General features: G+C 47.7%; 2 protein-coding genes and 1 non-coding gene across 3 annotated transcripts; 1 reads left to right on the forward strand and 2 right to left on the reverse strand.

Moving 5' to 3' along the window:
- Positions 1–2,290: 2,290 nt before the first annotated feature.
- TRNAG-ACC (transfer RNA glycine (anticodon ACC)) lies at positions 2,291–2,363 on the reverse strand. The gene has a single exon. It is a non-coding gene; the product is annotated as a tRNA-Gly (tRNA).
- A 13,724-nt stretch (positions 2,364–16,087) lies between these two features.
- SCTR (secretin receptor) lies at positions 16,088–80,854 on the forward strand. The gene is made up of 13 exons (XM_089916985.1): positions 16,088–16,326; positions 27,989–28,094; positions 45,575–45,682; positions 50,114–50,217; positions 56,312–56,409; positions 57,634–57,766; positions 59,778–59,931; positions 67,675–67,735; positions 69,237–69,306; positions 72,798–72,889; positions 74,645–74,771; positions 79,296–79,337; positions 80,100–80,854. Exons 1-13 carry the CDS (start codon positions 16,276–16,278, stop codon positions 80,244–80,246), a joined length of 1,293 nt encoding a protein of 430 aa, XP_089773111.1. The 5' UTR covers positions 16,088–16,275; the 3' UTR covers positions 80,247–80,854.
- A 1,588-nt stretch (positions 80,855–82,442) lies between these two features.
- TMEM37 (transmembrane protein 37) lies at positions 82,443–84,374 on the reverse strand. The gene has a single exon (XM_089916986.1). The coding sequence runs from the start codon at positions 83,403–83,405 to the stop codon at positions 82,791–82,793; it is 615 nt and encodes a 204-aa protein (XP_089773112.1). The 5' UTR covers positions 83,406–84,374; the 3' UTR covers positions 82,443–82,790.
- Positions 84,375–143,742: the final 59,368 nt, after the last annotated feature.

Consider the following 143,742-nt stretch of genomic DNA (forward strand, 5'->3'; position numbering starts at 1 on the left):
TGGCTGAAGATTCACCTCGCCCAGCTCCTTCCCCTCCACCCCTTCAACACCCGCCCCGGTTCACTCTCCAGCCTCCTCCCCTCACTTTCCCCGCCTGTACTTCAGGGAGACACAATAGCTAAACCGTTGTCATCCAAGCTCCCATCCCAGGTCACTCACCCCCAAGGTGAACTGTCCCCCTTCCCCCCACCTCCCCACCCCCCCGCCAGGCATCCTCGGTTTCGCGGCCCCATGCTCTACGGGGCAGGCCCTCTCACCCTTGGCAAACGCCTGCTCCCCTCAGCACCCCTTTACCCCAGAGCAGGGTCGAACCCAGACCCACGTGCCACCCGCATCCTCATTTAACCCTTTGGGCCCGAGCTCTCCTCCGCCCCCCAACCAGGCTGACTTGCGGCTGGACACCCGTCCGGGGTTCAGGCTGCCTTCACGGCCTCAGGTCCCAGGCCGCTCACCCAGGAGCGGGTTCCCGGGTGGGATTCCGCGGGCGCCGCCACCTTCCCTGAGCGTCGCCATGACGACGCGGACGCGCTCCCTGGGTCACGACCGGACGCGACCAAACTCGCCTGGGACGTGGGGGGACCCGGGCGGCCGCTGCTGGAGGTCTGGAGGCCGTGGGTCAGTTCTGGGGACTCGGAGCAGTCTCTGCGGCCTGGGAAAGAACAAAGAGAGCGACTTATAGGGTGTGAGGACAAAGAATTCCCGAGCGGACATGAGGAAGTCGGAACACACCATGAACTGCATACCCTGAGAGCGCGGCGGGGAGCTGGGCTGAAACGGGCGGGGCTTAAGGGGGTGGTGCTGAAGCTGACGGGGCGGGGCTGAAGCTGACGGGGTGGGGCGGGGCCGAAGGGGGCGGGGCCTACCAAGCTCAGTGGGTGGAGCTTCCCCGAGGGACATTCAGTCTTAGACATCCTACTGTAATATAGGTTCATTTTACACTTTCTATTATGACAAATTTCAAACATACACAGGCAGAATAGTATGATTAACCTTCAACACCAACCTGCAACAATTATCAAATCATGGCCAATCTTGTTTCATCTATACCTTTCCTCTACTCCCTGTATTTTTTTCATGTCTGAAATCCCAGACATCGTATCAACAATAAATATTTCAGAATATACCTCCAAAAGAAAAGGCCTCGTTTTAAAAATATAACCACAATCAGTACCTAAAACATTAAAATAATTTCTTAACATCTTCAAATACTGAGTACTCAATTGTCTCATAAACGTCATAAAATATTTTTTTAGTTTGACACTTTGAATCACAATTCAAATAGAATCCACACATTACAATAGATTGATATGTCCGTTAGGTCTCTTCATCAATAGATTCTCTCTCCATGTCTTTTTGTTGTTGTTGCAATTTATTCATTGAAGAAACTGTTTCTGTTTAATAATGGTATTTAGGGATTGTAAACCATGAAACTGGGCCAGCTCCCCAGACCTCCTGCCCTGTTTGCTCCACCCTGCTCATGCATGGACATTTTTCCTTACACAGACAGCTCAGGTCTCTCTTCCTGGGAGCTGCCCTTGTCCTGCTCCCTCCTTGTATGACTTGGCACTTGCTTGATGTTATTTATGGCTTCATGTTGATAAGAGATTATCGTAGGAATCCAATAAGGATACCTGCCTTTTCCAAACCCACATCACTTGTGTTGCATGCGCTTTTGTGCCCCTCCCCCACCCTGGAATGCTCATTTTTCCCATCTTCCCATTTTCCAGCACCTCCCTTCTCCCTACCATCATCCCTGATTAAAAATCTCCCCATCTTTCAAGGGTATCAGTAGAGATGGTAACCTCTACCTGCTCCTTAAGCATCCAGACCACAAGGACTGTTTCCTTCCTCTGGGCTCCTATTCACTTTGTTTTGTCATCTTTGGGGGCACTTTTTATATGCCAAACACATCATTATGTGTGTGTTTGAAGCTGCAGAATTCTTAGGAGGAGGAGACCGTGCCTTATCTTTGCATCTCCCACAGCCGTTGGCACAGTTCTTTGTTCAGAGTGAGTACCCAGTAACTGTTGGTCAAGTGGGCAAAAAAATTAATTCACTTGCTTATATAGTAGATTGCTTTTTACTTTTCTGTTTTGTTGCCCCAACAAGGATGTAGATTTCAGAACAAGTATTATGTTTCCCATATTCCTGGACCTTTCCACCTGAGATCAAATCATCAAATGCTTATCTCCATACACTTTTTAAGGGGTATTGGGTAACATTTTAAAATTTTCCTTTAAGTTTTTTGTTTTGTTTTGTTGGCCACACCTCGCAGCTTGCAAGATCTTAGTTTCTGGACCAGGGATCGAACCTGGGCCCTCAGCAGTGGTAATGCAGAGTCCTAACCACTGGACCACCAGGGAATTCCCTGATTTTCCCTTAAGTTTTTAAATAAATTTGCCAAATTCCCTATTTTATATGTAAAGATAGATAGATAGGGATATACATATAACATGTAGGTCTCTGTACAATCAATTAAGCAAATTGCATATTATTGTGTAGTGTTCACTGTTGGTCATCTGCTTCCACTTTCTTACAAACAGAACCGCAGCTTTGCTAAGATTTCTCCCTAATCCCCAGTTCCGTAGACCCCACTTAGATTCTGATTAGTCTATACCAATCATCGAATTCCCAATCTTCTTGCCCACAATTGATTTATGGTTGAGTACGTAACTCAGTTCTGGCCGCAGAGACATTAGAGTAAGGTATCTGGGGGACCCTGGAAAAAGGCTTCCTTTCTCCTAAGAAAGAGACATACAGTATCTTTCTCTTTCTGGACAGTGTAGTATCCAGAAGTGATTCCTTGGAAGTGCAGCAGCCCCCAGAGGCATTGAGGGGTCCTAGTGCTATGGTGAAGGTGGCGGTGGTGAGGATAGCAGAGCAGGAATGAGACTCCACCTGGATGACGTCATCTCAACTCTGATTGTTTGGTACCCAAATCCCATGACCTCTTTCTTTCAGCGGAAAACATTCTGACATACAATGATTTCTAAACACTCACTAATCAAAAGTGGTAGCACAGAGGCTTGTTAGAAATGCAGAATTTCAGGTCACCTCGGAACGCCCGAATCACAATCTGCATTTTAATAAGAGCCCCTCCCCAGGAGATTCATGGACACATTAAAGTTTGGAAATGACTGAACTGATGCCGTACAATTCCAGCTGTTCTAGATCATCAATTATTTAATCGATTCATTTACGTATTTCACATTAATTTCACTTAGCGTTTGCAGTGAGCAGAATACAAGGGTATCCCAGCCTCTGCCAAACTAAGGCAATGAAATGGGTGTGACAGGAGGCACGGAAGCTGATGCACAGGGGAGCAGTGAATTTCCTTGCCTGAAACTCCTCGGTGGCTTCACATTGTGCAGAAAATAAAATTCAAAATCCTTAACACGACATTCAAGGCTCTGCAGGACCTGACTGCTGGCCCCCTCTCCACCTTCTCCCTCACCCCCGGCTCCACTCTTCTCCCCCAACAGCCCTTTGCCTGGTGTGGTGAGTTAAAGCTGGCTGAAGGTTCTCTGACACTCCTCCCATGAGAAGTGGGGACCCTGTGCCCTCCCTTTGAATCTGGGTGGGTCTGGGACTACTTTAACGGCCCAGTCAAGTCCTGCCGGAATTTCTGACCCCAAAATTCATGCAATAGAATAAAATGGTTGTTGTTTCAAGCCTGCAAGCTCTGGGATACATCTAGCTGCAGCAATGAATTATGGAAAACTTGGCTAAGTCCTACTCAGCCTAAGGATCCCTTCCTTAGAGGGGCTTTTCCTGGCTTCCCTAGCTAAATCATGTCCTACCCCATCATCCTCTCTCCCAGCCCCAGGTTCTTTTCCTTCATTGCATTTTTCGCAGTGTGTGATTCTTTCCTAGACCATAAGCTCAGCGAAGTTTGACTTGCTCACCACCATATACTCATCACCTTGCACACTGCCTGGCACGTGGTGGGAACTCCAAAATATTCAGAGAATTAAGTCATTAATGAATTATGCCAAGAGAGTCCTAAACTTATATATATATATACACACACACACACACACACACATATACACATACACACACACATATATACACACACATATATATATACACAAACACACATATATATACACACAGTATATATACACACACACATATATATACACATATACACACATATATATACACAAACACACACATATATATACACACAATATATATGTATACACACACATATATATTTAGAGCACACACATATATATACACACACACATATATATACACACAATATATATGTATACACACACATATATATTTAGAGCACACACATATATATACACACACACATATATATACACACACATATATATACACATACACACACATATATACACAAACACACACATATATATACACACAATATATATATACACACACATATATATTTAGAACACACACATATATACACACACACATATATACACACACGTATATACACACACATATATACACACACATATATATACACACACATATATACACAGATATACATAGACACACATATACACACACATATATACACACACATATACACACACACATATATATTTAGAACACACACACACATATGTGTTTGAAATATAGGCAATATATTCATATGGTTCAAAATTCAAAAAGTAAAAAAATCTCCCCCCTACCCCTGTCCATAAGCCACCAGGTTCCCTTTCCTAGAGGTAACACATGTTGCCAGATTCTTATTTATCTTTCCAGGCATACGCTATGCATACACAAGCAATTATATGTATGCTTCTATTTGTAAGCAGTTCACCCCCTATTTAAAAGCCAAATTGCTCACTCTTCTGTCTCCTCTTTTTTCCACTTACAATAAATCTGAGTGATCATGAAACTGTGCCCCACAGAGTCCACAGGAGCTGATAACTAATAGAAATTCTTGAACTTGTCTTACAGAACAATAGCTAAGGGCACAGCTTGTAAAGCACTTTGCTTCTGTCTTCATTGTCAACAGACTTCACTGATGACGTTTGCTTTAGTTTCTTTCCTCCCTCCCTCCTTCCCTCCCTTCCTTTCTCTCTCTCTCTTTAATTGCATACCTTCCCAGCCTCACTCAGCCCACTTATTTTACAAGATCTTTCAGCTCCTGCCCTGTGTGAGCCAGCTGGGGCTGGTTGAGACCACAGACCCTAAAACTGGGCCTGTGCAGATGCCCTATGAATGGCCTGTTGACCTCAGAGGACTGGAAAACCCCACTCCCCAATCATGGTCAGTGCCTCCATTTTGAATATCCAGAAGCAGGTATCCGAGGTGCACCTGCACAGAACAGCAATTATCTCACCTTTCCTCTACCTCCAACCCCCTTTCCTCACGCCTGAGACCACCCTGCTTATCCCATAAATATCCCAAGCCCCTTGCCTTTGGGGAGGTGTATCTGAGACTGGTTCTCCCATCTCCTTACTTGGCTGCCTTGTGAATAAACTCTCTCTGCTGTAAACCTTGGCGTCTAGTGGTTGGCTTGCTGTGAGTCCGGCGAATGGACCGTTCTGTAACAATCATTCCATATCTGTACATAAGGTACCTCCTCATTCTTTATTTATGGCTGCGTATATTCAGTATTTTATGTAACCTGTCCCCTATTGTTGGATATGTGGTTGTTCCTGATCTTTCACCATTATAAACAATGTTGTAGGATTTCCCTGGTGGCGCAGAGGTGAAGAACCCGCCTGCCAATGCAGGGGACATGGGTTTGAGTCCTGGTCCGGGAGGATCCCACATGCTGTAGAGCAACGAAGCCTGTGTGCCACAACTACTGAGCCTGCACTCTAGAGCCTGCAAGCCACAACTACTGAGCCCACGTGCCACAACTACTGAGCCTGCTCGCCTACAGCTTGTGCTCCACAACAAGAGAAGCCACCACAATGAGAAGCCCGCGCACCACAACGGAGAGTAGCCCCCGCTCGCCGCAACTAGAGAAAGCCTGTGTGCATCAACGAAGACCCAACGCAGCCAAAAAAAAAAAAAGTGTTGTAATGATTTATGCAATGCATATATCATTTCTACAGACTTTTGCATATATACATTCACGTACATGTGAGTATATCTGTAGGAAACGTCCCTAAAGTAGAAGTGCTAGGCCGAAGGGTCTGTGCCTCTGTCCTATTGATAACTATTGTTGAGTCACCCATCATGGGCTTTGCATTAATTTTTGCTCCTACTTGCAAAGTGTGAGGTCGTTTGTTTCCTTACAGCCTCACTAACAGAATATATTACAAAACATTTATACTTTTGCCAATCTGATAGGTGAAAAATGGTATTTCAGTTTGGTTTGATTTCATATCTCTCTAATGATCAGTGAAGGTGAGCATGTTTTCACATGTTTAGGAGACATTTGTGTTTCCTTTTCTGTAATCCATGTCCCTTACTCATTTTTCCATTGGGTTCTTGATCTTTTTCTTATTGACTTGTTGAATCTCTTTATATATCAGGGAATTTGTCTTTCATTCCTTGATAAGTGTTGCAAAAATTTTTCCAGCACTTGTCATTTGACTTTGCTGTTAATGGTTTTTGCCTTGCAGAATTAAAAAAAAAATTTATGTTGTATTCATCATGTATTGCTCCATAACAAATTACTCCAAAACTTAGTGACTTAAAACAACTATGGGGAATTCCATCACGGTCTAGTGGTTAAGACTCCGCACTTCCACTGCAGGGGGCATGGGTTCGATCCCTGGTCCAGGAATTAAGATCCTACATGCCACGTGGTGCGGCCAATAAATAAGTAAATAGTAAAAAAAAAAACCTGCAAGCACTTACTATCTGTCACGATCTCTGTGGGACAGGAGTTCAGACAGGGCACAGCAGAGATGGCTTGTTTCTGCTCCATAATGTCTGGGGCCTCAGTTGGAAGACCCGAAATCGGGGAGGTGAAGTTGTCGGAAGGCAGTTGACGCTAAAGCTGCCAGCTGCAAGCGTAGATGAGGATCTTGCCCAAAATACCAACAAGTGGCCTGGACTTCTTCACAACATGGTTGCTGGGTTCACAGGGCAAGTATCCCAGGAGAGAGCCAGGTTTAAGCTGTATTTCCTTTTTAAAATTTTTTTAAATTGAAGTATAGTTAATTTGCAATGTGTTAGTTTCAAGTGTATAGCAAAGTAATTCATATATATGTATATATCCTTTTTCAGATTCTTTTCCCTTATAGGTTATTTCAAGATATTGAGTAGAGCTCCCTGTGCTGTGCAGCAGGTCCCTGTTGGTTCTCTATTTTATATAGAGTAGTGTGTATATGTTAATCCCAAACTCTTAATTTATCTCCCAACCCCCCACTAGCTCCTTTGGTAACCATAATTTTGCTTTCTATGTCTGTGGGTCTATTTCTGTTTCTATTTCTATCATTCTTTTAGATTCCACATATAAGTGATATCATAATGATATTTGTCTTTGTCTGACTTTTATGTCACTTAGTATGATCATACCTAGGTCCATCCGAGTTGCTGCAAATGGCATTATTTCATTCTTTTTTATGGCTGAGTAGTATTCCATTGTGTGTGTGTGTGTGTGTGTGTGTGTGTGTATCACATCTTTTTATTTTATTTAATTAATTAATTTATTTATTTATTTTTGGCTGTGTTGGGTCTTTGTTGCTGAGTGCGGGCGATCTCTAGTTGTGGTGAGCGGGGGATGGCTCATGGGCTTTAGAGCGCAGGCTCAGTAGTTGTGGTGCACGGGCTTAGTTGCTCCGCGGCATGTGGGATCTTCCCAGACCAGGGCTTGAACCCGTGTCACCTGCATTAGCAGGTGGATTCTTAACCACTGTGCCACCAGGGAAGTCCCGCTACATGCATCTTAATTAGTATCGCTAGATAATTTAATTGCACTGGATTATTTTCAACCTCATGCAATGCTGAAAGATTGGTATTATTTTCCCCACTTTACAGATGAGGAAATCGAGGCTTAAAGGGCTAAAGTAACTTGCCCAGGGTCACAGTAATTGATGACTAAATTAGGAACAGAATCCAAGTTTGTCTGTTGCCAACCTTCTTTTCTGTGTGCCAAGTCAAACTGCCTTAGTAGGCAGAAAAGCAGGGAGCCTCTGGGAGGCCAGCGTGCACCTGACCTTTCTTCGCTCCGTCCAGTGAAGATAAGGCCTGGAGAGCATTAGCAACGCTGTCTTTCAGATATGGTTTTATTTGCTCTCTTTTATCTGATCTGTTTTAATGATAATATTTCATACAAATGTTTAAAAGGATGCTGACAAATGGAGGAGGAAAGTTAGAGAAGTAAAAACTGCTTTCCTGAAAAACCAGTCCCCATGCCAGAGTAACCAGTGGGCCCGAGCCCTAAAACCTAATGCAAACGTCAGCGTACACCTTTGCACTTCAGCACTGAATAGGAAAGCATGCCGGCCCCATCATTTATGGCTCATCAATAATACATTAGCTTGAGTCCCAGAGGAGCTCACTCGCAAGGGAGAACAGACCTTTTTGTTTGGTTTATTGAGTAGCTGAAGGGGCAGAGCAAGTTCAGTGAGGTTTCACTGGTGTAGTTCGTTCAGGGGGCTTAGACCTGGACCCCCAGGCCAGCTCCTCACTCCCCCACCACACCCCTCCCCCAGCACTCTTTTCATCCCCCCTGCCCCCAAACCAGCCCCTGCAGCTCAAGCATCACTGTCCTGGGAAGCTTCCATAGTGTATGCAGGGCTCTTTTTGTTACAAGTGACAGAAATGAATTCAAAAGTTAAAAAAATAAAAGTTTAAAAACTATCTATCTGAGGGAACTCTATTCAATACCCTGTGATAATCCACAATGGAAAAGAATATGAAAAAGAATACATATGTATGTATAACTGATTCACTTGGCTGTACAGCAGAAATTAACACAACACCGTAAATCAACTATGCTCAACATTTAAAAATAAAATAAAATAATAAAAATTATCTATCTATTTATCTACGTATCTATCTATCTACCTACCTACCTATCTATCGAGGCGTCCACCACAGCTGCGGGCAGGTGCCAGAGGATAGCTTCTTTGTCCCTTGGGTCTCTCCATAACGTTGGAAGCCTGCCATCTTGCTACCAGCTTCTGCGTAATATGCCATCACGTAGGTTCTGTTGGTGCCACTCCTATTGGCCCTGCTTCAGCCGTGTGTCCATCCCTGAAGCAGTCACTGTGGTCAGTTGGCGGGGGCGACTCTCCTTGCCCAGGTCTGGGTCACATGCTCACGCCTGGGTTGCCTGCGGTGCAAGTCCCACCCAAGCCACGTGGTCTGTGAGTGGGGACGGCCAAGGGAGCTCCTTGTAGCAGAAGAAGAGGGAATGGCGGTTGGCCAGACACAACCAACACACGCCTAGGAGGTTGAACCTTGTAAAATCATCACTATCCAAATGTAATTTATCTACAAAGATGATGAGTGACATGACAGCCTAATACATTAACCCTCAAGGCTTAGTCTGGTCCTTTAGTATGTATACGCTCCCATAGAATTTATCCCAGTTTATGATACCCACCATACATTCTGCAGTTGCTTACTTCAGCCAACCAATAGGTTTGTTAAATGTGTGGTTGTGCAAACTTCTGAAGTCTTGACTACCAGCCTCAGTCATCTTTCCAGGCCTCCTGGGAGCGGGGTGCAATCACAGCACCATGGGCTTCATGCAGGCAATTTCCCCAGGCCTCTATTGGTCCGGCACAGCACCTGGAACACAGTAGCTGCTCAATAAATAAGCACTGAGTGGATGTGCTTAGCTAAGTTCTCTCTCTCTATATATATCCTAATTTCTTGTTGAAGTAGTTAAACATAAATCTCCAGCCAACCATGTGACCCCTCTCCACAAAATGAAGAAAAGAATGAATCAGTTTTATTATTGAGTGACCATTAATAACCAGACTCTGATGCACATCACTGGCAATTCCATGGCAAAGACAAATAGAAATCTTACCCTTTTATAAAGCCAGACAGATACAATCCATAGTACACATGCTAATTGTCTTTACCAAAGGAAAAATAAAACTTCTCCTATCCTTTTGACAAGCAGGAAATTACAACTTGGAGCCAAGTGCTTGGGCTAAACTCCCACAGTATTAGGAAGACGGGGCACCATCCTCCTTGACATTCACATTGCAAAGAGATGGTTCCAAGACCTTCATGAAAGACATTCCTGGGATGCAAAACTGGCAAGAGGCTATTGAGCTTTTATAAAGATTTACATACATCTCAAAGAGACAAATGGGATTTATAAGTTTTCTAGAGGAAATGTTGAAAGAAAAGGGAGAGAAGAAAAGCTCTCTTTCCCTTTTGATGCCAGGGAAATGTTTATATTTCATTTTGGTAGGGGATGGGGATTTGCGCTGTAGGGGAGGAGAAATCTCATTCCCTCTCCCCTCCCAGGTTCAATGGCTGAAGCCTGTGCGAATCGGTCTGATAAAAGACAGATTAACAAGAGAAAAAACAGTTTTAATTACCCACTTATGCACGGACTTTCACAAGGAAACCAGAGTCCAGGAGGCAGCCAGATGATTGGGGTTTATTTATTATTTTAAAAAATATTTAATTATTTGGCTGCGCCGGGTCTTAGTTACGGCATTTGGGATCTAGTTCCCTGACCAGAGATCGAACTCGGCTCCCCTGCTTTGGGAGCGCGGAGTCTTCACCACTGGGCACCAGGGAAGTCCCCAGATGATTGAGGTTTATATACCGTCTTAGGCTAAACAAAGGAAAAGTGGTTTCGGGGCTTCTGGGTGGGGAGCTGACCTAGGAAGGAGGGGTGGCTGGATGGTGAATGAGGTTTGTCTTGCTGTGCAGGTAAGACTCTCTCAGATGATAAGGCTTGTCTTCAGGAGTAGCTCTCTTCCTGCTACAGAGACTTCTTATAAATGGAAATTTCCTTTACAAAAGGGCAGCTTTGGATTTTACTTTGGGCAGTTCTGGGGAGGTGAAGAGCTTTTCCTGTGTCTGCTGCTTCTCAATTCCCTTTAGCTCAAAAGAATCCTTACGCCAAAGCAGCATATTTGGGGTGACGTTCTGGTGCCCTTCAGTATTTAGCCTTACACTGCCTTGATAAGGGGTGATAAGAATATCTGTATGAAACAGTTAGGGAACAAGTTACCCTGGAACCAAATACAGGATCTCCCATCCTCAGGGTAACTTAAAAAAATTTTTTTTATTGAAGTATAGTTGATTTACAATGTTGTGTTAGTTGCAGGTGTACAGCAAAGTGATTCAGATATATAATTTATAGATAGATAGTCTTTTTAGATTCTTTTCCATTAGTGGTTATTACAAAATATTGAGTATAGTTTCCATGCTATACAGTAGGTCCTTGTTGTTTATCTATTTTATATATAGTAGTTTGTATCTGCTAATCCCAAACTCCTAATTTGCCCTTCCTCCGCCCCCTTTCCCCTTTGGTAAACTTATGTTTGTTTTCTATGTCTGTGAGTCTGTTTCTGTTTTGTAAATAAGTTCATTTGTATCATATTTTAGATTCCACATATAAGTGATATCATACAGTATTTGTCTTTCTCTTTCTGACTTACTTCACTTAGTATGATAATGTCTAGGTCCATCCATGTTGCTGCAAATGGCAATCTTTCATTCTTTTTTTATGGCTGAGTAGTATTCCATTGTTTATATATACCACATCTTCTTTAGCCATTCCTCTGTCGATGGACACTTACACTTAGGTTGCTTCCACATCTTGGAAGCATCTTGGCTGTTGTAAATAGTGCTGCTATGAACATTGGGGTGCATATATCTTTTCGAATTAGAGTTTCAGGGTAACTTTTAAGTTACTGTTGTGAGAACATGACTTCTAGCGTTTGAAGTGGTCATGACTTAGTTTATATGCCCTACTCCACCTCGCAGTGTAACTTGGAGAAAGGGATAGGACTGAAGACCTAGAAAATCATCAAAATCAAATAGACGCCCCTCTCTGACGCTCATAGGGGTTATAATGAATTTAGAGGGTGGACATACAGTTTCTTTCCACATCCCACCTAGCAGTACTTAGGGTTTCACATGCTCCTCCAGGATCTTCCTACTCTTCCATCAAGAGGCGGCATCTATTCTGCCTCGCCTAGAACCGGGGCCGGCTTTTGTGATTGTCTAGACAACAGAAAGCAGTGGAAGGAGCACTGTATGGCCTCTGAGGCTGGGTCATAAATTACGGTATACTGTCCACCTGCTCTCTCTTGGGACAAGCACCTTGGGGATCAAGAGCCACGATATAAGAAGCCCAGGCAGGGGACTTCCCTGGTGGTCCAGTGGTTAGGACTCTGGGCTTCCAACGCAAGGGCCGCAGGATCGATCCCTTGTCGGGGAACTAAGATCCCACATGCCACACAGTGTGGTCAAAAATAAATAAATAAATAATAAATAAATAAAAGATAAGTTAAAAAAAAAAAAGAAGCCCAGGCACCCTGAGGCTGCCTGACGCTGGGACCATGTGGAGGGAGCACGCAGAGATCCACGCAGAGATAGAGGGGGACCCTGAGGAACCCCAGCCATTCCAGCCCCAGCCATCCAAGCAAGCATGTCTTAGGGTGACTCTGACTGCAACCACGTGAGACACCCCGAACCAGAACTGCCTGCCGAGCCCAGTTAGCCCCCAGGACTTCGAAAGGATAGTAAATCATTGCTCTGATTTTCCATCACTAGGTTCAGGTGTAAGGGGTATAAGCGTGATGGAGACAACTCAGGGCTGGGAATCAAAAGACCAGCGTTTCAGTACAGACAGTCCTGTGTGATCTGGACCTTTGGCCCCATCCACTTTGGTTTCTTCATCTGTTAAATGGGCACAATGATATATCCAAGTGGGGTTATTCTCCTTTTGCCTCAACCCTACCTTCTCCACGCAGAAGGTTAAACTCTGTGGACAGTTTCTTCCCCCTCTGTCTGCCTTGTTTCTGGCTTTGGGTTGGGTCCAGCCGATGGAGGACACTGCCAGGAGATTCTGCGGGCAGAGGAGAGGTCAGGGTATTTATCCCAACCCGACCCCTTGCCAGGCCACAGCTGTGACAGTGGCTGCATTCCCAAGGGCAGCTCTTGCCAGCTTCAGGGGACACTGCTTTCTCTCTCTGCTCCTTGTTAAAGGAAGATTATTCTGATTCTTGTTAAAATGGTAAGGAAGCCTTTATTCAAGAGTGTTACAATAGCCAGGACATGGAAGCAACATCCATCGACAGAGGAATGGATAAAGAAGATGTGGTATATATACACAATGGCGTATTACTCAGCCATAAAAAGGAATGAAATAATGCCATTTGCAGCAGCATGGATGGACCTAGAGATTGTCATACTAAGTGATGTTAAGTCCGACAGAGAAAGACAAATACCATATGATATTGCTTATATGTGGAATCTAAGAAACGGGTACAAATGAACTTATTTACAAAACAGAAGTAGAGTCACGGCTGTACAAAAAACAAACATCCAGATTACCAGGGGATAAGGGGAGGGAGGGATATATTGGGAAGTTGGGATTGACTTATACACACTACTATATATAAAATAGGTAACTAATAAGAACCTACTGTATAGCAAAAGGAACTCTACTCAATATTCTGTAATGACCTATATGGGTAACAAATCTAAAAAAGAGTGGATATAGGTATACGTATAACTGATTCACTTTGCTGTATGTACAGCAGAAATTAACACGACATTGTAAATCAACTATACTCCATAAAAATTAATTTAAAAAAGACTGTTACAACAGAGGTATTGCAATAGGGCAGAGAGCTGGGGCTCAACTTCAAATACAGCAAGAACAGGCGGGGATTCGTAGCCAGGGAGCAGGGTGAGGGCGGCAGTGGATGGAAGACTACTCAGAGGAGGCATCAAGACAGGGAGATTTCCTGCTAAACTGAGAGAACAGCCTTCTTGCTGAAGGCAGGGTGGGATTAGACATCACAGGTGGGGGACGAGGAGCTCAATCAGACATCAAGCGGGGAGGATTCCCAGTAACCGAAGGCCGGAGTCTCGCTGAGGCTGGGCGTGCAGGCCAAAGACAGACGGGGCCAGGTCAGAGCCTAGTCGAGAAGAGGCTCAGAGAAGCCTGACCAACGTCTGGTCAAGGAGAGGGTCTCTGTCACCTGTCAGGCCCGCTGTGGCCGAGCCCGGCACCTCACGTCCCCTCTCGGTTCCCTCAGTCCTGCCCACACCTCCGCACGGTGTCCTTTCATTAAACTCTTCAATGAAACCATGTGAGCCATGGGGTCTCCCTCTCCTTTAGCCCCTGATCGTTGGTCCTACCAACCTCTGGAGTTGTTTCTAGGATCAAAGGAGATGCTGCATGCAAAAGAGCTTTAGAAACCCTGAGGGTAAGGAAGTCATCTTCACGATTGAGAGAAATCCTAGTGCCCCGCAAAGGACGCAGGGCCGGGGCTTTGGGCTCAGTCCTGGGCAAGTGTTTACCTTCCCCAAGCCTCCAGTTCCCATCCTATTCATCAGACAAAGTGAATGCCTCTCATTGACTCTTGGAGGATTGGCTATGGTAACACACCCCAAATTACTAAAAGACTCCCTAGCACATGGCGGGTATTAAATACATGGTTAGTTCCCTACCTTCTCCCTTCCACTCCTATTCTCAAATTGTTTTCTCAGGCAGGTTTTACAAAGCCACTGACTGCATCCACGGCTTCCCACAGAGCATTTCAGATCTTGTTCTCAATACTCTGAGAGACAGAGCATCCTATTTAAGGAAGAATGGTTTGCCACAGGCCAGAAATTGATTGAATTGCCCAGAACAAATGTCGTTTTGCTTTTTCACTGGCAATCACGACACAGTGGTTACAGAAACTATTCAAGTAACACGAAAGTCTATACAGTAAAAATGGCACGTCTTTAACTCATGCACTTTCTAATGCACGTTTATGATGTCAGGGTTTAGGGAAACCCAGTTGATAACTTTTTTTTCCAGCCTGAATCTTGAACCAGTTGAGAAATACGATTAAGACAGATGGGGCCCAATATCACTTTTATTAGTGATAACGTTGGTCTTGGAGAATATGGCTTATACTTGTGGGCAAGTGGGTTTGTCACTGATAATGTTGGAGAATGTGGCTTATACTTGTGGGCTGGAATGAGATAAAAACCACCACCTGCCACTGACCACACTGGATCAAGGCAGTCAGAATCTTGACCTCCAATGACAGCCTGGCCCAGGGCAATCCAGTTATAGGCTTTCTGCTAGTGGGAGCACTGTGCATGCACGTGCGTGCGTGTGCGTGTGTGTGCGCACGCCCGCAGAACCTCAGGCCAATCCTTATCCCAAATGCGTCAATCACGCAGAGCTCGCCTCACCTCCACGTGTGCAGGAGCGGGTGGGGGGAGGGGGAATTCAATGAGCTGACGGACTTTAAGTGCCTGAAAGAAAGATCTACATAGGAGAGACACGAGGAAAGGGAATGGGCACCAGGGCAGAAAAAGAAAAACTTGGGTCTACAAAAGCCATTTGAAGATGCCTTGTACCGAGAGGCCAAAAGCCAACCTCCAGGACATCTGAGGCCTCAGACTCAGCATGAGCGGCTGCTGGGCACACCTGCCTGATGCTGAAATAGCCTCCCGGGGACACCAGGAAGCACAAAGCCTCCAGCACAGCCCCAAACGCCTGGGTACACCGGATGATCTTCCTCCGTCTCACCTGATCATCAAAGGCTTCTCAGTGTGGTGGGTGTGCAACTTTCTGGAATGAGCGTGTGTAACTAATCAGAAAGAAAAATAAAGTGAAAATCGGAAATAGAGTAGCTGCCCCCCAGAATAGATGCCATAGCGATTTCCCAAGCGCCCGCTGTGTCACAGGGCACTCGCCCAACCTTCTTTCACCGGAAGGTAGGTGGGTATTATTAGACGTGTTGTTCCGGAGGAGAACAGAGGCTCGAAAAGGTGGCGCACGCCGCGCAGCGGCGGCGGGGCTGACCCGTGCTTTGGGGAGGGCTCTTTCCGTCCGTGGGGGTGTGTCGGCGGGGCAGGCCGAGGCCGTGGGAGCCGCTGCGGCCGCGCCTTCCCTCTGCCTCTTCCGCCGCCGACCTCCGCGCGGGACCCCAGCCAGCCGCGGTGGGCGGAGGACTGCACGCCGCGCCGCGTCCTTATCAACCGGCCGGGCGGCGTGGCTCGCGGCCACCTAGTCCGAGGAGGCGAAGTCCCGGGTGGGGCCATGGCTCCCCGGGGCGCGGGGGCCGACCAGGGTCCGAGAGGAGGCCGGGAGCGCTGAGCCCGGAACGGGTGGTGCGCGCGGGCAGGCGGCCGTCGGGGCGCCCAGGGAGCGCACGCGGCACCATGCGCGCCCTCCTGCCTCCGCTGCTGCTGCTCGCCTGCGCCGCGCACGCCGTGAGTACGCGCGCCTCCGCGGGTCCCACGCGGGGTGGGGGTGGGGGGACGATCTTCCGCTGGGGAGTGGGAGCCCTTCCTCCGCATGTGTCCCCCACAGCTACGATCTCTCTCCGCTCCTCTCCGGACGGCCCGCTCCTCCAAAACACCATCGGCGTGAGCCTGGGCGCAGGCAGCGCTGAGATAACCCCCTTGCCCTCCAGCCCACCCCTTCCTCCCGGCTGCGCCTCCGGGGCCCTCCTAGGCGGAGTTCTGGAGCCGCCCCTGGCCGTGCGTTTTGTGTGCCGGGCGCTTTGCCTGCGTTATCTCCTTGAAACCTCATCATCGCCTTTCGAGGTTGATGTTTTCACCCTCACTTTGCGGACAAGAAAAGCGAGACTTGGAAAGACCAAAAATCTTGCCCCGATAAAAGACAACTGGAACCCAGTCCGTCTGCTCCAAAGCCTTGACATTTGCACACACACCGGGCTGCGGATGGGAAGACCTCCGAAAGCTCTGGCCGCAGCAGCTGCTGGTTCTGTGATGGGACCGCGTCTGCGGCTCTCCCCCTCGTCTCTCCTGTGGGTTTGGCTCCCCAATGTCTGTGTGTCTGGGGACTCCTGGGAGCAGCTGGTCTCCCCAAACCAGGCCCAGGGAGGAGCTGGCCGAGAACAGAGAAGGCAGCAGTGGGTGGCGTGTTTTTCTTTCTTTCTCGGAAACTCCAGGGAATCCGGGCCTCTCCCTGTGGGATTTGTGAATGGGAAAGTGGCTGCACCCAGACTGGCTGGCTGGGAGCGAGGGCGGGGGGTTGGGAAATGGGCGCACAGATTCCAGAACCACTCTTTCCCACCAGCCTTCCAAACTGGCCGCCGGGGCCTCTGTCCCAAGAAACTTCACAGGGAGAGCACTTGGGGACCTAATTCTGAGTCTGCGGTCTCTGTCCTGGGCAAGTCCTTCCTGGCGTCCAGTGACCTCGCCCTCCTGTAGTCCTATCCTGTTTGACTGCAAGAAAGACCTGCTTCCCGAGCTGACGGGAGTGTTGGCACGCAGTAGGGGCGGCTCTGTGGCATCCAGGCTGGCGTTTGGGGCTCTGTTCCCAGCTCGCTTGTAACTTGGAGCCTCTTGTTCTAGGGCTGGAGTTGGAAGGTGCTAGGGCAACAGCACCCGCTCGTTAGTCTGAGCTCCCACTTTGGGGAAACGCCACCTGAGACGGTGGGGACAGTTCAAAGCCCAGTGCAGCCTCCAGGTGTGTTGTGATTCGGTGCCCAGGGCTGGGAGGCAGCCGCTCCAGGTAGCTGGGCTTCAGGACTGAGGTTCAACCTACATTTTAATCTCAAGGGGACCCCGGTGTTATCTCAGGAATAAACAGAGGGGAAAGGAGAGCCTCCCCTTGGTTCAAGTCTTCTGTGTGCCTTGGAAGGATGTTTTATTCTGCCCTGGTCCAGTTACCTCCTTTTACAGGGGAGCAGACTGAGACCCACAGAGAGCAGGGACCTTCTCCACATCAGTTGGTTTGTGGCAGCGCTGAAAATAGAGCCCAGAGCTCTGTCCGGGACGCCCTTTGTCTTTACGTGCATTTTCATACACTCCAGTACCGCTTTGTGTTCTTTGAGGTGGGTTCCTGTGTGTAAGTCTTGGTTCTCTGGTGATTTTATGGGCTTATCCAGACCTGAGGTTCACACTTCTTGGCAGAGAACTCCTTCAACAAATAGGAGTGGAACTGACTACTTCGGTTGGACTATTTCCCAGCCTATGAAACCCTGCTGTTTTTTTTTCCTGTTTGTTTGAGGCGTCAGACATTCAATTTTGAAACTGAAGGGCATTCAAACAATTCTTTATTCATTTTGTGCTCCCTCTTGAGGGAAATCATAGGCATATTTCTAATTGCGGGGGGGGCAGTCACTAAGGCCAAATGCTTATTACTATCCCCTCCCCTGCCTTTCCACACAGGGTGATGTCGGGAGGGTCCCTTGCCAGTGGACTAACAAGTGCTGATGGCTGATGGGGCAGTTTTCTGAGACCTGGGTAGGAAACCCTGGCCACACCTCGCCTGTCCCCACCCGTGTCTCTCATGAGGACTTCTACCTGGAACGCTATTATTTACCAGCACATCTGTCCTCCCTGATATGTTCACTTCGAGCTTGAGCCTTGAGACTTAGTCTCGCTAATCCTTTATCCCTAGGGCCTGTCCCAGCGTAAGGGGGAGTCATTGAGTGTGTGTGGGCTGAATGAATGCATGAATGAGTGAGTTAAATGATGGTGCTATCCATAGTGGCTGTCCTCAGCTGGGACAGTTTCATATAGCAACAGGTAGTGAAGCATGACATCTTGAAAGCAATCGTTGCTTACAAAATTGTACACAGATACGTCAGCAAAGGAGGAGGAGTCACTCAGGGGAGGGCTCTTTAATCCAGGGCATCTGGCAAGCTGCCCATCCGAGGACCTGAGTTAAGGGGGGTGCAGGGCTGCTTTTTCCTTCAAGCAGGGTTTCTTAACTTTGATGCTGTAATCCTGGATATTAAACCTGGGCTTTTCACAAGGGGTGCTGGGAGCGTCCCTGGACTCTAGCCACCAGAAGCTAGTGCCATCTCTCCAAGTCGTTCCAACACAAAGTGTCTCCAGACATTGCCAAATGCCCTCGGGGAGCAGGCAGGGCAAAACTGCCCTGGTTGAGAACCGCTGTCTTAAATGTAATGTTTCAGGGGAAATGCGTGAACAGGATTCACAATAGGTGTCACTGGATGTTGGATTCAGGGTAGTGGGGTTGGTGACAGGGAATCTGAGCCAGAGGACAGAAGCAGGTGTACCCGATGGAGACCCATTTCCAGACAAGAAGACTTCTGCAGGGCATGGGTTCCTTGGGCTTCTCCACCCTCCCTTCCCCCCGCTTCATTCCTTCTCAGTTGACGGTGCAGAAACACAGAAACTCGAAGGATGGGGTCTGGCACACATGGTGGTCCCCACCCCTCTCTGGGCTACATCTGGACCCAGAGGCTGACGAGCTCTGTGGCAGCTGGGTGAGCAGAATTTTAGGAAGGCCTGCAAAGGCCACCAGAGGATCTGGCTACTGTGGCCTCTTAGAGGAAAATCACTGGGAGTTTTGGACAATATTCTGAGGAAGTATCTGTGCGTTTCTTTTTGAGTGTTTACTGTCCCTAAGTTAACGTGACTGATGATCATGATGGTGATGATGGTGAAGGCCTCCCTTACTGAGCACTTACTTCACACCAGGTACTCTGCTCAGTCCTTCCTGGCACTGATTTACTTCTCACACCAACAATCAGTACCCTCATTGTGCACATGACACAGAGGCTCAGAGAGAGGTGAAGCCACTGGTCAAGGTCACCCAGCTGTTCACGGTGGCATGAGGACCCAAACCCAGCTGTTCTTAGCCAGAATGTGCGTCTGCTCCCAAAGAGAGGCCGCTCTGGTTTCTGGTGCCCAAGGCGCTGTCATGAAATTCTCTCCCAAACCGCAAAATGACACTAATTCTAGTTTAATCTGAGCACTTCATAAAACATAAACAAAATACTGTCAGGACACAGCATTTTATTGAGGGGGCCAGAGATGAGCTTGGGGTCACGAAGTCCAACAGGAGGTGTGCTTCCCACACTGTTTAGGGGAGTCCTCTAGGCTTTGGCACCCCCTTTAGGAGATGCTATAGAGTTCCCCTCCCTCTGTCCCATCCCCAGTATTCCCCGCATGCCAGGGACGGGCAGAGCTTTCTTCCTGGCACCCCTTGTTGAAAGCGCAGACTTAATAACCAGGATTAGAGCTCTGCCCACAGGGCGGCCCCTGCAGTGGCCCCTGGTTTGGTGCCTGCACCCCTGCCCTTAGCAAGCTGAGGTTTCTCACCACTGACCTTCACTCGGGCTCTGGAACAACCTGCAGCCCAAGGCAAGCCCCACAACACTCAGATCCTATCTGCTTGCTTACATGACAAACAGAGGGCTGCCCAGCATTCCAGAGGACACGAGAAAACAGGGATCTCCTGGGACCCACCCAGCTTCAACAGGCCTTGTCTGACAGAGTCCAAGGGGCCTCTGGGGAAGGGACCTCCCCGGTGCATCGTGTCCTGCCCGTCGTGCTGCCAGGATTCCTGAGTTTTCCAGACTTCAGAATCCCTTTGTGCCCCACATCAGTTCCCTTTACCTTGGCTCCCAGAGGCTCCCCCTGGTGTCTTCTCAGATTTCTAACCTCACCACCTCCTCTTTCATTTTCAACAGACCGGGTCTACCTCCCATTTCCTGAGAGTCAGGGAAAGAACTTCCTCTGAGCAACATCTTGCTCTCACAGATGTGTCTGAATTGTACCCTCCTGTGCCCTTCCTCCTGCCATAACAGAGCACCACAGACTGGGGGCCTTAAACAGTGGACGTTTATCTTCTCATAGTTCTGGAAGCTGGAAGTCCCAGATCCAGGGCCAGCATGGTCGGGTTCTGGGGAGCCCTCCCTCCCCAGACGGCTTGTAGACAGCTGCCTTACCCTCACATGGCCTTTCCTCTGAGCGGGCAGAGAGAGAGAGTGAGCCCTCTGGTGTCTCTTCTCATAAGACCACTAACCTATCAGATCTGGGCCCCAACCCCTTAGACCTCATTTGACCTTAATTACCTCCTTATGGGCCCGTCTCCAAACAGAGCCACACCCGGGGTTAGGGCATCAATGTATTCGTCGGGGGACACAGATATCCTGTCCACAACACATCCAGGCGGAACAGAGGCTCTGCTCCGGCCCACGGCCATCCCTACACACGTGCTCCCACCCCCGCCCCTACCATGCTCAGTGACCTTTGTCCTGAGACGACACAGAGGCGGCCCAGTCCTCACCCACGACCCCTGCCCACACCTCCACCCATTTCTCAGCCAGCCACACCCTGGCTCCCACACGCCACCCACGGGCTTCAGTCACCAGGGCCTATGTTGCCCCATTCACTAGACAGGGTGCAGTCTTTGGTCTACCCGGGCACCACATGACTGATGAGAGGAGCTGGACGTTAATGAATAACGAGATCAAGGTAGCAGGCACACACCCAGACTGTCCTGGTCAAACTGGGCAGGACACCCATGGGACCCCAGCCTCTTGGAAGCATTCCGTGCCAGGACACCCTGTCCCTTTCCCTGCCTTGGCTCCTACCCTTCGCTGTTCCCACCACACCTCTCCAGACATTTCTCCTCTCGCACGGTCTCTCCAGTGGCTAGGCCTCTCCTCTCGCATGGCTCCTCCTCTCGCGTGGCTGGCTCCTCTCGCGTGGCTGGCTCCTTCGCGTGGCTGGCTCCTTCGCGTGGCTGGCTCCTTCTCGCGTGGCTGGCTCCTCCTCGCGCAAGGTTCCTCCTCTGGCGTGGGCCTTTCTTACGCTCTTATTCCCAGCCTGAGCGGGTCGTTCCCCGAGCCTCTGTCTCTGGCCTTTGGTCTTCTGCATCTGCTCCCTCTTACCGTGTGAGCTTCTTTGGCCATCTTACCGCGTCACAAACCCAGTCTTGCTCAACCACACTTCTCTCACCTCAGCTCCCAGGCCTACATCTCGTTTCCTTGTGCTTGGAGCTGTCGAGGCACCCAGAGCAGACACATCATGGGAGCCACGCCAGCCCTGCCCTCAGCCGGCCCTCAGGCCCCCATCGACTCCGTCTCGTCCGTCCGCATCCTCTCCGCTCTGTGGGGATGACTTCTCGGGTGCAGCCGCCTCCCGGGGGCCCCTGCCGCCGCTGGTGGTCCATCGTGACCTGGCGGCTGCCTTCCCCACGCGCTCCCGCCTCGGGTCACTCTGACTCCTTGGAGCCGGTGAGCTCCGGGAGCAGGACCCGCGTCCATTCGCCTTTGATTGCGGGGCGTCCTGGGGCCCAGTAAGTGTTTGATGACGTTTTGTGCTTCGAACTGGTTGTACGATCGAGTGCCCTCTTTTTCTTTCTCATCCTATAAACTAGACTAGTATTTCTCTTGTTTCCCCCTTGAAACTATTCCTTTCCGGTCTCAATGTTGGCAGGTGAGTAATTATATTGTAAAGTGTGATGAGCAAAGTGATGCTGCGTTTCTTCACCTCCTTCGGAATTCAACAGGTTTTCATTGTATCTCCTCCCAGATTTTACCTTTTCATATTTAAGAGTCCAAAATAGCTAACAGAACCCTCTCTTAACATCTTTCCTCTCTTATTTTGGGGTCTGCCTCGTTATTTTCTCTCTCTGCAGGTTGGACTTTTCTATTTCCAAATTATTAATTAATTGGATAATTACTCAAGTGAATAAGAGCTTTTTCACTCCTTCAGAGATTCAAAAATTTACTTCCTCCGTGTGCTTTCTTAGGAAGTTACTAGAGAACGTGATTCTGTAAAACAAGGAAGAAGAGTAAAGAAAAAGGGAGTCCAGCAAATGGAACTCCAGCAGGGGGAGCGGGGAGCGGCCCCCAAAACCACAGGCCGGTGTTGGGAAGAGGAAGGAGGTCTGTGGGAGGGAGGGCTCCAGGGGAAAACGAATAGGACTGTTTTTCTTTTAACATCTTTATTGGAGTATAGTTGCTTTACAATGGTGTGTTAGTTTCTGCTGTATAACAAAGTGAATCAGCTATACATATACATATGTTCCCATATCTCTTCCTTCTTGTGTCTCCCTGCCTCCCACCCTCCCTATCCCACCCCTCTAGGTGGTCACAAAGCACCGAGCTGATCTCCCTGTGCTATGCGGCTGCTTCCCACTAGCTATCTATTTTACATTTGCATTTGGTAGTGTATATATGTCCATGCCACTCGCTCACCTTGTCCCAGCTTACCCTTCTCCCTCCCTGTGTCCCCAGGTCCATTCTCTATGTCTGCATCTTTATTCCTGTCCTGCCCCTAGGTTCTTCACGACCATTTTTTTCTTAGATTCCATATATATGTGTTAGCATACGGTATTTGTTTTTCTCTTTCTGACTTACTTCACTCTGTATGACAGACTCTGGGTCCATCCACCTCACTGCAAATAACTCAATTTTGTTTCTTTTTATGGCTGAGTAATATTCCATTGTATATATGTGCCACATCTTCTTTAGCCATTCATCTGTCGATGGACACTTATGTTGCTTCCATGTCCTGGCTATTGTAAATAGAGCTGCAGTGAGCATTGTGGTACATGACTCTTTTTGAATTATGGTTTTCTCAGGGTATATGCCCCGTAGTGAGATTGCTGGGTCATATGGTAGTTCTATTTTTAGTTTTTTAAGGAGCCTCCATACTGTTCTCCATAGTGGCTGTATCAGTTTACATTCCCACCAACAGTGCAAGAGGGTTCGCTTTTCTCCACACCCTCTCCAGCATGTATTGTTTGTAGATTTTTTGACGATGGCCATTCTGACCAGTGTGAGATGATATCTCATTGTAGTTGTGATTTGCATTTCTCTAATGATTAGTGATGTTGAGCATCCTTTCATGTGTTTGCTGGCCATCTGTATATCTTCTTTGGAGAAATGTCTATTTAGGTCTTCGGCCCACTTTTGGACTGTTTGTTTTTTTGATATTGAGCTGCATGAGCTGCTTGTAAATTTTGGAGATTAATCCTTTGTCGGTTGCTTCATTTGCAAATATTTTCTGCCATTCTGAGAGTTGTCTTTTCGTGTTGTTTATGGTTTCCTTTGCTATGCAAAAGCTTTTGAGTTTCATTAGGTCCCATTTGTTTATTTTTGTTTTTATTTCCATTTCTCTAGGAGTGGGTCAAAAACCATCTTGCTGTGATTTATGTCATAGAGTGTTCTGCCTATGTTTTCCCCTAAGAGACAAACTTGATTTTTAAAAACTGTTTAAAGGGAACTTTTCAGTACTAATAGCTCTTGTTTTGAGGAAAATTTTATATTAATTTTAGCAATACTTTCACCTTCACTTGTTTCTCCTCCTGTGAATTTTAAGTAAAATTATATTTAATACTTTTTTTTAAAGGGGGTGAACTATAGATGATAGTTTTTTTCTTCTTCATCTTTTTTTTTTCTTTTTTGTCTTTAAAAATATTTTCTGGCCCCCTGTATTGGCAGCGTGGAGTCTTAACCACTAGACCGCCAGGGAAGTCCCAGTTTATTCAATTTTAATGGAAGGATAAGGGTAAAAGAAATGTGGGTTGATTCACTTCGTACCCACTAAGATGGATATTATTAGCACAGAATAACAACGGTTGATGAGGACATAGAGAAATTAGAACTCTGTGCATTGCTGGCGGGAAGGTAAAATGGGGCAGCTGCTGTGGAAAACAGTGTGGTGGTTTCTTAAAAAAGTAAACACAGAATTACCATATGATCCACACATTTTGCTTCTGGGTACGTACCCAGAAGAATCAAAGCAGGGACTCGAAAAGATATTTGTACATCTCCGTTCCTGGCTGCATTATTCACAGTAGCCAAGAGATGGAAACAACCCAGCGATGAATGGATGAACAAAGTGTGGTCTGTCCATACAATGGAATAGTATTCATCCTTAAAAAGGAAGGAAATTCTGATAGATGCTACAATGTGGATGTGAAATGAGCCAGACACAAAAAAGCAGATATTGCATGACTCCACTTATATGAAGTACCTAGAACAGACACATTCGTAGAATCAGAAAGTAGAATAGAGGTTACCAGGGACTCCAGGAAGGGTACATAGTTACTATTTAATTGGTACAGAGTTTCTGTTGGGCCAGTTGAAATGTCCTGGAGATGGATAGGGGTGATCATTGTACAACTTTGTACACTAAACCACAGTTAAAATGGTAAATGTTATGTATATTTTACTACAACTTAAGAAAAAGAAATGTAGAATGAAAAGAAAAAGTTAAACTGTCTTCTGATGTTTATTTTTGCATAGTCCCAGGGAAAAACACAAAGGAAGTTAAATTTTTCTTGGAGAGGTTCCCATTGTAGGTGTTCCCTCATTCCTCATCTTGCTCCATCGCTCTCAAGACCCTCTTTGCTGCAGCGCCCCTTTCTTCATTTCCAGCAATGCACATGGCCACCCACTTTTGGGAAACGTCACTCCTACCCAGTCAGCTGTGCTGTGTAACAGTCACAGAAACTCAGTGGCACATAGCAATGCACGTTTACTTCTTTCTTAGTGTTTGCAAGTGAGCTGGGGTTTGACTGACCAGCTATGATACTGACGTTGATCCAGTCAAGGTGCAAAACAAGCTTGCAACCCTGAGGACCCTTCGTGGTGCCCTGTTAGAGTCACACCTCCCTCCCTCCCACCCTCACCCTCCCTTCACTCCTGACAACCACTAATAGGGTCTCCATTTCTATTGATATAATTTTGCTGTTTCAAGAATGTTATATAAATGATGTGGAATCTAAAAAAAATGATACAAATGAATGTATTGACAAAACAGACTCACAGACATAGAGAACAAACTTATGGTTACCAAAGGGGAAAGGGGGTGGAGGGATAAATTAGGTGTTTGAGATTAACACATACACACTACGCTATATAAAATAGATAACCAACAAGGACCTACTGTACAGCACAGGGAACTCTACTCAGTACTCTGTAATAACCTGTATGGGGAAAGAATCTGAAAAAGAATGGACACATGTATAACTGAATCACTTTGCTGTACACCTGAAACTAACACAAAGGTTGTAAATCAACTATACCCCAATATAAAATAATTAAATTTAAAAAAGAATGTTATATAAATGGAATCATACAGTATGTAACCGTTTGGGATTGGCTTTTTCATTCAGCATATTTCTCTGGATATTCATTTAAGTTGGCCCATGTATTACTACTTTGTTCCTTTTTATTGCTGAGTAGAATTTCATAGTATGGATGTACCATAGTTTGTTTAACCATTTACCCATTGAAAGGCATCTGGACTGTTACAGTTTTGGGCTGTTAGGAATAAAGCTGCTACAAATAGTAGTGTACAGGGTTTTTTTCTGAATATACGTTTTCATTTCTCCGGGGTAAATGCCCAAGAGTGCAATGGCTGGGTCGTATGGTAGTTGCATGTTTAGCTTTTCTTAAGACACTGTCAACCTGTTTTCCAGAGTGGTTGTCTCATTTTACAGTCCCACCAGCAATGTGTCCGTGACCTAGTTTCACCACAACCTTGCCAGCATTGTTGTCATTTTTTATGTTAGATATTCTGATAAGCATGTAGTGATATCACATTACGATTTCAATTTGCATTTACCTAATAGCTAATAATGTTGAACATCTTTTCATGTGCTTATTTGCCATCTGTGTGTCTTCTCTGAAATGTCTTTTCATGCATTTTGCCTATGTTCTAAATAGATTTTTTTTTTTTTTGGCCACGTTGGGTCTTCGTTGCTGCGTGCGAACTTTCTCTAGTTGTGGCGAGCAGGGGCTACTCTTCTTTGTGGTGCGTGGGTTTCTCATTGCGGTGGCTTCTCTTGTTGTGGAGCACAGGCTCTAGGTGTGCTGGCTTCAGTAGCTGCAGCACACAGGCTCAGTAGTTGTGGCTCACAGGCTCCAGAGCACAGGCTCAGTAGTTGTGGCTTGTGGGCTCTAGGGCACACAGGCTTCAATAGTTGTGGCGCATGGGCTTAGTTGCTCCGCGGCATGTGGGATCTTCCTGGACCAGGGATCGAACCTGCTTCCCCTGCACTGGCAGGCGGATTCTTAACCACTGCGCCACCAGGGAAGTCCTTAAATAGATTTTTTAATTTGTTTACTATTGAGTTTTGAATGTTCTCTGTCTGTTCTAGATATTAGTTCTAATTTGCGGATTGCAAATATCGTCTCCTCATCTGTAGCTTGCCTTTTCATCCTCTTAACATGGTTTTTCTTGGAGCAAAAGTTTTTAATTTTGGTGAAGTCCAATTTATCAATTTTTCTTTTTATGGATTGTGCTTTTGGTGTCAAGTATAAGAAATCTTTGCCTGGCCTTACATCTTGAAGATTTTCTATGTTTTTTCTAAAAGTTTTAGTTTAATGTTTTGCGCTCAAGTCCATGATCATTTTGAGGTAATTTTTGTACAAGGTATGAGTCTTAGTTCAAGGTTCGTTTTGTTATCTGTAGCTGTCCAGTCGCTCTAACACCATTGCCTGTTCTTCTACTAATACCATGCTGTTTTGATTACTGTAGCTATACAGCGAGTCTTTAAAGTAGGTGAACTGATTTCTCCCCCTTATTCTTTTTAAATTAATATAATTTATTTTGTTGAGAGGATTTAGGTTTACAGAAAAATTCTGCAGAAAGTACAAAGAATGACCATGTACCCCCTCAACCCTTCCTCTCCAGTGTCTCCTGTTACTAATGTCTTGCATAAAAGTGGTGCATTTGTTAAAATTGGTGAGCTAATATTGATACATTAACTAAAGTCTCTAGTTTACATTACTTTTTTTACAGGTCTTTTTTATTGAAGTATAGTTGCTGTACGATACTGTATAGGCTATAGGTGTACAATTAGTGATTCACAATTTTTAAAGGTTATGCTCCATTTATAGTTATTGTAAAATATGGGCTCTGTTCCCTGTGTTGTACAATGTATCCTTGTAGCTTATTTTATACCTAGCAGCTTGTACCTCTTACTGCCCTGCCCCTAGCTTGCCCTCCTTCCCTCTTCCTGCTGGTAGCCACAAGTTTGTTGTCTGTATCTGTGAGCATGCTCTTTTTTTGTCATATTCACTAGTTTGTCTTCCTCATTTTGAGTCTGCATTGTCTGGCCCCGCCCTGCGTACTAGACTCAGCTTCGTGACAGTGACGAGCATTCTCGACTTTGGGCTTGCAGGTGGGAGCCCTCCCTCGGCTGTGTGCTGTGCTGCAGGTGCTGCGGGAAGAACGGGACCAGTGTCTGCAGGGACTCGCCGAGGAGAAGGCCAGGCACCCGGCCCCAGGTACGTGCACACCTGGGCCCACTCTGGGATGTGAGTTGCGTCCAGGTCCACTGGGTTGGGGGCAGGTAGGGGCTGGAGCAGCTGTGTCCTTTCAGAGAATAAGCTGAGGGGACGGGCCTGGAGTGACCCTGGTGACCAGTCTATACACACCCAGAGAAACCATGTCATTGCCTCTCTTTGGTTCTCTGAGTTTGTGGTTACAGCCAGGGTTGTTGAACCATTAGCTTCTGCATGATGACTTCACCAAGGTAAGCTTTTGGTGAGAATTACTTATCAAGGCAGTGTACTTCTCACCCATTCTCTCACCTCTACTGCTAGTTTGATGGGAGAGGCAGCGTGGGGTCTGGAAAACTTGGAGTCCATTGCTGGCTGACCCTCACCGGCTGTGTGAACACGGACAAATTATTTAACCTTCCGAGTCTTGCTTTACTGATCTATAAAACACAGGTGATAAAGTCTACATCAGAATTATAAAGATATATGAGATAAAGTATGTTAATACAGGTGTTTCTTAAATATTATTATTTTAAATATTATTAATTTAAATATTGGTTATTAGTTAGGACCGTAAATATTATTAATTTGATATTTACATGTTAATTTTATTTCTGTTCCCTTCCTTCACTTATCTGCTTTGCTTTCACTCATCTAAGGGCAGGGAGGGATGTAGCATTAAGAGAAGAATCCTTTACAGATAGTCAGACAAAGACTTGTACGGGCAAGGTCTTAGCAGCACGCGTTACAATAGGCAACAGGTGGAAACAACCCAAGTGTCTGTCAGCTGATGAATGGGTAACGAAGATGTGGTCTGTACATACAATAGAACAGTATTCAGTCTTAAAAAGGAATGAAGTACTGATACTACCACATGGATAAATTTTTTAAAAAGTGAAGTGAAAGAAGTCTGTTGTAAGAGGCCATATGTTATATGATTCTCCTTGTATGAAATGTCCAGATTAGACAAATTCATAGAGACAGAAGTTAGATTCATGGTTGTCAGGGGCTCAGGGGAAATGGCTGGGGAGTAACTGTGTAGGAACTGCCTTTTGGTCGTGGTGAAGTGTCTACAACTGGATAGAGGTGCCGGTCACACAACACTGTGAATGTACTAAATGCCACTGACTGTACTTTAAAATGGCTAATGGTTAAATTTATGTGATGTGAATTTCTTTTTAATAGACTTTATTTTTTAGAGCAGTTCCCTGCAGAGTGGAGCAGAAAGTACAGAGCATTCCCACGTACTCTCTGCTACCCCCTCCCACCCAAACACACAGTCTCCCTCACCGTCAGCATCCTGCAGCCGGTGCTACATTGGTTACAGCTGATGAACCTACACACCATCGTCACTCAGAGTCCACAGTTTACATTAGAGGTCACCCTTAGTGTTCATATTCAGTGGGTTTTGAAAAATGTATGATTGCATGTATCCACAATTATACTATCATACAGAGTAGTCTCTCTTGCCTGAAAATCCTCTGTGCTCCACCTGTGCATCCCGCTCTCTCCTCTAACCCCTGGCAACCACTGATCTTTTTACTCTCTCCATAGTTTTGCCTTTTCCAGAAGGTCATATAGTTGGAATCATGCAGTGTGTAATCTTTTCAGGTTGGTTTCTTTCACTTGGTAATATACATTTAAGGTTCTTCTCATGTCTTTTCATGGCTTGGTAGCTCATTTCTTCTTTGAGCTGAAGAATATTCCACTGTCTGGATGTGCCACAGTTTATCCATTCTCCTACTGAAAGACATCTTGGTTGCTTCCAAGTTTTGGCAATTCTAAATCAAGTTGTTCTGTGCAGACATAAGTTTTCAATTCATTTGGATAAATACCAAAGAGAATGGTTGCTAGATCGTATGGTGAGAGCATGTTCAGTTTTGTAAGAAGCTGCCAAAACTGCCTTTCAAGTGGCTGCGCCATTTTAATTTCCCACCAGCAGTGAATGAGGGTTCCTGTAGCTCCACATCCTTGACAACATTTGATGTTATCAGTGTTTTGCTTTGTTTTTTTAATTGTAGTAAAATACATGTAACATAAATTTTACTGTCTTAACCATTTTTATTTCTTTTTCTTCTAGTTTTATTGAGATATAGTTGACACACAGCAGTGTATAAGTTTAAGGTGCACAGCATAATGATTTGACTTACATACATCATGAGGTGACTATCACAAGAAGTTTAGTGAACACCATCATCTCTTATAGGTGCAGAGTTAAAGAAATAGAAAAAAATGGTGTGACGAGAACTCTTGAGATTGCTCTCTTAACAACTTTCACATATAGCACACAGCAGTGGTAACTGTATTTATCATGCTGCACGTCACATCCCTACTACTTATTTATCTTATAACTGGAAGTTTGTACCTTTTGACTACCTTCCTGCAATTCCCCCCAGCCCGGCCTCTGGTACCCACAAATCTGATCTCTGTCTATGAATTTGTCTGTTTGATTGTTTTCAAAGTATAATGGACCTACAACACTATGTTAGTTTCTGATACAGAACATGGTAATTTAATATTTCTATATGTTTCAAAATGATCACCAAGACAAGTCTAGTTATGATGTGTCACCATACAAAGATATTACATAGTTATTAACTACATTCCCCACTCTGTACATTTCATACCGGTGACTCATTTATTTTGCAACTGGGACTTTGTATCTCTTAATATCCCTCACTTATTTCTTTCCTCCCCCACCCTGCCTCCCTCTGGCAACCACCTGTTTGTTCTCTGTAACGTGTTTCTTTTTAGTTATGTTTGTTCATTTGTTTTATAGATTCCACATTTATAAAATCATAGAAATCATAGTGAAATCGTATAGTATTTGTCTTTGTCTGACTTATTTCACTTATCATAATACCCTCTAGGTCCATGCATATTGTCACAACTGGCAAGATTTCATTCTTTTTTATGACTAACATTCCATTGTGTATATATGTACCACATCTTCTTTATCTGTTCATTCATCTGTTGATGGGCACTTGGGTTGCTTCTGTGTCTTGACTATTGTAAATAATGCAGTGAACATAGGGGTGCATGAATCTTTTCTAATTACTGTTTTTGTTTTCTTTGGATAAATACCCAGGAGTGGAATTGCTGGATCATATGATAATTCTATTTTTTAAGTTTTTGAGGACTTTCCATAGTTTCTCCCCAGTGGCTGAAGCAGTTACGTTCCCACCAACAGTGCACGAGGGTTCCCTTTTCTCCACACCCTTGTCAACACTTGTTATTTCTTGTCTTTTTGATAATAGTCATTCTGACAGGTGTGAGGTGATATCTTGTGTTTTTTTTTTTGTTTTTTTTTTGTGGTATGCGGGCCTCTCACTGTTGTGGCCTCTCCCACTGCGGAGCACAGGCTCCGGATGCGCAGGCTCAGCAGCCATGGCTCACGGTCCCAGCCGCTCCGCGGCATGTGGGATCCTCCCGGACCGGGGCACAAACCCGCGACCCCTGCATCGGCAGGCAGACTCTCAACCACTGCGCCACCAGGGAAGCCCTTGTGGTGGTTTTGATTTGTATTTCCCTGATGATCAGTGATGTTGAGCATCTTTTCATGTGCCTGTTGGCCATCTGTATGTCTTCTTTGAAGAAATTTAAAAAGAAGTTTAAAAAAACATGTAAATTTCATCAACTTAACCATTTCTCAGTGTACAGTACAGTTGTGTTAAGTTCACACTGCTGTGCACCCAATCTCCAAAACCTTTTATCTTGCAAAACTGGAGCTCTATACCCATTAAACAACAACTGTTTTCCTCTCTTCCATTATCCCCTGGGAACCATCATTCTGCTTTCTGTTTCTGTGGATTGAATGGTTCTAGGTACCACAAATAACTGGAATCATACGGTATTTGTCTTTTTGTGATTGGCCTATGGTATCTCATTGAGGTTTTGATCTGCATTTACATGATGATTAGTGATGTTGAGCATATTTTCCTGTGTTTCTTGGCCATTTGTATGTTTTCTTTAAAGAAACGTCCTTTCAAGTCCTTTGACCATTTTTAGATAGGGTTGTTTGGTTTTTTGTTATGGAGTTGTAGTTCTTTATATATTCTGGATATTAACCCTTTATCAGATATATGATTTGCAAATGATTTCTGTCGTTCTGTTGGTTGTGTCCTTTGATGTACCAGTTTTTAAGTTTGATGTATAACCTAATATATCTAATTTTACTTTTGTTGTCAGTTCTTTTGGTGTCATATCCAAGAAAGCATTGCCAAATCCAATCTCATGAAACTTCCTCTAAGAATTTTATAGTTTTAGCTCTTACATTTAGGCCCTTGGTCCATTTTTGAGTTAATTTTTATGTGTGGTATAAGTTAAAGGTCCATCTTCATTCTTTTGCACATGGACATTCAGTTTTCCCAGCACCGTTTGTTGAAAGACTGTCCTTTTCCCATTGAATGGTCTTGGCACCTTGGTAAAAAAATCACTTGACCATATATGTGAAGGTTTATTTGGGGGCTCTCTTTCCTATTCCACTGGTCTATATGTCTGTCTTTATGCCAGTACCACACTGTTTTGATTACTGTAGCTTTCAAATGGGTTTTGAAATCAGGAAGTATGAGATCCCCAAATTTGTTGTTTTTCAAGATGGTTTTAACTATTCCCAGGTCCTTTGAGATTCCATTAAGAATTTTAGGATGAATTTTTCTATTTCTGAAAATAATATTAAATACATAAATATTAAATGAAATATTTCTGTCATTGGGATTTTTTTGTTGTTGTTGGTTTTGGCTGTGCCATGCATCTTGTGGGATCTCAGTTCCCTGACCAGGGATTGAACCTGGGCCATGGCGGTGAAAGCCCATAATCCTAACCACTAGGCAACCAGGGAAGTCCCTGTCATTGGGATTTTGATAAAGATTGCATTGAATCTGTAGATCACTTTGGGTAGTATTGACATCTTAAAAATATTATGACATCTAATCCATGAATACAGGTTGTCTTTCCATTTATTTGTGCCTTTAATTTCTTTCAGCAGTGTTTGGTAGTTTTCAGTGTGCATGTCTTTCACATTGGTAGTTAGGTTTATTCATAAGGTTTTTGTTCTTTTTAATGCTATTGTAAATGGATTTGTTTCATAATTTCCTTTGTAGGTTGTTCCTCACTAGTGTATAGGAATGCAACTAATTTTTGTGTGTTGATTTTATATCTACCCTGTCACTTTGGTGAGTCCATTTGAGGCATCATTAGGGTTTTCTACACATAAGATCACATTGTTTGCAAACAGAGATAATTTTACTTCTTTCCTCCAATTTGGACACCTTTTATTCATTTTTCTTGCCTACTTGCTATACACTAGGGCTTCCAGTACTATGCTGAATACAAGTGGCAAAAGTGGGTGTCCTTGTCTTGTTCCTGATCTTATAGAAAAAGCTTTCAGGCGTCATCATTGAGTATGATGTTCGCTGTGGCCTTTATATATATGGCCTTTATTATATTGAGATAGTTTCTTTTTATTTCTAGTGTAAGTGTTTTTTATCATGAAAGGGTGTTGAATCTTGTCAAATACTTTTTCTGCATCAGCTGAGATGATCCTGTGGTTTTTGTTCTTCATTTTGTTAATGTGGTGTATCACATTGAGCAATATTCACATTTTGAACCACCCCTGCATCGCAGGAATAGATCCCACTTGGTCATAGTGTATAATTGTTTTCATGTGCTGTTCAATTCAATGTGCTAGTATTTTGTTGAGAACTTTTACATCAATGTTCATCGCAGATATTGGTCTGTAGTTTTCTTTTCTTGTAGAGTCTTTGTGTGGCTTTGGTATCAGGGTGATGGTGGCCTCATAGAATGATTTTGCAAGTGTTTCCTCCTTTACAGTTTTTTGGAAGCCTTTGAGGAGGCTTGGTGTTAATTCCTCTAAACATTTGGTAGACCCTGTCAGTGAGGCCATCTGGGCTTTTGTTGTTGAGAGATTTTTTATGACACATTCCATCTCCCGACTAGTTAGAGGTCTGCTCTGAGTTTTTACTTGCTCATACCTCCGTCTTGGTAGGTTGTGTGTTTCTGGGAATTGATCCTTTCCATCTAGGTTATCTGGCTTGTCGGCGTACAGACCAGACAGGTCCTTCTGCAGTACTCTTATCTCCAAGTCATGGCCTTTGCTCTTGGGATCCTTGGACTGTTGGTCGCCCACTTTCTCGTCCCCCACGGCCAGGCCGGTGACTCCTTCCCTGCCCCCCTCCCAGGAATCTGGCTGCCCCCGAACCGCGGCTGCCGCTGTGCCTTCTGGTCGTCTCAGCTGTGTCCGCCAGGCCTTCCCCTCCCCTCCCTCCCCTCCCTCCCGTCCCGCATCCCGCTCCCTGAACACAACTGTCTGCCCTCTGGTGGCGATGGCGGCGCTATGTGTGTGGCTGCAAGGGGAAGACAGCCCCATCTCTGCATTTTCCAAAAGAAAGAGAGAGGAAGAGGGGTGCAGAGGGGGAACGGGGAGCCCAGGCTTTTAAATTAGGCTGTGTGATCTTGAACAAGTTCTATGTCTCTGGGCCTCAGTTTCAACATCTGTTTTATGGGGTTGGTGTGAAATTGAAAGAATCCGTTCAAAAAATATTTAGCACTTCTTGTTGTGAGGTGAGAATGGTGAGAAAAAAGGAGCTTGGACTCCTCTCTTATGGCTTAGGAATGTGTTTTTGCACATGTGGCAGAGACTCGGTAAGCGAGCTTCATCAAATAGGGGTTGGTTTCTTAGACACCACAAAAGATCCAGAGCTGGTGCAGAGTCCCCAGGTGTCCAGATTCCTCCTGTCTTTCTGCTCAATGTGTGGCATTCGCCTCCTGGTCGTAAGGTGGCTGCAGCACTTCCATGGAGGAGGGGGGAGTATTTTGGGGGAGAAGAGATGAAGGTCGTGAGTTCAGTTCTAGACACACGGAGTGGAGGCTTCAGAGGAGGGCCAGGCTGGGGAACACTTCTGTCTGGCTGGCAACTGAGGCTGAGGTTGCAGGAGGAGAGGATGAGGGAAGGGGAGGAGGAGAGGGCCCAGGAGCGGCCTCGGGCCCCTGCACGAATCCATCAGGAGCAGCTGGGGGCAGGAGGAAGGTGGTGCCGTGGGCGGCAGAGGCCCAGCAGTGTGGGTGCTGCGGTGGGCTTCAGTGGAGTCACCCGTCCTCTGCATGAGGGACGGGGCAGGATGACAACTTCCTTCCGTAGGTTGAGCCTTTCCTTCCCCTCTGCTGGCTGTGGCAGGTTCTTCGGGGGAGCCAGACAGTAGTCTTACGGCTCACAGGGGCCCACCATTGAGCCACAGCCTCCTGACTTCCTGGGCCCTCCTGTCACCCCAGAAACTACAGCTGCCTGCATGTCCCCAAGGTGAACGCCGGAAATTCCCGTGACAGAGCGTGGGACTTGCATTCAGGCCTGAGGGATAAAGCGTAGAATGGCAAGCCACTGGGAGAGATGATGGTGAACTTTAGTTCACACTTAGAAGTTACAGACGGTTATTTTAAAAATAAGCATCTGAAGTGTTTAAATGTCCTATTGCTCCCCAGTGGCTGCAGGATGAGATTTAGCTCTGCACTCCCTTGTCCACGCATCCATCCCAGACATTGCCACTTGGCTCAACCAAATTGCTTACAACTTCCTGACCGTGTACGTTTCTCTCATGCCTCTGCGCCTTTGCACATGCTGATCCCTCTGCTTCAACACCATTCCCTGTTTTCCACTCTGCCAACCACTCTCCTTTTTAGACTCCTCCAGGAACGATTTCTCCCCGTGTAACTGGCCACCCGGACTTCTGCAGGACCCTCTGTTTCTCTCCCTCCTGGCACCTCTGCACTGCATCGTAGGGATGTGTTTCCTGGATTGGGAGGGACTGTGTCACTTTCCTCTTTTTCCCCAGCGCGGGGCACAGGGCCTGCGAGACCTAGTAGTTGTTGTGTGTTTGTTGATGACTTACTGGGTGAATGAGTGAGTGCAGACGTTTGACTGAGAGCAGGGAGAGAGGAGACTTGAAGGAGAGAGAGAGAGAGAGAGGTGAAGCAGAGCCTTTGCAGCAGAGGACATGGACGCCCCCGGCCTGCCCCGCTCGTCACAGACCAGCTGGGGTGAGAAGTGTAGCCACGTCACCCATGGGGAGTGCTCCCCGGAGCCTGACCTGGGGGCCCGTCACCCTGTGGATGCCGACCTCACATTGCAGTTCCTGGGAGGCTGCGGATGTGCTCAGACCTGGAGCACCGACCTGGAGCAGGTCTAGCCATCTTCTGTCCCCAGAGGCTCCCATGTGGTCCTACTTGTGCATCCAGGGCTGAGAAGGCGCAGTGGGACTCCTGCCGGGTTCTGCCGTGAGCTCCCTGGGGAGACCTCGCTCTCCTCGTGTGCGATGGGGCTGTGCTGCACACACAGTAATTGCAACTGTGTCTGGCCAGGCCGCGGCAGCTGGGTGAACGGGGCAAAGGCTCGGGCCGCTTGGATCTGTTTTGCATTTTGGCCTTCTGCAATTTTCATTTAGGAAAAGGGGTCTGTTGTTTTGAAAACCTGGTTTAAAAGCGCCTGAGCCAGAAGACTTCTGAGTCTTCTGAAGTCTTCTGAGGACCTGGACTCCTGGGAAAGTCTTTAGGCCTGTTCCGCTGTCAGGTTGAGAAAGCTGAGCCAGAAGACCCATCGTGGAGCTTAGAACCGACATGGTGGCCATGGGGGAAGATTTCTTCAAAGAATGAAAACAGGAGAAACAGCAAAGGCATGGAACCCTTGGTCAGGCTCCGCCCCGCGGATCCCCATCAGGGCCAGGTTGCGGGGATGGGGGCTGGGGCTGAGACCGCCTTGGGGGGATCCGGCCCCATAACCTCCACTCAGGAGCACGACTCCTGAAGTCCTGGTCACCTGGGCCCACAGGCCCTCCGTCCCCAGCAAGGATCTGTCTGGCGCCTGAGGTGGGGAGGGGCTGGCGGACTCTCTGTTGGGGGTGTAGGTTAATGGTTAAGCTGCCCGGTCTTCCCTGGGGAGGAGGTTAATGTTTGAACGCCAGAAGAGTCCCAGGAAACGAGCTGTCACCAAGCCCGGCACACTTATCACGAATAAAAAATTAACTCTTCAGCTATTCCAGGTTAGGTGGCCAAGGCCTTCGGAACATTTTGTGGGAACATTTCAGGGTCACCCTAATAGCTGCATGGCGTGCTCTACCCGGCTATTTATTGCTCTGTTTTCAGAAGCTGATACCCCCTCAGAGCTGGCCAGTTGAAGGGCTTTGCCTCTCCCTAAGGAAGAATGTTCCCGAGAGACAGTGCAGTGGCAGGAAGGATGTGGGCTTAGCAGTTTGGACAGACCTGGGCAGGTGTGCTCCTCTGTCACTTAGGGGCCTTGTGACCTTGGGCAAGACCCCGATCCTCTCTGGACCTTTGTGTCCTCGCCTTCAAAATGGGGACACAGCATCCCCTTTTCCTCTTGTCTCTGCCGGCTGGTTGCCCACTCCCAAAGAACATGGGCTGGCTTCTAGTGGGTGGCGGGAGGGCAGTGCTTTTTTATTGAGGTGAAATTCACCATATTAACCATCCTAAAGCAAACAACTCAATGGCATTTGGTGCATTCACAGTGCAACCACCACCACCTCTATGTAGCTCCAAAGCATTCTCATCACCCCAAAATAAAACCTGTACCCGCTGAGTAGTCACTCCTCATCTTGCCCCCCCCCGCCGCCCCTGGCAACCATGCATCCACTCCCTGTCTCTATGCTTTTGCTGACTCTGGACATTTCATAACAAATGGAGCCACAGTCCGTGACCTTTGTGTCACCTCCTTGCACTAATGTTTCCAAGGTTCATCCACGTGGTGGCGCTGCTATCAGTGTGTCTTACGTGCTGGCTTTTAATGCAGTTTCTCTAACAAACATTCCAGTCCTTTTCTGGCTTCTCCTGGCTCCTGAGGGCCACTGGCAGCAAGGCAACCTGCGACCTCCCTCCCCTGCCCAGAGCCCAGCTCTCTTCACCCTTTCCTTGGCACTACTGATCTGGGCTCGTTTTTCAGAAACAAGTAACTTATGTTCATGTAGCATTTTCGACATATTTTTTCAGTTCTTAAAACAGCCTGTGCAGTAAGTACCGTTGTCATCCCCACTTCACAGATGAGGAAATTGAGGCTCTTAGAGGCACCGGATCCCCCAGAGCTGAAACAGGACTCTCAGCCCATATCTTTTGAGTGCAAATCCTGAGGATTGTCTATTTTACAATCCAGACTGAGCTGTGAGGGACTGACATTCTCACCCTCCCAAGAAAAGATTAGCATTTGGAAAGAAAAAAAAAAAAAGAGGAAGAGAGAGACTGTTGACACCAGTTAATGTCTGTGTAGTGTGAGAGGCGGCGTGAAAGGAGGCGTCTCAGCCAGGGAGGACAAGGAGGACTTTTCAGGCCCCAGATGCAGCTCGTGCGGTCGGGGGAGGGGAGGCTCCTTGTGCTGTCGGGGGAGGGGAGGCTTGGCGTGCCTTCGGGGAGGGGAGGCTCCGTGTGCCTTCGGGGAAGGGAGGAGAGGCGTCTGGTGCTCTGAGGCCACCTTGAGCAAGCCTCCCGCAGGCAAAAGAGCCAGCCTGCCTCAGGGAAGCGGCGCTCAGCCTCACGTTCAAAGGGTCCTTCGTCTCATCCCACGCAGCCTCCTAACTGCATGACCCTCTCTGCTTGAACACTCTAGGTGGTGGGCACCCCACTACTCCCCAAGATAGTTCTGTGGAACGGTTTGTGCTTCTTGGCTTAAAGAGGAACACCCCCAGACTCGTTGCTGTCGCTCCTGTGCCATGCTTTTAAATGCCGTTGCCACCCTGGGCCTTCAGTTCCTCTAACCCACCCTGACCACCTCTGTGTGTGGTCCAGCCATCACAAGCAGGGCAACGCCTAAATACCGTAAATACTGCGAAGCCAAGGAGACCGCCCCAGGTTGCCCCTGGGGGTGGGCTCAGAAGGCAGAGCGGGCATGATGAAGCCAGGAAACAGGCTGTTGGTCCTGCCCATCTGGACATGTTCCCGCAGCCGTTTCTCCTGTGGGCTTTCCCGCCATCTGGGGCGAATGGGCAGCAGTGCACTCATGCCTCTTTCTGGAACCTTCTGTGTGCCTGCTCATCACATCACCCCTTATCTCCCTAGTCTGAGGGGAAGTCTTGCTCTTTTTCTGTTTTCTCCTAAGCGTTTTGATTACACCAGAATTCCTCTTTATCCCCCTGCCCCAGGGACCTTTGGAAGCCCAAGTCAGGGAGATCGTAAGTTTTCCTGCCCTCCTTGGAGACTGTGAACTAGTAATCTGAGGAGGAAGGACAGAAAAAAGGAAAAAAATAACCAGGAGGAAAAAAAGATCCACTGCAAACACAAATCATTAATTCCCACCAAAATCCTGGGGGACGTTACCACGCCCATTTTATAGATGAGGAAAGTGAGGCTCGTAGAGGTAAGTGGCGTGTCCAAAGTTCAGTCCGTCTCCACCACACTTCACTTCAACCGAGGATGCCATGCTGTGCCGTGGGCACCAGGCAGGCACCCCCCTGGCCCCTCCAGATGACATCTGTGGTCCCATGGTGTCTTTTCTTGTTTCCCTACTTAAACTTGCACACCCTTCCATCCCTTCCCCTCCAGCCAGGCAGTCAGTGTCAGCAGATGACCTCAGAGATGGTGGAGGGTTGTGGGGATGCCTTGGGCCCTGCTTGCCCTGCAGCAGCCAGTTTACGTTCACTCCAGCCCTGCCCTCCCAGAGGCGCTGAGCCCTCCCTAGTGGCTCTGTGTACAAAGCTCCCCTATCCCTTACCTCATGGGTCCCCCTCAACCCCGGCTCAGGCGCTGAGCTTTGCTGCTCTGGGTCTAAAACTCCCAGCCCCCCACAGTGACCCGAGTTCTGTGCTTCGTCCCTTCTGAGCCAGAGCCCCAGGGGAGGCCGGATCAGGACGCCCCCTTCCCTTTCCTGTTCCGCTTGTGCAGCCTTCCTCGCACTCAGAGCAGGAGCCTGTGGGGAGTGGGGTCAGGCCCTCCACTCACACCCTGGAGCCACAGAAAAGGGGTCCCTGCAAGCATCCAGGGGGCCGCACAGACCCCTGCTCCCCCGGCCATAGTCCCTCCAGCCCGCTTGCACCATGCACCTTATGTACTGTGGTTTCCTTAATATTTTTTCCTTTAAATCAATTGGCTGACTTTTTTTCAGCACTCTGTACGTTAGCTCTTAGGCTTATTCATTGTATCTGACTGCAGCTCTGGAATCTTCGACCCACCTCTCCGCCTTTCCCTGCAGCCCCAGCCCCTGGTAACCACCATTCTATTCTCTGCTTTTGTGAGTTTGACTTTTTTGGATTCCACATACCAGGGAGATGATAACAGTGTTTGTGTTTCTGTGTCTGGCTTACTTCACTGAGCATAACGTCCTCTGAGTTCGGCCGTGTTGTCACACATGGCAGGATTTCCTTTTTATTGTTTGTTTTTGGCTGTGCGGCGTGGCACGCACTATCTTAGTTCCCTGACCAGGGATCGAACCTATGCCCCCTGCAGTGCAGAGTCCTAGCCACTGGGCCGCCAGGGAATCCCAGTAGGCTGAATAATATTTCACTGAACAATATTTCACTGTACTTTTCCTTACCCATTCACCCTTTGATGGACACTTAGGCTGTCTCCATACTTTGTGGCAGATAACGCTGCAGTGCGTGTGGGGTGTAGATCGCTCCTGAGATAGTGACTTCATTTCCTTTGGGTGTGTGTCCAGGGGCGGCATTGCTGGGTCATATAGCGGCTCTAGTTTAATTTTTTGAGGAAGCTCCATACCATTTTCCACAGTGGCTGTGCCAGCTTACATTCCCACCAACAGTGCATGAGGGTTCCCTTTTTTTTCAACTGACTTTTTTTTTTTTAACTTAGCCTCATCCTAAACAGTAGTAACCCTCAAAGTCACAGCTGTGATGTGCTTGTTCTATAACCTTTTAATGCATATTCAATTCTCTTTTTAAAAATGTATAGCTGTTTGGGGCTTCCCTGGTGGCGCAGTGGTTGAGAGTCCGCCTACCGATGCAGGGGACACGGGTTTGTGCCCCAGTCCGGGAGGATCCCACATGCCGCGGAGCGGCTGGGCCCGTGAGCCATGGCCGCTGAGCCTGCACGTCCGGAGCCTGTGCTCCGCAACGGGAGAGGCCACAACAGTGAGAGGCCCGCGTACCGCAAAAAAAAAAAAAAAAAGTACAGCTGTTAAAATTAAAAGGGTTCAACCATGTACCAGCTAAAGGGGCACACCGCCACCATGCGCTCCTCACACGCTGGTCCCCTGGGTCTGCCAGCACCTGCCCTGCCCTGCCCAGACAGCGAGGCCAAGGCTGGGAGAGTGTGGCCATGTCACAGGGCTTGGGACGTGAGAGATGGCATGTGGAGTCAGCATCCAGGCCTCCTACCGCCAGTGGTCAGCCTGGCGATGGGATCTCAGCTCTACCAGTCCTGCTGTCACCCTGCATGTCACTTTGCCTCTTGGGGCCTGGGTTCCTTGTCTCTGCCGTGGGACGGCAACCCTACTCGACCCCTGTGGTGCACAGCGCCTGCTGTGTGTCCAGCACAGGGCTGGACGGCCCCTTCCCAGCCTCTTCTCCCTACTTGGCTGATAGGAAGGGCATGGGTGTGAACCAGCTGTAGGGGGATCCCGCTTCCCTCCCAGTCCCCGCCAGCCGCTCCCGCCCGGCCTTCTGCCAGCACAGGCCAGTGTCCCTGTGGGCCTGGCCTGACATGCCCCAGCTCAGGAAGCCCGCCAGACACCCTGGCCCCCTTCCCATCCGTCTGGCCAGCCGGACATGGGTCGTCCGGCCTTGTGGACTGGGGCCATGGACCAGTGCCCTGGCTGACCTGGCCAGCCTCAGCCCTGAAGCCACTTCTCCCAAAGTGAGGGAAGAGACTCCCATGTGTTTCCACAGTGGGGAAATGCCCCGTCTGCTCCCAGGAGGTGTGCCTGAGCCGGTGGGGCTTCTTCAGAAGCAACGAGGCCGAGGGGTCCCCTCACCCTCCAGCCTCCAGGTGTGGGAGAACTCAGAGCGGAGGCAAACTGTGCTCGTCTGTCCAGGGCCCTCAGGACCGTGTCACTGTCCCAAGGGCATCCGGGGGCCAGGTGAGCCACGTCCATGGTGGAAATCTGGAGGACCGACAACCCAAAAGTGGCAGAACCCTGCCTGGGTGCCCTGGGGAGTTTCAAGAAGAGAGAAGGTCCAGCCCGCCCTCGTTCGGGGTGCTCTGTGAGAGCTGGGGTGAAGCCTCAGGAATATCCAAGGGGGTCTCAAGTCCCACAATTCCTTGAAGGACGCAGGCACCTGGTCCTTGGACTCCTGGATGCCTTCACTGTCCTTGTGGGAGCCCCATCCAGGCCCCGCCCTGTGTGCCCATGGCGGCTCTCCTCCATCGCCCTCCCCTCCTTGCCCAGGGCCACAGCCTCCCTGTCCCTCCCGGGGCTCTCCACCTCCAGAGCCCCCCAGACACCCTCCTCCAGGAAGCTGGGGCTGATGCCCTGGAGACAGGCAGGTGGGCGGAGCCTGGCTGGACGGTCACCTCCCAGCCCGTCCATTCCTGGCTGTGTGACTCCAGGAACCCGCCTCTCCCTGCTCTGCCACTTCGTTTGTAAACCAAGGACAGAGCCGGGCGCCTGGCAGCACTGCTGTGCAATTAGTGAGCTGCTGTGTGTGAAGCACAGAGTGACTCCTGCTGGGACCAAAGCAGAGCTGGTGGCAGAGAACCGGAAGGCCAGGACCTTAGCGTGGGGTTCAGAAGTCAAGTGGGCATCACGGCGAAAGCCCATTTACAAGGGATGGGCAATGGGGAAGGGAATGGGCCAGAGGCTGGGGCATTCATCCATTCCTTAGACGCTTGTGGACACCTGTGCCTTGCCCAGCCCTTGCGGGCACAGGCGTCCAGCAGTCAGGAATCAGGTTCCTGCTCTCCGGACTGTCTGCCCGGAGTGGGGGGAGCCATCTGCACCCAGGCACCAGGAGGTGACGTCACTGTGACCTCCCTGGCCTCTCACCATCATCTTGGATGTGCTCCTGGGAGCCCAACGCTGGTCTGAGCCCGGAAACAGGGGCCTTCGCTGTGGGGAGGTGCAGTGCGGAGATTATCAAAGCAAGGCCCGATGACACATACAGCAGCGCCTGTAGGGAGGTTTTCACATGCAGATTCCTGGGGCTCAGGATGATTGAATTAGAATCTCCCAGGTGATTCTGACGTCCACTGCAGGATCAGAGCCTCTGAAGTGGGACAGATCACCAGGGGACTTTACATGGAGTGGACGAGGATGTCAAGGAGGATATTGATGCTTTGAGCCTGGTTTTTATTCATGCCTGGAAAGAGACTCTTGCTCTTTACAAAAGCTGGGAATTAGCCATCTGGGTAATCCAAGGGCCCCCTTCAAACCACACGCATCTGCCAGTCCCTGCAGCTAAAAATTGCCCTGCAATTCAGAGGACCCAGCCTGGCCTGCCCTCCCCATGCCAGGCTGAAACAAGAAAGGGCTTGGGGAGGAAGAAGACTGGGGAGGACGGCAGGAGGGAGCTGTAATTCCCCTGCACCCACTGAGTGCCGGGCTTTCCATGTGACATTGATCTCCTCCTCCTCTGGACAACCTCAGGAGGAAGGCATCTGTTTCCCCTAAAAGAGCTGAGTGAGGAACCGGGCTCCGGCAGCGAGTGTGTGGTGAGGCAGATTGGAGCCCAGGTCTGTGGGCCTCAGGAGTCTGGGTTCTCTCTCTGAAGGTTGGGGCTCTGGGTTAGTGTGGTCTGCTCTGTGCTCTCCAAACCAGATGTGGGGTGACTGCTGACCTCATGGGTGTTACCTCAGCTGTATTTCCGGTCTGCTCCAGACCTCCCCGGGTGATGCCCTCCCAGGTGGCATGGGCCCCCAGAAGCCTGTCACAGGAGCAAGTTCCCTGGCTTTGTTCCCCCGGGATCCAACTTGGGAGAATTGGTGGGTGGTTATGTTAAATGATCATTTTTTTTGTTGTTGTTGTTTTTGTTTTTTGGGTTTTTTTTGCGGTACGCGGGCCTCTCACTGTTGTGGCCTCTCCCATTGCGGAGCAACAGGCTCCGGACGCGCAGGCTCAGCGGCCATGGCTCACGGGCACAGCCGCTCCGCGGCATGTGGGATCTTCCCGGACCGGGGCACGAACCCGTGTCCCCTGCATCGGCAGGCGTACTCTCAACCACTGCGCCACCACCAGGGAAGCCCTAAACGATCATTTTTAACAGAGTATAATCATAACTCACGGGCAAGTGCAAAATGAATACCTGCCAAACATTGTCCCTAAGTAACGAGAGAACCAGTAAGATGCTACCACTGGCTCACAGGAGAATTCAAAGTACTGTACGTATAAGGCGGTAAAATGAATTTACAAATAGATGCAAAACTGGCTGAAAACAATTCTGTATAAATTGTAGATAACTGATAGCCATGCAAATGCAAAGGAAGAGATAGAAATGTGGATTCAAATGCCTTTGGACAGGACATCAGTTGTCTACAATTTATAGAGTTGCAAAATAGCTCAAGGACGTAAAAGGCCAGAATCAGGTAACCCAGAAGGCTGTGATTAGACAACGCCTAGTTTTGCCTTGAAGACACCTGATAGTCTTTTCACTTCAAAGCCTTTCAGTCACCAGAAGTGGGCCACAGATCTGGCTCTAAGCTTCCTAGCAGCCAAACAAGGCAAAAAGGAAACAGCCTCAAATTCAGTGTCTATAAGGACAGCTGTATAGTAGTTGTTCACCGTAAGTCCAGCTTCGCGGTGCCTTGAGACCATGTTCTCCTTCAGGGGTGGGGCGGGGGCCTCGTCAAGGGAACCCAGTGCGGTGAAAGCAGCATCCTCAGTGACGTTCCTACCACAAATGCAGTGCTGCTTCCATAGCCAAGGCAGCGGTTCTCAAAGTGTGGTCCCAGACCAGTAACACCAGCCTCCCCTGGGAACTTGTTAAAAATGCAAATTCTCAGGCTCCACCAAGACTTTGGGGGTGGGGTCCCAGCCATCTGTGTTTTAACGAGCATTCTGGATAATTCTGATACGAGCTGAAGTCTGAGAATCATGGGACAAAGTTCTCAACCCTGCCATCACGGTAGAATGACCCAGAAAGCTTTAACACCGCATCATGCCTGAGCGCCACGCAGGACCGATGAAATCCGGCTCCCTGGATGTAGGGCCTGGTTAGGTATGTTTTTAAAGCTCCGCGGTGGTTGTACTGTGCAGCCAGGCTGCAGGCTCACTGCCATGGAGTCAGTGGGTGCGAGCAGAGGCCAGGAGATGCTCCATCTTCTGCTCCGGAGGAGCCCAGCCCTGCCCTTGCGAGGCTTATGTGAGACGGCGTGTCCCTGTGTGTCTGCAGCACCGAGCACTCACCATGTAGATGCCGAGGCCACCGCCCCAAAGGTGACAGGGCCCATTAGACACCGCGGTTCCTGGTCCCGGGAGCACAGATAGTGGGGACGCCCAGGCGCGGGTGCTGGGGCTGGTGCCACAGTGCTGGGGAGGCCCTGCGTCCACGCTGCGCCCCGTCTGACTCCGCTTCTCTCCTTGTCAGGCTGCCAGGGGCTGTGGGACAACACGAGCTGCTGGCCCTCCTCTGCGCTGGGACAGACGGTGGAAGTGGCCTGCCCGCGGTTCCTCTGGATGCTCGTGGGCAGAAACGGTAACCGCTCAGCCCAGGGGCCCAGCTGGGAGGCTGTGGGGCGGCCCTCTGGGTGGGCCTGGGCCTGGCAGCCTGAGGCCGAGGAGACTTCTCTGGGGACAAGGAGTGAGTAGAAGGGTGGGGGTGGTCCTCGCTGGGGATGGGAAGCCTTGACTGGGGAGGTGTGGTGTGGCCTCAGTTGTCAGGGCGCCAAGCAAGGGGGCCGGGGGCCACATACTGGGGAAGTGGTGAAGGAGGCCAGGCCTGCTTCTCCCTGCCCGGTGCCCTCTTCAAGAGGCTCCCCTCCTCCCTTCCACGCTTCTGCCCCCTCAGCCCCCGGGGCCCTCGCTCCAGCCCTCGTTTCTGGCTCACACCGGGCCCAGGCTGGCCTTCCTGGACACTTACTTCCTCTGTGCCCTCTCTGCCAGGCCCTGCTGGTGTACTCTGCCCTCCCTGGAAGATTCTGACAAAGCTGTAGTTTATAAGGGTTCCCTTAATTTCAGGCAAGGGAGCGAGGATGTTGTCTCGGGGGACACGCAGGGACGAACACTGGCTAAAGCCCTGTCACGCGCCAGGCATGTTTAGAGACGTGAGCTCGTTCAGTCATCACAAAGCCCCTGCAAACCACAGACCTTTTCCCTGCGCTTGACCCAGTTCAGGAGTAAAAGTAGCAGCGTCGAAGAGGGCTTTAGCCCTTGGCCTCAGGTTCACGGCTGGGAGGTGGAGAGGCGGGGACTGCCGTTTCTCCTCTCTGCCACACGGTGTCGCTGTGGGGCCGCAGGACCGGCCACCCGCCCGTCGGCACGGAGGCGCTGCCCCTTGGCTGCGCTGCCTGGCGTCCGGGGCTGGGTGGGGGGATCATCTCAGCCTGGGTCCCACTGTGCTCATGCCCAGCAGCAGGTGCAGGGCATCGGCCAGCCCAGGAGCGTAGGTCGGGTCGGGACAGTCCAGCCTCAGTTACCGAGAACCATCCTCCCGTGGAGACACCTCGGGTCCGGAGTCCGGGGGAAGGCTTCTTGGTGGTGTTCCAAGGGTTCCAGGTCTCCCTAGCCAAAGCAAGGAAGGAGCACCCAGTGAGGACAAGCTGGCGCTCCAGACCCTTCCTTTTGAAAGAAGAAAGAAACAGAATAAGTGAATTCTTTCTCAGGGCACCCGCTACGTGGGCCCAGACGGAATGAGTGTCTGTGTGACTGGGGAAACTGCAGGCTGGACTCTGCCTCCAGATATTTGTCTGTCTGTGCCAGGGCCTAGAATGTTCTATCTAGGGTGCATTCCTTTGATGCTTAAAAGGGCGCTGGTCTTCCAGAGTTCCTTATTAAAAAGCACACTTGCTGAGTGGGGTCAGGCCTTGGCGTTTTTTCCCTTCTACCTTGGTGGGGATGGGAGCCTTATAGCAGCAGAGATTCCTAACCTGACAAGGGTCCTGGGGGCTTTTGAGAATCAGATAAAAGCTTTGGCCTGGCTCTTCCCCAGACTGCACACACATATACGTATATGTGAACAGAAATGCTGACTGTAGTTTTGGGGGCCCTTGAGGTGTTCATTGACCTGAACTTGGGGCAGAATCCCTTACCTATTAGGAATTAAACCCAGGGGAAGTGGGTGGGAGGAAGGGGCTACAGAGGGAGCCCACCCCTTGTCTCCTCTGCAGTTCTACTAAGAGCCCTGTCAGCAGAGGGCACTGCCTTGTTTACTGCTCTGGGCACCTGGCCTGGATCACACGCAGCAGCATCTTGGGAATCCTGTGGGGTCTGTGGAGAGAGGCCCCTGGACAGGCAGCCTGGCCTCCAGGGACACGCCGTCTGATAACTGCTTTTGGATTCCAGGCAGTGTGTGTGCTTTTAATTCGGCCTTCTCATCCAGCCAGTGTACCTTTGACCACCGTTCTTTCCTCTCTGACAGCCTAGCTTGTTTGATATAATTATAGAAACCTTCCACTCATCTCCTAAATTCCAAGACTCCAAGCCCCACCGTCCTGGTCCTTTTTTTTTTTTTTTTTTTCAGTACACGGCCTCTCACTGTTGTGGCCTCTCCCGTTGCGGAGCACAGGCTCCAGACGCGCAGGCTCAACGGCCATGGCTCACGGGCCCAGCCGCTCCGCGGCATGTGGGATCTTCCCGGACCGCGGCACGAACCTGTGTCCCCTGCATCGGCGGGCACACTCTCAACCACTGCACCAACTGGTCCATTTTAGAAAGGCCAAGATCAGAAGGGAAGTAGCCCTGTGGCTCCCACTCTGTCTGGCACCAACCTGAGTGACATCCGTGTGCTGTCGTGTTTCCTGACGCGTCCTGCAGTGTGGGTGATTATTCCCATTTGGCACAGAGAAATGATGCACCTAAGGGTACACAGCAACAAAGAGCCAGTGCTGGGTTTCGAACTCAGATCTAGCTGGTTCTAAACCAGTGCTCCAGGTCTCATGAGCCGTCCTAGACCTGGCACGCCTAGAGCCCGAAGGCCACGGTCTCCTGCTAGAGCTGCCCCTGGGACCTCAGGGAGAGGGCCAGGCAGGAGGGCCGTGCAGTGATGGGCCACATCCTGGCTGCACACTGTTGCCCAGTTCTGGGCCTTGGTTTTCTTGTCTGTGAGATAGGTCAGCAGCACCGCCCTCAGTGGGGCGCTGTGAGGATGAGATCAGGATCAGTACATTAGCCTAGCGGCTGGTTCTAGAAATGCCCACCATATTTCTCCAGCTCAGTGGAACCCTGAGAGCCAGTGGCCCTGTCAGAGAGGAACACACCAGGCCCAGCTGGGGTGGCTGGGGGCCCTGGACAGGATACTGATTAGAGCAAAAGGAGCAGCAGGGCCCCTCTGTACAGGGTCAGCTCCCTGCACCCCTGCAGCCTCCACAGCAGCCAGACCCGGGGACCGGAACACGGCCCTCCTCGGCAGCCCGGAGAGGAGGGTGCAGCCAGGCCGGTCAGGGCAGGCAGGGCAGCCCCCACTGCTGTCCCAGACTTCCTTCTTGGCCGACAGCTCCTCTACCCCAGTCTTTGGGCTCCTGTTCTAAGAGCTCCTCGTGGGCAAGCTCTTCCCTCTCCTCTTGTAGAAGTGCTTGGAGCAGGCTCTTCATCCCCCCTCATCTGCTTGTCTAGCCAGCCAGCCAGCCTGCAAATGTCTGATGAGCAAGCGCTCTGGGCAGGCCCGGGGGAGCCTTCGGGAACAGTCGTCTGCCAGGGAGGCAGGGGGGCCGTTGTCACCTCCGTGTGGGCGCAGGCTGCAGCCTTGTGCTGGAGGGGTGGGGCGGTGAGCCCCAGGACAGGGAGGGAGGGCTGCGGCTACCTTGTGATTTGTAATGCAGAGAAACGCAGAGGTGTGGCCTGGTGTCATGGTTAAAGAGCTAATCATTCCATCCTCAGGGGTGGCTGCCTGGAGGGCTAGCTCTGCTGGTTTTCAGATTCTGGGGAGCAGGGTGTGAAGTTAGATGTAAAATAGAACTTCTTAGTGCAGAAGTAGGACCAGGAGCCTGAGGAAGGTCCGCTGTGGGCGGGCCTGGGTCCTCACCAGCCAGGCAGATTCTCTGGGGGACCCACCCTTAGATGGCTGCAGGGCCTGCGAGCAGGAAGGCCAGGAGTAAGAAAGGGCATTAGGACAAAGCCTGCGGCCAGGAGTGGAGGCCTGAGCCGCGGGCTTCACATCCCAGGGCCCCCATTTATGTGGTATGATCTTGAGCAAGTTATTTAACCACGGGGTGCCTCAGTTTCCCCAGCTGTAAAATGGGTGTAGTATTTACATGTTACAGTACATTTTACTGTAAAAGTAACAGTGCTGGCCTCCTAGTCCTGTTAGGATTAAATGAGTTAATACCCATCACACGCTTAGAACAGTGCCCAGCACGTAGCAGTGACCGTGTATTGTTACAATAGAGCACGGAATTTTATAATTGAATAAACACACAGCTGTTAGTGTGAGATCAACATTGTTTGATTCAAGGTATGTAACCTTCTCTTCTTAAGCACTGCATCCAGCCTCTCTCCTCATAGGAGACACTGCAGTGCCTCCCAGCTTGAAGGTTCTCCGGGGGCACCCAGGGAATCGAGTGGTGACGCTGGAAGTTCTGCTGGGCCTGGGCCTGGGGCATGTGTCAGTCGTCTCCCTCACTGTGGAGCTCGGTGCCTGGCACAGTGGCCGTGAGGCGGGGGCCGGAGGGGTATCGGTGCAGGGCCGGCCAGCTTTGCAGGTCGGCGTATCCGGGAGCCGCGGGTCTGTTCCACGCTCGCACATCTGCTCTAGGCCATCTGCCTGCGCACCTTTCCCACTACTTTTCCTGACTGACTCTTACTAAGGCTCCCAGGGCCAGCTGGGCCAATTGCAGCTGCCTGTGTGGTTCAGAGAAAGGGACAGGGTGACGGAAGGAAGCTCCAGCTGCCCCTCAGACGCGGCGAGGGCACCCGGAGAGCCGGCCTTGGGTCCGGTCCCCACTGCTCACTGCAGGCTGCTTGGCCTCCACAGGTTCCATATTTCGAAACTGCACGCAGGGCGGCTGGTCAGAGACCTTCCCCAGGCCTGACCTGGCCTGTGGGGTCCACGTGAACGACTCCTCCAACGAGAAGAGGGTAAGCCTGCCAACACCTCCCTGCGGGGCAGAGGTGGCTGGGGAGCAGAGAGTGAAGCTGGCTCAGGGTGAGGTTGGGGACCCCGGGCTGCCCCTCTCAGCCCCACACCCCCTTGCTCCCCTGGGCTGGATGGGCCCACTTCCCCGCCCTGGTCCACCAGCCCAGAGGTGATGGTCCCGAGGAGCATGGCACAGTGAGAGCTGCCACGTGCCATCGGGATGCTGGTGTGAAACCCAAAGAGCAGAGACTGGGGCTAAACGCTTGGGGCCCGGTGGTGAGTCTGAACCTGCCTGTGACCTTGGGGGTTGGGGAGGATGTAACTTCTCTGTGCCTCAGTTTCTTCATCAGGGAAATGGGGTTAGTAATAGTCCTGACCTCACAGGCTCGTGAACCTGTAGAAGTGCAGGCAAGGGTGCCTGGCCGCAGTGCCAGCTCCCAAATGTCCCTTCTCAGAGGAGCTTCGGGCTCCAGAGGCAGGAGAGCCTGGCGGTGGGCAGGCCTGGTTTGAGACAGGACGCTGGTGCGGTGGCTCTCTGAAGGGGCCGTCTGGTTCAGAGCCCTTCCCAAAGGAGATTGAGTGGGGCCTGACGTGGAGGATGGAGTTTTTTCTCTCCCAGGTCTTACCATCCAGTTAGGGAAGACACATGAGGTCTTCAGATCCGATGGGAGTAATTTAATAAGGATACCTGTGGTCTTGGAGGGCCAGTGGATGGGCTCTGACCTCTGTAGATTACCCTTTCTGTCACTGACCTATATGAAGACAGGAGGCTTACGTGTATCACGTTTGTAAAATCCATAAGATTAAGAAGGATCATTTGTATAATGGGTGGCAGGACGGAGGTTCGAAAGTGACAGAAATTTCCAACTGGCTTCGTAAGCTAATGTGGCTCACGTAGCTAGGGATGTGGAGAACGGGCATCAGGACCCTTTCATGAGCAGTACCCCAGAGCCACCCAGGACCAGGTTCTTTCTGTCTCTCCTCCTGCTAGCCTGGTGGTTTATCCCAAGGCTGGCTCTCTTCCTGTTGTCAGATGACTGCCATTGGTGACTATAGCTGCAGACTCCCCAGGCCTGCCTGTCCAGAAGGAGGGACAGCCTTACTTTTCTTGCTAACAGCAAGAAAGTTTCTCAGCCAGGCCGCCAGCAAGCCTGTCCTGACATCTCACTGGCCCCACGTGACTTGAGCCTGTCCACCTCCAGACCATCCCTGGCAGAGGGTTGGGACACGTGCTTGGCTTGGACCAGCAGTTCTCAAACTTTTTGGCCTCGGGATCCTTTTACACCCTTGGGAGTTATTGAGGACCCTAAAGAGCTTTTGGTTTTGTGAGTTATGTATATGAAAACCACATATAAGAACTGTTGGTTTAGACTAATCCGCTGGGTGGGAACGGAGCCCAGGGCCTTAACCATGTTATTCATGGTTGAAACTGTAAAATGCCAGAAGAAGGAGCAGAGATTTAACAAAGATAAATGCGGGCTTCCCTGGGTGGCTCAGTGGTTAAGAATCTGCCTGCCAATGCAGGGGACATGGGTTCGAGCCCTGGTCCAGGAAGATCCCACATGCCACGGAGCAATGAAGTCCATCACCACAACTACTGAGCCTGTGCTCTAGAGGCCGTGAGCCACAACTATGGAGCCCGCATGCCACAACCACTGAAGCCTGTGCACCTAGAGCCCGTGCTCCACAACAAGAGAAGCCACCGCAGTGAGAAGTCCACACACCGCAACCAAGGGTAGCCCCCGCTCACCACAACCAGAGAAAGCCAGCATGCAGCAACGAAGACCCAACACGGCCAAAAATAAATAAAATAAATTAAAACAAAGATAAATGCAAAGTTCTGGACTTAACTCAGAAAATTAGTTGTCTAAAATAGTAAAAAGATGACCTACCGTGGCTTCAGCTCACATAAAAAAAAAAAAATCCCTAAGACTGGTGGAAGGGTTTCCAGACCATGTGATTCACTGGTCCTTAATTGTCAGTCCACAGACAAGCACAGACTTTGTCTTTTTTTTTTTCTTTTTGGTTGTGTTGGGTCTTTGTTGCTGCACGTGGGCTTTCTCTAGTTGCAGCGAGTGGGGGCTACTCTTTGTTGCGGTGAGCGGTCTTCTCATTGCGGTGGCTTCTCTTATTGCAGAGCATGGGCTCTAGGCGCTCTGGCTTCAGTAGCTGTGGCTCGCGGGCTCTAGAACGCAGGCTCAGTAGTTGTGGTGCACGGGCTTAGCTGCTCCACGGCACTTGGGATCTTCCTGGACCAGGGCTCGAACCCGTGTCCCCTGCATTGGCAGGCGGGTTCTTAACCACTGCACCACCAGGGAAATCCAGGGCTTGTGGGATCTTAGATCCCTGACCAGGGATTGAACCCAAGCCCTTGGCAGTGAAAGTGTGGAGTCCTAACCACTGGAATACCAGGGAATTCCCACAAACTTTTTCTTTTATTCTGAGAATTGGATCATCCTTTCTTAGTGTTGAAATGTCTTTTTCTCTTTTAATCAAATGATGGTGAAAGTATATATTTGTTGGTTGTCTTTTTGCAACTTCCTGACTTGGCACACACCAGTTGCCAACAGTGGACTCAGATCAGCAGAAAGACCAGGCAAAGCTGCCACTTGGGTAAAAAAAATGGAGTTTGCTTACCCAGAGCAGAGGTTAGAAAACTAGGACCCTTGGGCCAAATCCAGCCCACCATCTGCTTTTGCAAATAAAGATTTATTGACACACAGCCACACCCATTTGCACCGAAAGGGCAGAGTTGAATAGTTGCAAAAGAGACCAAATAGTACCCAAAGCCTGAAATGTTTTCTGTCTGTCCCTTTATGGAAAAAAACATCTGCTGTCTCCTGATGTAGAGGATAGAGAAGGAGGGGGCCCAGTCGAGACACACAGCAGAGAGATGGGCAGCTTGATCCAGGACAGGCAGCAGCCCTCTGGGGGGCAGGGGGTGCACAGCTGCAGAGGTTGAGGCCTGGGGCGCTGTGGTCACATCTGGCTTCCTGGGAACAGGGCTCTTTTGGGGTCAGATCTTACAGACAGAGGCAGAGCAGGCCAGGGCATCCTGAGGGTACCCCGGTAGACAATAACCCAGCCACAGGACAGCACGGGATGCTCAGCCAGGACTCTGCATGCTTGTCACCCCATGCCTCCTCACGCTGCCACAGGCTAACCCGATGTGCTCCTGACCTGGGGCTGCAGATCCAGGCGTCCCCGGGGTGAGGCCGACGCACTCAGCTGTGGGGCACATCCCACACGTGATGACATCCTAGGCTGACACATTGGTCCTCCGATTTTTTGACATTTCACTGCTCTTTGACGTCCCTACATCTAGGAACCATTCATCCAATGCAACTTACTGCCGTTGTGGCTCCCCACTTGTTGCTGAGAGGTGGCTTCTGGCTTCTGGAATTGCAGTCACCTCAGTGCAGAAGCACAGGGTCACATGGCAGGCAGCCCGTCAAAGCTTCCCTCTGCTGCCAGGAAACTTTCGGTTGGTCTGAGTCCTGTCGACTTTGTGCTTACTCCCCTACCCCTGGGGCTCACAATTAAGTCTCAGGCGTTTTGGTACTCAGCTTCCCTAAGCTTGTTTGTTTCCTTTAGGGTGCAGTGTAGCCAGTTCAGATGACAGTCACCTTCCTCCGGAAATGCTCCACTTTACTAATGCTCCTCTTAAAATAACATACCCAGAACTGGACCAAACACTCCAGACATTCCAACGTGGCCTGCTTCACAGCACTCCATTAATGTAACTGAGAAGAGACCTAATAGTCCTAGCAGCTACCTCATACCCATACCTCACACCGGCAGTGTCAGACTGCTGACTCAGACTGAATGGTGGTTGGGGGGGTAGAGGGTGGAGATGGGGAAGAAGCAACATGTGCTGAGTGTCTTCCAAGTGCCAGGCACTGTCTAGATACGCTACCTGATACCCTGTTTGTTCTTCCAAAATGCCTGCACGGTAGATATTATCCCCATTTTGCAGATGAGGAATCTGAGGCTCAGAGAAGTTAAGTAATTTGCCCAGGGTCACACAGCTGTTGAGTAGTAGCAGTCCTGGGTTTGGAACCCTTGTCTCTTGACTCTGAAGCCTGTGCATGTTCTCTCTGCATACACTTCTTTAATGCCATGGAGCTTGGGCCACTCAAACCTCAAAGTCATTTTCATATGAACAGCTGTCAGGTTTCCCCAATAGTATTCTTGTGCCTGTGGTTCTTTGTTTTTTATTACCCTTTTCTTCTAGTTATAAGATAGTACTTACCCATTGAAGAAAAATGAAAAGTACAGAAAAAAATACAAATGAAAATAACGACTCTATCCACAAGTTTATACTCCAAAGTTAACCACTAATAATGTCTTGTTTCTGTGTGTGTATGAGACTGAACCACATGAGATGGCCAATATGCAGTCTTTTTCGATGTACAGAAAAGGACAGTTTCATACAATTCAACCTAACACTTTTTTTTACATAAAGCAGAAATCACACTGTACATGTAAAGTTTGTATTCTGCCTTTTCAGTTGACATTACATTATGTCCTGACATCTTTTAAAACTCTTGGTAAGCACACTTTTTTAATGTAGTCTAACCTTTGGATTTAAAAGAATTTAGTTAACTATTCTTCTGTTGTTGGACATTTGCGTGTTTTTCATCAAAAATGGTCCTGTGATAAACATCTTTATATCTGAATATGCTTTTATATTTCTGATAATTCTTAGAATTAATTCCTAGAGGTAGAGGGGTGGTCAGAAGGAATGCATGTTTCAGAGGTTCTTGATACATGCTACTTTCCAGAGAGACTGAACCAATTTTCACTCCCACTATACCTTCACCTACATAGAACATTAGTACTTTTAAATATTTGTTAATTTGGTTAGTAAAAAAAAAAAATGGTATGGCATTATTGCTTTACTTTTTATTTTCTTGATTCTTTTTAACGTAAAATAGCTAGCTAGTGGGAAGCAGCGGCACAGCACAGGGAGATCAGCTCGGTGCTTTGTGACCGCCTAGAGGGGTGGGATAGGGAGGGTGGGAGGGAGGGAGATGCAAGAGGGAAGAGATATGGGAACATATGTATAACTGATTCACTTTGTTATAAAGCAGAAACTAACACACCATTGTAGAGCAATTATACTCCAATAAAGATGCTAGAAAAAAAAAGATTGTTGTACAATTTGGTTTTCTTTTTGAACCTTAAAAATACAGGTCTTCACATTTATTTCTATATGTCACATTATTCCATTCCATTGAGATCTTCTTGAATCAAAGATGAGCCAATAGTGTGAGGTGGCTGCTGAACAAGCAAATGACTGCTTGGCTGCATGTATAAGAGCGCAGTGTATAGATCAGGGGCAGTGATGGTCCCACTCTATTTCTTCCTGGTCAGAGAATGCGTCTGGAGCCTTTCAGCTATCTGGTTCTGGGTGTCTTGTTTAAGAAGGACATTCACAAACTGGAGCATATTAGTGGAGAAAAATGGTGAAGGGTTATGGAAAGAGATTAAAGACACAGGGAATATTTAATGCCCAGACGATAAGTGGGGGACAGGTGGGCAGAAGAATTGTATTCAGAAAGGACAGGCCTCTCTGTAGAATCTTTGTGACTTTTCTATAAGTCTAAAGCTATTCTACGTGAAAAATTTATTTTTAAAATAAATATGGGCTCTAGGTACAAGACAAATTCAATTTATTTTCAGTGACTCCAGAAGAAGAAAAGGGACCAATAGGTACAATTTAAAGGTAATAGGTTTTAGATTCACTTGAGAAAAAATTATCTAATACTTTGCACTGTTGTATACCCAGTGACTTCTTCAAAAAGCAGTGAGTGCCTCATCCGTGGAGGTATTCAAGCAAAGGCTTGAATTCAGGGTGATGGTCAGGGGCCCTGTGTACGGGATAGAATTTTGAACTGGTATCAGATGATCCCCAAGGTCTTTTCCCAAGCCAAGATGTCGTGAGTCTATGAATGTGTGTCCTTGGGGTATGAACAGAATAGCAGTCAGAGTTGAAGGGGCTTCGGCAGCCTGGAGCAGGTGCACTCTGTGGCAGAAAAGGGCAGGTTCAGCCAGGTGGGTGGGTGGGGCTGACACGGCCCTCTCTCTCTGCAGTACGAGTACCTCCTGAAGCTGAAGGTCATGTACACCGTGGGCTACAGCTCCTCCCTGGTGATGCTCCTGGTGGCCCTTGGCATCCTCTGTGCCTTTCGGTAAGAACCTGCTGCCAGCTCTCCATCTTCCCAGCCTTCCCCGGCACAGACTTCGGGTCTCTTTTAATTGTTCTGACCAGAGAGAGGAAGGTCTGGGTGGGCCACTTTGTCCCCTCTTGATCTAAAGCTTACCTGTGGCAAAACTTGGAAGTTTTTGTGACCTCGTTCATTCCTTTATTCATTTGACATTTACTGAACATAACTAGAACTTACTGCACCAGTTGCTTTACATGTATCATTTCTGATTTTCACACAATGCTGTGAGATAGGTATCATCCCCATTTTACAGGCATATTAGCCAGACTCTTGGTTGCAAGAAACAGAAATCCGCCTTAAAGCACCTTAAGAAAAACAAAGGTGACCTGATGCACACAATTGACAAGTTCAGGGGCACCTGGCTTTAGGTGTGCCTGGATCTAGGTGCTCCAAGGTATCAGCAGAACTGGGTCTGTCTCCTGCCATTTCTTCACCTTGCATTGGCCTCAGGCAGGCTTTACGCAGGGCTGGCACAGACAACCACCAGCAGCTGCAGACGTACATTCTACCAGCTCAGCGACACCAGGGCCAAGGACCCCCTTCTTCATTAGTTGCAATGAAAAGTCCTGGGGGAATTCTCATTGGCTGGCTTGGGTCACATGCCCAGCCCTGAGCCAATCACTGTAGCCAGGTGTGGAGCTCTGATTGGTCAGGTCTGTCATGAGGGTGGGGGTAGCGTCATCCCCAACCAGAGATGGGATGCGTTCCCCGAAAGAAAGCCTTGTTCCTGAAGCGGAAGGAGGGGAACGGTTAAGAGACTTCTGCCCCTACAGCAAGGGGGAAACCTAGGCTCTGGCTGGTGAAGGGCTTGCTCTAGATCGTGTAGCTGAAAAGTGGCAGAGCCCGGGTCTGATTTCCCCCCACAGCCTGTGTTCTTTCTGTGCCACTTGCCCCCTTCCCCACCCCCTTCTGACAATTCTGGGAGCTGGAGGTGGTCGGAGCAGAATAGGATCTCGCCCTTATAACCCCAGCTTTTTTTTTTTTTTTTTTTTAATTGCAGCATGAGACAGAGTAGGCTGGGCACCAGGGGGCCTGGGCTCATTCAGGTTCTGCAAACAGGGAGATTTAGAGAGCTGTCACGTCCAGGGCCTGGGTTTCCGTGGTGCGTGGAGGTGGGGGGAGGGTGGGCGGCTGAGCCCTGGGCCTCTCCGGCTCTGGCCCCTACAGCCCTGCATCCTCTCCCTCCAGGAAGCTCCACTGCACCCGCAACTACATCCACATGCATCTCTTTGTGTCCTTCATCCTGCGTGCCCTGTCCAACTTCATCAAGGATGCCGTGCTCTTCTCCTCCGACGACGTCGCCCGTTGTGATGCCCACAGGGTAACACGCCTGCGTGGCCCACGGCGTGGCCAGGCCTGCCTGCTCCCCCGCTGCCCCCGCTGTCCCTGCTGAGGCTGCACTTAATGCCTAGAGTAAAGGGGCCAGCGCTGGGGAGGTTCAGGGAGTCTCATGTCCCCAGATGCACAGTCTGGGACCCACATGAAAGCAGTTTGTCGAGAAGCCCATGGGGCTGCTGTTCAACTCCCAGTGTCCTGGAGTGGATTAGCCATTCTGGGAATTAGACACATAGCAATCCCCCCCCTTCCCTGCTCCTGCCAAGTCCCAAATGTAGACAGATAGCTAAAGCTAGAGGGTTGGGATTGTAGAAGGAAAAAGGTGAGCATATGCTTGTGTGTCTGCATATGCTTGTGTGTCTGCACACCCAGATGTGCAGTAGAACAATCGTTTTGTTAAATCTAACCCTCGTCCTCCTTCTGAAAGCTCAGATGAGTCTTCTTTCATTGCAATGTCACTGGGTACCAGTTGAGGATCCCTTTCGCTGTACGTAACAGAAAACTGTACATCAGTGCCTTAAACGGATGGGGGTTGTTCTCCACAGAAGCAGTCCACAGGTGGGTGACCCAGAGGTGGCACTGGCTCCATGCCATGATGGACACAGTCCTTTCCCCTTTCTGCTCTGCCATTCTTGATCCCATGTCCCATGCTTTACACTGCATGTTAACAACATGGCTGCTGCAACCCCAAGCCTCACATCCATGTCCCAGGCAAAAAGCAGGAAAGTCAAGGTTGAACTTTTTTTCTCTTTGGGAGGCTTTGCCTCTTCCCAAGACTATGTCTACATCTCACGGGCTAGAACTGTGTCATGTGACAACATCTAACTGCAAAGGAAGCTGGGAGATTGAGTATTTTACTATCATAGTCTCCACAGCAGAAGCCAGCAAGGGAGAAGGGGATCGGAAATCGAGATTGGTTTAGTCAGCCTGCCCGCCACTTCCCACCACTCACATCTGTAATTGCTCACAGATCTGTCAGGTTTGCATTGCTTATAGTTTTCCATGTGCGTGTGTGTATGTGTGTGTTTTCTGACTCAAGACTGAGAGGTCCCTCAAGGAGGGCCCCTGTGTCTCAGGGAATTTCCTGGGAGTCAGAAGACAGATTCAGGCCCCACCCCATCACTGACCAGTGGAGAAGTCCAGCAGTGCCCAGCAGGGAACCTTTCCAGGTTCTACTAACCCACAGACTGACGAGCCAGCCACAGGCCACACCTGGAGTTGGAGTGTCTGGGAGGCCACAGGCGGCCCTGGGCGCTCCTCCCCTGTGGACGTGGATGTGACCTGCGCTCTGTGCAGCAGCCCTCGGGCCATCCCAGGAGCTGTCCTCTCTTCAGGGAACAGCGCGGTGAAAGGAAAGGAGGCCCTCACAGTGCGGGAGTGGGAGCCGTGCTGGCATAGAAGCCTCGGCCCAACAATCTCACAGGCATAGGTTCCAGGGATCCCTGCAAGGGACAGGCCTGCCACAAGAGTCACAGCATCAGGCAAGGCCGACCCTGGCACCCCCCTCGGGTATTCAGAGGCCTGCAGTCCAGACGCAGTGCACCAGGCAGGGTCGTGTACTCTCATCAGTGTTAGTTCGTCCCTTCTTCATCTATTTCCAGGAAAACTAAGCCTGGAAAGGATTTTATTAACCTTTTGCTCAGAAATCCCTTTCCCTCTCTAGGCCTCAGTTCCCTCATCTGAAAAATGCCCTCATTTGCTGCTGGGAATTGGGCGATATCTGACCATTTGACACCTGGCAGCTGGTTCCAGAATTTGAATGCCATTCCTGCTGCTGCAACAGCCCTTTGGCCATCTTGACCAAGCCTGCTGGCCTGTGGATTTCCACTCTAGAGAGCTCTATGAGCCTGGTCTTCTCATACTGGAAGGCCAGAGGGGGTGGCCGTGAGCCCCAGAGGCTCGCTGCTTGGCCTGGCTGCTGACCCCTGGCGCACCCCACCTCTCCTGGAGGGAAGCCCAGGGCCGCCAGCCTGGGGCTCAGCTGCCTCTCTTCGCAGGTGGGCTGTAAGCTGGTCATGGTCTTCTTCCAGTACTGCATCATGGCGAACTACTCCTGGCTGCTGGTGGAAGGCCTCTACCTTCACACACTCCTCGTCATCTCCTTCTTCTCAGAAAGGAAATGGCTCCAGGGATTTATTGCCCTCGGATGGGGTATGTTTCTCCAGGGGTACGGTGGCTGCATGCTATGTGGGAAAGGGCACTGAGGCAGAAGGAGAAGGGTGTGGGTTCCAGTTTCAGCTCTATACTTAGTTAAGTTCGTGAACTTGTGTGATCTTAGACAAGTTGCTTGATGGTTAACTCTCTGGCCTCAGTTTGTCTGTCAAATGGGAAAAAATAGCTAAAATTTGGATGCCCCAATTTCTGGCATCCAAAGCCTTTTACAGTTTGATACCCCCAACACTGTTGCCTTGTCTTCCCCAGACGTTGCATCCATACGTCCTCATTCCTGCTTCCTTTTGTATCAGTTAGGGTGCTTTTGACTGTAGGTATCAGAAAACCTGGCTTAGATAGGCTTGAAACATCAAAGAAATTAATTGGTTCATGTAACTGACAAGTCCAGGGATCACCAGCTTCAGGTGAGGCTGAATCCAGCAGCTCAACGTTTCTTTTTGTTTTTCTGCTTTGCCTTCTGTAACATCAATGTTATCATTAGGTGCTCCCAATGTAACTGCCAGCAGCTCTGGGCTTCTTCCTGGCTTCATTGTTACATCTGATGAAAGAGAGAGGCTGTGTCCAAGCACTCCTGGCAAATACTCTGAAATTCACTCTGATTGGACCAGCTGAAGTGTTATACACATCCTTGAACCAATCACAGGGGCCTGAGAGAATGGAATACACTGATTGGCTTAAGCTACTCAAACCACATAGCTTCCCAAAGGAAATTCAGGATTCAGTTTCCAGGAAGGAGGGGAAATGGTAGTAAGACAGCTAACTGCAGGCCCCATTGCTTCTCTTACCCCTTTCCTTTCTGGTCAATGAAGATGATAATAATTCTGATTTCTTGAGCACCTACCGTATGCCAGGCTTTGAGCTCAACACTTTGCATGCATTATTTAATCATCACAACAACCTCCAGAGGCCTCTTAGAGGAACCTTGGCTCAGAGACATGATGTAACATGCTCAGCTCACACTGTAGACAAGGGTAGAACCAGAATTCAAACCAAGGCCTGTCTATTTGCAAAGCCCCTTAACTCTTATTCTGCCATAAACAAACATCCATCTATCCATCCTTCCATCCATCTGTCCATCCCTCCATCCATCCATCCATCCATCTATCCATCCATCCGTCCCTCCATCAATCCATCCACCTATCTATCCCTCCATCCATCCATCCATCCCTCTATCCCTTCCTGCCTCCCTCCCTCTCTCCATCCATCAGTTGTTCATTTGATAAACATATGTAAGTTCCCCACTGGGTTCTAGACAGTCAGGTTTCTGTGAGTGACTCACAGGCTTACAGGGGTAGTCATGTGTAGTAGCCATTAGCTTCATTTTCTTTCTTCTTGGTGCCTTTAATTAAGAAGTGCCCCTGCCAGGAGTGCCCCCCACTGTCTTTCCTGCTTGTCTAAACCCTTATGTGCAAGGGCTGTATCTCCTCATCAGACCATCAGGGAAGTTGCCTGAGCCAGCGGAGTTCACTGAGCCCTCCTGCTTCTGAACTCTGGCAGCCTGATTAGCACATGACCCTCAGTCAGCAGGAGATGTAGGGTTCTGCAGATCTGGATTTCCACATAGGCCAGTAGTTCCAGAGAGCCTGGGACAAGGGACTTGCCTTATGCTGCTAACTCTGCCGCAGATGCCCCCGGTGTCTAGCCACCTCACTGAGCCTTGACTCCCAGATCTGCCAGGATTTCCCTGTATGAACGTGGACAGTTTCATCTTCTATAATATCAGCATCATAATTTGCTGAACTTTCTTTGAGCACTTCTTTGTCCTCAGAAGGGCTTATGGAGATTACAAAAACAAAACCAAAAATGGTTCCATCGCTCCAGGGGTTTGTAGTCTAGCAAGGAGACAAAAGTGCATTGTGATAATATCTCCATCACGGGTTTTTAGGAGGTTTAAGTGAGATAATGAGAGCCTTCTTTTCTTACTCAAGTATATTTTTTAAATATTTGTTTATTTATCTGGCTGTGCTGGGTCTTAGTTGCAGCACGTGAGATCTTTAGTTGCAGCAAGTGGGATCTTTTAGTTGCAGCATGTGGGATTTAGTTCCCTGACCAGGGATGGAACCCGAGCCCCCTGCATTGGGAGCACAGAGTCTTAGCCACTGGGCCACCAGGGCAGTCCCTCTTCCTCAAATATTTATTGAGCATCTAGTATATGCCAGGCCGTGGGGACAGAGCAGCACATTAAACAGCAGCAGCTCCTTCTCTCTGTGCCTCTCTGCCTGCACAACCCCCAGGGGACATGAAGGGACTCAGGAAGGTCTAAAGCTGTCTGTCTGCGAGAGGCTCTTGTTTTGCAAAAGCAGTGGCCCCTGCCTCAGTTTGTATTCACCCCCCTCCCCAGAGATAGGTTGCTGAAATGAGTATGTGGCCACCATAAAACTCTGCAAAAAAAAAAAAAAAAATTTAAGTAGGAAAAAAATTACCATAGGCCCATCTGTTGAACATTTTCTAGGGTTTCCTTCCAGACTTTTTTTATACTCCCAGTTTTTCCCACATGGTTGCAATCGTCCTGTATGTAGAATTTTGAATCTTGCCTCTTTCCATGAACACAGAAGCATGCTCTGTATTGTTTCAAATCTTCAGTAAACATTTTTAACCACTGTGTGGATGTATGTAACCAAACACCTATTTTTTGGATGTTTAGGTTGTTTCTCATTTTTCACTGTGATAAATAACACAGCGAGGAATACTTTTATGGGCAAAGCTTATTCCATGTGTAATAGAGAATCCTGGAATTGGGACCCCTGAGTCAGAAGCTTTTACTTTTTCAAGGTGGCTGGGGTGTCAGTCTGTGCCCAGGAAAGAGTGATACCTCTGGCTTTTATAGGAGCTGCGTCAAACTCCCATTCACTGAGGGAACTCAGACTGGTGGTGCTCCAGCTGGAGCTGCGTTGGAACCATGCAGAGGGCACGTCAACCTGGTTGCCTGGGCCCCGCCCCACAGTCTCAGTCCAGTGGGCCAGCGGTGGAGCCTGAGACTCTGCATTTCTAACCAGGTCCCAGGTGACGCTGATACTGTTGTTGCAGGGACCACAGTGAGAACCACGACTTAAATCATTATCCGCTTTTCAGACTTTTCCACTGACTCACTGTTAAAGATGTAAGACAAATAACCATAAACAGGTGGCCCTCAGAATCCATGTTTGCCCAAAGTACCCAAACTGAGGCAGAGAATTTTTTTTTATCAAAGCCATACGTGTACTCGGTTTAAAGAATTAAATAGAACTACAAGTCTAAAATGAAAAAGCAAACAAAAGCAAGCAGTGTCCTGAAGAGGCTCCCACTTCTGCCACCCAGATGTAACATCCTCCAGCTCTTGAGCTTCTCCTTTTGATATCTGCTCTCATGTTTCTAAACAATATTCTACTATGTTTTGATTTGTCCATCTGAGGCATTGTTTTTTTTTTAACTGTCTATTCACATCCTTGGCCCACTTTTTAAAAAATATTTATCTGTTTATTTGGCTGCGTCGTGTCTTGTGGCACGCAGGATCTTCGCTGCAGCACGCAGAATCTTCGCTGCCGCACGCAGAATCTTTTTGTTGTGGCGTGCAGGCTCTAGAGCGCACAGACTTAGTTGGCCCTCCACATGTGGGATCTTAGTTCCCAGACTAGGGATCCAACCCGCGTCCCCTGCATTGGAAGGTGGATTCTTAACCACTGTACCGCCAGGGAAGTCCTGAGGCATTATTTGTTGACTCCTTGTGATTAAAGGGAAGGGTATAAAATTCTTCATCTGCCACCTCTATCCTCCCGTTAGAGTCTTTCACAGTTTGGGGCTAAATCACAGTATTCACTGTATACATCCTCATGTCTATGTAAATATTGTTTACTACCGAGCCGACTGGTGTACATTGATTTTACTTCCAATATTTAAGTTTTTATATTTTATGGAGTCATTTTTTAATTTAATTTTTATTTTATTTTGGAGTATAGTTGATCTACAATGTTATGTTAGTTTCAGGTGTACAGCAGAGTGAATCGGTTATACATATACATATATCCACTCTTTTTCAGATTCTTTTCCCATATAGGTTATTACATAATATTGAGTAGAGTTCCCTGTGCTGTACACAGTAGGTCCTTGTTGGTTATCTATTTTATGTATAGTAGTGTGTGTGTGTTAATCCCAGACTTATGGAGTCATTTTTTATTGACTCATTTTGTGTTGCTGTCACTAATTCTCCCACATCCTCAACAGAACTGGAAAACCCTCCAGTGCTGGTTCCCCATCATCAAATGCAACAACATGAAGTCCACTAGTTCCTATCTGTCTGGTTTATTCCTGCTGTATTAGTGTCCTAGGGCTGCTGTAACAAGTTACCACTTGTCTTAAAACAACAGAAATTTATTGTCTCCCAGTTCTGGAGGCCAGAAGTTCAAAGTCCGGTCTTGGCAGGGCTGCTTCCTTCTGAGGGCTCTGAGGGACAATATGCTCTATGCCTCTCCCCTTGTTTCTGGTGGCTGCTGGCGGTCTTTGGCCTTCCTTGCCTAGTAGGAGCCTCACTCCAATCTCTCCCTCCATCTTTACATGGTCTTCTTCCCTCTCTGTCTCCTCTGTGTGTGTATCTCACGGCCTTCTTAAAGTGATGCCAGTTATATTGGATTAAGGTCCTTATAAGTATGATTTCGTCTTAACTAATAGCACCTGCAAAGACCCTATTTCCAGAAAAGGTCACATCCTGAGGTTCTAGGGATATGAACCTTTGGGGGGGATGTTATTTAACGTGATTACACCCACCCATGTTCTTTCTAGAAGAGCCTTCTGCCCTCCTGCTCTATTTGGGCTGGTCATTCTCTAGACTTGCTCAACTCCCTTAACCTTCAGGCTGAGATTTCCTTCATTTTCCTCCACGAATTCTATTCCTTGACTTCTTGTCTGCCTCTCTTTGGTTTACTGTCAAGTCGTGTTGGAGCACATCCTCCAGTGTCTGTCTTAACAAAGAGTGCATGGAAGCTACATTTTTTTTTTTGGCTGCGTTGGGTCTTCGTTGCTGCGCGCGGGCTTTTCTCTAGTTGCGGCGAGTGGGAGCTACTCTTCATTGCGGCGCACGGGCTTCTCATTTGCAGTGGCTTCTCTTGCTGTGGAGCATGGGCTCTAGGCGTGCAGGCTTCAGTAGTTGTGGCGCATGGGCTCAGTAGTTGTGGTGCATGGGCTTAGTGGCTCCGTGGCATGTGGGATCTTCCCAGACCAGGGCTTGAACCCATGTCTCCTGCATTGGCAGGCAGATTCTCAACCACTGCACCACCAGGGAAGTCTGGAAGCTACATTTTTTTGCATTGCATATCTAAACATATCTTTGTTCAACTTTCACACCCAATTTGTAGTTTTGCTGGGCACAGAAATTAGGTTGACAGTTATTTTTCCCCAGAATTTTGAAGGCCTTCTGTTTTGGCATCTGGTGTTATGCGACATGCCATGTCATTCTGTTTCCCGAGCCTTTTTACTCACCTCTGTATAAGCTGTAGAATCTGTAGAATCTTCTCTCTGTCTCCTGTGTTTTGAAATATCATAGGGATTGCCCCCATGCAAGTCTGTTTTTATCCTTTGGCTGGTATGTGGTGGTCCTTTCATCTGGAAACTCACAGCCTTCATTTCTTGGACAATGTTCTTACACTGCCCCTTTGATCATTTCCTTCCCTCTGGTTTTTAATCCTCTCTTTCTGAAACTTTTAATCAGATGGTGCACATCCTGGAATTGGCTTCTAATTTTCTCTTTTCTTTTCTCTTACTTTTTATTCCACACTTTGTGTTCTGCTTTCTGGGCAGTTCCTGGTCTTTATCTTCCATCCCATCTATGGAATTTTAAAAATCTTGATCATCATATATTCAATTTCCAAGCCCTCTTCCTTATTCTCTGAATGCTCCCTGTTTTCGGCATCCTGTTTGTGTCTTGGAGAAGTAATCGTCCCTCTAATCTCGCTGATGATATTCCTTAGAATTGTTTTGCTCAAGTTCCTCGTACAGCCTGTATGGTCTGTTTCCTCTGAGTTCCTTTTCTCTGGTTGTTTTGGTCCTTGCGTTTTATGTAATCAGCTTTCTTCAGATGCTGGTGACCTTGACTGTTCATATTTAAGAGTGAGTCACTTTCGGTGTTGACTGAAGGCCCTCTGTGTGTGTGTGGAGGGGAGCGGGGGGACATGTCTCTCAAGGGAGACTGGGCTGGAAGTGGCCGCTGTGTTGGTGGGTCCTCAGCATTGCTACTAGAGGCCCTTTGTCTGGGGCTGTTTGGTTCCTCCAGGGAAGAATCCTGTCATCTCCTGCCTGGGGTGGGGTTTGGAGGGCTCGAGCAAGGGTGCAATCTCGGCTGTTAGAAGTCTGAGAACTGAGCAGCCTGGGGGTGGGCTTTTACCAGTCAGCGGATGACAGGCGTGTCCATTAAAAATAGAATCTGAGCTATATTTTATATAACTTAAAATTTTCTAGTAGCCACAGTAAACACGGTAAAAAGAAACTAATTAGTTTCATTATTAGTAAAATTAATTTCAGTAGTATATTTTGTTTAACCCAATATAACCAAAATATTAACATTTCAATGTATAATTTAAAAAATCATTAATAACATATTTTACAGTCTCTTACTCTTGCAAATCTTCCAAATCTGCTATCTTGCACTTTGAGCACAGCTCATCTGAGAGCAGCCACACATCAAGGGCTCAGTGGCCACACGTGGCAGCACAGGTGTAGATCCTCTCTTGGTCCCCGTGCCCAGCTGAGTACCCCTCCCACCCTCTGCTGGGCCAGAGCCCCATTCCCCTTGGCTCTGTTTCTCCAGAGAATGCCCTTCTGTCGGGGATGAACTCTTTGGCTGTAGAATGGTGGTGCTGGCCACCTGGGGTGGTTACGTGCTTCCTGTCTTCCAGCCCCACCCTCTCTCCTGCCTGCTGGCGTCCCCGGTGCCCTCACCACTGGGCCCGGGCGCCTTCCCAGCAGCAGCCCCCATGCCACGCTTGTGTTTTAGCTTTGTCTGCTCTGAGACATCAGTTACTGCTCCTCTGCCAGCTCCCAGTTTCCTAAGTGTGCTGACATCTCTCGTGCACTGTACCCTCCTTGCCCATTCTTTGTGCTTATGAGCTTGTAGCTTTTTTATTTCTTTACTCTCACGTTGGGGGGGGCTTCAGTGAGAAACGGAGATAAATGTATAAGTGCAATTTGTCATGTTCAGCCAGAAGTCAGGAAGTGTTGTATTTTATCTTTAAATTTCCTGTGTACTTACAATTCTCTAGTCCAAAATGTATTTTTGTTTACATAACATTGATAGCTTACATTACCAGTTGAATGGCCAAGCTTTTTACAAACCAATATTCAAATAAAACTAAATGTTCTCCTGTGGCCTTGTATCCCCCCCCAAACATCCCAGTTTGAGAAAGGGGCTCCACCAGTGGCCTCTACAAGCTCCGTGGGCCTGCCCAGGGGCCCTGGTCCCCTCCCTTCTCCCCCGCAGAGGTCCTCCGGAATCTGGCCCAAGCTCCCAGGAGCCCCCTGCCCCCCAGTGGCCTTCAGGATCTGTCTGATCCTGCCTCCGTTCTCAGGGATTCCTTGGCACCCTTGAAGCGCGAGGCTGCACATTTACACGGGATGGCAAGGGGGTTTCCATGGCAACCAGCCCTTGGCACCTGCTTGCTCCCTGGCCTGGAATCACTGATTGTCCTGTCTCTCATAAGGGTGCTGAAAATTGAGTCCTCTCCTTTCTGCCCCCTCCCCTTTATTTTTAACCCTCAGGTTCCCCAGCCATTTTTGTTGCTTCGTGGGCTGTCACCAGGCACTTTCTGGAAGATGTCGGGTAAGCTGGTGGACGGAGAGAGGTAACGAGGGAATATTTTATCTTGTCCAGCTCTTCCAGCAGGATGGACCCTCCTTTGGAGCTGTTACCTAGGAGAGGCCTGTGTCTCACACTTGGGGCCACAGGCGAGTTCTCTGCAGCGCAGGCTGCCGAATGCCCAGCCCTCCTGGGGTGGGCCGGCCCAGCCACTCTGTGGTTGGGTCAGGTGCCCGACGAGAGCTGTGAAACACTGGCAGCTGCTCTAAGGACCAGCCCAGCTCTTCCTCTCCTGGCAGCTCCCTCCTCTGACACGGGTGTGTGAGTCCCGCAGGCCCAGGAGAGCAGGAGAGCAGCCTTATAGCCCTGACGGGCACCAAGAGCTCTAGTCTTGTTCTCCAAAGACTTGGGCTCAGGGACAGGGTAAGCCCGGGGGTTCCTGGGAGCGGGAAAGGAGAAGGAAAGCATGGAAGAAGCCCGGGAGGAGGTGCAGCAGCCGGGCCGAGGGGGAGGGAGGCCATGTGTCATCAGTGTAATGACACAGCCAGGCCAGAGAGTGGACGAGGGCAGACGAGGCGTGCACGTGTCTTGCAGTCCAATTCAGTCCAAAATAATCCTTTCTTTTTTAAACGTTTTTTATTTCTTTAATGTTGTATCTATTTTATTTATTTATTTTTGGCTGCTTTGGGTCTTCATTGCTGCACGCGGGCTTTCTCTAGTTGCGGCGAGTGGGGGCTGCTTTTCGTTGCGGTGCGCGGGCTTCTCATTGCGGTGGCTTCTCTTGTTGCGGAGCATGGGCTCTAGGCACGCAGGCTCAGTAGTTGTGGCACACGGGCTTCAGTAGTTGTGGCTCGTGGGCTCTAGAGCGCAGGCTCAGTAGTTGTGGCACACAGGCTTCATCGCTCCGCGGCATGTGGGGTCTTCCCGGACCCGGGCTCGAACCCGTGTCCCCTGAATTGGCAGGCGGATTCTTACCCATTGTGCCACCAGGGAAGCCCCCCAAATAATCCTTTTAATTGGATAAATTCCCTGAAAAAAAGTCTGGATTTTCAGCTTCTTTAGAACAAATGGAAAGTTCTATCAACATTTCCTATGGGCCCTTGTGGCAAAAATGAGCCGGACGGAGTTGTGGCCACCTTAGACCAAGCACAGGCTCTCCAGTTGCCAAGTGCCCCTGTGTCTGATGTCCCTGGGGCCGAGGTCACACGTCAGTCACCCGGACACTTCACTCCCCTGAGGTCACCTGCCTGGCCACCATGCTCCCCGATGCATTCTGACAGCATGCTGGCTTTGGGGTCCAGAATCTTCCATCTCAGGTCCACATGCTTCTGCTCCCCAGATGCTCCCTTGGCCCCGGCAGTGCTCCTGGGCAGCAGAGGACAGTCATTTCTCAGGGTGCTGAGCACACAGCCTCTGGGGTCAGGACCACAGTGTGGGTCCTTCCCGCAAAGGGGACGTCAGAGAACTAGTCTCTTCTGGTCAGCCAGCTCCCCACTCCTTGTGATGCCTGGCTGTCCCTCCCTAGGTGCTGGGACATCAATGCCAACGCATCCATCTGGTGGGTCATTCGAGGGCCTGTGATCGTCTCCGTCCTGGTAAGTGGCCATCCCCCTGAACTGGGCTCCAGTGGGAGAGACCAAAACAGGACCAGCTTTGCAGGGCAGAGGGCCAGGTCAAGGCCAGCATTGCTGCCTCTGGGTGTGCGGAGGGATAAACCAGACCTTCGGAGGCTGGGCAGTGGCAGGAGGGTCTGGAAGCTCCGCCCCCTAGAGACCAGTGGATGGGAGGGCAATGAGGCAGGTGGCAAGAGCTTGCCTTCGCCTGGTCCACGGTGGCAGTTGCAGTGTGGCGAGCAGAGCTCCTTACCCGAACTGGCTGGCTCAGGCTGGCCTGAGATTCCCCCTCCACTGGTTCAGAACATTGGTGCCTGATCATTTTTCTTGGTGTTCTCTGGTTAAAGTGGGCAGACTCACTGAGCTGGGATTACAGGAGGGGGGTTGCACCTGGGGAAAGCCAAGTGCCAAACTGGTCTTGGGCCTCTGTGGTGCTGTGACAGGACAGGCCCGGAGGGGTGACCCCAGCGGAGAGATTCAGGAGGGACTCATGGACAGGGGAGCTCAGGGGTCTCAACCCTGACTGGACTCTCAACCTGGGAGCTTTCTAAAAACAGTGATAGCAGAGATGCAGGGTCTCCTTGTCTTGGGGAGGGGCCTGGGGGCTCGTCTTGGTTTTCAGTTCCCAGGTGATTGTGCTCTGCAATCCAGAGGCCCTTAGCTGAGCCTGTGGGCCTGGATAAGAACAAGAAAGACACATGGGGTGGGGGGCACACTGGGGCAGCCCCTTCCCAGAAGTAATGTGCACAGGCTCAGAGGAATGCCAAGGCTGCAGAGCCAGGTGACAGAACATGCCCCTCCTGGGCTCACAGGAGGGCAGGACAGGGCAGCAGCCCCCTCCTCTGCTGATGGCTAACTGGCTCGCCTCCTGGGGCCATCCATGACCGCCTTCTTTTTTTTCCAAAAATAATAGAATTTTATTTGATCCTACCTACCATCTCAGCTTGCAATAGGAGAGCTGGAAATTGTAGAGAAATCCGAGTAGCAGCCACATTAGGCCACTGAGTAGCTCAGGAGAGTATAACAACTTCCTATTTCTGCTTTTCTTAGCAAGTGTGAGGGCCATTCATTAATCTGGAACCACTCAGGGAAGAGGGTGTCTGATATGGTAGTAATGCAGAGTGTACTACTAGCACAGGGAGTATCTAGTACTTTAAACAAGACTTTATGTTTGCTCCCCTAAGACATTGCTACCCAAAGTCATTTTATGGTAACAAATAATTTGATTATCATTTTTATTTGCTAACCTTAGCATAGTGTTTTATAATCTGACTAAATTGAAGTTTAAGGGATAATGAAAGATATTAAGCTTTCATTTCCTACTATAGTCAATAGGCTGAAAACAGTATAATGAAATCTGCTATTATTTACCAAAAGTTGTTTTTTGTCAGCTTGTCACATTTAGATAATGTCGGAACCTTTTTTATTAGGTTGATAATGTGGTGGAAAAATATTGACTCTATCACTATGTTTTAATAAGAATGTACTTGTTTTTCTGTAAAATCAAAATATATTGTCATTTCTAAAATAATAATAATGGAATTCATGTAAAAAATTGGAAAATACGGGCTTCCCTGGTGGCGCAGTGGTTGAGAGTCCGCCTGCCGATGCAGGGGACGCGGGTTCGTGACCCAGTCCGGGAAGATCCCACATGCCGCGGAGCGGCTGGGCCCGTGAGCCATGGCCGCTGAGCCTGCGCGTCCGGAGCCTGTGCTCCGCAATGGGAGAGGCCACATCAGTGAGAGGCCCGTGTACCACACACACACAAAAAAAAATTGGAAAATGCAAAATATATTTTTTAAAAGGGAATAAAATCACCCATATTTTTAGTACCTAGATGCACATCGTGATCATGTGCTTTTCCTTCCTATTTTTTTCTTTGAGCACATGTACTTTTTCAGAAAAGCTCAGTGTAGTTTTGTGTCCTAGCTTGTTCTTTCCACTTAGCAATAGATGTAATCTTTCCCACGTCATTTGAAATTATTTGACCAGCTGATGTGCTGTAGCTGCATAACACTGAGCCAGTTTCCCTGCTGCAATTGTGGGGCTTGGACAGCCCAGCCCGTGAGAGCCCCAGGGCCCAGGCTGCTTTCACAAGACTGTAGTCTCTCTAGTGACTGACGGAGGTTGGGTGGGCACTCCTGATGCAAAGTTTCTCCCTACAAGCCTGCCACGGGGCCTAGAATTCCACTGTTTAAGACTCATCCTTGGGATAGTTAAGATTTTCCCTCTTGCTTTCAAGTTCTCCCTATTAAATTAAATACAATTCAAAGGCAAAAAATGAAATAAGGTAAAAGAGCCTTTGTTAGTTTACACCACGCACGGCTTAGAGCAAGATGCACAAACAGCGAGCTGAGAAGTGTCCTGAAGCAGGGGCGCTGGGCTGGGGTCCCAGACAGGCCACTAATCCTGTGTCTTCTGGCCAGCGTCCCCAGGCCCCAGGCTACTTGTCTGAACAATGAGGGGGCCCAGCCAGTCAGCTCCACTGATCCTGCTTCTGCAAAATGATTCTAGAGCTGGTGGGGGAGGGGAGGAGAGGGGCCGACGCACGGGCAACTTCATAGTGTTGCTGGCACTGGGCACTGGAGTTGGGGAAGGGGACACCAAAAGAAATAGACTCCGTTCCTGTCCTTTAGAAAGTTAGGATTGACTTGGTGATTAGTGGACACACCCAGATGCTTGCATTTGGCCCCTTTCAAGTATTTCAAGGGCTCTTACAAGTAGCATCATCCCTAACTACAGTGAATCAGGAAAAGGAGGTAATCAAGAAGGCTTCCTGGAGCTGGTGATTGACCTGCAGAGATTCTGTAAGTCTCCGAAGCAGTGGTTCTCAACGTGTGGTCCCGAAACCAGCAGCTTCACCTGAGAGCTTGTTAAAAATGCAAATCTTGGGAATTCCCTGGCGGTCCAGTGGTTAGGACTCCGTGCTTTCACTACCGAGGGCTTGGTTGGGGAACTAAGATCCTGCAAGCCATGTGGTGTGGCCAAAAAAAAGAAGAAGAAAGCAAATCTCATTTTCATTTACTAAACCATAACCTTGGGGGTGGAGCCCAGCAATCTGCACCTTGAACTTTGAGAACCTCTGCTATAAAGCCTTTGCTACTCAAAGCGTAGTCCAAGGACCAGCTTTGGCATTCATTCCCTGGAGCTTGCTAGAGATGCAGAATCTCAGGCCTACTCCAGGTCTGCCGTTTAACAAGATTCCAACGCATTCCAAGTGTGAGTAATCCATGCTGCAACTGAGCAGACCTCAGAGCTCCGGAATCCCAGGGGCGGGGGGCGGTGCTGTGGCAGCTATCCCTGCCTAGACAGTGTGTTTCACCAGGACTGGGGGTGGCGGAGGGAGTGATGAGCTGTCCTGGTGTGGTCTGCAGTGCCTTCCCTGCCCAGGGGCCAGGGCCAGGGGTCAGGGCCTGGAGAGGTGCTGGGAAAGCAAATCACCTTTAGCCCCACCTCTGCCTTGTGTTTTACAGATTAATTTCATCCTTTTTATAAACATCCTAAGGATCCTGATGAGAAAACTTAGAACTCAAGAAACAAGAGGAAGTGAAGGGAACCATTATAAGTAAGTGGAGGGCAAAGACCTAGGCACGCTCGCTCAGTCAGCAGGCATTTACCGAGCACCTACTGTTTACCCAGCTGGTGCTGGGCACTGGTGGAGGTGGAGGAAAAGGAAAAGCCGGGACCTGGAAGTTTACAGTGGACCAGGGGAAGGGAGAATGGGTCCATGTGACCCTGAGACCCGGCCCCAGGGGTGGGGAGAAAAGAAATCTAAGCAGGATCCCTGGAGGCAGAGATCTTACCCTTGGGACAAGGCTAGGGAGTCAGAGAGTGGGCTTCGGGGACCCAAATTCAAATCTTGACAGGGACAGTGGCCCTCCTTGTCTGTGGGTTTTGCATCTGAGGATTCAGCCAACCTTGGATTGCAGATTGAAAATATTTGGGAAAAAAAAATCCCAATCAAAACATTTTCATTGTAGGAGGTATTATACGTAATCTAAAGATGACTTAAATATATGGGGAAATGTGCGTAGGTTATATGCAAATACTACCCCATTTTATATAAATGACTTGAGCATCCAAGGATTTTGGTGTCTGCGGAGGGTCTGGAACCAATCCCCGTGGATGCCGAGGGTGGACTGTATTTTCCAGCTTTTGCTAGACCGTAGCTTTCACCACACCTTAGCTTTCAGCAGATTTTCAAGATAATGTGATCCAAAAATACTTTAAAACCTTTAAGATGTTCAAGAAAGATGCTGTGTTAGTCTGCACAGCCTGCCACAATAAGATACCACAGATTGGCTGGCTTAAATAAGAGAATTTTATTTACTCACAGTTCTGGAGGCTGGAAGTCCAGGATCAAGGTGTTGGCAGGTTTGGTTTCTCCTGAGGTCTGTCTCTTTGGCTTGTAAATGGCCACCTCCTCGCTGGGTCCTCACGTGGCCTTTTCTCTGTGCACCTGCATCCCTGGTGTCTCTTCTTACAAGGACACCAGTTGGCTGGACTATGGTCCCACCCTGATGGTCTCATTTAAACTGGTCCCTGTCTGCAAGTACAGTCACATTCTGAGGTACTAGGGCTTAGAGCTTCAACTTAAAATTCTGGGGGAACACAGTTCAGCCCATGACAAGTGTTGAAGACAAATCAGTGTCCAACAGGGGCTTTCTCTGTCATGGTCTGAGTTTTGAGAATCTGGCAGAGGCCTGGATTACTGGGTGACAGATTCCCCAGGATGTCACTAGAGTAGTGGCTCCAAAGTAGGGGGCAGCTGGGGATCCAGGACAGAGTTGCCAGATAAAATACAGGATGCCCAGTTTAATTTGAATTTTGGATAAACAATTTTTTAGTACTTACACCAAAAAAAACACTACCCATTGTTTATCTGAAATTCAAATTGAACTGGGTATCCTGTATTTTTGTTTGCTAAATTTGGCAACCCTAACCTGGGGAGAAAACAAAAGAGCTTCTCCTTACAGATATTTATTATCAAACAAATGAAAATGCTGGTTTTGCTAATAATACATTAGACACAGAGTGATAGTAATACATGCAGATACGGTATGAATCAATAAAGTTATTCATGTGGGTATGGGTTCAAAGCGTTTTGCTGATAGGGTGCATGAACAGAAATTTGGGGACTGGCTGTGGACTGTTAAGTATTGAATCCGGGTGACGGGTATGTTGGAGTTGGGACTTTCCGAAACGGAAGTAAAAACAAACAAGCGGCCGGGACGCTGCTGCAAAGCCTCCTGCGGTCAGGCGAGAGGGGGGGCCCCTGGGTGTGGAGGGGCCTGAGACTGCAGCGCCTCTGTGTCCTCAGGCGCCTGGCCAAGTCCACCCTCCTGCTGGTCCCCCTCTTCGGAGTCCACTACATAATCTTTGCCTTCTCCCCGGAGGATGCCATGGAGACGCAGCTGTTCTTTGAATTGGCCCTTGGCTCATTCCAGGTAAGATCCAGACTGTGACTTTACGGTGGGAAGAGGTGTCCTTTCTCTCCTGAGAGAAAAATGGGGAGGCCGAAAGCCAGATCTTCCCAGAGGCAGAGGGATGCCTCATTTGGCAGAGACCCAAGAGACGCAGGGGCAGGACCTCACCGTGCTGTGTGACCCTCAGTGGGACTCAAGTTCCCCACCAGTCACATGGGGGTGGGAGATGCAAGTAAGGAGAGAGAGACTGACTCTAGGGAAGACAAAGGGAACATAACCCAGCACACACGATCACACAAGTCTCAGTAATTAGAGTCAAAATAATGTAACCGCAGAGGGCTGGGGCTCAGCCATCAAGGAGTAGGACAGGAAGACGAGCGTAGTGGGGGCGTGGGCGGGAGGTGGAAGGCTGTGCGGAAAGAATGATAGCCTCATCTCCACACTGGGAAGTCCATAGAAACCGCCCCAAGCTGAAAAATTCAGAAGTAGCAACATCAGCATATAATTGAGAATCAGTCAAGAGAGTTGCAAGTCGTTGCCTCTGAGGAACAGGAAATGGGGGCAGGGGTGTCAGGAGCTTAATGTTTTTTCTTTTCTTTTTTTTGTGACAAGAGACATTTGACTCTTTGAAACCAATTACATACACGATTGACTAAAAATAAAAGCCAACTTTAAAAAAAGAAAACGGAGGGGAGAAACCACCTACCTTCTAATTCAACAAGATGTTGTAAAGTTAAAAAATATAGTAAACCTGTTTGGACAGAAGGGGCTTTTAACATGAATCCCAAACTTCACAGTGTTATTTGTGTATTTACTCATAACTATCTCCTTCCAAAAATAATATGATGTAGCTTTCAGGGAAAACATACAAAGGACAAAAAAATAAGTAGATTGGATCAGCGAATAAAGAAAATAAAGCCAAAACTGAGTTCATACACAGAAACAAATTTGATGAAATTTTCTGAAGGTGGCAGAGGTGTGTCATAAATTTGGTTTGGAGCTTCCCAGTAGCCAAAGCAAAGACAGAAACACACTCTGTTTCAAGATTTAGATGAAAACAGGCTAGTCCCTAGGGAGAGGCCTGAGAGAACTCTCTCCCGGTGGGTTTTCCGGAAGGAGCCAGCCTGTCCTCAGCAACACTGACCATCCCACAGTCTTCCTCACCTGGGCAGGCCGCGGCCGCCCTCGTTCCCGGAGTTCTGTTCAGGACGGGTGTGCCCAGGGCGGTCCTCCTGTCACGCTCCTGTTCCAGGGAGGACGCGTCACTGGGAGCACGTTCCTGAGTGGGGTCTGGCCCTAAGCCGCGCCTTCAGACCCCCCCCCAGGGCTGTCCTCTTCACTCCCGCAGAGCCTCTTCTCCGCCCAGAGACCCCAGCCAGTCCCCAGACCCACAGAGCACCTAGTCTCCTGTGTAATCCGTGATCTTTTCCTCTGGGCCAGGAAGCTTCCACGTAACGTGCGGGAGGCTGGGCTCACCGTGGCCCCTTTAGCAGGTGGGGGGGGGTCCAGGTACAGATGGGTGAAAGGTCATGACCCGGTCAACAGATGTGGGTAGTGACCCCGCTGAGGACCTGAAGACCCAGGTGTCATCCTGTGTGGAAGGGGACCTTCTGTCTCTGGAGCTGGGCTTGCGGCTGGGGCTGCAGACTGCTCGTGAAGGCCGTTCGCCTCCTCTCTGGGGAAATGCTTGTTAAGAGGAAACCAAAGCGCTTTCCTAAATGTTCCCATAGAAATGTTTACAGAGAAAAAGGATCTTTAAGACTTCTTTCAAGAAAAAGAACCACTGTTCAAATACAAACAGATATCATTTTATTATATATTATACATTTATACTGTATGCATATTTTTAAAATTTTGTATTATGGAAAAAATTTTCCATAATACAAAAGTGAAGTGGACGATATAATGAACCTCCGTGTGGCCCTTACCCTTTCATGGCCTGTCCCGTTTCACCTCTACCGCCGCCCACCCTCATCATTTTAAGCAACCCCAAGCCATCGTTGTATTTCAAATGTAAATATTTTAGCATGTATTTCTAAAAGACGAGCTTAAAGAACACACACAGAACCATAATGCCATGATCACTGTCATATATTTCTAAAAACGAAAGTTTATTAGCTCCTCCTAATTGTAGAAATACTTGCTTATTGAGGAAAATTTGGAAAATAAGGAAAAGAAAAAGGAAAATCCATCCATAATCTCATAACCCGATATAATGACCTCTGTTAAAATGTGTGTTTACTTCTGTCTCTTTTCTATCCAAGAAGACACACACACGTACACACACATGTACACACACAAAACTGAGATCGGGACGTGTGGTTTTATATCCTCCTTGTTCTGTTTACTTCTTTATCATTCCATCATGAACGTTTTTCTAGGTCATTAAAATTCTTCAAAGACTGCATATTCTTTATTATTATTATTTTTTATTTATTTTTGGCTGCATTGGGTCTTTGTTGCTGCTCACGGGCTTCCTCTAGTTGCGGTGAGCGGGGGCTACTCTTCGTTGCGGTGCACAGGCTTATTGCTATGGCTTCTCTTGTTGCAGAGCCAGGGAAGTCCAAGACTGCATATTCTTAATGACTGTATACAAACCGTGGAATTTCTGAAGCTTGCTGGCTGAGGCAGGCTGCGCTCTGCATACCTGGGGCACGTCTAACCAGCCCTCACCCAGGGCTGCCCCCACCTCAACAGTGAGACTGTGTCTCCAGACCTTTGAGGCTGGGGCAGCCCTGGTCCAGTGAGGTGGCAGCAGCCTGACCACCAGCTCCCGGCCTGCCGACCCGGGACTCAGTCCCTAACCTGTGAAGCAGGGGTCCTCCCCACCCACATCCTAGGTCTCTGCAAGGATTGAGTGAAGCACCTGGAAACCAGAAGCCCAAAATTACACAGGCTAAGCTGCGCCCCAAACCCAGCTCTCGTTTATTTCAAAGCCCGACTTTCACACCCTCTGACAGCGGCTCCTAATCAATGGTGCCCCTTTGAACCTTCTTTCGGAGCTGCTGATGGTCTCACCCCAGACATTTGGAGTTGGGGCACAGAGTGCACCCTGGGCCAGAGCTCCCAGGTGATTCTAACGTGTGGCAAAACTTGAAAACCGCTACCTTGAGTCCGTGTTCCTGCCCCACTCCCTTGGTCCCCATTCCATGTGGCATCAACTCTGCTCAACCTCAGCCCGCCTGCTCTGAGACTCTTAGAGCAGATCCTTCTAGTTTGTAACTCTTGTTAAGACGCCAGGACTGGGCTTCTGTGGTGGCGCAGTGGTTAAGAATCCACCTGCCAATGTAGGAGACACTGGTTCGAGCCCTGGTCCGGGAAGATCCCACATGCTGCGGAGCAACTAAGCCCGTGCGCCACAACTACTGAGCCCGAGTGCCACAACTACTGAAGCCCGTGCACCTAGAGCCTGTGCTGCGCAACAAGAGAAGCGACAGCAATGAGAAGCCCGCGCACCGCAACGAAGACCCAATGCGGCCAAAAATTTTAAAAAACTAAATAAATTAAAAAAAAAACCAAAAAGCCACCAGGACTCCTGAGCAGTCGTGTGGATGAAGCCCACCATAAATAGGTTGGTTCATCCCTCTCTGGGGTCCTGTCCATGTCCTAAGTAGCTAGGGGCGGGCCTGGCTGGCACTGGGGGGAGGGGCTGTGGCACCCAGGCCTCTGTGGGGAGCCTGAGGGCAGGGGCTTGTTAGGAAGGACAGGCTGGCCCTCGGAGGGCCCTGAGGTGAGCAGGGCATCCGGACTGCGAGACCCTGCTCGTAGCTCACGGTTCCACGCAAGCCTCTTCGGCTCAGATCCTGCATCTCAGCCCGCAGCCCTGCCTGGCAGGCTCCACGCCAGGATTCCGGGGGTGCCACTGGGAAGAGAGGAGCTCCGGATGCTAGGGAGGGAGGGTCCTGTTAGGCACAGATCCCCGCCATCCCAGGGAACCTAAAGCATACGTAGCCCTGAGGTCTCTGACCTGGACATGAGGGGCCTCATGCCCCACTGTTGGCTGGCCGGTACCTGCCTGAGGCCTGCACGCCGGCTGTTCTGACCACATGGCTACACGTCTGTCTTTCAACTTGATTAGCTGGCCCTGTGTAAACCTCTCCAGATTTCCAGCTGTCTTGCAGATGAGCCCACCCAGGCCCAGGGGCTCCCATGGGCTGCCCCACCCGCTGAGCTCGGGGCGGATGGGCATGGCTCGGGTGCCATTGCTCCTGCCTCTCCCAGATGGCCCGCCTCACCGGTGACCTGCCTGGTCCCTGTGGCCTGCACTTAATGTAACTGACACCACCCTGGTGCAGGGGCCCTCCCTGGACACGGGGGCGGTCCTTGCCCCCAAGGGTGTCAGTCTGTGGGTGATGCCAGCACAGCTAGGGGCACTGAGGGCCGGGAGAGGAAGCCTCCACTTCCCCTGGAGGGGGAGAGGCGCGGGGAGGCTCTGCAACAGCTGTGGGGAGCAGTGAGCTTGGGGCTGGTGATGAGAGGACCCCAGGCGGGTAGGAGGCTGGGTGCTGGGCCCGCACTCATCCCGTTGCCCTGCTTCTTCCGCAGGGCCTGGTGGTGGCCGTTCTCTACTGCTTCCTCAATGGGGAGGTGAGTGTCCTGGGCTGCCCGGCTGCAGGGGAGCTCCCTCACAGCCGTACCTGGAAGGGGTGGTGGGGAGTGGGGTGTGGCGTTGGTGGGGGAGGCCGGGCCCTCCTGGCTCGGGCCTGTCTTCCGGGAGTCTGGGCTCACCTCCTGGGGGCCCCAGGATCGCCTGCAGGCCTTGTTAAAACAACTGCTGGGTCCTACCCTGTTTCTAAACCAGCAAAAATAGGTCCCGGCAGTCCGGGCTGGAGGTTGAGAACGTCTTAACTAGCACTCCAGGTGATTCTTATCCTTGGGCACGTTCAGGAAATGGGGGCAAGTGCAGGCGCCCCAGCCCTAACCGAGGCTGATGGCTGTCCGCTTGCTCGATGGGTGACGCCGGTCACTGCCCTGCTGTGGGCCTCAGGCCTCTCACCTGTAAAATGAGTGACTCAGGTGAAATGTCTGCTGCTCCGTCCTCTGAGACCTCCAAAGAGTGTGACTCCTGGCAGGGCGGGGGGCTGCGCCCTTAGCTTGAGGTCTCCGCCCTGCCCAGAGCACTGCCGGGACGTGAGGCTCCTGGCACAGAGGCTGCGCAGTTGATGTTAGTTAGATGCGGTGTTGCCCCGCTTGAATGGGAGTCGAGATGGTAAATCTATGAGCGGCCTGCAGGAGGGGGAGGCATGCCCGCTGGGCAGACGTGGCAGAGCCCGAACGAGGCCCCAGGGGAGCAGGACCCTGGGCAAGGGTCATCTTTCCCTCCGGGTGACGGCTGGTCTCTGGGGGCAGGTGCAGCTGGAGGTTCAGAAGAAGTGGCGGCAGTGGCACCTGCGTGAGTTCCCACTGCACCCGGTGGCCCTCGGCTCCTTCAGCAGCGGCACCAAGGCCAGCCCCTCGGAGCAGAGCCGGGGTACTTGCAGGACCAGTGTCATCTGAGGCTGGAGCAGGGCCACCCAGACAGGCCAAGATGGGTCCTGAGGGCCGACTGCTGCCCATCTTCCTGCCAGATGCTGTGTGATCGCTCCTGTGACTATAACACCCCTCCTCCGGGCCTGGGGGCGGGGGCGTGGTGGTAATTCCTCAGAACCGAAGGGACCTGGGGCAGGAAGAGGGCCTGGGATTTGGGTCTGTTGAGTTTTTTGGGAAGACTTCAGGGGTCCCAGGAGGGGGCAGGGGAATAAACGGTAACTGGGATGAGACTTGGTATTTGTCAGCCCTGTTGCCCTTGAGCCTCGAGGTGAAGGATGCTGTCCCCAACGACTTGCTGGAGGACGGGGCTTCCGTGATCCCCCTGCTCCAGTTTTCAGGGACCAGCTTAGCAGAAGTTGAGGCCCTTGGCCCTAGGTGGACCCTCCCCACCCCTCGCTGCAACTCACCCACCCAGTAGCTCTTCCCCCAGAGCCTTCTGACAACCAGGTCACATGGAGCCCAGGAGAGCCCCAGCCCTTTCAGTCGCCCTAGCATGGGATGAGGCACCTGTTCTTCCTGCTTTCAGCTAAGTTATCTGCAGTACAGCCGGAAATGGGGCAGAATCCCATTTGACAGAAGAGAAACTGGTTCACCAAGGTCCTGTGACTTGACCAAGATACTCAGCAGGGAAGTGGCAGCTCGGTCCAGGGCTTCTGGTTTCAAATCCCCAGGCTCCAAGGCTGTCTGTCTCCCCTGCTCCTGGGCAAGGGCGGACAGGGCCCTGTCTCCCCGCCCCACTGGGGATTTTAAGTCTCACCCTTTACTCTGAATCTCAGTTCCCTCAATTATTAGCACCCCTTCCCTGCCAGCCATGTGAGGGTTAAAGGACTAAATATTGGAACCCTTTTACAAAACGAAGCCTGCATGCTCAGGGGAGAGCATTCTTTTTTTTTTTTTTTTTTTTTTTTGCGGTACACAGGCCTCTCACTGTTGTGGCCTCTCCCGTCGCGGAGCACAGGCTCCGGAAGTGCAGGCCCAGCGGCCACGGCTCACGTGCCCAGCCGCTCCGCGGCACGTGGGATCCTCCCGGACCGGGGCACAAACCCGTGTCCCCTGCATCGGCAGGCGGACCCCCAACCACTGCGCCACCAGGGAAGCCCAAGGGGGAGAGCATTCTTGACAGAAGCAGAGGCGACCCTCCCCGCGGCTAGAGAAGAGGGCATCTTGCTGGTAGGTGGGCCCAGCTCTAGTTCTGGCTTTAGGTGACCCTGGACAAGTGGCCCTGGCCCCCAACTTCTGCATCTCACCCCTGAAGACAAGGTCACCCCCTTTGCATCTTATAGTCTGCTACTGGGGTGAGAAGGCCAGATACCCATTTTCCGGGGCTCTCTCCAGGGACCTTCATGGACTCTGTACATCTTGGAATCAAAAAGTTAAAAAAAAAAAAAAAAATCACAGGAGAGGTAGAGGCACCCAGTCCAGCCCAGAAAGAGGACCTGGCAGGGCAGAGACCAAAACCCCATGCAATCAGTGGCAGCCAGAATGAAACAGGAAAGGCCTGAATTCATCAGGTGGGGGAGAGGCACGGGGCTAGTGTCGAATGAAATGGGCTGAGGGCAAAAAACCCACCTACTGGGCAGAAAAGGGACTGGAAAGAGGCCAGTTTGGTGCACAGAAATGTAAAGTGGCCAGCAAGGGTGGAAATCTCCACTGGTTCCTGGTCCCCTCCACCTGCAGGCCTCTGCATCCAGGGTGGTTGTTAATCATTACCTGAGGTCGGGCCAGTCCCCAGTACCCCCTGGAGTCCAGCAGCTCCAGATACGTGCCCTTTGAAGTGTGCTCTAGGATAAAAATGGTACCCTGAGGCTGTCGGGCCCTTACCAAAGATGGATTGCCCATGCTTACCAAGCCAGGCGGGCCCTCCTGGAAGGGCTTCAGGCGGGATTGACAGGGAGAGTCCCGAGGCACAGTCAGCTGCTGGAAGCTGGGATTATCCAGGGATTACGGGGTCCCCCCGACAAAGGGCAGGGCTCAAATAAAGTCAAACGGTTTGAAAAGCTTCTGCACCCCAGCAGCCCTGAACGCTGCCTCCCTGACGTGACCAAAGCTAAAGCAGGGAATCTGCACAAGGCCCTTTGAGCTGGTGCAGAAAGTCCTCGGCACTGACTGGACACCCTTCGCTGACAGGCGATTCACTCTTAGGAAGCCCGGAGGCCCCAGGGGCCCTGCAGCCCATATCCCAGCAGAGTCAACAAAACAGGTGTGAAATGTACTTGGCTGTGCAGCCAGCCTGAGCACCGGTTACCTGAGCTGCTTCCACATCTATTCCCATCCCAAGAAGGACTCAAGATTAGGTTTTAAAATATGTTTCTTCTTGTGAAGTCAACATCCTAATAACGTGGCTAAGCTGGTGCAGCTGGTGGCTCGGAGGCACCCACCTGGCCTCTGGGCTGCAAAGGCCACTGGCCCGACCACCCCAAGGCCAAGAGGCGGCAGTTCGAATGTCACATGTTGGAGAAGTCCCATCTTGACCACACTTTCTGGGAGAACTCAGTGCCCTCGCAGGGGGGCCTAAAATTTTGCAGGCAGGCCCCAGGGGTACGTGACGCTGTCAGTCCGGCTGATACTGTTGATGTGGAGGCCGCTGATGGCGTTCAGGAAGAAGAGGAAGGAGGCCGTGAATTCGCTCCAGAACGTCAGGCTGAGGCCCATGAGCGTGACCTCGTTCCTAAGGAGGGTCAGGAAGCTCAGGAGGCCCCCGAAGGAGAGGATGGACGCGAGGAGGAAGAGGGCGGAGCCCACGGCCCACCTGTGCCACGAGTGGGCGTCCTCGGACACCTGGGACACCATGAGGAGCTCCAGGCCAAAGATGGCGACCACCACGGCCAAGGTGGCCACGCTGCGGGCCACAGCCATGCCCGAGGCTAGCCCGGGCACGTGGGCCTGCCTCAGGTCTCGGAGGCAGTGCAGCTCAGCCTGGTTGGAGGTGGTGCAGAAGTGCCACAGCCCGAAGAGACGGTCGTCGGCCAGGAGCCAGTGGCCATCGCAGATGGAGAGGGAGGAGAGGACCACGGCCAGGGAGGCGCACAAGATGATGAGGGCCCGGATGGAGGGTTCAAAGAAGGGCCGGCGGGGCCTCCTTTGGGCCAGCAGCTTCTGGGCCTGGAAGACAGCACGGGGCAGCATGAGGGAGGGCCCCCGCCACAGCCCACCAGCCTCCTCAGGGAAGACCCAGAGCACACCTTGTAGCTTCCGACAGCCACGGTTTCTGCTTCGGTCTCCCAGGATGCCCGGGAAGCCCACCTTAGTCACAGCACAGACCCACCTCCTGGTGGGGCGGGGGGGGACCCTCCTCCCATCCTACCTGTTCCGCATCCGTCCTCCATTCGAGACCTATAAGCATTGCCTGTGGATCTAGTTATTCACTGGGCAAAGAGTTCCCTGACCTTTCTTTAATGATCTTTATAATGCGTAAGAAACCCAATTGTATTGACAGGCAAATCTTGGTCCATTCTGAAGTCAGCAAACCTGTCTGGCTTGGCAGATGTGACCTTGAGCTAGCAGCCAGCCTTGGTTTCTTTGTATGCAAAACAAGAATACTGCACTAGACATTATTAGCACACCAGTGAAGGTTACACAGCTCCCTCTTCTGGCCCCTGGTCTTCCCCAGTTTCATTCTAATCTGCACCCAGCTTTTTCTGCACTTTTCTTCAGTGCGCAGTGATGTTTGCACTTTGCCCTTCAGTCTGGCTCAGCCTGTACTCCGCCCAGGACATGGCACCGCTGTCTGTTCTAGAAGCTTCTGGGCGGGGGAGTCCCCGAGGCTCCCCTTCAGCCTATGGTTTCGGCCCCACAAAAGTACACCCTATCCTCTCTCCTGACAAGCTGGGCCAAGTGTCCAGTGAGGTGTCCCTTCTCACAGCCCCGGGACACCCCCAAGCCACCGTCCCCAACCCCCAACCCGGAAGCAAAAGGAATGCTTCAAAGGGTAAAACTCCTTAGACGGCCCACAAGCCCTCCCAGGGCATCCTCCCGGCCACCTCGCATGCCTAGGACAAGCCTAGAACTTTCCTCCTCACACCTACTGGTCCCTCCACCTGAGAGGCTCTTCTCCCGGCTGCCCCCCTTTCTCCATTCTTCATGTCTCAGCTGAAACATCGCCTCCTGGGAGAGGTCTGTCTTGCCCACTCAACCCAGAACGGACCCCTCCGGTCACTCTCCGTCAGGAACCGTTCTGACAAGTTTTCCATTCCTGTCTGATTCATAGTGGGAGGGCAGGACCGTGTCCCCAGCACCCGGTGCCAGTGCCGTGCTCAAGAGCCACGAGGTCGAGTTTGCAGCCGCTGTCACTTCCATCTGAAGCTCCCTTTAAACCATCTCCTGCCCAGTCATAACTTACGCCCTTTACAGTGTGTGTGGAAGCAGCCCAGGTCACGCCCCAGTTTGGGAGGTAAGCAAAGCACACAGCTCATGCGTGACGGTCACTGCTGGGAAGCAAACCGAAAGGGGACTCTGGGGGTGAGCCCTATGCCACGTGCAAGTGGAGGCTTCCAGAGGCGGTCTGGGCCACCCCTCTCGGTGAGGGGCAGAAAGCAGAGCCACGCTCCTGGGAGGCCCTGGGATCCTTATGGATCCGGCTTGCTTTCAGCACTTCGGCCTAGTTAGGGTCCTGTCTCACTCTTAAACCTGAGTCTGGTGGAGTAGGTGCTCCATGGTGGGGGGGGCGAGGCGGGGTATGTAAAAAGGGAAACTGTCACACACAGGTCAGGGGACCAGCCCAAGAGCATTCACCGAGATCACAGTAAAGCCTGGCACAGCTGCCCGACAACTGTATCATGTGTAGTGGGTGGGGGGGGATGCACACAGCCGGTAAGTACCCACTGAGGCCTTCGTGGGAGGGGCTCAGTACGTGGTGAGAAGGGCTGGAGTGGCCAGAGGGACGCCCAAGGGCTCGGGACCCGACTCAGACCAGAGGCAAAGGCAGTCGCGGGTGCTGTAAAGAACACTCAGGCGGGGAGTCTGGGCTCTGGTTCTCAAACCGCATCCCCTTGTCTCCTTGAGGCCTCCAGGTGCTAAAGCAGGGGGCAGGGGGTCAGCACCCAGCCCCTCACTTCAACCACAACAGGTCCCTCTTACCTGCTGGAGCCACTGGGAATCTAAGAGTCTGTACTGGATTTCATTAGGAAAGAACGGCTCTACTAAGAAACAAACCAAGGGAACTTTGAAATCTCTGTGACTACAAACCATAAAGGTGTTTGTCTTTGCGAGGTTTCTTAACCTCCTTGACCCTTATTTTCTCATCTACCGTTCCGTAGTTACATTACGTAGTTACATTACTACACTACGTAGTTAGTGATCCCTGCAGGAAAGAGTAGCCATGAAGGCACCCGGAGGTTATAACTCCCTACAGGTTGATAAGTTTCTAGGATGGGAAAACCCCAGACGCAGGCAACAAGTCACAAGAACGCAGCACCCAGAGGCCTTTTGACCTCAGACATCACGCTGTCTGGAGAAAAAGCACATGCCATCCTACCCTCAGCCCCACCTGTCCTGCACACACAGTGAACTTTAATCTCCAGGCCCTCAGACATCACACTGGGATCAGGAAAAGACAGCTGACATCAGGTCATTTTCCCCCTCCCACCCCAAAGGAGGGCATCATTCAAACTCTGACACCAGTAAAACTCCCAAGGATTAAGTGAGATCATGTGTATAAAGGTGCCCAGCACAGAAGCAGTTCCTGTTTAATATTAGTAACAGTAATAAGGTAACTCGGGAGTCCTCCTTCCTCACCACTGCCCCACACCCCAGCTGCCAGCACCCCTGTGAACTTCCAGTGATCCAGGGCCTGAAATCCTCTCCCGGAGGGCAGCTGGGCAGCAGCGTGGTCAGTGGAAGGTCCGTGGACCAGAGGGTGTGAGGGCAGTCTAGCCCTGCCCCTGACCCACCAGCCTCTAGCTCTGTGACCTTGGGCAAATCACTTAAATCTCTTAGGGCCTGGACCATCTCCACTGAAAAAAAAAAAAAAAAGAAAAATGGAAGCATTTCCCTTTTTCATCCAGAGCCCCGAATGACTGACCTGTAGAACAGTGTCACTTGGCACTCCTGGGCCACTGAGGCCAATGCCAAGGTCTTGTCTTCCTCTGGAACCCAGCACCCCATCTGATCCCGTCAACCCCTAAGTAGTGGACACTTTGGGCTGCTCACTACTTTTCTCCACATCAAGCCCCCGCCCCGCGCCCCTGCGCTTGCCCCCCCGCCCCCCCTTCCCAGTGCCCACTCAGCCCAGGCCCAGGTCAGACCCACCCCCTCTTCAGCTGGAAATCTCCTCTACAGTCTCCTAAAGGGTAAGCCCGCTCCGCCTGCATGACCACAGGGCACCGGAGCCAGCACGCTTGCCTTTTAGCTCTTTGGCCTCCGGCGAGCTATTTACCCCCTGAAGATAACAGTACCTGCTTCCTGGCCCCCCGGGGGGAGCCAAAACGAGACCTAAGCACCCCAACCGCTTAGAACAGTCCCAGGCAGGCGGTTCAGTGCTCCTAAGCATCAGCCCCGCCCCCCTTCTTTCACTGAAAGGTCAAGTCTGTTTACCTGGCTGCTCTCCTGCCCTCCCCACCCCCGTTAATCCTGCCGCAGTTTCTTCACCTCTTAATCTAGCACTCGCTTCCCCAAATCGCTCCTAAATCCCGGTGTGCACGTCTCTCCCCCGCAGGGCCGTCGGCTCCCGAAGGCGGGACCGCACCAGCTCCCACCCTCCTCACTGCCGGTCCCGGAGGCGGCTCGGCCGGGACTCCAGATTATGCCCAGAACGAGAGGAACGCGCTGCATCCGGCTCTAGGGTTGCGGTGTCCCGGCCACAAGGGGCTTGGGGCGCGGCCTGTGGGTGGAGTTTCTCCTGTTCGGGCCCAGAAGTCTGGTTCGACTGGATTCTATCGCTGAGCCGGCCGCCACGGGCGGGTTACTGCACCTGAGCCTCGGTCACCGCATCTACAAAGTGGGCGCAGCGGGATCAGCCGCGGAATCTGCGCTGCGGGGCGCCGAGCACTTGCAGGCAGAGGCTGCGGGCCGCTCTCACCGTCCCGACCGTCCAGTCGGGAGGTAAGGAGGCGGGACGCGTCCGCTAGGGAAGCTCGGCGCAGGGCAGCGGAGAGCCGCACGCCCGGGGGGTGGGGGTGCGGATGGACCCCTCGCATCATTCTAAGGAGAAACCCCATCTCTGCGAGGCGGGCCCCTCCCCTCTCTACAGCCTGTCCCGAGGTTTCCGCGTGCCCCAGCGAGTCCACCCCCTTGCCCGCCCCCCAAAATCAGTTTTGGGAGGAGAGATGGTCTTGCTGCCCCCGCCCAGGAAAGTTCTGGCTTCCCCAGAGATTCTTCCTCGTGTGACAAGGCGAGGCTCATTTTTACGAGTGGATTCCGTCCATCCTCCGCTCCAGATGCGCCCCCTTTTAACAGGAGGAACCCCTCTGGTGCACCTAAGGGATGAACACTGCGGACCCCAAAGAGAAGCACAACACTCCTCCCTAGCCGTTTGGGAGCCTCGGTGCCCGCAGGACCTCGAGGAGACCGCGCCCTGGGCGGCTTCCCCCCCCCCGGACCCCGGCCGGGCCCCTCCACACCCCCCCACCGGGCTCTCGCCCACCTGCACGCCGAGGGCTGTCATCCCGCGCCTGGGCTCGGCCGCGCGCTCCCGCCTGCTTCTCTTGGGGTTCCCGAGCGCTGCTGCGCCGGGGCCGCGGCTCCCGACTCCCGACCTCTTCCCGGGGGCGGGGCGGGGCGGGCCGGAGGGAGGGGCGGGCGGAACTGCTGCCCCCGGGCGGCTGGTCGGGCCGGGCCCCTCCCCGCCCGCCCACCCGCCGCGGCTCGGTTTGCGCTGAGTCAGCGGGGCCGCCGGAGGAGCCCTCGGGCAGGGGCGGGGGCCAGGACCAGTCCCGAAGGGGGGGCCCGGGCCCTGGGGGAGAGCTGACCCGCCCGACTTGCAGGTCCGGAGCCGCTCCCCAGTCTCAGGGCACGGTTGTGCCCGCCGCGGCGATTCCTCGAGGGCCCGGGGCCCAGGAGCCCGGTCCGCCCCGGCGGGTCCACACGAGCGTCCGGGGGAGGCGGCGGCGTCCAGAAGGCAGGCGCGCGCCCGGGCTCTGCAGCTTCACCACCGTGGGCCGTTGTGATCCTGGGCTCTTGTTTCCGTCTCTGAGCCACGGGCGATAAATGAGATGATGCCCGTGAAAGGTCGGGGGTCTTGCGAGGCTTCGGTAAATGTGAACGGAGTGGACTCCCCGGGGCCGTCTTTCCTGCGTCCCTTTTCTCTTCCCCAAAGCGGGGCGTACAGCCCTGCTCGCCTCCGCAGGGACCATCCAGAAGGCAAATAGGACAAGCCAAAAGTCATTGTTCTTCCTGGACTTTTGATGGGGCTTGAGTTCTCAAGGGGGCAGCGCACAACGTCCCCACCCCAGGAAGGGTAAATTCCAGCTGAGACCCTCCCAGCCCTTCTCAGCTGTTGATAAACAGGGAGGGGGTTGCCGCTTAAGGTGAAGCAGGGTCTCCTTTCTCCGTCTGGAAGCAGGGTGAGGGAAGTTACTTGGCCCACTCAGGCAGGCAGCTCCCCGGTGACTTTGCCCGGGGACGTTCTCAGCTGGCACGTAACGCTCCCGCCGCCCCACCCCAAGCCCCGTCCCGGGCATTTCCCTGTCAGAGGTTCATCTGATTCTGTCGCTGCCGCAGAAACCACGTCAGGTATGTTAACCTAGCGCCTGCCTTGTTCCGTGTGTGGTCAGGCCTGTTTGGGGGTCTGCTGCCGGTTATGCTTTCTTGGTAAGAGTAGAAAGTCTTGAATCGGTGGAATTTAGAGCGACATGTCAGCAAGATTGCTGGAAAAGTAGAAATGACTTAGGAATGATAATGAGGAAGTGATGGTCCGCTTCCAATTATTTTATGAGGGTAAGAAAGCCCGGGGACTTCCCCTGGCGGTCCAGTGGTTAAGACTCCGCACTTGCACTGCAGGCGCGCACTTGCACTGCAGGCGGCCCGGTTAGGGTTCACCTGGGCAGGCCCTTCATTTGCACTATTTGCTCTCCTAGGTCCCTCCGTGGTGCCGGAGCTGAGCAGAGCCGGTGTGGCAGAGTGAGAGACAGCAGCTCCACTCAGCAGGAGTGACTGTCGTGAGGGGCAGGGGGCTTCCCAGTGCCCGGGGGTGGGGCGGGGGGTGGGGTGGTGGTGGTGTTGGTGGGGGGAGAGGGGAATGACAGGGTGGGACCTTCAGGGGCTAAAACCAGGAACAGCCTGGGGGTGAGTAGTGGGACAGCACAGAACCCACCCTCTTGCTTGACTGTCTCTGCCTTTTCTCCTCCACCTGTCCTGCTTCTAGGCCTGGCCAGTGTTGGGGAAAGAGGAATTGCGTAAAGAAAGGGAGGATGTGGCCCCCACTTACCCCTCTGACCACTCCTGTCTGATGAGAAAGACCCAGGCACTGATCTTAGAAAGTTCCAAGGCAAGGGCACAGGTACCGATTAATGAATCAACAAACTCAGTGAGCACCCTCCCATCTCCGGGCCTTTGTACTTGCTGCTTCCTCTGCCTGAAATGTACTTCAAGATATTCACAGCTAAGACTCACCACCTCACTCCCTCAAGGAGGTCCAAGAGAAGCTGCGGTGACCACCGCACCTGAAACAAAGATCCTCCATTCTCTTCTCCCTCCCCTCTGTCACCACAGGAGCAAGGACTTTGCCAGGCACGACAGTAGGTGCTCAATAAATATTAATTGAATATATGAATGAGTTAATTGTATACCTACTCTGTACCCGCTGGCCTGGCTAATGAGGGACAAAGGAGAAAGAGACAAAGTCCCTGTCAGGGGTAAGATGCTTGGGTTTTAGGGTCAAAATCTGCGTCCCCTTCATTTCTGCTCCCTCCCCAGCCTCGCCAGTTCAGGCCCACATCCCCCTCCTGTCTCTTCCCTTGCACCCCTGGTCCACCATCCTCTCCCCAGCTCTAGGCCCATCACCTCTAACGTGGAGGCCTGCGTAACAGCCTCCTGCTGGGCCGCCCTGCCTCCACCCTCAGCCTCTGTCCTGCAGCTTCCCGTCCCCTCTCTCTGCAGGCCCACCCCTCTGCCCTCAGCTCCAGTTGCACATGCCCGCTTGTGCCCTGGACGGGAAGCTCTGTCCAGTCTCAGGGATGCTGTGTTCATGGTTCCCTCTGTGTGACAGGCCTTCCCTTGGGGGTCTGCTGGGCAGGCTGTCACCTCTTCAAGGGCCTCCCTTGAGTTCACCAGCCAGAGTAGCATCCCACACACGCTTGACCCTGTTACCTTCGTGTTTTCTTCCTTTCTTTTTTTTTTTTTTGTATATATTGTCTCATTCATTGCTTTTTTCTTTTTCTTTTTTAAATTTATTGAAATATAGTTGATTTACAGTGTTGTGGGCCTTCGTATTTTCTTGATCCTTAGCTGATCTTCTCTATTTGTCCGTTTCCCTCTCTAAAGTACAGCACACAGTTGAGTGCTAGGCCTGTCTCTCTTTCACCCCCGCATGCCCGGTTCTAAGAGCAGGGACTGGTCCGTAAGGCTTGCTAATTGATGGAGCAGCCTCAGATGCATTCTGGGCGAATCACTTCCCCTCCGTGAGCCTTGGTTTTCTGTCAAATGGGGAAACGCATCCTTTGGGTGTTGCGAGGGTCATGGGGGCAGTGAGTCTGTCAACTGCGTCTGGCGCAGGGTGGGCACTGACCCCTGACCCCAGAGAAGCTTAGCTGAGGCAGGCTCCACTCTGCCATTAGGGAGGCCGCTGCCCCGGGTTTTTCTCCTTTGAGCCCTTGGGGTGTGGGTTCTCGGGCCGACACGTGGGGAGACCCAGAGGCAATAACGGGGAGTCTGCTAGGAGCTGCCTAGTTCACTGGGCAGTTTCAAAGCTGATGACTAGCTCTGCCTGCCCGAAGCCTGGACTCCTGGCCCCTCCAACTCTCCGTTCTTTGTGGACCCGCCCACTTGCCTCTCCCTGTTCCCTTCCCGTCCCCTCCCCACCTTCTCCCCAGCGCCCTGCCTTGACCCACTGGGTCTTTCTCCTCTCCCATCGCCCTCCTCAGGTTTCCTGAGTCCCGGCGGGTTCCATCCCCTCCAGCCACACCTCCGCCCGCCCTTTGCCCCCTCTGCCTCAAGCTGTAGCCCTGCATCCCGACCTCTTCCCAGTCGCCTGACTGCAGCAGAGACTTTGTGTAGGCATTATAGTGGCCCAGGGGCTTCCCCGCCTGCCCTGGGGCTTTGCTTCACAGTGCTTTGCTCTGGGCCAGGTGGGTAGCAGGTGTGATGTTTATGCTGCAGGTGAGGGTGTCGCCTCGGGGGGGCCCAGGGCCCCAGTTCCCCACCAGGGCAAGGGCGGTGGGGAAGGGGACTGACCGGTTGAAGGGATGAACGGATGCAGCAGGGATGTAGGTGGGCTCAGAGGGTGTCCTTTCTGTAGGGTCTCCCCTTTCTACAGGCAAGTCCATCCTGGAGATGGGTGCCCCTCCAGGGCACCAGGACCTGCAGATTTCCAGGCAGAGTTGGGGAGATTTCTAGCACCTTCTTTGTAGGCGTGGACCCTGGAGTTGTCAGCGCACTTCGAGACACTCAGTCTCTAGGCGATGGTCCCCGTAACTAGGCACACCCAGGGCAGTTGTATAGAGCAGACTGCCAGCCCGTCCCTTCCCAAGAGGGGGCGGTGCTCTTCCTTAATCAGGGCACCCTGCCTGCCGGATCAAAGGGTCCAGGAAGCAAATTAGACACCAGGAATTGGTGGTGAGCACGGAATGATGACAAGAGAAGTTAAAAGCTTAGGCAGGGCTTTGCCTAGGCTCTGGGAAGCCCAGGAAATACCCATCACCCCGTTTATTAGCTTTGACCTTTACAAGGAAGGCATGCTGTCACAGGGGCCAGAGGAGTGATAAGGGAGGGAGGGATGGTCCCCCACAGGGGCGTGGAGGGCTGGTCAGAGGGGATCCTCCAGGCCTGAACCAACAGGGTCTGGGCATCTGGCCACTTACCACCTCAGTCTGTAGACGTGTTAAAAGCAAAGAAGTGTTGTCAATTCAAACATTGGGAGGTTTGGAACTTCCCTGGTGGTCCAGTGGTTGAGACTCTGCGCTTCCACTGCAGGGGCCACGGGCTCAATCCGTGGTTGGGGAATTAAGATCCCGCATGCCGCACGGGGTGGCCAAAAAATTAAAATAAAATAAAATAAATTGGGAGGTTTTACACTAAATTCTGGATTTATTGGCTTTTCTTGAAAATGAGACAGTTTGGACCCTGAGGGTCCCTTTTCTGCATGGGATCAGTGGCCACTTTGGGTGACTGCCCTTTGCATGGACTGTGCTCTGGGGAGCCCCCCAGTTTTACCGTCCCCCCGTTCTGTTCACTCTTCTGTATTGTCTGCCTGGCCCTCGTAGGACTTCCCTTTATAAGCCCAGCTCTGTGTTGTGCTGGTAAATAACCCAGCCATGCTTTCAGGGTCTGTTTCCACGCTACCACCACTGCCTTGCTGGCTGGCCCCAGTTTTTGTTCCCCATAACTCTGCCCCCCCCGACCCCCAGACCAGTCTTTCCTGCCCAGATTCCAGACCCTCCTGCTGCAGCCCTCACCCCGATGGCAATGATCTCCCCCTTCTGGGTTTAGGTTCCCGGAGAATCTCTTTAGTCGAGGAAAATGAGGCTGCTCGGTGTAAAGGGAAGCAGATGGTCTGAGCACTGGTGAGTCTGGGGCTAGGGCCCCATCCTGGTCCAGAAAAGCTGTAACCAAGGGCTGGGGGCAGGCAGCTTCCTGGGCGGCAGGGGCTTCGGGCGAGAGCGCAGTGAGGCGGGGGCTGTGCACTCGACAGAGAGCCCCTCCCTGGAGTCATCGTGGCTTCCGCCATAAGCCCCCTCCCCTGGAGTGCGCCGGGGGTGCACTGACCGGCCAGGCCTCTGGGACAGCACTCTTTACCAGCCTGCAAGCCGACCACCTCCTTTTCATCTGGTATCACTTTGTCGGTGGTGAGGGGACCCTTCCTCCTCTCTTCCAACTTTGCCCTGGATGATATTTTGTCTCTGACCTTATGAATTGATTTTTAAAATACATTTCAAGAATTCTAAATGCGACATTCTCCAGCTCCTATGTATTTTCTGGATATTTATGTGATTCTCAAACTTTTCCAGTAAATGACCCCCCCGTCTTTTGTTTTGTTGGACCCCAGTTCCGAGCCCAGCCAACCATTCTCAGATCACAGCACGCGGGCATCCTTGAATCCAGGTCCTCCTGAAGTTTATCTTCCGTTTTTCATTCACCCAGTGGTACCGCCTCTAATGTGTTTGATGTATATCCTTAACCATTGTGTATCCTTGTATGTGTGTGTGTGTGTGTGTGTGATTTTTGCTTTTCTAAGTGGCATTATGCTATAAATCTTGTTCTGTTTCCTACTATTCATACCCAACAGCACGATTTGAGGCCACCCCTGTTGGTATATGTGTAAATCTAATTCAGTGTTTTACACATGATAGGTTGTGTCCCAGTAGCGGCTGGTGAGATCAATTTGGCAGGGCATAATCACCACTTATAATAAACGAATACAATGTAATAGGCAATATCAGAGTGCCTCAAACATAATTAGGGAAAATGTTGTTTCATGAATTTTTTTTCAAAAAGAGATAGATACAGGTTGCAAAGTAAAAAGTATTTCTTAGGTGGGTTCCAGGAAAGTTTGAATGGTCTGGTTCATTGCTTCTTTTTTTTTTTTTTTTTTTTTTCTGCGGTACGTGGGCCTCTTACTGTTGTGGCCTCTCCTGCCATGGAGCACAGGCTCTGGACGTGCAGGCTCAGCGGCCATGGCTCACGGGCCCAGCCGCTACGCGGCATGTGCGATCTTCCTGGACCGGGGCACGAACTCGTGTCCCCTGCATCGGCAGGCGGACTCTCAACCACTGCGCCACCAGGGAAACCCCAGATCACTCTTTTATCTTGACTTACATTGCTAACTATATGGATGGACATTGTAATAACATGTAATTCTTTATTTTTAAAAATAAATTTATTTATTTAGTTAGTTTTGGCTGCGTTCTGTCTTTGTTGCTGCACGCGGGCTTTCTCTTGTTGAGGCGAGCAGGGTGCTTCTCGTTGCGGTGGCTTCTCTTGTTGCAGAGCACGGGCTGTAGGCGTGCAGGCTTCAGTAGTTGTGGCACACGGACCCAGAAGTTGTGGCGCATGGGCTTAGCTGTTCCGCGTCATGTGGGATCTTCCCTGACCAGGGCTCAAACCTGTGTCCGCTACACAGGCAGGCGGATTCTTAACCACTGCACCACCAGGGAAGTCCCTGTGGCTTTTTACTGTTGATGTGACCCTGGTCCCCTGGCTGAAGGAGGGCTTGTCACTATAAAGTTCCTCTTTCCCCCAGTCCATTCTGTCTGTACCATTTGCAAGGGTGTCACTAGGTACAGCCCATGTTTAAGGGGTCGGAAGCTGTGCTCCACATCCCTGGCAGTTATAACATTTATATTAATTTTTGGGGTTTATGCCTGAAAGATTCCCACGCTCCCATATTATCTATTTATTTTTTGCAGAAAAACAGCTATAAAACTGTGAGTTTACGAAACGATGCTCCGCCTCGGTAATGATCGGAGGGATGCTGGATGCAACCATCTATGCCTTGAATAGTGTCTGGCACGTAGTCTGTGCTCCGTAAATATTTGTCAGTGAGTAAGACTTAAAAGCTGTGAGGGAGGACATGCAGAGTGTCACCGGTGGCAAAGCAGAGTGAATAGCAAGGGAACATGCCACGAGGAAGGGATGTGCCTGGCACTTTTGAGGACCCTCAGGAATGCTGTGTGTTTGAAGTTAAGTGAGCAGGGGACAGAGTCCTGGGGGTTGTGAACAGGCTTGTCAGCCGTTGAAAGGACTCTGGCTTCTACTCTGGGTGAAATGCCAGGGAAGGGTTTTAAGCAGAGGAGGGACATCATCTGACTTACTCTGGCTGCTGTCCCACAAATGGTCTGAAGGGGCAAAAGGAGAATCAGGGGGCCGATTAGGAGATTGCCATAGTGAACCAGGTGGGAGCTCAGGCAGGTTGTAGGTGTGTCTTTGCAGGTTCAATAAGGGCCAGCCCCACAGGTGTGACGCTTTTGCTGTCACAATGGGTCCTTTGCTCAGAAAAGCCTGTGCTTGTTTTCATGCTCTGCTGTCACCATCTTGAAATATTTTTTCCGGCTTTATTGAGATACAATTAACATAACACTTTGTCAGCTTAAAGTGTACAACATAGTTATTTGATAAACCTGTATATTGTGAAACAATGACCATAGGTTATTTAACTATTTATTTTTTGTGTGATGAGCACATTTGAGATCTACGTTCTTAGCACCTTTCAAGAATATAATAGTTTTGTTAACTATAGTCACCATGATGTGCGTTGGATTTCCCAAGACGTATTCATCTCATGACTGGTAGTTTATACTCTCTGACCACCATCTCCTCATTTTCCCCACTTCCCAGGCCCTGGCAACAACCGTTCTATTCTCTGTTTCTCTTTTAGAGTTTGGCTCTTTTAGAATACACATACATATAAGGTTATACAGTTCTACTTTTAATTTTTTTAAAGTTTACAGTGTGATCTGAACCATTTATATGCTGCAATCTGATTACCACCATAGCTTTACTTAACATCTATATCACATCCCATAATTATAATTTATTTTTGGTGAGAACACTTATGATCCAGCATCTTAGCAATTTTGAGATATATAAAACAGTATTGTCATTTGTGATCACTCTGCTGCGTGTTAGGTCTACGTAACTTATTCATCTTCTAGTATCAAGTTTGTGCCTTTTAACAACATCTCGCCAATTTCTCCACCCCTCACCCCCTGGTAAGCACCATTCTACTCTCTGTTGCTAAGGGTTTGGTTTTAGAGTCCATATATAGGTAATATACAATATGTGTCTTTGTCTGGCTTATCTCACTAAGTATAATGCCCTCAAGGCTCATCCATGATGTCTCAAATGGCAGGGTTTTCTTCTTTCTTTCTTTCTTTTTGCCTTCTTTCTTAAGGCTGAATAATATCCCGTTGTATGTAAACACCACATCTTCTTTATTGATTCCTCTGTTGTGAATAATGATGCAATAAACATGCGAGTGCAGATATACATTTGATACCTTGCTTTTATTTCCTTTTGCTATATACCAGGATGTGGTATTGCTGCAGCATATGGTCCTATATTTAATTTTTTGAGCAACCTCTAGTTTTTCCATAGTGACTAAACTATTTATATCCCCACCAACAGTGCACAAGGGTTCCCTTTTTTCCATACTCTCACCAATGCTTACCTCTTGTCTTGATAATAGTAATTCTAAAGCTGTGAGATGATACCTCATTGTGGTTTTGATTTGTATTTCCCTACTTTTTAGGGATGTTGAGCATCTTTTCATGTACTTGTTGACCGTTCAGAAGTCTTCTTTGGAAAAGTATGTATTCAATTCTACTGCCCATTTTTAAATTGGATTTTGTTTGCTGTTTTTGCTTGTTTGTTTTTGCTGTTGAGTTGTATGAGTTCAATATAAACAGATTTTGGATACTCACCTTTTATCCAATATATGCTTTGAGAACATATTCTCCTTTTTCTGTATTCTCCCTTAACATTTTGTTGATTGTTTCTTTTGCTGTGCAAAAGCTTTGTAGGTAGATGTAGATCCACTTACTGATTTTTTACCTTTGTTGCTTATGCTTTTAGGGTCATATCCAAAACAATCATTGCCAAGACCAATGTTAAGGCACTTCTCTATGTTTCCTTCTAGGAGTTTTAGGGTATCAGCCCTTATGTTTGTCTTTAATCCGTTTTGATTAATATTTGTGAGTGCTATAAGATAAGGGTCTAATTTCATTTTTCTGCATGTGGTTTTCCAATTTTCCCAAAAGTATTTGTTGAAGATGCTATTCTTTCTCCATTCACAATAGCATCAAAACCAATAAAATAGTTAGGAATAAATTTAACCAAGGAAGGGAAATAATTGTACAGTAAACACTTGAAGATTTTGATGAAAAAAATTGAAGAAGAAAAAATAAAATAGAAAGATATACTATGCCCATGGATCAGAAGAATTAATATCATTCAGATGTCCATACTACACATCTATAGATTCAATTAAATCTCTATCAAAATTCTAATGACATTTTTCACAGATATAGAAAAAAAAATCTTAAACTTTGTCAAACGAAAGACCCCAAATAGTCAAAGCAATCCTGAGAAAGGACAAGTTGGGAGGTATCAAACTTCCTGATTTAAAACTATATTACAGAGATACAGTAATTAAGACAGTATGGTACTGGCAAGAAAATAGTCACATAGTCAGTGGAACAGAATAGAGAGCCCAGAAATAAACTCCTGCATATAAAGTCAACTAATATTTGAGAAGGGAGTCACACATACTCAATGGGCAAATGATAGTCTCTTCAGCAAATGGTACTGGGACAACAAAATGACTACTTTTAATTTTTTGAGGAACCTCCATACTGTTTTTCACAGTGGCTGTAGTAATTTACATTTTCACCAAAAAGGATTTCCTTCTGTCCACATCCTTGCAAACAATTGTAATCTCTTGTCTCTTTGACTGTAGCCATTCTAACAGGTGTGAGGTGGTATCTCATTACAGTTTTGATTTGCGTTTCTGTGATGATGAATGATGCTGAACACCTTTTCATGTACCTGTTGGACACTTGTACTATTTTTTGAAAAGTGTCTAATCAGATCTTTTAACCATTTTTAATCAGATTATTTGTTTTTGTTTGTTTGCTGTTGTGTGATTTATTTATATAATTTGATAATTACCATTTATGGTAAGACGGTTTGCTAATATTTTCTCCCATTCCATATGTTGCATTTTCATTCTTTGGATTATTTCTTTTACTGTGCAGAAGGTTTTTGGGTTGACATAGTCCCACTTGTTTATTTCTCCTTTTGTTGTCTGTTATTTTGGGGTCATATGCAAAATATAATTATTGCCAAGACCAATGTCAAGGAGCTTTACTCCTATATTTTCTTTTAGGATTTTTATTGTTTCAAGTCCTACATTTAAGTATTTAATCCATTTTGAGTTAAATTGTGTGAATGATGTAAGATAAGGCTCCAATTCCATTCTTTTTGATTCCTACGATTGTACCAGTTTACACTTCCACCAAAAGTACATAAGAGTTGCCCTTTTTTTTCCTTCACATAACCATTCTAGCAGGTATGAAGTGATGTCTCATTGTGGTTTTGATTCACACTTCCCTGATATTTAGATGACCATCTTTTCACGTATCTGTTTGTCGTTTGGATGTCTTCCTTGGAGAAATGTCTATTCAAGTCTTTATCCCAGATTTTTATTTTTTTAGCCATTGAGCTTTATATATTCTTTATGTATTTTGGATGAAGCCCTTATCAGAAAGATGGTTTCCACATATGTTCTCCCATTCTGTAGGTTTCCTTTGTATTTGCTGATTGTTTATTTTGCTATGTAGAGGTGTTGTTTTTTAGTTTAATGTTTTTTGCTTGTTTGTTATTTTAGTTTTTATTTCATATGAAACAAGTTCCACTTGTTTATTTTGGTTTTTGTCACTTGCACCCTTGGTACAAATATCCAAAAAGTCTTTGTCAAAACCAGTGTCAAAGACGCAAGAAGGAGGAGATATGGGGAGATATGTATACGTATAGCTGATTCACTTTGTTATAAAGCAGAAACTAACACACCATTGTAAAGCAACTATACTCCAAGAAAGATGTTAATAAAAAAAAAACCAATATCAAGGAGTTTATTCCTTAGGTTTTCTTCAAGTAAAAGAAGAAGTAATAGTTTGGGGTCTTACATTTAAGCCTTTAGCCCATTTGGGGTTAATTTTTGTGAGTGGTAGAAGAAAGCAGTTTATTTCATTCTTCTGCTTGTAGTTCTCCAGTTTTTCCAGCACATTTATTGAAGAAACTATTCTTTTACCATTGCATCTCTTGGCTCCCTTGTCAAATATTTGTTGACCATGTATGAGCTGGTTTATTTCTGGGCTCTTGATTCTGTTCCATTTGTCTATGTCTCAATTTTTACCAGTATCATTCTGTTTTGATTACTATAGCTTTGTGATAAAGTTTGAAATCAGGAATTGTGTTGCCTATAGATTTGTTCTTTTTTCTCCAGATTGATTTGGTTATTAGGGGTGTTTTGTGGTGTCATACAGCTTTTAGCATGGTTTTCTTTATTTCTGTGCAAAAGTCATTGGAATTTTTATAGGAATTGCATTGAATCTATAGATGGCTTTGTATAGTATGGACATTTTAACAATATTAATTCTTCCAATCCATGATCATGAGAACTCTTTCCATTTACTTGTATCTTCTGAAGTTTCGTTCATCAAGGTCTTATAGTTTTATAGATATTTCACCTACTTGGTTTAATTTATTCCTAAGTGTTTTATCTATTTTTGAGGCTATTGTAAATATGATTGTTTTCCTTACTTCTTTTTTCAAATTGTTTGTGGTTAGTATATTAAAACACAGCTGTTGGTACTTCCCTGGTGGCACAGTGGTTAAGAATCCGCCTGCCAATGCAGGGGACATGGGTTTAATCCCTGGTCTGGGAAGATCCCACATGCCACGGAGCAACTAAGCCCGTGCACCACAACTACTGAGCCTGCACTTTAGAGCCCGTGAGCCACAACTACTGAGGCCATGTACCGCAACTCCGGAAGCCCATGCACTCTAGGGCCCATGTGCCGCAACTTCTGAGCCTGCGTGCTGCAACTACTGAAGCCCACACAACTGGAGCCTGTGCTCCGCAGCAAGAGAAAACACTGCGATGAGAAGCCTGCATGCTGCAATGAAGAGTAGCCCCCACTCACAGCAACTAGAGAAAGCCTGTACGCATCAGTGAAGACCCAACTCAGCCAAAAATAAATAAATAAATAAAATAAAACACAGCTGTTTTTTCTACGTTGATTTTGTATCCTGCAACTTGATTAAATTTTTTATTAGATATAATTTTTTTTGGTGGAATCTTTAAGATTTTTCATATATAAGATGATATTAAATGCAAACAGAGACAGTTTTACTTCATCCTTTCCAATTTGGATTTCTTTTATTTCCTTTTCTTGCCTAATTGAAATGGCTAGGACTTCCAGCACCACATTGAAAAGGAGTGATGAGAATTGACATGCTTGTTTGTTTTCCTATTTTTAACAGAAAATCTTTCAGAATTTCACCATTGAGAATAATGTTTGCTGTGAATTTGTTCTTTATGGCCTTTATGATGTTGAGGTACATTTTTTCAAACCAGTTTTGGGAGGATGTTCAATTTTATCAAGTGCCTTTTTTGTGTCTATTGAAATTACCATATGATTTTTATGTTTTATTCTATTAATGTGCATTCCATATTTTAATTTACATATTTTATTTAATTTACATTGAAGCATCCTTGCACCCCAGGGATAAATCCCACTTGGTCATGCATGGTGTATGATCCTTTTTGTATACCATTGAATTTGGTTTGCTAGTATTTTGTTGAGAATTTTTGCATTTATATTCATCAGGGATACTTCCCATTTTTTTTTTTCTTTTTTTCTGGTAGTGTGCTTATGTAGGTTTGGTATCAAAGTTACGTTGGACCCACCAAATGAGTTTGGGAATGTTCCTCCTCTTAATTTTTTTGGAAGAGTTTGTGATAGATTTGTATTAATTCTTATTTAAGTGGTTGGTAGTACTTTCCAGTGAAGCCATCTCATCTTTACCTTTTTCTGTTTGTAGGTTTTTGATTAATGATACAATCTCTTCACTCATCACTGATCTGTTTAGATTTTCTATTTTGTTTTGATTCAGTCTTGGTAGGTTTCTAGGAATTTGTTTATTTCTTCTAGTTTATCCAATTTGTTGGAGTATACTTATTCATATTTGTCACTTATGATGTTGTATTTCTGTTGTATCAGTTGCAGTTTCTCATCGTTCATTTCTGATTTTGTGTATTATAGTGTTCTCTTTTATTCTTAGTATAGATAAAAGTTTCTCAATTTTGCTTATCTTTTAAAAAAAGCACACTTTGCATGGATGTTTTCTATTGTTTTCATGGTCTCTATTAATGTCTGCTCTGATATTTCATTCCTTTTGCTTCGTATGTGCTTAGTTGTTTGCTTTTTTTTCTACTTCCTTTAAGGGTAAAGTTAGATTGTTTATTTCTGATCTTTTTTTCTTATTGTAGGTGTTTATAATGATAAACTTCTTAATTACAGCTGTTTTTGTTGCATCCTGTAAGTTTTGCTAAGTTGTATTTCCATTTTATTTTGGTCTCTCTCTCTATATATATATACACATATATAGATATATAGATCTATATCTATCTCTATATATGTATATTTGAAAGACATTATTGTAAAGCTGATGTAACCTTTTCCCGTTTTATTGAGATATAATTGACCTATGATTTGTCATACATCTATTGTGAAATGATTACCACAATACAATTAGTTAACATACATCATCTCATCTAAAAAGATTCTTTTTTAATAGTACATATATGTTGTATATGTATATAGCAATGAGCTTCATCATTTTGGGGGAATTGGATCTGGCTAGGGCTTGGCCCTTATAATGAAGTTTGATGTCTTTTTCTAGTTTTCAGGTGCGGTATTGACATGGTTGTCTGGAAAAGTTATTTACTTTCTAGTAATTTCAGAGATACAGAAAACTTGCAGTAGCAGTACAATGTACACTTTATCTCTAAGCTCAGATTCCTCAGTCATCATTGATTTTCCACATCTGCCAATCTAAATGAAAACCTCCAGTGTGTTCGACCTCAAACAGAGACACTCTCCCAGTAGACCACCGCCAAATGAGGAATTATTATGGTTTTCACTTTATAATCCCATCCACAGGCCCTGTTCAACTTTCACCACTTGGCCCAACTATATGGAAATGTGGTTTTCTATTCTGATCCAGTTTACTTTTTCTGGAACAGTTCTTGAGACTTTCCGTTATTTATAAAACCTTGATGGATTTAAAGTGCGTAAATGAATACGATCTGGGTGGTCTTTGCTGTATGGCTTGTTTCTCTTCGGATGTTTTCAGTGTTCATTCATGTTGTAGCATGTATCAGTACTTTATTCATATTTGTCATTGTGATTAAATCCATACAACATAATGTTTACCATTTAAACCACTTTAAGTATATAGTTCTACGACATTAACCACATTTACATTCATTAAACACCAACCCTCTTCAACCCCTGGGAATCACATTCTACTTTCTTTCTTTGAATTTGACTTATTTGGATATCTCATACTAGTGGAATCATAGCATGTTTGTACCTTTTTGGTCTGGTTTGTTTCAGTTAACATAATGACTTTAAGGTTCATCCACATTGTAGCATACCTTAAGTTTAAAGGCTGAATCATATTCCATTGTGTATATACCACAACTCGTTTATGGAATCATCTATCCATGGACACTTGGATTCCTTCCATCTTTGACCAGTATGAATAGTACTGGTATGAATATGAGTGTACAAATATGTGTTTCAGTCCCTGCTTTCAAACCTTTTGGGTATACACCCCGAAGTGGAATTGACATATGTTAATTTCACGTTTAAGTTTTTGCTATAATATTTTCCACAGTGGCTGCACCATTTCACTTTATTTTTTATATAACAGAAAAATGGAAGTCTTTGAATCTACCCTATTTTTCATATCCATTCATCCACTGATGGAATTTTGTATGGTTTCTACCTTTTGGGCTATTGTGAATAATGTTGCTATGAATATTTGTGTACCAGTTCTTGTTTGAACACCTGTTTTCAGTTCATTGACGTATATATCTAGGATTGGAGTTTTTGAAATAAACAGTAATTATATTTTCATCTTTTTGAGAAAATGCCAAACTGTTGTACATATAGTCTGTACCGTTTTCCATTTCCACAAGCAAACCATAAGGGTCCCAATTTCTCAACATTGTTGCTAATATTTTTATTGGTTCTTGATTATAATCATTTAGTGAATGTGACTAAATATTGCATTGCAGTTTTAATTAGTATTTCCATAACAACACAAAAGAAGTATACCTAAGATAATTTTATTAGAAACTCAAACCTCAGGACACTGATCTGTAGCCATAGCTGTTGCATAACCAAAAACTATTAACAGTCACCCTAAATAAATTTTAAAAACCATTAAGCCCAAAAATGATCCATCGAAATTCATTGCAATAATACAACCAGTTGTACCATGGAAATAAATCCAAACCCACTACAAATCTGTGAAGGTTTGGAAGAAAAACCGTATAAAACTAACAACAAAAATAGTACTTAAAATACTATGTATGTCATCATTATTCTTACACGGAATGGAACCATGCCAATGGAATGAAAAATCATCGTTGTTTTTCAACTATAAGAACACTAGTGATCAACATTTGAAGATTCCACACAGTAATCAAAATCATTAACAGTGCATTTATTGATCTACCAGTCCCATCAAATATCTCAGCACAATGAAATGCCCATTCTTTGCTTTGTATTTGTTTAATTTTGCAAATCATAACAGGTTTATTTCTAGCAATACACATCAGGTACAATAACTGTCTTCTAATCCATAACTCGTATGTAACAAGATGTAAACAACCTATGAATTATTTGATAGTTTCATGAAAACAGAGCTTCTATATTCTTTGTTTTTGAAGTTTATTTTATATATATTTTTTATACAGCAGGTTCTTATTAGTTAACCATTTCATACATATTAGTGTATATATGTCAATCCCAATCTCCCAATTCATCCTCCCCCCAGCTTTCCCCTCTTGGGGTCCATACAATTGTTCTCTACATCTGTGTCTCATTTTCTGCCCTGCAAACTGGTTCATCTGTACCATTTTTCTAGGTTCCACATATATGCATTAATATACGATTTTTGTTTTTCTCTTTCTGACTTACTTCAATCTGTATGACAGTTTCTAGATCCATCCATGACTCTACAAATGACCCAGTTTTGTTCCTTTTTATGGCTGAGTAATATTCCATTGTATATATGTACCACATCTTCTTCATCCATTTGTCTGTCGATGGGCATTTAGGTAGCTTCCATGTCCTGGCTATTGTAAATAGTGCTGCAGTGAACATTGGGGTGCATGTATCTTTTTGAATTATGGTTTTCTCTGGGTATATGCCCAGTAGTGAGATTGCTGGGTCATATGGTAATTCTATTTTTAGTTTTTTAAGGAACCTCCATAGTGGCTGTATCAACTTACATTTCCACCAACAGTGCAAGAGGGTTCCCTTTTCTCCACACCCTCTCCAGCATTTGTTGTTTGTAGATTTTCTGATGATGCCCATTCTAACTGGCGTGAGGTGATACCTCATTGTAGTTTTGATTTGCATTTCTCTAATAACTAGTGATGTTGAGCAGCTTTTCATGTGCTTCTTGGCCATCTGAATGTCTTCTTTGGAGAAATGTCTATTTAGGTCTTCTGCCCATTTTTGGATTGGGTTTTTTGTTTTTTTTTAATATTGAGCTGCATGAGCTGTTTATATATTTTGGAGATTAATCCTTTGTCCATTGATTCGTTTGCAAATATTTTCTCCCATTCTGAGGGTTGCCTTTTCGTCTTGTTTGTAGTTTGCTTTGCTGTCCTAAAGCGTTTAAGTTTCATTAGGTCCCATTTGTTTTTATTTCCTTTACTCTAGGAGGCGGATCAAAAAAGATCTAGCCGTGATTTATGTCAAAGGGTGTTCTTCCTAAGTTTTCCTCTAAGAGTTTTATAGTGTCCAGTCTTACTTAGGTCTTTAATCCATTTTGAGTTTATTTTTGTGTATAGTGTTAGGGAGTGTTCTAATTTCATTCTTTTACATGTAGCTGTCCAGTTCTCCCAGCATCACTTATTGAAGAGACTGTCTTTTCTCCATTGTATATCCTTGCCTCCTTTGTCATAGATTAGTTGACCATAGGTGCGTGGGTTTAATCTCTGGGCTTTCTATCCTGTTCCATTGATCTATATTTCTGTTTTTGTTCCAGTACCATATTGTCTTGATTACTGTCGCTTTGTAGTATAGTCTGAAGTCAGGGAATCTGATTCCTCCAGCTCCTTTTTTTTTTCCTCAAGACTGCCTTGGCTATTCGGGGTCTTTTGTATCTCCATACAAATTTTAAGATTTTTTGTTCTAGTTCTGTAAAAAATGTCACTAGTAATTGGTAGTTTTACTCCTAGGTATTTTATTCTTTTTATTGCAATGGTAAATGGGAGTGTTTCCTTAATTTCTCTTTCAGATTTTTCATCATTAGTGTATAGGAATGCAAGAGATTTCTGTGCATTACAGAAAGTTGTATCCTGCAACTTTAGCAAATTCATCGATTAGCTCTAGTAGTTTCCTGGTGGCATCTTTAGGATTCTCTATGTATAGTATCATGTCATCTGCAAACAGTGACAGTTTTACTTCTTGTTTTCAAAATTGTATTCTTTTTATTTCTTTTACTTCTCTGATTGCCATGGCTAAAACTTCCAAAACTATGTTGAATAAGAGTGGTGAGAGTGGGCAACCTTGTCTTGTTCCTGATCTTAGAGGAAATGCTTTCAGTTTTTCACCATTGAGAATGATGTTGGCTGTGGGCTTGTTGTATATGGCCTTTATTATGTTGAGGTAGGTTCCCTCTATGCCCACTTTCTGGAGAGTTTTTATCATAAATGGGTGTTGAATTTTGTCAAAAGCTTTTTCGGCATCTATTGAGATGATCATATAGTTTTTCTTCTTCAATTTGCTAATATGGTGTATCACATTGATTGACTTGAGTATACCGAAGAATCCTTGCACCCCTGGGATAAATCTCACTTGAACATGGTGTATGATCCTTTTAATGTGTTGTTGGATTCTGTTTGCTAGTATTTTGTTGAGGATTTTTGCATCTATATTCATCAGTGATATTGGTTTGTAATTTTTTTTTTGTAGTATCTTTGTCTGGTTTTGGGATCAGTGTGATGGTGGCCTCATAGAATGAGTTTGGGAGTGTTCTTTCCTCTGCAATTTTTTCGAAGAGTTTGAGAAGGATGGGTGTTATCTGTTCTCTAAATGTTTGATAGAATTCACCTGTGAAGCCATCTGGTCCTGGACTTTTGTTTGTTGGAAAATTTTAAATCACAGTTTCAATTTCATTACTGGTGATTGGTCTGTTCATATTTTCTATTTCTTCCTGGTTCAGTCTTAGAAGGTTATACCTTTCTAAGAATTTGTCCATGTCTTCCAGGTTGTCTGTTTTATTGGCATAGCGTTGCTTGTAGTAGTCTCTTAGGATGCTTTGTATTTCTGTGGTATCTGTTGTAAGGTCTCCTTTTTCATTTCTAATTTTATTGATTTGGGTCCTCTCCCTCTTTTTCTTGATGAGTCTGGCTAATGTTTTATCAATTTTGTTTATCTTCTGAAAGAACCAGCTTTTAGTTTTATTGATCTTTCCTATTGTTTTCTTTGTTTCTATTTCATTTATTTCTGCTCAGATCTTTATGATTTCTTTCCTTCTACTAACTTTGGGTTTTGTTTGTTCTTCTTTCTCTAGTTCCTTTAGGTGTAAGGTTAGATTGTTTATTTGAGATGTTTGTTGTTTCTTGAGGCAGAATTGTATTGCTATAAACTTCCCTCTTAGAACTGCTTTTGCTGCATCCCATAGGTATTGGATCATCATGTTTTCATTGTCATTTGTCTCTATGTATTTTTTGATTTCCTCTTTGATTTCTTCAGTGATCTCTTGGTTATTTAGTAGCGTATTGTTCAGCCTCCATGTGTTTGTGTTTTTTTCCCTGTAATTGATTTCTAATCTCATAGCGTTGTGGTCAGAAAAGATGCTTGATATGATTTCGATTTTCTTAAATTTACTGAGGCTTGATCTGTGACCCAAGGTGCAATGTATCCTGCGGAATGTTCGGTGTGCACTTGAGGAGAAAGTGTAATCTGCTGTTTTTGGATGGAATGTCCTATAAATATCAATTAAATCTATCTGGTCTATTGTGTCATTTAAAGCTTGTGTTTCCTTCTTAATTTTCTGTTTGGATGATCTGTCCATTGATGTAAGTGAGGTGTTAAAGTCCGCCACTATTTTTGTGTTACTGTCGATTTCCTCTTTTATAACTGTTAGCAGTTGCCTTATGTATTGAGGTGCTCGTATGTTGGGTGCATGTCTATTTATAATTGTTTTATCTTCTTCTTGGATTGATCCCTTGATCATTATGTAGTGTCCTTCCTTGTCTCTTATAACATTCTTTATTTTAAAGTCTATTTTATGTGATATGAGTATTGCTACTCCAGCTTTCTTTTGATTTCCATTTGCATGGAATATCTTTTTCCATCCCCTCACTTTCAGTCTGTATGTGTCCCTAGATCTGAAGTGGCTCTCTTGTAGACAACATATATATGGGTCTTGGTTTTTGTATCCATTCAGTGAGCCTGTGTCTTTCGGTTGGAGCATTTAATCCATTCACGTTTAAGGTAATTATCGATATGTATGTTCCTATTACCATTTTCTTAATTGTTTTAGGTTCGTTTTTTAGGTCCTTTTGTTCTCTTGTGTTTCCCACTTAGAGAAGTTCCTTTAGCATTTGTTGTAGAGCTGGTTTGGTGGTGCTGAATTCTTTTAGGCTTTGCTGGTCTGTAAAGCTTTTGATTTCTCCGTCGAATCTGAATGAGATCCTTGCTGGGCAGAGTAATCTTGGTTGTAGGTTCTTCCCTTTCATCATTTTAAATATATCATGCCACTCCCTTCTGGCTTGTAGAATTTCTGCTGAGAAATCAGCTGTTAACCTTATGGGAGTTCCCTTGTATGTTATTTGTCATTTTCCCTTGCTGCTTTCAATAATTTTTCTTTGTCTTTAATTTTTTCCAATTTGATTACTATGTGTCTCGGTGTGTTTCTCCTGTATGGGGCTCTCTGCACTTCCTGGACTTGGGTGGCTATTTCCTTTCCCATGTTAGGGAAGTTTTCGACTATAACCTCTTCAAATATTTTCTCGGATCCTTTCTCTTCTCCTCTCCTTCTGGGACCCCTATAATGCAAATGTTGTTGCATTTAATGTTGTCCCAAAGGTGTCTTAGGCTGTCTTCATTTTTTTCATTCTTTATTCTGTATTCTGTTCTGCAACAGTGAATTCCACCATTCTGTCTTCTAGGTCACTTATCCGTTCTTCTGCCTCAGTTATTCTGCTATTGATTCCTTCTCATGTAGTTTTCATTTCAGTTATTGTATTGTTCATCTCTGTTTGTTTGTTCTTTAATTCTTCTAGGTCTTTGTTATACATTTCTTGCATCTTCTCGATCTTTGCCTCCATTCTTTTTCCGAGGTCCTGGATCATCTTCACTATCATTATTCTTTATTCTTTTTCTGGAAGGTTGCCTATCTCCACTTCATTTAGTTGTTTTTCTGGGGTTTTATCTTGTTCCTTCATCTGGTACTTAGCCCTCTGCCTTTTCATCTTGTCTATATTTCTGTGAATGTGGTTTTCATTCCACAGACTGCAGGATTGTAGTTCTTCTTGTTTCTGCTGTCTGCCCTCTGGTGTATGAGGCTATCTAAGAGGCTTGTGCAAGTTTCCTGATGGGAGGGACTGGTCTATATTCTTTAATTGCTTATTTATTCATGTAGCATGAGGCCTGCATTGTGGATCTTACCCCTTCTTAGAAACATGAAACATCAGAATCATATTACTGTTTTATTAATAGCCATAGCATTTATAGGTTACCTCTTACCATGAGGCTAAATGTCCTTTTGAGGAAAAACAGTCATTACAAATTTCCGTTCAGCAGTTCCTTACATTGGCACTAAGGTAGTCAGAGGAGTCAAAGGAGAATTCTCAGTTGATGAAACCACCCTTACCTGATTCTTCGCCTTCCACTTTATTCTCCCATTTTTAATTGCAGCTTTAACAGTTGTTTACTTATTAGTCCTTCACGAAATAGACTCTAATAATCCAACAGGGATCTTATCCAGTATGGGCAAAATCTCATTTCATCCATACTACAAAATAAAGGATATCTTGGTTGCTTTATTCTTATTAATAATCTTACTAATACTAGTAGTAGTCTCATCTGACCTTCTAGGAGACCCAGCAAATTATACTCCAGCTAAGCCCTTCAATATTCCCCCTCACATGAAACCAGAATGATAGTTTTAATTTGCATGTGCAATTCTGAGATCCATTCAGAGTGAATAGGAGGTGTATTAATCTTCTCAATCATGATTTTAGCTATGTTCCAATACAGCAAAACAATAAAGTATAACATTCTGACCTCTTAGCTAATGTTTATTTGGATTCCTAGTAGTGGGCCTATTAGCATTTACATGTATTGGAAGGCAATCCATTGATCACCTATTTATTATCATCAGACAACTAGCATCTATTCTATACTTTCTTCTAATTCTTGTCCTCATACCACTAATAAGTGTTATTGAAAATAACCTCCTAAAATTAAGAGTCTTTTTTAGAAACAGCAACATTTCTCCCTAAGCCTCAAGGAAGAAGCTCCAGCTCTCTCATCAGCACCCAAAGCTGAATTTCTGCTTAAACTATTCCCTGAACAATTTGCTTAGGGGACATAAACACTATTGTTGAGTGCTATATATAAGTATTAAAAATTGACATCGTAAAAACTAACATTACTATGTAATTTGAGAATTATATACCCTTCCACATATATAAGTACAATACATATGCTTTATCATATATAATACATAATATGTGTAATTGTGAATTATCTCATGTGTATAAGCATGTACATCAGTGTACTGACGTTATATAACCCATTAAACATTTCAGTGCACACTAGGTTCCAGCCTCTGTGAGTTTTTACAGGGGTAATTGAAGTGATTAATACTATATAGTACATATGTGTATTAATCATACATAATACATCGTCAAATCATTTCCAGTCAACATGCTTATCATTGCTGATAACTAGGACTTAATGATGAAGCCACGAGAAACCATCAACTTGCCCCAAAATGTGTCTGTCTGCATTTCTGGCCCATGAACCATACAGATTTCTATAGATGAACTATATCTGGCATCTTGTTCTTACTTCAGGGTCATCTCACCTTCAGGGCCGTAGCACCTACTCTTTCCCCTTAAATAGGACGTCACAATGGACTCGTGACTAATCAGGCCATGCTCACACATAACTGCTTTCATGCATTTGGAATTTTTTAATTTTGGGGGGTGCTGACTCAGCTATGGGCATCAGTGGCCTTAACACAGTCAAGCAACTTGTAGCTGAAATTAAATTGAGTATTATTTACCAGCATCATTCACCATAACGTGTCATTGAGTCAGTGGTCACAGAACATAGAGCAATTACACACATAAGTGCACATGCACATTTCAGGTAAATAGCTTGCTTAATCAAACCCTCTTACCTCCTGCTAAATCTCATACTTTGTATGCCTTCAACAACCTGCCAGACTCCTAAAACAAGGCCAACATATAACTATATAAGATTTAGTTAACTTATCTAACAGTCATATCGCCCTCACTTCTCCAACCCAAAGTTAGTTAACTGCAAGCTAGCCTCCTAACTGTACCAATTACTTAGATATGTAAGGCTTATAAGGACAGACAACCCATAGTTTTGCCATTTACTCTGAACAAAAGCAAAAATAAATGTCCGTGAGGTGCCACCTCACGCCAGTCAGAATGGTCATCATTAAAAGTCTACACGTACTAAATGCAGGAGCAACAGGAACCCCCCTACCCTGTTACTGGGCATGTAAATTGGTACAGCCACTATGGAGAACAGTATGGAGGTTCCTAAAACAACTGAAAACAGAGTTACCATATGATCCAGCACTCCCACTCCTCGGCATATATCTGGAAAAGGCAAAAAACTAATTCAAAAAGATACATGCGCCCCAGTGTTCATAGCAGCACTGTTTACAATAGCCAAGATGTGGAAGCAACCTATATGTCCATCGACAGATGAATGGATAAAGAAGATGTGATATACATACACACACACAGACACACACACACATACACACGCACACACACACACACACACTGGAATATTACTCAGCCGTAAAATAGAAATAATACCATTTGTAGCAACATGGATGGAACTAGAGATTATACTGAATGAAGTAAGTCATAGAATGACAAATGTAATATGATTTCACTCATATGTGGAATGTAAAAAATTTGATACAAATGAACTTATTTACAAAACAGAAACAGATTCACAGACATAGAAAACAAATTTATGGTTTCCAAAGGGAAAAGGTGGGGAGGGATAAATTAGGAGTTTGGGATTAAGATACATACTACTATATATAAAATAAACAACAAGGACCTACTGTATAATACAGGGAACTCTATTCAATATCTTGTAATAATCTATAATGGAAAAGAATCTGAAAAAGAATAGCCCTATAAATATGAAAAAATATATGAAAAACGTAATTTAAAAGATAATATTCTCCCAACACTAACAGTCATCATAGCACTACTCAACATATGTTTATACATGTGGCTAAAATCCTCCACACCAGTAACTATACTTTCATTGATAAACAACAGAAACATAAAATGAGAATTCGAACATACAAAGTAAATAAACTTCCTATCATTACTAATCCTAATAGCCACATTATTACTACCCTTAACACCCATTCGATCAGTGCTGGACTAGGAACTTGGGTTAATATAGACCAAGAGATTTAGAAGGTGTAAGGAAGTATAATTTACTTAATTCCTTAAAATAAGGATTACAGAACTCTATACCAATTGAATGCAAATCAGTTTAAGTTAAATCCTTACTGTATTGATGTGCTTCCATCCCACACACATTTTGTTGACAGGTAAATCCTGTAGTCAACTGGCATCAATCTGTTTCTCCTGCCATCCAGAAGGAAAAGGTGGGAAAAGGATTGGCAACATTGAAGGTGATGTTTTTTTTTTTTGGATTTGCAATTCACCACAGGGCTTGGCAAAAAGAGGGCATAACCTGTCTTTAGATTTACATTCCCAGGCTTGCTCAGCCATTTTACGTATGTTGACACACTGCTGATTATTCTGAACAAATCACAAAGATCAGCACTTTATATTTACTATTTGGTGCTTGAGCTGGAATAGTAGACACCCCTTTGCATCCATTACTCCATGCTGTAGTAGGCGAACCTGAAGCAGTACCTGAAGACGAACGAATTTACAGTGTCGTCATAACATGCCATGCATTTGTAATCATGTATTTAGTTATGCCCTTTATAATTGGAGGACTTGGAAACTGACTTGTCCCACTAATAATTGGAGTACCCAATGCAGCATTTCCTTGACTACATAATAGAAGCTTTTGACTACTTCTTCCAACATTCTTACTCCTACTCCTGTCATCAATAGAAGCTGATGCCAGCAGTCCGTGAACCGTACACTGATCTCTACTATCCTCAGGCTATACACTTAACACAACATGCACAAAGTTCAGTTCATGATTATATTTGTAGGAGTAAATATGACTTTCTTCCCGCAGCACTTTTTGCCTTTTCATGGATGCCCCCGAGTTGTTTCCGACTGCTCTGATGTATACACAAAGTGAAATATCTTTGTATTTATAGGCTCACTCATGTAACTAACAGCAGTAATGCTAACACTTTTCTTAATTTGAGAAGCATTTGGATCCAAAGAAGAAATCTCAGTAGTATAGGTAACTGTCACTAATCTAGAATAATTACATGGATGCCCTCAACCATATCCTATGTTTGGGGGGTGTATTTATGCAAATTTAAAATAAGAAAGGAAGGAATCAAAACCTCTTCAACTGGTATAAAGCCAACACCATAACCATTATGTCTTTTTCAATATGTGAGATGTTAGTAAAAAATTACATAACTTTATCAAAGTTAAATCAGAGGTGAAAATCCTGTATATCTCTATAGTATATCCATTTCAACGAGGCTTCACAATGCAACATCACGTATTATGAAAGAACTTTACATTTTCATGATCACCCATTCATCATCCTTTTTTGATAAGTTTTCTAGTTCTCTATATTATTTCTCTAATATTGACAGCTAAACTGACTCATACGCATACAATAGATGCATAAGAAGTAAAAACAATTTAAATAATTCTACCAGCCATCATTCTAATCTTAATTATCCTACCATCATTATGAATTTTTTACATGATAAATGAAATTAATAACCCTTCCCTAACCGTAGAAGCTATAGGCTATCAATGATATTGAAGCTAGAAATACACAGATTATGAAAACTTAAGTTTTGACTTTTTTTTTTTTTTTTTTTTGCGGTACGCGGGCCTCTCACTGCTGTGGCCTCTCCCATTGCAGAGCACAGGCTCCAGACGCGCAGGCTCAGTGGCCATGGCTCACGGGCCTAGCCGCTCCACGGCATGTGGAATCTTCCCAGACCGCGGCACAAACCCCTGTCCCCTGCATCGGCAGGCGGACTCTCAACCACTGCGCCACCAGGGAAGCCCCAAATGTAAGTGTTGATTTTCTTTCTTTTTTTTTGCGGTACGCGGGCCTCTCACTGTTGTGGCCTCTCCCGTTGCAGAGCACAGGCTCGGGACGCGCAGGCTCAGTGGCCATGGCTCACGGGCCCAGCCACTCGGCGGCATGTGGGGGGGTCTTCCCGAACCGGGGCACGAACCCGTGTCCCCTGCATCGGCAGGCGGACTCTCAACCACTGCGCCACCAGGGAAGCCCTTGACTTCTATATACTACCCACACCAGGTCTAAAAACCAGAATTGTGACTACTAGAAGTAGACAACTGAGTAGGTCTACTTGCTGGGATAACAATTCATACATAATTTCATCTGAATGTATTTTACACTCATGAGCTGTTGTTTCTTTAGACCTAAAAACAAATGCTATCCAGGGACGCTTAAATTAAAGAACCCTTATATTGACAATCAGGCCTCTATTGTGAGCAATGCTCAGAAATTTGCGGGTTAAAGCATAGTTTTATGCCTATCATCATTGCGTCCACTCCACTAAAATATTTTGAGAAATAATCTCTGTTCACACTATAGATTCATGAAGAACTTAATAGCATTACCCATTTAAGTTGAAGACTGGCAGTTTAAACCTCCTGTTAATGATATGCCACAACTATGTACACCAACATGATTTATTATCATTATATCAATATTTTTAGTTCTATGATATTTTAGGTAAAAATGTGAATATTTATTTATATGTGAAGCTATGAAGTAAAATGAATTAAAATACCAAAATTCTCCACCCCTTGAGAAACAAAGTGAATGAAAAATCTATTTGCTTTGCCTAATGTTATTTTAAATATTAGGTTTCCAAGTATTTTATTCCCCACACCCAAGTGAGTGATTAACAAATGTATAATTTCTCTTCAACAATGAGTAGTTTAACTCATGTCAAAACAAATAATGGCCATCAAGAACTATAAAGTACAAATTTGAAAATTACTGCTTGTATTATCCATCAGCTGGACAAACTTACTAGCTGTCTTACCACATCCATTTACAATTCTGACGCCGCTTTCAATACATTTGGAAATAGCCATCTCTTTGTGAGCAGGAACCATAATAAGCAGCTTCTGTCATAAAACAAAATCATCTCTATCCAACTTTCTACCACAAGGAACATTAACCCTTCTAATCCCTGTGCTAATAATTATGGAAACTATTGGGTTACTTATCCAACCGATAGTTCTAGCCATATGACTACTTGCGAATATCATGGCTGGCCGTGTATTTATTTACTTAATTGGAGGGGCAATCCTGGCCCTAATAAGTAGTAGCCTTCATGAAATTTGTTATTCTAATTCTACTCACTTTACTTGAATTTGCAGTGTTATTTGCAGTATTATTCGAGATTACATATTCACGCTGTTAGTAAGCCTCTACTTCCATAATGACCCACCAGACCCATGCATATTATGTAGCAAATCCCAGCCCCCGACCTCTTACAGGAGCCTCTTCAGCCCTTCTCATAACAATTAGTCTAACATGTGGTTCCATTTAAACTCAAGTGTTTTTTATTATACTTGTGCTTATGACGAAACATCATCTGAGAAGGCACTTATTTATTACTTTAGAAGCTCTCTTTTTTAAAAAAAAATTAATTTATTTTATTTATTTATTTTTGGCTGCATTGGGTCTTCATTGCTGTGCGCGGGCTTTCTCTAGTTGCGGTGAGGGGGGACTACTCTTGGTTGCAGTGAGCGGGCTTCTCTTGTTGCAGAGCACGGACTCTAGGCATGCAGACTCAGAAGTTGTGGCTCACAGGCTCTAGAGCGCAGGCTCAGCAGCTGTGGCACACGGGCTTAGTTGCTCCGTGGCATGTGGGATCCTCGCGGAGCGGGGCTCGAGCCCATGTCCCCTGCACTGGCAGGCAGATTCTTAACCACTGAGCCACCAGGGAAACCCCCTGTAAGCTCTCTTTTTTTATCCACTTCTTAAAAGCTGTAATCACTCAGGTCTTGCCCCTACACTTGTACTAGGCAGTTGCTGACTACCGACGGGCATTTGCTCCGTAATGCAGTAGAAGTAAGTACCACTTCCCAACATCTCCGTCTTACTGTTCTCTGGAGTGTGTATTCCTTGAGCTCACCACAGCCTGGTAGATGGAAACTGTAAGAATATACTTCAAACAGTTTTTATTGCAATCTGTTTAGGAGTTCACTTTACACTCCTGCAAGCCTCAGAACATTACAAAGCACCTTTTCCAGTCTCTGATGGAGTATACAGATCAACATTCTTCATAGCTACAGGCTTCCATGGCCTATGCATGATCATTGGCTCTTGTTTCCTAATTATCTGTGTTTTACATGAACTAAAATTTCACTGTATCTCTGATCATCGTTTCGGCTTTGAAGCTGCTGCGTGATATTGACACTTCTTAGATGTATTATGGCTGTTCCTGTACGTCTCCACTTATTGATGAGGGTCTTATTCTTTTAGTAGTAATTACTAAAATTGACTTCCAGTCAAATAGTTTTGGTAGAATCAGGAAAAGAATAATCAACTTTTTATTATTAGCATTATTTATGAATATATTACTAGTTTCGTTACTTGTGTTTATTACATTCTGATTTCCTGAAGGAAAGAGACAGAAAAATCAAGTCCGTATGAATGTCTGGCCCTATAGGATCACCATGCCTATCTTATTCCATAAAATTTTTTGAAGTGGCTGTTATTTTTTTCCTCTGTGATGTTGAAATTGCCCTCCCTTTGCCTCTGCCTGTAGCATCCCAAAGAAACAAATCTAATAACAACAGTAACTATAGCTCTAATCCTAATTTCACTGTTAGCAATAAGTGTAGCCTACAAGTGAAGACAAAAGAGGTTAGAAGGGGGCTTCCCTGGTGGCGCAGATGGTTGAGAGTCCGCCTGCCGATGCAGGGGATGCGGGTTCGTGCCCCGGTCCGGGGGGATCCCGCATGCCGCGGAGTGGCTGGGCCCACTGAGCCTGTGCGTCCGGATCCTGTGCTCCGCAGCAGGAGGGGCCACAACAGTGGGAGGCCCGCGTACCGCAAAAAAAAAAAAAAAAAAAAAAGAGGTTAGAGGGTTCCAAATATGATAATTAGTTTAAATTAAAACATAGCATTTTGAGTCATTACATTTGATTAAATTTATAGTTACTAAATTCCTTTAGTATACATAAATATTCTTCTGTCCTTTCAGTTTCCCTCTTAGGGCTATTAATGTCCTGATTTTAGTTAACACCCTTCCTACTATGCCTAGGGGGAATAATATTATCCTCATTCATTATAGCAACTCTAATAATTCTTAACACTTATTTCACTCAAGCTAGCTTAATACCCATCATCTTAGTAGTATTTGTTGTTTGTGAGACTGTGGTACTTTTATCCCTTTCAGTAATAGTATCAAACACCCATGGCATAGGGGCAGGACAGGAATAAAGATGCAGATGTAGAGGATGGACTTGATGATATGGGGAGGAGGAAGGGTAAGCTGGGACGAAGTGAGAGCGTGGCATGGACATATATACACTACCAAATGTAAAATAGATAGCTAGTGGGAAGCAGCCGCATAGCACAGGGAAATCAGCTCGGTGCTTTGTGACCACCTAGAGGGGTGCGATAGGGAGGGTGAGAGGGAGGGAGACACAAGAGGGAGGGGATATGGGGATATATGTATACATATAGCTGATTCACTTTGTTATACAGCGAAACTAACACACCATTGTAAAGCAATTATACTCCAATAAAGATGTTAAAAAAAAACAACAAACACTTATGGCATCAATTATGTATACAATCTCAACCTTTCTCAATTTAAAAAATTATTATTCAAGCTATTATACCACTGGCATAATTGTCCATAAATGATACAATTTGAATTAATACAACTTACAATTTGCTAATTAGTTTTATTATCCTATTTCTTTTTAACCAATTTAATGACAATAGCCTTAACTTTTCATTAACCTTCTTTGACTGTCAGCGTCTTTACTGCCTCTAAAAATACTCCTCATCAGCTCATTCCATCTACCTAAAGACTTACTACTTTTCACCTTTTTTTTTTTTTTTTTTTGTGGTACGCGGGCCTCTCACTGTTGTGGTCTCTCCCGTTGTGGAGCACAGGCTCCGGACACGCAGGCTCAGCGGCCATGGCTCATGGGCCCAGCCGCTCCGCGGCACGTGGGATCTTCCCGGACCGGGGCACGAACCCTTGTCCCCTGCATCGGCAGGCAGACTCCCAACCACTGCGCCACCAGGGAAGCCCAAGACTTACTACTTTTTAATAATTCAGTACTGAGCTCAAACATTATCTAAGTCTTCATCCAGTGTTTTCACTTGATTATCATGCAGGTTAGCTTTTATAGTAAAAATACCCCTGAATGTGTTAGAGCTCTGATTGCCAAAAGTGCATGTAGAAGCTTCCATTGAGAAATCTAGAGGTCTTTCAGGTATGCTACTGCAATTTGTGCATGGGGTATACCATGAATTACAATTCTAAACCCATTAACATACTACACAGTGTACCTAATGCTTATATAATTTTTATGAGGAATAATTATAACCAGCTCAATCTGTGTGTTCCTAATAGACTTACAATTATTCATCACATACTGCTTCACTGGTCAAGGGCACTTGTCATTGTATTATCCTCATCCAAACACCCTGAAGTTATATAGGGAACCACTCCCTAATAATTGCCCATGGACTCACATCACGTGTACTATTTTGCCTGGAAAACGTTTGACATCTTTGCCTGTGCTTGTTGACAAATCATACATCTCATCTAGGGAAAGGTCTATTCAAGTCCTTTATTCATTTAAAATATGGGCTTGTTTGTCTTTCTGTTGACCATTTGTAACAGTTGTTGATATATTCTGGATAGCAGTGTTTTATCACATATATAATGTGTCAGTATTTTCTATTTTTATTTTCTTTACACTTTATGGATAGTGTCTTTTGATGCACAAAAGTTTTTAATTTTGAGGAATTGCATTTATTTTTCCTTTCATTGATTGTCTCCTGGTGTCAGATCTAAGAAACCATAGCGAAACCCAAGGTCGTGAAGACTTATAGCCTTGTTTTCTTTGAGATTTGATACAGTTATTCTTCAGTATTCCTTGAGGAATGGTTCCAGATGTGCCCCGTGGATACCAAAATCCAGAGATGTTCATGTCTCTTATATAAAATGGTGTAGTATTTGCATGTATCGTTCGTGCACATTCTCCTGTATACTTTAAATTATCTCTAGATTAGTCACAATACCTAATATAATGTAGATGCTATCTAAAGAACTAACTGGAAGTGAAATTCAGTATTTACACTTTGGAACCTTTGGAATTGTTTTCTGCAATATTTTATATCCATAATTGTTTGAATTCATGGTTGTAGAACCCACGAATATGAAGGACTGATTGACATTTATTTTAAGTGTCTTTATGGTGTGAGGCAAGGGTCAAATTTCATTCCTGTGCACGTGGATAGTCAGTTGCCTAGCACCATTTGTTGAAAAGGCCATTCTTTCCTTAATTGAATGTTGTCTGCCTATGTCAAAAATTATTCTAGCAGGATGGGTTTATTTGGGGGTTGTTTATCCAGTTTCATTTATATGTATATCTTTATGCTAGTATCACAGTGTTTCATTTACTGTTGCTTTGTACTGAGATTTTAAATTGGCAAATGTGTGCCTCCAACTTTGATTTTATTTTTCAAGTTTGTTTTTGTTTTTTAGGGGTCCCTAGAAAATCCATATGAATGTTATAATCTGCTTGTGTATTGCTTCCCAAATTTTCACTGAGATCACCTTGACTCTAGATCTCTTTGTGCATTATTGCCATATTAACAATATTAAGTTTTCCCATCACCATGAGATGGCTTTGTATCTATTTAGGTTTTCTTTCATTTATTTCAGCCATGTTTTTTTCATTTTCTGTGTACCAGTCTTGAACCTTGATTAAAGCTATTCCTAAATATTCTAATCATATTGACATTATTTAAAATGGAGCTCCCTTCTTAAATTCCTTTTGAGTTTATTAAGTGGTAGTTTATAAAAGTAAGTAGAGGGACTTCCCTGGTGGTCCAGTGGTAAAGAATCCACCTTGCAATGCAGGGGCCGCGACAGGGAACTAAGATCCCACATGCCTCGGGGCAACTAAGCCCGTGCCACAACTACTGAGCTCTCGCACCTCAACTAGAGAGCCTGCGTGCTGCAAACTCCAGAGTCCACATGCTCTGGAACCCGTGTGCTACAATTAGAGAGAGAAAACCCGCATGCCACAACTAGAGAGAGAAAACCCGCGTGCCACAACTACAGACAAGGCTGTGCACCGCAACGAAGGTACCGTGTGCTGCAACTAAGACCCGATGCAGCCAAAAAAAATAAATAAATAAAAAATAAATCTTTAAAAAAGAAGTAAATAGCTTTTTGTGTATTGATATTTTGTCTTGTTAATTTGTGAATTAGTTGGCTAGCTGAAATTATTATTATTATTATTATTTTTTGAGGTACGCGGGCCTCTCACTGTTGTGGCCTCTCCCGTTGCGGAGCACAGGCTCCGGACGCACAGGCTCAGCCGCCATGGCTCATGGGCCCAGCCGCTCCACGGCACGTGTGATATTCCCGGACTGGGGCACGAACCCGTGTCCCCTGCATCGGCAGGCGGACTCTCAACCACTGCGCCACCAGGGAAGCCCTGAAATTATTTATGCTTTAAACTTGTATATATACAGATGTTGTCAACTGTATAGTGAAAAGACTTGGCTTTAATTTCTACTTTCATATCTGGATCCCTTTTATGTCTTTCCTCATGGATTTGGGTAGAACTTCCAGTACAACATTGAGGAGCAGTGGTTAAAGGCACCATCCTGACCTTGTTTCTGATGTTCAGAAGTAAACCTTTCAGTCTTCAATAATGAGCATGACATTTGCTGCATGGTTTGCACAATGCTCCGCATCATTGTGAAAAAATCTGCTTTTACTCCTACTTTTGTGAGTGTTTATATCATAAAATAGGACTGGAATTTGTTTAGAGCTTTTTCTTCATCTAGTGATATAATCATGTTTTTTAAAAAATATTTATTTATTTGGTTGCACCGGGTCTTAGTTGCGGCAGGTGGGCTCCTTAGTTTTGGCTCTCTGGCTCCTTAGTTGCAGCATGTGGCCTCCTTAGTTGCGGCAGGCAGGCTCCTTAGTTGCGGCTCGACAACTCCTTAGTTGTGGACCACGGGCTCCTTAGTTGTGTCATGCGAACTCTTAGTTGCACATGCATGTGGGATCTAGTTCCCTGACCAGGGATTGAACCCAGGCCCCCTGCATTGGAAATGTGGAGTCTTATCCACTATGCCACCAGGAAGGTCCCTAATCATGTGTTTTAACTTCTCACAATTATTGTCATGTATTACATTGGTTGGTTCTATTTAATAATTTATTACATTGCTTGGTTTAAATGTTAATGATGATGTGGAATTTCTGGTGTAGAGACATTTGTTAGTGGTGCAAAATCTTTTCAGTGGGGTGTCGTTTCATACCACTATTATGTTGTGGAAGATTCTTACGTCCATTTCTGAAGTTTTATTGCTCTTTTTTGTTTTTGTTATATACTTACGTGCTTAGATTACACTGTGGATGCCGTAGGTGGTTCAGAGAACTAAGACTCTGGCTGCAGGTAGTGTGGGAGCAGACCGGCTGTAATGAGGTTAGGGTTTATGGCTATAGTATGTGACAAAAAGTTTTGGTTGGGGGTAGGAAGTTGAGGGAATAGGGGTTGAGGGTTAGGGTTAATGTTTAGGGGTACTCTTTAGAGTTGAGGGTTAGGGGTTGGGGGTCAGGGTCAGGGTCAGGGTCTGGGTCCGTGTTCTGGTCAGCCTCGAGGTCAGGGTTAGGGTTAGGGTATGTGTGTATTGTTAGGGCCCATGGCAGGTCACTTCAAAATATCTCTTAAAGACATATTGATTATTTTAAATTAATGTTACTGAAGAAAAGACACATGCAAGACAGACACTTTCCACCTCCTGTTTGTCTCCTTGAAAGCAGGGAATAAATCTCTCCTGGAATAGGTACACACCTGGGACTGAGGTCTGAGGGCTCAGGGCTGCAGGCGTGCTGGCTCCTGCAATTCAGTTCATTCTGGGAACCTTATGTTGTGACTACTGAGGTGCCAGTTAGCTTTGTGGCGACCAAAGCCAGCTCCTCTCTCTGCCTGTTTCTGAGAAAAGGCCTGAGTCTGAGCCACTCTAGACTCTGGATTTCTTGGCATATGGACTGACCCGCACCCTCTCATCCTGCTAACCCCTCATCCAGAAAATAAACAATGCATGCACCCCCCTTCCCAATACCCAGCAAACAAGCAGATATCCAGCTGCTCTCTTCTACCTCAGCCTCTCCAGAGGGTCACTCTCTTAGAAATATCTTAAGCTCAATGACATACCGCTGTCTCCCTTTCTCTGGCACAATGCCATCCTTGGGTGAGCCCCGTCTTATGTTGGCACGATGGCCTTGCTCAGGTGAGCTGGAGACAAAACCCAAAGTGGCCCAATGGTAGCATTGTACATTGAAAATGACCTACACACCAAATCGGCCATAAACATGGTGCCCAGAGACCAGAGATGTGCGTGTGCCTCCAACGAGGATGTGCATGTGCCTCCAACAATGCTCGGGAGACCCCGGCATCTATCATCCATCTTCTTCACAGTGTTCTGACCTTTGGTCTTCTTCTTTTCAGCTGGTATCTTGCTAGATTGTTCATGGAGAAGTTAGATCCTACCTTGCAAGAGCAGAATCATCTTCCAAACACATGAGAAGGGAACAGGCATGGTCTGCACCCATCTCATCCTCCTCTGCCTGCCCAGCCCATCATGTCAGAAACATGTGTCCCTCCTCCTGTCAGAAGCCAACCCCCAGGGAAAGGACTTGGATGTGAAGGAAACCAGAATATTGTCTTGAGCTACAGACACTTTAAAAAACAGCAAAAACAAAACAAACCCCCCTATACGGCAGGTGCAGGAAGGGCGTGCTGGGCCTTCCCCTCTTTCTTCCTGGAAGCAGGAGATAACATGTCCGTCTCCCCATCCACCGACCCCCATGGAAGATGTCCATCCTCTGCTGGAAGGGGAATGACGTTGTTGTCAAGGGCAGAGTGTGGAGAGTGAGAGAATTCTGTGCAAACAGACCTTGTTCAACATAATTCTCAACCTCCTTAGCCTCCCCACATAGTGCAGTTCCTTTTCCGCAATCACCTCTCTTTGTTCAACCCAATGGAAAAGCATTTAGGTTTTGCCACTTCTCTGGATCTTTCTTCATTTCCTTAGGAGGGCGCCCTGGGTCACGTAAAACTCATGGGAAATAAATGTGGATGCTTCTCTCCTGTGAATCTATCTCACGTCCATTTAATTCTCAGGACCAGCTGTCAACCCTAAGTGGATGAAAGTATGGTTTTGTCTTGGCGACATCTTTCTTGCCGACATCATTGAATTCTACCTCCTTCTTTGGCTTGATTCCTCAGTATGCTGACATACTCTCAGCTACCATCTTCAGAAACTGAAAACGAAGCACATTCTTACCATATGATCCAGCCCTCGAACTCCCTGGTATCAATGGACCCAAATGAGTCAAATGCTTATATCTACACAGAAACCTGCACCCAGACATTTAGGGCAGCTTTATCCATAAGTTGCAGAACTTGGAAGCAACCAAGATGTCCTTTAGCAGGTGAATGGACACACAGACTGGACTGCATCCATGCAACAGAATGCTCTTCAGCACTGAAAAGAAATGAGCAATACGGAGCCATGGAGAGATGGGAGGGGCACCTTAAGTGCATATCACTCACTGAAAGGAGGCAATCTGGAAAGGTGGCATAGCTTAGGGTACCAGCTACATATGACATTCCAGAAAAGGCCAACCAAGAAAGGGTGAAAAGATCAGTGCATAGCCAGGGGTTTGTGGCAGGGTTGAGTGGTGGTGGGTGATAAATAGGTCAAGCACAGAGGATTTTTAAGGCAGTGAAGCTATACAGTGTGGTACATTCGTGGTGAGATACATTTGTCAAAACGCGTCGAATGTACAACACTAGGAGTGATACCTAATATAAACGCTGGACTCGGGTGTCTGGTGGATTCATCTGTAGTAACCAGCACACAGAATGCTGATAGGGTAGTTGGGGAGGCGGAGGCTTTGAGCACCTGTGTGTGGGGCTGGGGGTGGGAGGGTGGGATGACGGAATAGCAGCAGCAGAGCAGGGGCCACATGACACTTCTCTGCACTCTGCCCAACTTTGCTGTGAACTCAAAACTTCTTTAGAAAAGAAAGCCTATTTAAACAAACAAACATTCCAGTAGTATCCCTTGGCTGCTCTCTTCAAGTCCTGTTTGTGCCACTTGAGAGTCAAACTTCAGTGGACATTGTCCTTTCAACCCGCACCCTTTATTTATTTTAAAAATTTATTTATTTTATTTGTTTTTAATTTTGGCTGCGTTGGGTCTTCGTTGCTGGGTGCGGGCTTTCTCTAGTTGCAGCAAGCAGGGGCTACTCTTCGCTGCAGTGCGTGGGCTTCTCATTGCAGTGGCTTCTCTTGTTGCGGAGCACGGGCTCTAGGCGAGCAGGCTTCAGTAGTTGTGGCTCGCAGGCTTTAGAGCGCAGGCTCAGTAGTTGTGGTGCGTGGGCTTAGTTGCTCCGTGGCATGTGGGATCTTCCCGGACCAGGGCTCGAACCTGTGTCCCCTGCATTAGCAGGCAGATTCTTAACCACTGAGTCACCAGGGAAGCCCAACCCGCATGCTTTTAAAGTTTCATCTGACATCTGCTTTTTATCTCACTACACTCTTTTCTTTTTTTTAAGATAGTATTTTTTCTTCTTTTTTATTTTTAAAATTAATTAATTAATTTTTTGGCTGTGCTGTGCGGCTTGCGGGATCTTAGTTCCTCAACCAGGGATTGAACCTGGGCCCTCGCCAGTGAAAGTACCGAGTCCTAACCACTGGACTGCCAGGGAATTCCCTTTTTCTCTCTCTTTTTTTAAAATTGATGTATAATTGACAGGTAATATTATGTTAATTTTCTGGTATACAACATAGTGATTCTATATTTTTATACATTACAAAATGATCACAAGGGTAAGTCTAGTTACCATTCATCACTGTACAATGTTATTACAGTATTATGGACTCTATTCCCTATTCTGTACATTACATCACCCTGACATTTGTTTTATAACTGGAATTCGGTACCTCCAATCTTTCTCACCTTTTGCACTCATGCCCCCACCCCTCTCCCCTCTGGCAACCACTAGCATGTTCTTGGGATCTATGAGTCCATTTCTGTTATGTTGTGCTTGTTCACTTTTTTTTAAATTAATTAATTTTTGGCTGCGTTGGGTCTTCGTTGCTGCGTGGGCTTCTCTCTAGTTGCAGCAAGCGGGGGCTACTCTTCGTCGTGGTGCACGGGCATCTCACTGCAGTGGCTTCTCTTGTTGTGGAGCACGGGCTCTAGGCCTGCGGGCTTCAGTAGTTGTGGCTTGCAGGCTCTAGAGCGCACACTCAGTAGTTGTGGGGCACAGGCTTCGTTGCTCCGTGGCATGTGGGATCTTCCCAGACCAGGGCTCGAACCCGTGTCCCTTGCATTGGCAGGCGGATTCTTAACGACTGCGCCACCAGAGAAATCCCTGTTCACTTGTTTTGTTTTTTAGTTTCTACATATAAATGATGTCCTAAGGTATTTCTCTTTCTCTGTCTGCCATATCTCACTTAGCACGATAGGTCCATTCATGTTGTTGCTAGATATCATTTTTTTATGGCTGAGTCATATTCCATTGTGTGTGTATATGTGTATGTATATATATGAAAACTTCTTTATCCACTCGCCAATCGATGGACACTCTGGTGGCTTCCATGTCTTGGCTATTGTCAGTAAAGCTGCCGTGAACATAAGGGTGTGTATATCTTTTTTCTTTTTTTAAAATCTTTATTGGAGTATAATTGCTCTACAATGGTGTGTTAGTTTCTGCTTTATAACATGGTGAATCAGTTATACATATACATATATCCCCACATCTCTTCCCCCTTGCGTCTCCCTCCCTCCCACCCGCCCTATCCCACCCCTCTAGGTGGTCACAAAGCACCGAGCTGATCTCCCTGTGTATATCTTTTTGAATTTGTGTTTTTGTTTCCTTCAGAAAGATACCCCCAAGTGTAATTCCTGCATCATATGGTAGTTCTATTTTCAATTTCTTGAGGAACCTCTGTACTGTTTTCCACAGTGGCTGCACCAATGAACATTCCCAAGAGAATGCGTGAGGGTTCTCCTCATCCTTGCCAAGGCTTGTTATTTGTTGTCTTTTGGACCATAGCCAAGTTTTTAGGTGTGAGGTGATAATCTCATTGTTCTTTTGATGTGCGTTTCCCTGATGATAAGTGATTTTGGTCATAGTTTCATATGTCTCTTGGCCATCTGTACGTACCCTTTGGAAAAATGTTCCGTCCCAATTTTTAACTGGGTTTTTGGTTTTTGGAGGTTCAGTTGTGTGGTTCTTCATCTATTTGGGATATGAACCCCTTTTCAGACATACTGTTTGCAACTATTTTCTCACATTCGGTAGGCTGCCTCTTCATTTTGTGCATGGTTTCCTTTGCCACTGAAAAGCTTTAAAGTTGGGTGGAATCCCATTGGTTTATTCTGCTTTTGTTCCCCTTGCTTGGGGAGACAGATCAAGAAAAAGTTGCTAAGACGGATGTCAAAGAGCATACTGCTTATGTTTTCTTCGAGAAGCTTTATGGCTTCAGGTCTTACATTGAAGTATTTGATTCATTTTGAGGTTGCTTGTGTAGGTGGTATAAGAAAGGATTCCCGTTTGATTCTTGTGCATGTAGCTGTCCTGTTTTCCCACGACCATTCATTGAAGAGGCTATCTTTTCCCCATTGTATAGTCTCACCTCCTTTGTCATAGATGAATTGACCATATATGCGTATGTTTCTTTTGGGGCTCTCAATTCTGTTCCATGGATCTCTGTGTATTTCTTTTGTTCCTATACCATACTGTCTTGATTATTCTAGATATGTAGTATAGTTTGAAACAGGGAGTGTGGTATGTCCAAGTTTGTGCTTCCTTCTTAAGATCGTATTGACTATTCAGGTTCTTTTCTGTTTCCTTACACATATTAGAATTCTTTGTTCTAGTTCTCATAAAATTCCATTGGTATTTTGATAAGAATGGCATCAAATCTCTAGATTGCTCTGGGGTGTGGAATCATTTTAACAATATGAATTCTTCCAATCCATGAACACATTATATCTGTCCATTTGTCTGTGTCGTCTCCAATTTCTTTCATCAGTGTCTTCCAGTTTTCTGAATACAGGTCTTTTACCTCCTGGGTTAGATGTATTCCTAGGTATTTCATTTTTGTTAATATCATTGTCAATGGGGTTGTTTTCTTAATTTCTCCTTCTGATAGTTTGTTGCCAGTGGATACAGATGTAACCGATTTCTATAGGTTAATTTTGTATCCTGCAACTTAACTGAATTTTCCAGTGAATTCCATTTGTTTTTGGAGGGTCATCTTAAGGATTTTCTAAATGAAACATCATGTCGGGACTTCCCCGGAGGCGCAGGGGTTAAGACTCCGCGCTCCCAATGCAGGGAGCCTGGGTTCGATCCCTGGTCAGGGAACTAGATCCCACATGCATGCCACAACTAAGAGTTCACATGCCACAACTAAGGAGCCTGCCTGCCGCAACTAAGGAGCTCACCTGCCACAACTAAGACCCAGCGCAACCAGAATAAATAAATGAATGAATAAATAAATAAATAAATGAAATATAAAACGTCATCTCATCTACAAACAGTGACAGTTTGACTTTTTCCTCTGCCATTGGATTCCTTTTATTTCTTTTTCTCATCTAATTACTATGTCTAGGACTTCCTAGACCATGTTGAATGAAAGTGGTGAGAGTGGTCAGGGTTAGAGTTAGGTTTAAGCACAATTCGCCTTCTTCCCCCTCCTCCCTCCCCATCTCTCTGAGGCCTCCAGGAAGGACAGGACTATTCCTGGGTCACACATGACTCAGGGAGTTGATCTGGACCACTGTTTCTCTGCCCCCCAGTCCTGGGGAGAGTTTTGTGTAATATCTGTGTACCTTCTTTGACCAGGTGTCCAGTTAGAGCTTTCCCTATTTTTAATGGGGTTGTGTTGTAGTTCTTTGTATATTTTGAGACAAATTCTTTATTAGATACGTTTGCAGTTTTTTTCTCCCAGTGTGTGTTGTCTTTCGATTTTCTGAATGAGGTTTTTCACTCAGTAGAAATCTTGAATTTTATAAAGTCCACAGAATCCCTTGTTTTTCTTTCTGGACTGCTTTTTTTTGTCGTGTGTTAAAACCACAAAGCTTGTGATCTACATGACCAAGCCCAAGCTCATATCAATTTTCTTTTATGCTTTCTACTATAATTTTGAATAGTTTTGCATTTAATACTTGTCTGTGAATAATGTTGAGTGAATTTGGTGTAAGTTGTAAAGCTTGTGTCTACATTCGTTTTATTCCATATGGTTTCCAATTCATTGTTCCTTTACTTTGGAGAAACTATGGCATATTGTCTTCCTTTGAATTTCCACAATTTAATGGGTTCAGCCAGCAGGGGGCGTTGTCTCCAGTGAACCGTGTGGAAGCGCTGCCAGCACTTCCCGCACCGACCACAGGGTGGCGCGGAGTCCGCCTTTCTGACCCACAGCGCATGCGCGTTCCCCGCGGACCCGGTTCTGAGCGCAGCTGAGGGGAGTTGTGTCTCCTCAGGCAGCGCCGGGCTGCGGCTGCTGACCGGCGCTCGGGCTCCTCAGGACTCGCTGGAGTTTCGGCTTCAGGACAACGTGGGGCTGCGTCCACGCTGACGGGACCTGGGTTTCCTGAGGACGGAGGCGTCGCCGTTGGAACAGGTGAGGAGACAGTGAGGAAAAGTGTGGAGAAGCTTTCTGGGGGCGACTGACGGCTGAGGGGGCCCGTATTCGTGCGACCCAGGAAGGGCTTGGTGTGCAAAGCTGGGTTTTTGGTCAGGCTGGTGCGCGGTGGAGCCGCGTGGGTTATGGGGTGTGCAGTCTTCCCCGCACCGTTTACCGTGGGGCTGCCCTTCCGCTCGGTGTGTCCCTGCCCCCCTGGTCGTAACTTAACGGCCCCCTCCCCCGCCAGAGTGCGGGGTGGGTTCTGGGCTCTCCGTCCCGTCCCTCTGGTCTGTGCGCCTGTTTTGAGCCAGTTCCGCACTGTTTAGGGGACTGTAGCTTCGTGATGAAGTGTGAAGTCAGGGAGGGAGATGCCTGCGGCCCGTTCTCGTTTCTCAGGGTCGCCTTGGCTCTTCGGGGTCCTTTGTGGCTCCACACACATCTTAGGAGGATTTGCTCCATTTCTGTGAAAAACACCGTTGGAATTTCAGGACGGCCTGCCTTCCCTGTGTGCACCGCTTTGGGTGGAACGGACGTTTTAGCAACAGTAATTCTTGCATTCCATGAGCACGGGGAGTCTTTCCACCGACTTGTGTCTTCTTCAATGTCTTCATGAGTGTCTTAAAGTTTTCAGGTCTTTCACATCCTCGGTGAAATTTATTCCTTGGTATTTTGTTCTTTTTGATGCAGCTGTAAATAGGTTTTTTTTTCTCTTTCTGATGGTTCATTATTCGTGTTTAGAAATGCAGTTGAGTTGTGTGTACTGATTTTGCGTCTTTACTGAATTCATTTATTATTTCTAACAGTTTTTTTTGGTGGAATGATGTGGAAAATTGAACTTCCAAAATCCTGCTGTTTCTACCACATCCAAGTCATCCACAACAGGGAAGAAAGGGAAGTCCTTTATATTGGCAAGTCCTAATAAGTCTTTCCACAGTGCCTCTAAATGACATGTGGACTTGGGGTGAACTGCATCTGGATAAGGCTTGGCCTCTGTATGAAGTTTGATGTTTCCTCTGCCTTTCTGGCATGGTTTTGACGTGGTGTTTTGAAAAGTACTTGACTTTCCAGTAATTTCAAACGTTCAGACAGCTTTACATACAGAAAAGCAAGTCTTGTATCTTGATTAAATATATTCCTAAATATGAATGTTGACAGTATTTAAAATAGAATTGTTTTCATAAATTCTCTTTCATATTATTTATTGCTAGTATATATGTATAAGATAGATTTTTTGTGAATTGATATTTTTTTCTATAATTTTGCTGAATTACTGCTTAATCAAATAATTTTTTGTTGTTATAGGAAGTTTTATATATAAGATGGTGTGATCTGTGTTCTGTGAATAGACACAGTTTTAATTTTTCCATTCACATATGGATGCCTTTGGTTTCTTCCCTCAAAACTCTGGGTAGGACTTCGAGTACACTATTATTAGCGGTGGAGGCCAGCTTCCTGGCCTTGTTCCTTATTTCAGGAGTGAATCTTTCAGTTTTTAACATTGAGCATGGTGTTTGCTGTGGCTTTGCATACTACTCTTTTTCATATTGAACAAACATCCTTTTATTCCTACCTTCTTGAGTGTTTGTATCATGAAATAGCACTGGATTTCGATTATAGCTTTTCCTGCAGTAATTGATAGGATCATGTGCTTTGCCTTCACTTCTTTATAGTTCTTCAGTACATTGCTTAGGTTTAATATGTTGAACAACCTGACATTTCCAGTGTAGAGATACTTGCTTATGGCATCATCCATTTAATGTTCTGTTGGCTCCACGTTGTTCTAATTTTGTGGAGGATTCTTGTGTTCATATTTGTAAGGTATACTGGTGTACTTTTCTTTCTCATGATGTATTTGTGTGACTTGATTAGATGTGGCTTGGTGTTGGTGCTTTGAAGGGTCAGCATTAGGGCTGGAACTGGGTTATGGTTGCCCTAAGCGACCCCCCCGTTGCAGCCCAGGCCGCCCGCCTCTGACCGCCACGTACCCCCCGCCAGCTCCGGCCCGGCCCTCTAGAGACTCCCCCGTACCCGGAGGGCAGGGCTGACCATCCCTTGGCCTCCCTCCCTGCTCTGCCCGTCCGTCCGTCCTCCCTGAGTCAGGACACCGCGTCCTCCTTGAGGCTCCTGGATTCAGGCCTGGGGGACCCACACGCCCCCACGAGCTGTGTCAAGCACGAGGATTGTCACCTCAAGAGGCCCCGGAAGACAGACTCCCGGGACCTCAGAATGGGACTTTGTGTGCAGATGGGCCACTGCAGAGCTGCCCGGGGTGAGCCGAGGTCACTGACCGGTGTGCGGGCGTCCTCATGGGGGGCATTTGGACCCAGACACATGGGGGAGAAGGCGATGTCATGGCAGAGACAGAGACGGGGCTGGGAGTGGCCTGGGACTGACTGACCCCAGAAGCCGCGGAGGAGCGGGCCCCCAGCACCTTGACCTCGGGCTCCAGGCCTGAGGGGAAGCGTCCCCTGTCCCAAGCGCGCCCCCTGTCTGGTGTTCTGTGCCGGGGCCACAGGAATCCCACACCCGGCCTGCGGGGCGCGGCGCTGTGCTTGCTGACACCCAGGACCGTCACCGGCCTCCCCCCCTCTGGGCATGACCCCCTCTCCTCCTCGGTGAGGGACCCAGGGCCCAGGACCCCCGTCCCACACTTCCCATCACAGCAACCTGCCCCGCTCCCCCAGCCACCCCTGGGGCATCTCAGGCCCCAGAAAGGAGCCGCAGCAGTGAGAACACCTCGGGGAGTGGCCACAGGCCACCGCACCCACCCAGAGGCCTGAGTGTGGCCATCTGAGAAGGGACCCACCAGCCCCCTGGCCCAGGCGCCCCGTTTCACAGGGCAGGTCCTGTTGCCAAGTCTCTGGAGGGGGGTGTCGAGCAGGGGTGCCTGAGGCCTGTGAACATGTGGGCCAGAGAGGTCCTCCCCAGGAGCCCAGGCACAGTGAGCCCGGGGCGTGTGCATCTCTCCCCTCCTGTACCCCATGGAGTGAGGATAAAGCCCCAGTGACCCCCAAGAAGAGACAAGACACCCAGAGGACTAGACCATCCATAGACAGGGGACTGAGTGTCCACCTCATTTCCCCGGAGAGAACAATGTCTTCACCGGGACTGCAGACAGGCCCATGTGCCCACAGACACCCAGCTTTAGTGAACCAGCCACACAGAAAACCCCCTTCCAGGGGCCCCTGTGTTAGTAGATGCAGCCTTCGGGGGAGGGGGCCGGCCCGAGCAAGAATGCACATGCTCCAGCGCCGGACATGCAGTGCCCGTCCCCCTGCCCATCCCCCTGGCCCTCTCCTGCGCCCTGTGGCCTCACCCTCTCAGGAGCCCTCCTCTCCAGGCTCCGAGCACCCGCATTTCCCACCTGCACCCCGTCACTCTCCACTTCAGTGTGCCCGTTTCCCCGCCAGGTGAAGTGGACGGCAAACGTCCCACACTGGTGTTTTCAGCCGCGGAGACGGGGCTTCCTTTCTCTTGCCGGCTGGGGTCTGGCCGGACATCAGGGTCTGGCCCTGCAGGGAGCAGCCCTGATCCCGCCCTGAGTATAACAGCTTCAGGGAATTCTGGGAGCAAGAAAAAAGAAGCCGCGGAGGGGATCCCCTACCCTGCAGTTGGGGTCAGAAGTCGGTGGGGAGGATCTTGGGGCCCTGGAATCTGAAGGGCTCCCCTACCAGGGGAGGGGTGGGAGACCCTGGGTGGTAGTTAAGCTGAGTCCAAGGCCCTCCTGCATAGGAGGCTTCCTAGCCCCGGGGATCCTGAAGAGGCCGGCTCCCTCCTCCCCTCCGCCCCCAGGGCTGGTCCTTGCTCTTGAGAGATTCCCTAGGGTGGGGTCCTGGTGCTGGAGGTGCCCCGATGCTGTGGCCTCCTGAGTCTCCAGTGAGGATAATGGGAGTGGGGGAAGCCCTGTTCACAGAAAGGGAGCTTCTGCCGGAACAGAGCCTGGGTCTGCTGCCCCTGACCCCAGGTGCACTGGGGCAGGAATGTGGGAGCTAGAATTTGGCTAGAATGCAACTGTGAGACCCTGAGGGGCGAGGATTGGCTGACCTGGGCAGCCTGACCCTGCCGGCCAGCCCTCTCAAGGTGTGCCTGCGTTGAGGTCAATATAAACACCGCTCCAGGTAGCAAGAACCCCTGCAGCTGGGCCTGACGCCGTATTCTCTGTCCCGTCAGCAGTCACGGGGCTGGGCTTGTGGTAGGGAATGAGGGGCCACGGCTCTGTTGGTGGCCCGGTGTGAGTGGGGCTCTGCTGGACTTTCTGCAGGAGTTGCTGGGCTGCCACCTTCTAAAGGAGAGGATGTGTCACCCATACCTTCTGCTGGAATTTCTCCCCAGGCAGAGGTGAGGAAGGAAAAGTGCAGTGGGGGCCGGGACAGGAGGAGTACCTCAGGCAGGGAAATGGAAAGCTTCCAGAAGAGTGCCCAGGGCCAGGACCATCCTGGCTGGCCTGCAGGCACCAACTTGGCCTGCGTGCTGTGGCTGGTGTGACTCCAAGCCCTTTCCTCTAGGCTTTCAAGTCCTTGCACACATTCAGGTGTTTTACCTGGGAAGGGTGGGAACAGTTCAGCAGCAGCTGGCCTGGGGCTCAGCTCACGTTTACTCACAGACGCCTCGGCACCGTCCCCCAGCCTTGCAATGAGGACACTCCTTGCGGGGGAGCTGCTGGCTGCATGGGAGTCGATTCCCCGCCTCTGACCAACTTCAGAATTGTTTACCACTGGAGCAAGTGCCCTGATAGGGTTTTCATCTGTATAACTAGTGGGTTTTTGATTAGCAACGTGAAGGGTGACATTAGAAGTCCTGAATCAGGATGGAAATACTTATCCCGAACAGGTACAGGCGTAAAAACCTGGGGAGGCCGTGTGCAGCCGGCACCCTTAGGGATGGGCTTCCGACTGACCCCTCAACATTCTGGTGTCCATCCACTGCTTTAGGATTTCTGAGGCCCAATTCTGAACCTAAGGGTTCTGTAACCCAGCCTCTGTTGGCCTTTAATGAGACCCGCACTCCAGGGTCCTACAGAGCAGGGTCTGTGTGACCGTTGTGTGGCTTCTGTAACAAATGACCACAAGCTGGGTGGTTCAAAACAAGAGGAATTCATCTTCCCCCAGTCCTGGAGACCAGACATCTGAGATCAAGGTGTTGCAGAACAGAAGTCTCTCCAAAGGCTCCAGGATAGGGTTCTTCCTGCCTTTTCCAGCTTTTGGGGGCTCCAGGCATTCCCAGGCTTGTGGCTGCATCCCTCCCGTCTCTGCCTGTCTTCACGTGGCTTCTCCTCTGTGTCTGTGTTTCTCCTCTTTTGTCTCTCATAAGGACTTTCTCAGTTGGATTGAGGACCACCCTAACCCAGGATGACCTCACTTCGAGCTCTTTAAGTACATATAGAAAGACCCTTTTCCCAGATATGGTCCTGTTCACGTGTTCTGGGGGGGCACGTCTTTTGGGGCCAGCATTCAACCCATCGCCTGTGTATAAAATAACCCTCATTTTAGGAGATTGCCAAGGTCCCGTATAGACTGGCACAGACAGCAGCCATGTGGGTGGGGTCTGGGCTGAGTGAGTACCCTGGAATCACCTGGAAAGGATGAAATCCTGGCTGCATTAGGTGAGCTCTTCTACCACGGGGCACGTGGAAGCAGCCACTCCACTCTGTCCGTGGAAGGGGACCCAGTGCCGAGTCCAGAAATGGTTATATTGGAAAGCTGGCTCTCCTGGGATTTCATCATCAATAGCATCATGTGACCAATAACTACGGGCTTGGAATCGTTTTCTGGCACGTGATGACAGCACTGTCTCTTTAGGCTCATCCAGCCTAGAATAGGAACGTTTGAAGGAGAAGAGTTTGGGAGATTGTGAAGCTTGGCTGTCAAGGAAACTGAGAAGGTGTGTCAAGGCAACTTCTCCCTTAAACTGAAGGCAGGGCTGGGAGAGCTGAACTCCAGGGACCTTTTAAAGGGGCTTCTCTGAAGCACCATCACCTGAGAGGTGGTCTCAGCGTGAGCTGGGGTTTGAGAAAAGTGTGATGAGATGAAGCCTGACTTTCTGTGACAGCTGGGGAGGGCTTTGTAAAGCACCTTGGCTTTTAATGTAAAGTTTGTTGCTGGAACAGAGTGTCTTCCAAAACTGGGCTGGAGCTCAAGATGTGTGTGTCCCCTTCTTGTGAGAGTCCAGGGCAGGTGAGTGTCAGGTCCCAGGCTCTGGCCCCCTTGTTTCTCCTCCCTGCTTCCAGGTGAGGTCTCCAACCAGCAGGGTTGGGTGATCAGCTGGGCTTCATGCCCCCTGTTGTAGGATGCAGGCTGGCCAAGGCCCTCACCACCTCCACCCGTTTACCTTGGTAATACGAGACACGACACCCCAGCTGGAAGGGGTGGGAAGGCTGGGAGGTGCAGGGTAGCTGTGAACAGGAAAAAGGGAAATGGGTTCTGATGGCCAGCTGCACGGCCCTGTTGTGACGGTCACCTGTACGGTAGCTCACAGACACTGGGTCCTGTGAAGCTTCAGTGCTTTGTGGTTCTGGAAATCCTATAGGAGACAGTCCACAGCAGGTGAAGCTAATGCTCCCAGTGGAGCTGGTGAAGCCCAAGATCTGCAGTTCAGACTGAAGGTGCCGATGTACATACAGTACAAAACCATCTTGTGTGATTGGACTTCAGGCACGTTTAACACGAATGCAGCCATGTTAATGCCTAGCATCTTCTATCTTGTGCCTCCCTTCAGGGACCCCCTCCTCAGTTCCTGGGGTTCCTGTAACCCACGTACAGGGGGATGGAGAGTGGGCTGTGTCCAGTCTGAGCCCTGAGTTAACCCTGCGTGTGAGTCTGCTCAGGACCGCCGTAACAAATAGCACAGACAGGGCAGCTTGAATAACAGACCTATCTCCCAGTCCTGGATGCTGTCGGAGATCAAGGTGTGTGCACGCTGGCTTCTCCTGAGGCCTCACTCCTTGGTGCTTAGAAAGCCATCTTCTCCCCAGGTCCTCACATGGTCTCCCCCTGTGCCTATCTGTGTCCTAGTCACTTCGTATAGGACATCAATCTCATTGGATTAAGATCCACCCTAGTGACCTCATTTTTACCTTGATCACCTCTTTAAAAATCCCATCTCCAAATACAGCCACATCCTGGGTTCCTGGGGGTTAGGGCTTCAGCATGTGAATTTGGGGGGACGTGATTGAGCCTATACCATCCTCCTTAGGAACCAAGTGTGCTTCAGTCCTTCCTTCCCTCAAATCACACGAGGTGATGTAATGGCTCAAGGAGAGGCCATTCGTGCAGAGTTTGTGTCCCAGCTGGGGACTCCTTCTCTGCTGTCTCTGATCAGGCCGTGGCAATGCCTGCCCCGTCCTGAGGTGAACAGTTCTGGGGTTTCTTGCCGTGTCTCCCAGCCTGCTGAGGTGCTCATTGTCAGGGAACTCAGGAGCCAGCAGCCTAGTGGGGATGCCGGGGACTCTCAGGGCCTTGGCAGATGTCTCTCTCGGCAGATACCCTAGCGAAAGTGGGGAAGCATTTGGGGGATTACAGGCGGGAGAGAGTCAGTCTCGTTTATGCTTCAGAAAGACCAGGTTGGGGTGGGATGTGAGACGCACCGTGTGGGTAGGGAGCTTTGTCAGGCCTGATGGAGGAACCAGGCACAAGATGGGGCTTGGGCTAGGGCTGTGGGCGTAGAGGGGAATTAGTTTGGGAACTGGCCACAGACTGTTGTCGAAATCTCGGCTTCCCTGTGCACCGAGGCCAAACAGAAATACGGAGACAGGGATTTTGGAGGAAGAGAGAGATGGCTTTATTTTTCTGCCAGGCAGAAGGGAAGACACAGCTGGATAGCGCCTCAAGAACTGGGCACACCCCTCTCCTTGAGAATCAGGGAAAATTTTATACGTGGGGCTCTCGCTGTCCGGGGTATAGGGTGAGGATAAAAGTAGTGAAGGTCTTGCATTCTTCCTTTCCTTTGCATTATTTCAAAACAGTCATAGCTGGCATCAAGCCACGTGGTAATTGGGGTCCAGCAGTCTGGTAATTGCATACGTTTGCCTCTGGTTTATCGGCGGTGACCTCGTTTCTGAAATGCAAAAGCTATAGGGGGTGATTTGTTATGAGGGGCGTATAGAATGTAAGTGCTGGACATAATAAGGTTACGGAGTGAGAGGCAGGGGATGTAACTCACAGAGTCAGGGGTGATGGGTGCTGAATGTAAATTACAAAGTGTCAGGGAGTGAGGCTAGCTTTGTAAAGTACAAATGTAGTTATTACAGATTAGTGACAAAGTAAAACAAGGAGTGATGAACTCTTTCTGGCCAGTTATGTTTCTTCTCTAGCCTGTTCGCTGTTCCCTTTGTTTTCCTTGTTCTCAGGGGAAGGAAACTTCATTTCTACTTTTGCTGCAACAAGACTGGAGGAGCAGATGACAGTCACTGGGGCACAAGGAGGGTGGGAGCCTGGGAGGCCCCAGTGTTACCAAACAAAACTTGGGTCCCCTTGCCCGAGTGCAGTAAAGCCAGTCTACTGACACCGGGTGTGGTGAAGGAAAGTGCAGCTTTAATTGTAAAAGTGCCAATACAAGGAGGCCAGGTGGCTTGTGCTCTAAAACCCCAAGCTCCCTGAAGGATTTCAGTAAAGCAATATTAAAGGCCAGGTGAAGGAGGGGCGTCGCAGGGTATGCGATCAGCTGGTGCACAATTCTCTGGTTGATGGTGAGGTAACAGGCGGTTAACATTATAAATTCTTAGGCGCCAGAAGCTCCGGGGCTACATGTTCATGATCATCAAGTAGTTAATTTCTTCCACTTGGTGGTGGTTTTAGCATCTGTAAAACAACTCAGGAAGCGTGCATCAGATACTGTTATCCAGGCACTTCAGAGGGGAGCTACAGCAGAGCATGTGGGGGAGGGGTCTGTCATGGGAAGGCCCCTTAGAGCCCTGCTTGGTTACACCTGGTGCCTGGGCTCAGCAACCTGGAAGTTGGGGGTGTTCCTGGGTGTGTGGAGCTGCAGGCCCAGTCCTCTGAGGAGCCTGTTAGCCCCCAAGGTGAGATGGGGGTGCAGCGGCTGGACAGAGGCATCTGGCCTGGGAGAGGGGTCAGGGCTGGAAATGTCATGGGAATCATCACAGCGAGGGAGAGGAAAGGCCAATGGGGGCCGGTAGGTCACAGCAGACTATGTGCAGGTGACTGCGGTCCTGGTGGAAACAACTCAGTGCCAGAAAGGAGTGGCCGTCAGGGGCTCAGCTCCATTCTCCTGTCCCTTTGTAAAACCCCTGTGTCAGAATTTGAGACACGGCCAGGAAAAGTCTGGGCCCCGTGCTGCCATGGCTTCATCAAAGGGCCGAGGGGGAACAGAGAACCACTGCAGGCCCTGCCCATGTCTGCACTGGGAATGAATCGCATCGGGGCTCCTGGGCTCACAGACTTGGGGGAACCTCTGTCCTCAGGACTGGTCTTCCTCCCTCCTCTCACCTGCTGGTCAGAGGCCCAGGAACCCCCAACCTGGCTGCACACCCGGGGCCTGGATTCAGAGGCCCAGGAACCCCCAACCTGGCTCCACCCTCAGGGCCTGGATTCTGGGACAGCTTAGGGTAAGCAAGACCCTCATGCTCCTTTATCTGCCCGGGGAGGGAGATGTTGACTGATTATGGAGGGCTGAATGTTTCCAGCAGGTATGGGTGGAAAGATGGGGTGGGAAATTCCTATGTCTGCAGGGTCTTCCCAGCATGAAGATCTGTGTGTTTTCCCCGGCCAGTCAACATCCTCCCAGGAAGCCTATATCCAGGATTACGAGGGCAGAGGCTCTCCCCTTGCTTATCTGTAACTTCCCACTCCCACAGCAAGGCTGTGGCTGGCTCCCTGGCTCCCACCATCTGCCATTTATCTGTGCATTGCTCCTTTCCAGGTTACATGTGCAGAGGTTTCAGAATTGTTAGCTACTACACCCTGGAAAGAACTTCCTAGAATAAAGCCCACTGTTTATATACGGTCCATTTTGCCTTTAGTCTACAGATCCCATTCATTTCCAAAGGTGACTTAGGTCAGCACCTTTTATCCCATCCCGTACAGTGAGTTGTTTCCATATATTTCTAATACAATTAGATTCTGTGACATTATGTATTCCATCCTCCAACATTCCTACATCCTAAATAACTAAATTTGAATAGATTATGATTGGCCCCTTGGGCTATGCACATCTGTGGGCTTAGACAAATGCATAGTGACAGGCATCCACCCTAGAGTATCACATGGACTACTTCAAACCCCCACCCCATGATCTGCTTATCATCTACGTAGCTTTGCCTTTCCCGGAATGTCATCAATGGGGTCATGCTGTGTGCAGCCTCCACAGACTGGAGTCTTTCACTTAGCAGTGTATACTGAAGATTTATCCATGTCTTTCCATAGGTTGGTGGTGCATTCTCTTCTGCTGAGTAGTATTCCACTGCACGTGTATGGGAGGAAGAACAATTTTCCCTCTACTTTTCTAGGTTCTTGGTTGAGGCCCCCCCTGCCCCTGTAATAAAAGACAGATTACCAGGAGAAAAGCCGAAGTTTAATAACATGTATACCTTCTGAATACAGGGGGGATACCACGGGAAACTGAGTCAGGCCCTGAAATGACCAAAACCATCCCCTTAAATACTGTCTTCAGCTAAAAACAGAAGAAAGGTCCTGGGGAAGTGGGGAAGGCCAGTTATGGCAGGTTATCATGCAAAGCACAGTAAACAAGGGTATGACTGTTTGCACATTTACGTCAGGACTTCCCCTTTGAAAAGAGTTACTTAAGATTTAATTATCCTTCTATTTTTGGTGCAAAGAGGGACATACCCTTATAAATGGAGATTTCTCTGTTGTAAATGTCCTTCATAAAATGGCAATCTCAGTTTTCTGAGATTTTTTTTAAAAATTATTATTTTTGTCTGCATTGTGTCTTCGTTGCCGCGTGCAGGCTTTTCTCTGGTTGTGGCGAGCAGGGACTACTCTTCGTTGCGGTGTGCGGGCTTCTCATTGTGGTGGCTTCTCTTGTCGCGGAGCACAGGCTCTAGGCGTGTGGGCTTCAGTAGTTGTGGCACACAGGCTCAGTAGTTGTGGCTCACGGGCTCTTGAGCGCGGGCTCAGTAGTTGTGGCTCACAGGCTTAGTTGATCTGCGGCATGTGGGATCTTCCCGGACCAGGGCTCGCACCTGTGTCCCCTGAATCGGCAGGCGGACTCTTAACCACTGAACCACGAGGGAAGCCCTTTTTTTTAAAGCAGACCAATAATGCTTATGCCAGAGAGACATATTTCGGGGTGGCATATTTTACTTGCCTTGACATGCATGTACCCCAATTTGCTTATGCATTTGATCTTTTGAAGGATATCCTGATTTCTTCAAGTTTTTAGCCATTATGGAAGTGCTGCTGTGCATAATTGCATCCTTCTTTGCATTTGGACATAGATTTTCAAAGCAGTTGTCTAAATACTGGAAGTTGGATCCCAACGTGAGACTTGTTTAGCTTTGGAAAAAACTGCCAAATTGTCTTACAAAGTGGCTGCACATGCATCCCCCCAGCTATGAGGGAGAGTTCCTTTTGTTCCTCACCCTCTAGCAATTGGTATTGTCATATTTTTGGAGCTTAGCAGTCCTAATAGGTGTGCTGTGATAGTTCATGATTTTAATTTGTAATTCCCTAATGGTATATGATGTTGAGCTTGTTCGTTTTTTTTTTTTTTTGCGGTACGCAGTCCTCTCACTGTTGTGGCATCTCGCATTGCGGAACACAGGCTCTGGACATGCAGGCTCAGCGGCCATGGCTCACGGGCCCAGCCGCTCCGCGGCATGTGGGATATTCCCGAACCGGGGCACAAACCCGTGCCCTCCGCATCGGCAGGTGGACTCTCAACCACTACACCACCAGAGAAGCCCTTGAGCTTGTTTCTATATGACTTTTACTATCTGTATATCTTTTTTGGCGGGTTGTCTGTTCAGATCATGCTGTTCATGTTCATGCTGAGAGGAGCCCTGTCTCCTCAGGACCTGCTGGGGCTTTGGCTTCTGGAAGACACGCGGCTGAGTCCACGCTGATGGCCGGTCTTCGGGACAAGCCGGGGTTGAGTCCACACTAACAGAAGCCAGGTCTCCTCAGGACCCGCTGGGCCTTCAGCTTTGGGACACTGTGGGGTCCAGTTCATGCTGACAGGAGCCTGGTCTCCTCAGGACTTGCCGGGAGGTTATGCCGCTGAGGGAGAAGGTGAAGAAAAGTGGGCAGAAGGTTCCTGTGCGTGGCTGACCGCTGAGGGTGTCTGTCTTCAGAGGACCCTGGAGAGGAAGGGCTTGATGTGGAAAACTGGGTTTTTGGCCCCTTTTGTGTATGGTGTAGACAGAGTGCAGTGTTGTGCTTTGGCATGTGGCGTCTGGTTTTCCCAGCACCGTTTATTGAGGGGACTGTCCTTTCCCTGGTGTATGTTCTTGGCTCCTTTCTTGTGAATTAACTGACCACATACCTGTAGGTTGATTCGTGGGTTCTCTGCTCTGTTCCTCTGGTCTGTGTGCCTGTTTTTGTGCCAATTCCACACTTTTTGGGGACTGTAGCTTCATAATGTAGTGTGAAATCAGGGAGGGAGACGCCTCCAGCCCGTTCTCCTTCCTCAGGGTCGCTTTGACTCTTCTGGGTCCTTTGTGGTTCCACACACAACTTAAGATTATTTGTTCTGTTTCTATGGAACATGTCATTGCACTTTTGGTAAGGATTGCATTGAATGTGTACATTAATTTTGCTAGATTGCATATATTTTTTTAAATTAAACAAAAATTTGGGTCACACCATGTAGCATGCAGGATGCGGGGTCTTAGTTCCCCAACCAGGGATCGAACCCACGCCCCCTGCAGTGGGAGCGCAGAGTCCCAATCCCTGGACGGCCAGGGAAGTCCCACCATAGAATGCATATTTTCACAGTATTCTTTTTTTTTTTTCTTTTTGCGGTACGCGGGCCTCTCACCTTTGTGGCCTCTCCCGTTGCGGAGCACAGGCTCCGGATGCGCCGGCTCAGTGGCCATGGCTCACGGACCCAGCTGCTCCGTGGCATGTGGGATCCTCCCGGACCGGGACTATAACCCATGTCCCCTGCATCGGCAGGCGGACTCTCAACCACTGCACCACCAGGGAAGCCCTAGTTTTGTTTTTTTTTTTGCGGTATGTGGGCCTCTCACTGTTGTGGCCTCTCCTGTTGCAGAGCGCAGGCTCAGCGGCCATGGATCACAGGCCCAGCCGCTCTGTGGCATGTGGGATCTTCCCGGACCGGGGCACAAACCTGCGTCCCCTGCATCTGCAGGCGGACTCTCAACCACTGCGCCACCAGGGAAGCCCCTCCATTTATTTTTGTCTGTTCTGTTTCCTCTGTCAGTGTCTTCCAGTTTGCAGTTTGCCAGTCCCTCACGTCCTTGGTTAAATTTACTCCTAGTTATCTTTTTGGATGCAATTGTAAGTGGGATTTTTTAAAAATTCTTTTTCTGATGGTTCATTATCAGTGTATAGAATCACAAATGATTTTTGTGCATTGATTTTTCTTTTCTTTTTTTTTTTGTATCCTGCAGCTTTACTGAATTCATTTTTCAGTTGTAACAGTTTTTTGGTGGTTGAATGTGGAAAGCTAGAATTCAGAAATCCCACTGTTTCATCTACATCCAGGTCATCCACAGCACCCAAGACATAGTGGCTCCCAATATAATCTTCCCATGGTGCCTCTTCTAGTATGTGGACTCCTACAAGGGTGATTAGCATCCCCACTGTGGGTGAACTTTATGTGGGTAGGGCTTGGCCTCTATAACAGAGTTTGATGTCTGTATTTCTGGCATGGTATGACATGGTTGTTTTGATAAGTACTTTATTTTCTAGTAAATTTCAAGTGTATAAACGACTTTAAATTGCAGTATAAAGTTTTCCACCTACACAGAATACTCCAGTTTGTTTTACCCTGTGAGAGTGAGAGGGCCACTCTCCCAGGGAACTAGCACATAACCCCAAAGTGAGTAATAATTAATGTTTCCACATTATAAGCCTATCCACAGACCCACTTCAACTTTCACCAGCTGCCCCAGCTTTGTGGAAATGTATTTTTCTATTCGAATCCAGTTTTCTCTTCTTGGAACCATCACTGGGGCTTTTCCTCACTTTAAAAACCATGCTGGATTGAAAGTGTACAAGATGAGCATGATCTGGGTGGGTTTTCTGTATGGCTTCTTTCACTTGGGATGTTTCACTGTTTATCCACATTGTAACATTGATCATTATTTCATTCATTTTTTCCATTGTGATTAAAAACACATAACATTTGCCATTTAAACCATTTTTTAAAACCTTTTTAAAAATTATTTTATTTTATTTTCTATTTTTTGGCTGTGTCGGGTCTTTGCTGCTGCACGCAGGCTTTCTCTAGTTGCGGCGAGCGGGGGCTACTCTTCGTTGCCGTATGCAGGCTTCTCATTGCGGTGGCTTTTCTCGTTACAGACCACAGGCTCTAGGCGCACGGGTTTCAGTAGTTGTGGCACGAGGGCTCAGTAGCTGTGGCTCGCGAGCTTAGTTGCTCTGCGGCATGCAGGATCTTCCAGGACCAGCCCTTGAACCCGTGAGTCCTGCAATTGGCAGGCAGATTCTTAACCATTGCGCCACGAGGAAAGCCCCATTTAAACCATTTGTAAGTATCCAGTTCTATGGCCTTAAGTACATTCACATTGTTGTAAAAATATCCTTACCATCCATCTCCAGAACTCTGTTTTCCCCATGAGAAACCGTAGCCATTAAACACTAACTCCCCTCAACCCCTGGCAACCTTATTCTACTTTGTCTTTGGATTTGACTTATCTGCATACCTCATACTAGTGGAATCATAGAACGTTTGTCCTTTTTCTGTCTGGCTGGTTTCACTTAGCATAATGACTTCAGGGTTCATCCACATTGTAGCATGTTTGAGAATTACCTTAGTTTTAAAGGTTGAATCATATTCCATTGCATATATACTACGCTGTACTTATCCATTCATCTGTTGAAGGATGTGTTGTGTTGCTTCCACCTTTTGGCTATTGTGAATAGTGTTGCTGTGAATATGGGGTACAGATATCTGTTCCAGTCCTTGCTTTCTATTATTCTGGGTGTACACCCTGGAGTGGAATCAAGGGATCATACATTTTCCATGTTTCTGAGGAGCCACCATACAGTTT

The sequence above is a fragment of the Delphinapterus leucas genome, chromosome 8, assembly GCF_059928025.1.
Source record: "Delphinapterus leucas isolate spDelLeu-1000000601 "Yukka" chromosome 8, BTC_Dleu_Yukka2, whole genome shotgun sequence".
NCBI classification, from domain to species: Eukaryota; Metazoa; Chordata; class Mammalia; order Artiodactyla; family Monodontidae; genus Delphinapterus; species Delphinapterus leucas.

Bases quoted from the DNA above. Each gene is read 5' to 3' on its own strand.
- SCTR (XM_089916985.1), top strand. From the start codon at position 16,276: ATGCGCGCCCTCCTGCCTCCGCTGCTGCTGCTCGCCTGCGCCGCGCAC. The intron at 50,218-56,311 runs GTAAGCCTGCCA...CTCTCTCTGCAG, and splicing joins ACTCCTCCAACGAGAAGAGG to TACGAGTACCTCCTGAAGCT. The intron at 69,307-72,797 runs GTAAGTGGCCAT...TGTGTTTTACAG, and splicing joins CTGTGATCGTCTCCGTCCTG to ATTAATTTCATCCTTTTTAT.
- TMEM37 (XM_089916986.1), bottom strand. From the start codon at position 83,405: ATGCTGCCCCGTGCTGTCTTCCAGGCCCAGAAGCTGCTGGCCCAAAGG.